Source organism: Ascaphus truei, chromosome 1, assembly GCF_040206685.1.
Source record: "Ascaphus truei isolate aAscTru1 chromosome 1, aAscTru1.hap1, whole genome shotgun sequence".
Taxonomy (NCBI): Eukaryota; Metazoa; Chordata; class Amphibia; order Anura; family Ascaphidae; genus Ascaphus; species Ascaphus truei.
In genome coordinates this window covers 141,863,281-142,007,459 of record NC_134483.1, presented here as the reverse complement: position 1 = coordinate 142,007,459, position 144,179 = coordinate 141,863,281, and positions in this window count along the sequence as shown.

The window sequence follows — 144,179 nt, the reverse complement described above, 5'->3', positions numbered from 1 at the left end:
CACACTTACTGGGAAGGGGGCTAACGAAATAATCTTTCCTTTAAAAAAAATGTTTCCTTAAAACGAAATTGTCACAAATGATCTCTGTGGAGCCCTTTCCAAAGACCGGGAGGTACTCATGAGAGTCCTGGAATGCAATTCAGCATGCAATATTAGCCACGACCGCTACGTCCTCAAAAGCAGGACTTAAAAAAATTATTCAGTCAAAGTCTTTGATGCCGGCTCGCGTCATTCCTTACAGAGCATCTTTGAATTTTCCGCTGATGGTTTGGTGCTTCGAATCTGAGGTCCTGATTTGCTGCAAGGTTTCTTATAGGTTTTAGATACCATTCAGAAACCACTACAACCAATCAGTGCTTGGGAATTCCCCTGCCAGCCAAACACTGATTTGCCAGTATTCTAAAGGCGGGTGGGCACCGATTTGGATTCTGCTAAGGGGCATGCGCCAAACTGGCACCTCTGCCTCTTAACATATCAATCCCACCCGCTGTCCAGGCTCCACAGAGTCTGGGGAAGGGCAAATGTTTTCCAGATATCCCTTTGTTAGCCCAGGATGGTTGTACTCATTTATAACTACAGTACTCCTCCTATTCTAACACCTTGGCATCCCTAAGGATTTCAACTCTGAGTCTCGAGAGGCTTCAGATGCCAAGCTTGGTAGCCATCTGGTCTCTTATTCTTAAGAGACAGTCTATTTAAGGAACGGTTAACCATTTCATAGTCGTGCTGGACCAAGAAGTGGTCAAATTGTGCATAACTTGATTCCTTTCCGGCCATAATATCGGCCCAGTTGATTTCTTCTTCAGCCTCTTCTACTGGGGGACTGCCGACATATTCATCACCGAAAAGAGGCATAGCGTCGGTGGGGGGGTGCAATGCACTTGTGGATCAAAGTTTGCTGCACATAACACATACCTAGAGAGTAATGAGTAGGACTGACACACATACAAAAGCATTTGTTAGCTTTGTTCCCAGTGAACCAATCCAACCACCAAGTCCCAGCGAATCCTGAATCTTGGATAAATACACAAACTTGTTCTTTAACTAGAGTGCATACACACACCTCCTTTTGAGGCTAAAATACAGTCTAGAGCCATTCTATTCAGAGGAATTGGGGATTTGAGAGGAAGTGGCTCAGTGAGTAATGACACTGACTGGCACTGAGAGTGTCAGCTCCTTGTGACCTTGGGCAAGTCACTTATCTCCCTGTGCCTCAGGCACCAAAAACATAGATTGTAAGCTCCAAGGGGCAGGGACCTGTGCCTGCAAAATGTCTCTGTAAAGCTCTGCAAACAACTAGCAGTGCTACACAAGAACATGCTATTATTATTATTATTATTATTATTATTATTATTATTATTATTCTGTAGGGCCATTAGTCTGATCTGAACCTGTTCTTGGTTAAGTGAGTTAATGGCTGTGGTTGAATGATTGAGGGCATCTGTAAGTGCATTGAACCTGTCATACAGTAACCTAACTCCTACATTTGGGAATAAGCTTGTTCAACAAAAAACTTGTTCTTTCCATAGACTACTTTTTAACCCTTGTGTATTGGATTTATCTCTCCTGTTTCTGAGTCTACCTGTGGGCAATTCCTTTGTTATAGAGTAAAGCATGTGTCGTTAGTGGAACATAACCGTGTGTTTGACTGATAAAACATTCTCCCACGGAGATATCATTCAGCATGGAGATTCAATTAATCTCTGTGGAAAACTTCCCAGTAAGAAGCTTTGGTAAAACAGGAGTACTATTAGGCTCATGTGTTAATTCCCTGCCTGAAATGGGAATCCCTATCCATGGGGCCTGTTGATTGTGGCGAACATGTCCACATACCCAGCAAGACTTATTCATACCTGAACTTTTGTAAAACTGTCCGGCAAGTGTCAACAAATGTGTTGTCTTTCTCCCAAGGGGTTAAATGTAGGTATCGCTTATCTCGGAGTGTGACATGGACTTTGTGATGTTGGTGGGTGAGATGGTGCTTACTGTAGTGTTACCTTGAACATGGTGAATAGGTGTCTACGATGTATAGGGACCACAGAGAAATGAGTATTGCTGACAAGGCTCCGCAGAGCATTCCCACAACACATTTTTCATCTCTCTGTGGGTTATATTTTCGCAGGCTCAATGGTGCATACATCTTAAAATTCTAAATTACACACTCTAAAAGAATGAAAATATTGAGTCCTTGAAAAAGAAAGAAAAAGAAATGTTCGGATAAGACCGGGCCACGGCCTGGAGTCTCATTCCCTACTTAGGTTAACGGTCCGGGTTTATTTTGCCCTTCAAAATTTTTAATTGAAGCGACTGTGCTGTAGGTGATGTGGGTGGAGCTTTATGTGTGCCACGTGGATCCAGGAAGAAACCTCTGCCACTTTAATTGCTGTATTGGTGGTCCTTTCCATATGGGATGAAGAGCGTTCTTGCATAGGAAATGCTTGACCATTACTCAGTCTCCTTCTTTTAGATGGTGCTGCATGGTATCCTCCTTGGTAGACTGCGTAGCCTGAATCTGAGTATGGAGAGACTTAAGCAATTTCATTAATTTCACACAATATACACTGATCAAATCATCAGTGAGAGCATAGTAATGATTCATTTATTCTAAACTTAGCGTGCGTCTGCGTGCAGAGAAGGGTATGCTTCAACCCAACCTGAAAACATACAAATGATTACAAGAACGTATTGATAATTTGCAATTTGCAAATTGAGAAATGGGCCTCTTGAACACGGAATTTTACCTGTCCCAACCATAGCGTGTTGGCCAATGCTGTGTATTTTGCAGATATGACATGTAGAACAGTATTCGTCCCCCTTGGGGCCAATATTTGGAGCAAACCAATAATTCCTGATGGGTATTAGCATACTGCCTTTGTGTGAATGTGACAAACCATGGGCCATGCATATCACATACAGTTCTAATAGAGGAGATAAGACTGATCTGTCATTAGGGCCATACAAGAAATCCCCTTTTTGCTGATAACCCTTGTTTGCCAACTCTGTAAGAAGATCTACAGACAATTGTTGATAAAAACTGGTCAGATCAATTGGCAATGATATGCGTTTGTCTGGGTCTGTGTGTGAGAGATATGCATAGGCCTCAAAATATGGACGGCCTCCTGCTAGCTTTGCTGTAGCATCTACAAACGCATTTCTTTAACTGTGCATGGAATGTCTTGTATATAATGTATACCCTGTTCATTTATGTAACTATTTGTAACCGTGTATTATTTGTCTTAACTCTGTGCCCAGGACATACTTGAAAATGAGAGGTAACTCTCAATGTATTACTTCCTGGTAAAATATTTTATAAATAAATATTTAAAATAAATTTCCTAATGAGAGCCTGTCAGCCCTGTTAGTATGGGCAGCAACCTTTATTACTGCAAGAGCCCTTGGAAATAACATTGCTTCAAATAAATTCTGAATAGCTGTGCATTGTGTATTGTCAACAAACATATCAAGTTCTGGATCTTCTATAGGGATCTCAAAGAGTCCTTCCCTAACCTGTGTAACCGTATCTGTGTCAGTAGCACAGTCATGTGGAATGCCTGCCTCAGGTGTTGGTAGTAAAGTAGCGGGATTTAATGTTGTGCATCTGTGCATCTGTGCATCTGTGAATGGTAATATTGTCAGAGCCCTGCAATATTATCTCGTAGTTGGTCAATCTGCTAGTGGTCAATTGTGTGGACCTGCGCAGAAGTAAAGTAGAGACTGCATGAAGGAAATAAACCTGTAAGGTGTGCCCCTGTACTAGAGTCTGGGCCGTGTCAACAAGAGTTGCAGCAGCCGCTACAGCTCTTAGACGTGGGGGAAATACTTGTGCGACAGAATCTAAACGAGTGCTATAGTACTGTATGCCCTGGATGCTGTCTACTGCTTTGTGTTTGTGTGAGCCACATCTGGGTATAGTAATTTCTTACCCACTTAGAATCTGCATATAGACATCAGTAACACGGGAAACAATATCAAATTTCCCCTCTTTTGTACATATATTAGCTATATACCATGTGAACAATGTATAAACATATTATGAAAACACTAGTGGCTAAAGTGTTGGTTGCTTGATCTGCAGAAAAATTACACTGGGAAATAGGGTTTTTAGATTTGTATGTGTAGCGACCTTAATCATGAAAGAGAAATTGAACTGCTCACCTATACATATATTGCGGTCCTATAGATAATGAGGTAGGTGCATGGAGGGTATGATATATATGACCAAGAGAGCTCAAAAAAGAATGAGTAAAGCACCTCACTAGTCTGCACTCTTAACCTATAAAGTGATACATTGCTCCTGATAACCAAAGGCTGCGCACTATTCCCTGTCAGGGTATGGAACTGACGAAAAAAAAAAAAATTCTTTAATACATCTAATAATCACACTCAATGGTAAAAATAAGGTTTAAAAATGCTGTTTAAAATCCCCATGTGGAAGCGGTGGAGTAGGTAATAGAGGAAATTCTGATTAATTACTGCTTTGATTCTGCAGTCAGAAGATTACCTTCCCCCTCCTGCTGTCACAAAGGCTCTGCGGTATAAGTTGCAACATACAAGATGTTGCTGTTCTATCTAAAGTTGCTACATGCAATATATTGCTAATCTAGGTCCACAAATGTTGTTGGCATATACAGTGTTGTAAAATAAACCTTGATTTACACAGATAAATTGACTGTATAGGGAATGTCTGTTTAGACAACACCAGATTGTAGCAATCGCACAAAGACAACACTGTTGCAATAAATAGGCTAATATATGTCAGGAAAACAACACCTAAAACATAGTTGCCAGTGGAATGCTGGGACTCCAAATACACACGTATATACCCCTGTAAACATAATATCGTAACCAATCAATGCAAATGCCTATGTAAGGATAAACTGGGCAATGCAAGGTAACACCATGTAAACAGGTACAACTTGTCTAAACCCAAAGGTAACTGCTGTAAAACAACTGGGAATAAACTGCTAGTGTATAGCAGTGAGTCCTGCAACAAATGTATATATGCAGGAGGTACTGTGCGCATTGCATAGACAGGATGATCAGAATGAGTCACCAGTACAACCGTTAGTGCAGGTAAGGGTTTTGGCAAACTCCCGCAGCAGAGAGTAAAAACATATACAAGCCGTGTTTAGCAGGTATCAGACCGCATCAGCCGCATGCGCCGCCGCTCCTCAGTGACGTCACTCAAGTGACGTCCGACTAACCCGACATATGTTTTGCTCGATTCACGCGCTTCATCAGGAGTCTTGAGACTCCTCCCCCTGATTATTATTGTGATTATTAGATGTATTAAAGAATTTTTTGTTTTTTTGTCGGTTCCATACCCTGGCAGGGAAAAGTGCGCAGCCTTTGGTTATCAGGAGCAATGTATCACTTTATAGGTTAAGAATGCAGACTAGTGGGGTGCTTTACTCATTCTTTTTGAGCTCTCTTGGTCATATGTGTAGCGACCATAACAATATTTACTGCTTGTGGTAAAAGTAAAAGCCTGTAGTATGTCTTTCAACATCTGTGGCATTGGCAATAGGGAACCTGTAAGTATAAGAAAAACTATGAAACCTTGGGTAGGAGATTTGCATTAAAACCCTATGCTGGGAACAAATATAAACTGATACCAAATGATCCATTATATCTCTCTGACAGGAACCTTTAGACTACAAAATAATATCTGGTTTGATGATTACACATTCAGGTAAATTTAAAGTAGACAAATGATTATCATTCTGGGCGTGTAGGACTCGACTCCATACCAACCTCCTGTACTGCAATTTCTTTGTGAAGCGCCATGCACACCTGCGGACAGTGCTTATACAGATACAGACACTTAGCATTTGATTAAAAAAATAATTTCAGATCATCCTGGGCATTTAGCCAGCCTGGGTCTTGCGTCAAATGACCTTGAGAATGCTGAGCAGATAACATAACGGCTTCTCCGTAAGCTAAATACTAATTAACTCAGAGTTAAAATTCAGCTTTTTCTACAGCCCTAAAGACTCAATTTTTATGGCATCCCAGAAAATAAAAACAAGGGGACATTTGTAAAAATAGGTCAGATAACTTATAAACACACAATAAATTCCCACAAGCTCATGCTACGTTCCTCCACTCGTTCCTCTGAACGCCTTATGGAAGAAACCTCATACTCTCGCAGACTTCCTTCACTACAAATTTATGCTATCCTGTTTCCAATCTGCCCTCTCTCAAGCTAAACAAACCTACATTTCTTCATTAATCAACATGCACACATCTAACCCATGCCAATTCTTCCCTGTCTTTGACTCTCTACTCAAACCACCCTCAGTTGCCTCTTCTTCCATCATCTCACCTCAGGACTGCTGACTATTTTAAGGAAAAGATATGCGAGAAGGGTGGATGGTGCTCAAGCGCTAGGTCTGTGCATGGATATCATATCCTCTATGCAGTATAAAAGGAAAATAGTTTGTGGTGTCCATAAGTAATATCCTGTTGTCCAGAAAAACCAAAGGTAATGCTGGGGGCACAGATTCCCTGAAGGCAAGGGGTGGGATACAATATACCCTCCTCCTTTCCTCATTGGGATAGCCCCTCCACTAACGCAATAAATAATGCAATGTGCACTCACACAGCTTCACCACAAAAGTCTTCCAGCGTGCAGCCACATCAATGTCCAGAGAATTCCAAATAATAAAGGGATCAGCGCACAGCACCAGAGAGATAGATCTTGGTTAATGAAAAATATTTATTGTAGCTGCATTAAAAAACGGAGGGTATAACCACTCCTACGTGTTTCGTGCAAACGCACTTTATCAAGGAGTCCCAGTGTTAACACCAGGCAGTCTATTTAAGTCACAGCTGATTGCCCCCTTTGAGCCAAAAACAAACAAAAAAACAAATGACGTCACGTCCCATGTTTTCTTAATCCACCTCAATCATGCTCCACGCATGCGCCTAAACGTACCCGGTCGCACAACACCATGATTCTATAGCACCTCAGGGATTCAGCAAGATTCGTATATGACAGAAGATTCTGACCCCGGCATCCTGATATCCCTGGAGATGCTCCTCCTCACAAAGCCACTCACCCAGCATACCCACCGCGCATGTGCGAGGCACAGCAAGTATACACTACCAACCCCAAAATAACCCGGTGCGCGCGTGATCCTATCCAATGCTCAGCCAAACAACCAAGCTGACCGTGTATGGACTGGGAGCGCACACCCACAGGGAAGAGGGGGGGGCTGTGTACATATATAAATGGCACGACAATGACGCAACCAGCTGGATGAAAACTGTTCCTTCTGATCATCTTCACAGGATCAATCCTATAGTTAAAAACAAAAAGATAATATACAAAAAAGACATGAACATAGAGCTACATAAAAACCCACATATGACACAAAACCCCTAAAAAAGGGGGGGTTGAGGAAAGGAACTTATAGACAACACCCTCCTTTGACACAGTATTAATATATCACCAAATCTCAAGCCTATAAAATATCACAGATATAAATTGGAATTAAGTCTTCATAAAATGACTTCTGAATATATTAAAAAACATTACTTCAAGCCCTCTAAAAAGACAAATCTTTCCCATCCTCATGGCACTTCAGAGTAATGAATCCCAGCAATGATCACTAATTTGATAAACTAAGCATAGAGTATGAATAACAAAGTGTTAAATTATGACCCATGAATCTAATTATTATTATTACCCTTGGATATAATATTCATTATTTCTGAATCTGAGAACTACTTCCCATCATAATATAATCATGGGAATACCAATAGCTAAGCACGCTATAATATCATCAAAAATCTAGGCATTTGGAACACTGGAAACAATAGGAAAAAAGTTGGAAATGATTATTAGAGAATAATTCAAGGGCAATAGAGAGGAGCTAGAAAATACATAGCAAGACAACTGATGCCAGATAAACTAGGTCACTAACTCACTATTATAAACCTAATGGACTGTTCATACAATATGAATATTGATACCTGTTAGTTAATATGGATGTGTCCACCAAACCAAAAAGAGAGGCACTCAATGGATCTAAAATTATATTATTTCAAAAAGTGACTAATACTCCTCTCCATGTTAATTCCCTCAGGATTTCTTGTATTTAACATGAAAATCCAGTATGCCTCTCTGCAGTTTAAGCGACTTCCAACCTTTTTCCTATTGTTTCCAGTGTTCCAAATGCCTAGATTTTTGATGATATTAAAGCTGGCTTAGCTATTGGTATTCCAATGATTATATTATGATGGGAAGTAGCTTTCAGATTGAGAAATAATTAATATTAAGTCCAAGGGTAATAATTATCATTAGATTAATGGGTCATCATTTAACACTTTGTTATTCATACTCTATGCTTAGTTTATCAAATTTAGTGATCTTCTGTATGCTGGGATTCGTCACTGAAGTGCCATGAGGATGGGAAAGAATTGTCTTTTTAGAGGACTTGAAGTAATGTTATTTAATATATTCAGAAGTCATTTTATGATGATTTAATTCCAATTTATACAGTACGTGTGATATTTTGTAGGTTTGAGATTTGGTGATACTGTATATCAATACTGTGTCAAAGGAGGGTGTTGTCTATACAGTATGTTCCTTTCCTCAAACCCTCTCCCCTTTTTCTAGGGGTTTTGTGTCATATGTGGGCTTTTATGTAGCTCTATGTTCATGTCTTTTTTGCATATTATCTTTTTGTTTTTAACTATGGAATTGATCCTGTGAAGATGATGATCAGAAGGAACAGTTTTCATCTGGCTGGTTGTGTCATTGTCGTGCCATTTATATGTGTACACCCCTCCCCCCTCTTACCTGTGGTGCGCGCTCCTGGTCCATACACAGTCAGCTTGGTTATTTGGCTGAGCATTGGATAGGATCACGCGCGCACCGGGTTATTTTGGGGTTGGTTGTGTATACTTGTTGTGCGTCGCGCATGCGTGGTGGGTGTGCCGGGTGAGTGGCTCAGTGGAGAGGAGCATATCCAGGGATATCGGGACGCCGGAGGCGGAATCTTCTGTCATATACAGATGTTGCTGAATCCCTGAGGTGCTATAGAACCATGGTGTTGCGCGAACGGGTACGTTTAGGTGCATGCATGGAGCATGATTGAGGTGGATTAAGAAAACATGGGACGTGATGTCATTTGTTTTTTTTGTTTGTTTTTTGGTTCAAAGGGGGCAATCAGCTGTGACTTAAATAGACTACCTGGTGTTAACACTGGGACTCCTTGATAAAGTGCGTTTGCACGAAACGCGTAGGAATGGTTATACCCTCCGTTTTTTAATGCAGCTACAATAAATATTTTTCATTACCCAAGACCGTTCTCTCTGGTGTTGTGCGCTGATCCCTTTCTTTTTTGGAATATTTTAAGGAAAAGGTGGAATCCATACATCAGAACATCCCCTATGTATCTAAAACCCTCTCCTGCTTTAAAACTTTCTCACTGACTGCCCCGCTCCTCTGGAATGCCCTTTCTCTCAATACTTGAAAAGCACACGCTTAAAGAAGCATATGCATAGCACTGTGAATAATACATGCTTGGCCTCCTGCAGACGCACTTTATAAAAATAATATTCCTAAACATATCCTAATCCTATAGAAATAAACTTGAAATGTATTTTTACTGGTTACTTCACAAATATAACAAATAAACAAAAGAAAAAACATTTCTTAATTACCTTGTTCTCATAAATAATCTGTTTAAGCTACAGAGCTAGTTAACTTTCCTGTCTGGATTGTGATCACTGTACATTCTTTAAACTGGCGGGCGGGGGCTGTTTCTCTCCTTTCTTTGAGTTAGAAATAGAGCAGACGGAGTGTCTTCGGTTTAAAAAACTAATTCGTCTGGCCAGAACAAATAAACCCTTTAAATTTTACCAGTGACCGGGCTGAATATCATATGCCCATTCTTTTTTCATTCTCCTCTCCTTACATGGACACTCAAACTCTCTTTTTTTTAGTGTTGTTCACTTTGTATTATAATGGGTGTATAACTTTTGGAAATTTAGACTTCATCGTGAGCAATTAATAATATTCATATTTTTGTAAGCACTTGCAAGTTCATGGATGGTGATTTGTATACTGTACATGTGATAAATAGCATGATTTGTCTTTCACACAGGGAATCATTCAGGAAAAAATCATCAGAGATTCAAACAAACTTTTTACATGAAGTGGCATGTATTTTCACTGGGGCTTGCATTTTGTCCAATTTTTCCACAATATTTCCACAATTTATTACCATAAAGTCCATAAAGCTCATAACCTTGCTGACGGATGAGAATGTAGGTTACCCATAATTCTCAGTTTTACCCCAATCAATTGATTAATCGTGTACCGATCACAATAGATCCATACTTGGATTAACGCCAATAGGATATAAAAACAAGGATCTGAAACAACTTTGAGGCTATTTCAGGTATAATAAAACAAGTCTATCCCTTGCAAATAGTCCTCTTCAAAATGCAATTTCTACCTGTTCATATTATAGTCCTGGACCTGTACCTCAGCCCTGTCAGCGACACAGTATAACCAATAGACTTTAAATGGTAATAATTATCATCATTATCATTAAGGTACCCAAAACAGCAGCCCCCATTATTAGCTTACAGAAAAACAGAGAAATTATGGCAAATAAGTAACAATACAATTGTTATAATTTACACAATATAAAATAGTCGTGCACTTTGATCAGAGACGACAGCCCAGTCATACAAAAGGTTTCCAGTACTTTAACCTAGATTTCCTGACTTACAGAAATACCTGACTTTAGCCACTTAGGGACTCTAACTCTTCATTTCACAGTCACAATTTAACCAAGAGATTCAAGGGGGGGCGAGATAGAAAATATACTCACCACCCAGTGGGAATTTCATTTCTGACACCAGTTGTAAGGTTCTTAAACTTAATACAGGCCGGGGGACCTCAGTCAGCCGGCCGTGACTGGAAACGGGGCTGCTCTACCCATGGTGACTTCAACCCAGCTCTGGACTTTTGGATCTCGATCTGATGACGTACGAGTACCCGGGACACGAAGAAACAGACGCACACAGTGTAATTTTGATTCCTCGTCTCAACTTTATTAATGAAAAGCAATACTATTTATACAGAGAAATAAGGTGTTAATTGGAGGCGTAATTAGAGGCGTAATAATATTAGCATATTACTAAATAACAGCTTTCCTGGGGACTTTCCATTTAGCCTTGGTTTCTGTAAACATAACTTGCGGTTAAGCTGATTCTGATAAAACACAGTACTGGAGGGTAGTTGGTGTAGATAGAGCACAGCTTCCAGACTCCCTGCAATGTGAAGCAGGGAAAACAAACCCAGGCCACTCCGCAGTAGTGTGCGTTCTATTTGTCCCCTTTTTCCCTGTATGTGTTAGTTGGCTAATACAAATTTGAAACTACTGCGGAGTGGCCTGGGTTTGTTTTCCCTGCTTCACATTGCAGGGAGTCTGGAAGCTGTGCTCTATCTACACCAACTACCCTCTTGAATTTACCTATGGATGGATTGCACGCTACTGATCCTGAGAGTGCCCCCTGAAGGAGCAGGTAAAGTGCCAATGTGCCTTATTCAAATCCTGCTGTTATGGACATAGTTCCTCTTCATTATACTGTCAGGGTGATTATTGTGTACATCCCGGTGGTTGTCTCAACTGACTCCACTTGTCACTTCCCCTACAGTCATTACGCAGATTTATTGCATTATTGAGGGGCACTCCATCATCGCCGGACCTCCTAATTAAGGATCTCATTAACAATATGTTTAAGGATGCTACTTGCTCAATTTTGAGCACCACATACACCACATTCCTCCAAAACACAGTACTGGCATGCGACAAGCAAAACAGTTCTACTTTTACTGAAAACACCTACAGTAGCAGAAGCTGGAGGTCGTTTTTCTGCTTGCATATATCATTCAATTCAGGGAAAAGTTCAAGCAGAATGGTTATGGCAAAATGGAGATTCTGCCACAACCTTTTAGTAACCCAAGTCAAGAGTTCGTAATAACTAAGGAATCCAGAACCAATTCTACGGCGGTAGAACGAAGTAAGCAGCTGCAGAGGAGAAACAGGAGTTGCGAGAGGCGCCCCTATCCAAAGACTGTTTTCGGCTATGTTTGCGCACAACTCCCGCTCCTGGGAATTGTGCCTAAAGACTCTGTTTCTAAAGATTTAGTTTTGGAAATAGAAGATTTCGTTTTGCCCGTCCCAGTAAGTGTATTTCAAGTGTTTTTTTTTTGCAAATAATCGTGTATGTATTAATTCTGTAAATAAATTATAATTTATTTTATCTCTTGCTTTGCTCAATCAAAGGATCCGGGTATTTTGATGTTAAAAGCATTGCACTCCCATCACAGTGAGAAACAGGAGGGTGATTGATTCCTTAGCTCACATTTTGGCTGACAGAAAGACAGCAGAGAAGCCTGTACACAGACACTGTCTTGAGCACAAATACTGTGCTGAGATGAGGACATCCAGACACCCAGAGACCTATATTTCCTGGACACAGAGGACCCAGGAACCTGCCAGAGACTGACATGGAGGGCCATCTGCTTAAGGTACATCCTTAGGGTGATAGGCTGACAAATAGGAATATCCCCCCAGTCCTGCAGATAGGGTCTGGGGAAGAAAGTTAGCCCTTACAAAGGGATAGGGGTTTGTTATTTTGTATGTTTTGCTTGGATAAAGGAACAGGCTCAATAAAGCCAAGATATAATTTCACCCACATTGGCCTCCATTATATGTACCTCTGCACACATCTCTTACAAGCACCATTTCAAATAATAATCTAAAACTATATCTACTATAAAAAACAACCTAGATCTATATCAAGGTTAAGAAAATTGGGAGTAAGGGTCTTTATTTTATAAATCCATTTATTTTCGTGATAAACTTTTGATCTTATTTCCTCCACTCCAAATCAATTTTATTATATCAATATCCATTACAAATAGTACCCTCAGGTGGTGTGGCTAGGATGCTGAACAGGCTGGTTGCATGTCTGCTCAGCTCTGGAACTGACGTCGAAATAAATACCCCATAAATAGAGGAAAAAACCCTAAAGGGAAAGTGTTAGGTTCCAGTGCACAGATACAGAGGACTTTGTGCTTTCTTAAATAAAGCTAAGTCTAGGTATGGGGGCTTTGTGACTGCCCACAGTCCACAGGTCCCTCTCTGCCAACCAGGAGACTAAAGATGGTCACCGGGCCCGCGAGGAAGAACTGGTTCTAATATTGGAATTAGGATCGGTCTAGAGCAGCAGAGTCTATTTGAAAGGAGAGAGGTAGAAGAGGAGTAGTGTCCTCAATCTGGTCCAGCTGAGGGGAACTCTGTAAATATCGGAGGAAAGCCGTCCGCCTCTCTTAAAGCAGCATAACATAAAATGGCAACAATCAGCGTGTGAAACAATTGGCCCTCCGCGCAAATGAGAGCTCGTTGGTGGCGGCGGTTGTCACGGTAGACCAGGTCTTACCAACACATTAATACTGGGTTTCTGGATTGAGCATGGGCAAAATAAATTGTAATTTATTTCCTTTTAAGACAAACACACAATATTCACAAATACAGTCAATGAAACACTTACTGGGATGGGGAAACTAAATCAAATGTCCACAGAATGAATCAAAGTTTCTGGGCACCCCTGCATGCATGCAAGTGGGTGTGTGTTTTGGGTCCTGCGTCAATCCTTGGCTAGAGGCGCAACTTGCCCTACAGTATCTCTGCCAAAACTAATTATTTCGTAAAGTCCTTACAGGATTTGTTCGGGAATCCTTAGCTCAAACGAATTCTGGAAGAGGGTGCAAATCTTCGTTAATGTAGGTTAACCCCTCACACTCCGGAAACCGCTGACACTAAACCTTGGACGTTTCTTGGTTGAATCTTAGATGGATCAGGTGAATCTCCCTTGGACTGGGCTGCAGGCATTTTTATAGGGTTACAGGTCCTATACCTAACATATACACCCAATCCTCTCGTGGGAATAATTATCCCCACCTATCCCCGACTTGCCAGTACCTTGCAAAGAGGGCAGAATTGGCTTCCCGGTTTGCACAGAGCATGTGCTAACCTCACACCTAAGCTACTTAGCATACTGGGTCCAAACCCTTACCTGGCGACAGTAAGTCTGGGGTTTGACTACCAAGTGTGAAGTGCCCATACTTCACACCGGTAACTGGTACTTACAATATCCCGGCCATCCTAACACCTAGGATCTCTGAGGCTTTTCAACTCGGGAACTTCCCATAGACACTGAGGCACCAACTCTGCAGGGTGCCTTGGAAGTACAGAGATGAGAAATCGCTCAGCTCATTCAGCTGCTAGACTGCAAACCACGTATCCAATTGACTTTATAGTTTAGAGGTCTACGATTTAGGAAGTAATCCCTATGACCACCCATTCATAGGCACGTTGCTTCACATAGCACTTGTTTCAGTGCTAGAGGCTCCCCCTTGTGTCACAAATACAATTCGCACATAGTTCATTGACTCAACAGCAGCTAGCTTCTTTAGCTGCAAAATAGGGACAATAATGATGGTGTAGGGGCAAAATGATATGATGAGCACAATACAGTTTAACCCCTCAGTCTCAACAGGGATTAGGGTTAACCAGCAGGGCATAATACCTTTATTATTGGTCTTGTTAACCCCCTCCCGCCACATCTCCCCAAACCCAAAGCACAGGCTCTGCCCCTACCATCTCGTCTGTTGGTTGGGCTGGCCTGGCAGCTCTTGAGGTTGTCAGTTTGTAGGGATTGTCCTACCTGGAAAGGCCATCAGCATTGCCATGCTCACTGCCCTTCTTATGCTGTATGGTTAATTCCAACTCTTGCAAAACAAGACTCCAGCGCAGTAACTTGGCATTTTTCCCGGACACCCTTTGAAGCCAACTCAACGGGTTGTGGTCTGTGATCACGGTGAATGGCGTGTGGTATAGATAGGGCTGAAGTTTTCTCAGAGCCCATACAATGGCCAGACACTCCTTTTTAATGGTGGTATAAGCCACCTCTCTGGTCAGCAACTTGCAGCTCAGATACACCACTGGGTGTTCACTGCCCTCCTCCCCCACTTTGCTGAGTACAGAGCTGATGCCATAGTCCGAAGCATCAGTCTGCACCAAAAACTTCTTTGAGTAGTCTGGTGCAGCTAGGATAGGGGCACTGGCCAGTGCAGTCTTCAATGCCTGGAAGGAGACCTCACAGGCAAGAGACCAGGATTGAGATGGAACCTGACGTAAAAGTACAGTCCCGTCCCAAAGATTGCCAAAGGGCCAAAAAGACCTTGTAGAGAGGGAGATAATAGACATGTCAGAATTGGGCATGATTGAGGAGTGCCACAGCAAATGGTGTAGCCCTATAGTGTTGGTCCCTAAACCAGAGAGGAAGGTAAGGTTTTGCATAGACCTCTGAAAGGTAAATGCCGTATCCAGATTCGATGCATACCCAATGCCAAGGGTGGATGAACTGCTTGGCTCCCTTGGTAAAGCGGAGTATATCTCAAACCTAGACCCCAAGAAAAGATATTGGCAGATACCTTTAGCAGAAGAATCTAAATGCAAAACTGCCTTTGCACCCCTCTTGGTTTATACCAATTTGTCAATATGCCGTTTGGGTTACATGGGGCTCCAGCCATGTTCCAAAGATTAAGGGCAGTCCTAACATCCTTAAGAGAAGAAGGGCTCACTGCCAATCCAAAAAAATATGCCCTGGGAAAAGCCACCACAAAATAATTGGGCTATGCCATTGGGGGAGGGATAGTAAGGCCAATTGCCAGCAAGGTGGCCGCCATAAAAGAAGTCCCAACCCCACAGACAAAGACGCAGGTCTGCTCCCTTTTGGGGTTAGCAGGGTATTACAGGCAGTTAATACCACATTTCTCAGAGATTACAGCACCCCTAACAGATTTAACAAATAAGAGTGCCCCGACCCAAGTTAGATGGTCTTGGGAGTGCCAAAGCGCCTTTGATGTCTTAAAGTAGTGCCTGCCAGAGGGCCCCACTCTTCGGAGCCCAATATTTAAAGATCCCTTCATAATTCAAACAGATGCCTTCCAAGGTAGGTCTGGTAGCAGTTCTGTCCCAACAATTTGATGGTGCTGTACACCCTATATTGTGCATCATCCGGAAGCTGTTCCCAAGGGAAGTGAGGTATTCTGTCATTGAGAAAGAGTGCCTCGCTGTAAAATGTTCAATTGAGGCCTTGAGGCATTATGTCACTGGGGTACACTTCACCCTAGTCACTGACCACGCACACTTGAAATGGTTGAACACCATGAAGGACACAAATTTGAGGTTGACCCGGTGGTATATGGCTTTCCAGACCTTCTCTTTTGATATACAGCATAGGCCTGGGAAGGAGCATGGAAATGCTGATTTTTTGTCGCGAGAAGAAGTGGAGGATTGGGTTTCAGCTGTGCAGGGCTCTAGCCATACACAAACAGGGGAGGTATATGACAGGGTGAAGTCAGGTACTGCTAGTTATGCCTGGGAAACTTACATCTGAGTCCTTCATTTAGCAATCAGAGGGTTAACCCAGGAAGAATGGCTGGGCAATCAGGAAGTAAGAGGAAACAGCTGACAGCCACCCTTGATAAGGAATGTAATGTTTGTGGAAGGTGGCTGTCTCAGACTGCAGAGCTGTCCTATGCAAGCTGCTAGCCTGATGGATTTCCAACCCTCTCTCTAAAACACAGTAAGAACTTTAATATTGTTTCCTGACTGTTGTGTTATATGTTAAAAGGATAGGAACTGGAGATAACCAGCCAGCCTGATAGATAGGGCTTGAATTGTTAGTAAATTCTCCCAATGTGGAGTAGGTGTTATTTTGCTGCAATGTTTCCTATAGGTTTTGTATTGCCTTAAAAGGACAATGTGCCCAAATGTTTAGATCTGCTGTGGATAATTAAAACCACGTAACATTTGCTTTAACCTGAAACTACATGTGTGGACTATTGTCTGACCTCGCATACAGGCCGTCCTGCCACACATGGTTATAAGCATTCCCATTTATTAAATAAAAACCTTTTATTAAACTCTTGCTTATGTGTCTGTGTGTTTTACTGGTATAAGTCATATGGTCCGGTGGCAGGGATAGAATTGTGATTCCTATTTGTATCAGCCTTCTCCCTGGCACACTCCATAGCCCTAACTTTATGGTACCCACACAATAAAAACCCTAGCAGCTTTTAAACCTAGCTGGAGCACCCCCTTAACTCCTATACCAGGGTCAGGGTGACTGGGTATGGTCTGGGCATCCCACCTTATACACAAAACGAGAAGAGAAAAGAACCCTTGGAGATTCACTGTACCCTACTAGTACAAAAAAATATTTTTGTTGTACTAGTAGGGTAGAGTGCATCTCCAAGGGTTCTTTTCTCTTCTCGTGTTGTTTATGTGCCATAGCCCTGATAGAACCCCTCTCTAGAAATAATTATAACATTGTAGGCTGAGAAGGGACACCCCATTATCTCTCTCACATCCCACCTTATACAAAGAACCCGGGACTTTTATGAGGATACCTTGATCACCAATGCCCGTTTTTGTTTTCCAGCCTGTGCTGAAGCAGGGAGCCCTGGTGGTGAATCGCAAGAATGTTCCCAGGGTAGGATTTTGCTGGAGCACTGTGCTTCAATGTGCCAGAGAATCTCAGCAGATTCCCGGGTACATCTTTGGAGTGTCCTCTAACTTGGGAACCCCGCTATATAACAACAATCTGATTAAAGATTCTCCACAAAACCCACCCTTAAACTTACAGCCTCGCAAGCTCCACTGCCCAGCACCCCTGGAAAGGCAAAACACAGAACATATTGAATTGTCACATAATTACTACACAGTCTCAGTAATACATATATGATTGCTGGTTCCAAGAGCTGACACTCTACTGCTACTGTTTGTGTGACTGGTTTCAATTAATATTTTAAGTTAGAAGTTTTAAAATGCTCTTAACTCATAACTTTTGGAGAATTTACCTCTGTCTGCAACCACAAAGCCCAGCAGATGAATGTTCAGCAGCCAGTAGTTTAATCATTGGAGGGATGGCTGTTTTAATGTGTATTTCAGTCTCTTAATTATCCTGAATAAGCTTGAAAATCTCCATGAGGGTGTGAGGTGTAGTGTGAATCCTTTGGAGTACCTTATGCATGCCATAATAAAAATAATTTAGCCCTAACATTTCTTTTTTTCTTCTCTTGGTTCTTGGTTTGTTCTGAAGAATAGCAAGCATTGCTAGATAATGTGTGCACATACACAGAATGACAATTGCAGCCATGGCCAGAAAATGTACTGTATGTTTCACATGTCGGGTTCTTAAGGTGTTGTCTGATTTGTCCTTGTCCAATTAAGAACGGCCAATAATCGTACTCTAAATTGGATGGTACAACAAGTCAGATGCTACTATTTTTAATGTGTGCATGACCATGTTGAACTCATTTGAATTATTTTTGAATAGACACACTTTCACCCTACCTGTCGAGTCTTTGTATGAAATACCCTAATGAAAACTGTCAAACTGTCTTTTGTGACAATTCTAAATCAGCCCCATTGTGTTTATTGATACCGATATTGACTGAAAAACACTGCCTATACCAATTTTCCAGTTAATTGAACAATTGTAGAATTATCCGTTACAAAATATAGGGCTTATTACTAATAGGCATTATTACTTATTACTCCAGTTCTCCTCACTATTCCCATATAACTGCTACAGTATAAATAAATGTGTCTCAAATGCATTTATTCATCCAAATGCTATTGTCAATTATTGTAGTAAAACATTTACAGTATGTAATAACTTTCTGATTATTCAGACTAAAGAAGAACACTCAAAAGTGTGTATTGTTTGTATTGTTGGTCCAATAAAATGTATTATATGCTTTATTTTTTCCTTCATTTTCCTCTTTTTTTCTTTCTCACCAGAAATAAGGGACCTTATACATACTGCAGCTATAATTATTTTAACACAAGGCAACAGATTTGACAAAATGGGTAATGGGATGCAGGATCTGAATATTATTTGTATTTACATTATATGTAACAAGCAGCTTTATACTTAAAGTGACTACAATCCATATCTATGCATTTACATTTTATGAGAAATAATCAACATTTTTCTTGAATTGATATAACATAAATATATTTTAACTTGAGTAATAGTATTTTCTTACAAAAGGACTTGTTTTGAGGACAACTAAATATCCCCACCTACAATTTATTCCTTGCTTTTGCCTATTAATCCTCCCAACAATAAAGCTATAATGATTTTAACGTTATTCATCGATGATGTGTCAAGTCTTATAGAGCATTTTTTTTACATATTCAAAGATGTGCCTTGTGTTTTCTGCTTTCAATCCATCTGCAAACAAATAATACATGATCACAGCTGGCTGAATAAAGATCCATCCTTGACCTGATGAATTCAGATAATTGGAATCTCAAAGGCTGGAACTGCTTTTCTGCCTGTTATACACAAGCTGGGAGCTCCACGTCGATTTCTATTTCTTACTAACTACAATTCTTGAAAAACATCCTTTTCTCGAGCAGCTAGTGCTCCTGAGCATTATTCTTATTAAATTCTTTGTCTCGCTTCAAAGTCACATTGCAGTTATGTCAATATACCCTACAAAACTGTTGATTTCCATGCTCTGGAGTGACTGGGATAATCAGCTTGTAAAGAATCAACTGTGATAAAAATGTAAGTTTAGTGTGTTTGTATCAAAAATGAATGTGTACAGTAGATATATAGAGCACTATAAGAACTGTGGAACAATTAAATACGGGGTAAAAAACCCTGTACAGTATTAGTGATATGGTTGTGATGGTGAGGGGATAACCAGGCTCAATAATAAAGGTTAAGCTCACTTGGTTACCCCTGATCCATGTGTAAAGGTCTTAGAGTGTCAGCTCTTGGACCTAACTGTTGTGTATTCACACTGAGACTGTGTGGAAATTATGCGACAATTCAGTATTTTCTATGTTTTGCCTTTCCAGGGGTGCTGGATAGCGAAGCTTGTGAGGCTGTGAGTTTGAGGGTGGGTTTTGTGGAGATACTTCAATCAGATGGTTGCTATGTAGTGGGGTTCCTGAGTTATCGGATACCCCAAAGATGTACCTGGGAATCAGGTAAAATTCCCAGGCACACTGATGCGTGGATTGTGGAGTTGCAACCATGGGAGGCCAAGAATCACGTCCATCGAAGGGGTGTGAATGGCATCAAGCTGGATCTCTTCCGTGTGGTCCTCACCTGTACAAAGATGAAAGAGAACAGTCTGTAAAGAGATAAATGCTGGTTGCAGAGGTCAACCATCTAAGCCTTCTAACCCTACTGGGCATTTCTTGTGAATGAGGGGATGTTATTTCTCTCGGCGAAGCCTTGATCGATAAAATTGCCTCCCGACCCGGAATCCAGAAAGGCCATTGGAGAAGTGTGGAAGCCCTCGCCGGTAAGCCTAACTGGAAGCAAGATCCTGGTGGGCAGCTGTTTAGAAAGTGTTCCCAATGTAATTCCCCTGGACCTCATTGGGAGTTGGCGTTTTCCCGAACTGTGGAGGCAAAAGAGTACCTGATGTCCGGGATTGCCACAGTAGAGACAGGGGACCGGCGTTGCATCTACGCTGTTTCTCGTTGGAAGACAACTTGTTACCTCCAAGTTGCATAGGCTCTCGGATATCTGGTGGAAGGAGTTCAGCTGTACCGGCATGGGAAGAAGGAACCCTCAGAGTAAGTTCTCCACTCTTGTAGACGTTGATCAACGCGAATACTTAGGGCGATGAGTTCCTCGAGATCAGTGAGACGTTCATGTGCAGCGAGCTCATCCTTTAAAATCTCCGTAAGACCTTGCCAAAAGGCGGCTGCTAACGCCTCGTTATTCCATCCGGACTCTGCAGCAATAGTGTGGAACTCCAAAGTGTATCTGGCCACGGATCGGCTTCCCTGAGAAATATGAAAAATAGAGGAAGTGGCAGTTACCTTGCAACAAGGCATATCAAAGACTCTGTGGAATTCCCAGGTAAATTGTCCGATATCCTCGGTGAGATCCGATCTTCATTCCCAAATGGGAGAAGCCAGGCCTGGGCATCAATGGTGAGTAGCGATATAATCTACGTCTCCTTTGATCTTTGAGAAATGAAGCGAGTAGGCATAAGTTCAAACTGTATGAAATATTGATTCAGAAAAACGCTGCACCCATGGGGGTCGCCACCATATCGGTTGGTTGAGGGAAGTCGGGGTTCAGATGAGGGAGACATAGGCATAGAAGCAATAGTTGCAGCAGAAGGTCCAGAAGGGACAGGACTAAGAGGAGGGGTTTTTACCCTGTCAGAAAGGGACATGAGATTTTGGTGCAATAATTTCATGCGATGGTCATTTTGCTCAAAGTATTTTTCAATTTTGGAAAACATGCTGGCGTGCGCGCTCAAGACTCACCCCACCTCAGCGGGGTCCATGTTTGTTAGGCTGACAATACTGTAACAAAGTGCTCACCACAAACAAGGCATGACCGTGAGACCGAGGGGGGGATTTGATATAACACCAACCCACAGCCGCGTGGGTGCTTCTGGAATGTAGATTGGTTGAGGTAGCCGGGTCGGGCTAGGAGAGGTCTGGATGGTCAGTAATACTTGCCGCGGTCGGTATTGGAGAGTAGCGGATCATAGGAGGTACTTAGCCATGGTCTGTATAGCAGAGAGGAGGATCGTCGTGGTACTTTGCCGAGGTCAGTATTGGAAAGGTGCGGATGGTTGCACATAGCCGAGGTCAGGAGAACAGTAGAGCGGAGTCTGGAAGAGTTGCCAAGGTCAGGAACAAGGAACAAGGAGCGGGACAAGACTGTGGAAGCAAGACAGCAGGGAACACTTTGCTAGCAGGAAGGTTTACGCTCAACCAATTTGCCAGTGTGGCAGCTGAGCATATAAAGGGAGATTGTCCAATGAGGTTGGAGCATACTCAGGAGTATGCCTGGCTGTGGTTGGCTGGTGTATACTCAGGCAGAGGAATCAGCAACAGGTGTATTATAGGCAGAGCAGCAAGGAAGGTTCTGCGCATGTGTGCGAGTGGGACGTTCATATGCAGCAAGCTCATCCTTTATAATCTCCGTAAGACCTTGCCAGAAGGCGACTTCTAACGCCTCGTTATTCCATCCGGTCTCGGCGGCAATAGAGCGGAACTCAAAAGCGTATCTGGCCACGGATCGACTTCCCTGAGTAATATTAAAAAGAGTGTGAGCAACAGTTACTTTGCAGCCAGGAGTATCAAAGACTCTGCGGAATTCCTGAGTAAATTGTACGATATCCTGGGTGAGATCCGATCTTCATTCCCAGATGGGGGAAGCCAAGGCCAGGGCATCATCGGTGAGTAGCGATATAATGTACACCATTTTGGAGCTTTGAGAAAGGGAGGAGTGGCTCAGTGTGTAAAGACACTGACTGGCACTGAGTTTGAAGCAGGGGAGCCTGGTTCAATTCCCGGTGTCGGCTCCTTGTGACCTTGGGCAAGTCACTTTAGGTCATTGTGCCCCAGGCACCAAAAACATAGATTGTAAGCTCCACGGGGCAGGGACCTGTGCCTGCAAACTGTCTCTGTAAAGCGCTATGTACAACTAGCAGCGCTAAACAAGAACATGCTATTATTATTATTATTATTATTATTATTATTATTATTATTATTAATCGAGTAGGCATAAGTTCAAATTGTATGTAACATTGATTCAGAAAACCCCTGCACCAATGGGGTCGCCACCATATCAGTAGCCGAGGTCAGGAGAACAGTAGAGCGGAGTCTGGAAGAGTAGCCAAGGTCAGGAACAAGGAACAAGGAGCAGGACAAGACTGTGGAGGCAAGACAGCAGTGAACACTTCGCTAGCAGGAAGGTTTATGCTCAGCCAATTTGCCAGTGTGGCAGATGATCATATAAACGAAATTGTCCAATGAGGTTGGAGCATACTCAGGAGTATGCCTGGCTGTGGTTGGCTGAAGAGATCTAGCACAGGTGTATACTCAGGCAGAGCAATCAGCAACAGTTGTAGTATAGGCAGAGGAGAAAGGAAGGTTCTGCGCATGTGTGTGAGTGACACTCATAGCGGCTGCGCGCATGCGGGGCGGTGGTGTCACCACGCGAGCTTAGCCTGGAGGTGCGACCAGTGGTGATGGCATTTAGTGCAGAATGTGGTCCGCGTATGCCTAGATGGAATGCTGGTATTCATCGGCAGGCAAGATGTGCTGCAGGAGGCGGGAGAAGCGGAACACCCTAGTCGTGGGTTGGGGTAAGCGAGGTGCACGCCAAGCGCGCAGAAGATCACAGATCCTGACATGATTCTTTCTTTTATGTTGACCATTGACTGGCATAATGTTAAATGTGCTGTATTTTATTTTGTAGGTGATGTGTTTTATTTTGATATGTGCTGTGTTTGATTTTGATATGTGCTGTGTTCGATTTTGATATGTGCTGTGTTTGATTTGCCTATGTAATGTTTTTTTATTTTTGCCCTGTTTTTTTAATCCTTCATCATTTTTTGATACTGCAGTGCCGACGATTATTCTAAAACAAATCAGGGGTAATCACCAAAAAGACCCAGGTACATGCTGGGTACATGCTGCAACATTTCGCAGCGTCTTCATGCAGTTCTAACAGGCAGATTTTTTTTCTATCAGCTATCGCGCTTTTAAGTTTAAGCTTGATAGCAGGGGGGGGGAGGAGGAAAGCTTGGGCGATATGGCATATTTTTGCTCGGCCGGACCAAAATGCAAACTCCTGTAAACAAAAGGTATACATTTCGACTCAAATATCCCACCCAATATGTACACTCCCAAAATCTCATGTCTCTCGGACACCTGGAAACACAAAAGCCCCTAAACAGGTCAGGTTTTTTCTGTACTTTACATGGGACTTCCATTGCCCACCCTGTCCTTATATAAAGACGGGTACCTGCAAATTTTATACTATTTGCGGGTAACATAACACTACTACCGGCTACTCTGGTCAGCAACACATTTTTAACCCTAGGGGATCTCTAATATCCCCCTTAATCTCCTGCTCCCAAAGTCACTTTCCTTCAGCTATCTCCTGGGGGAAATCACAAACCTACTTGGCATTCCTATCCCACAACTCTGCAGGGGACCGTATATGGGAACATGGTTACCGAAAATACAGTTAGACCCTCTAACTAACTTAGCAAACCCTCTTGGCCCATTACCCACGGTATCTAGTGATAACTGACCAGGCTTCATCTTTATTAATGAAAGCCAGCTACCTCCGATCGTCACAAGGAGTCCCATGCTCACTGATAGCGGTGCATGGCCGGTCGGTTGTCCCTGGATGTAGCGTCTAGCCACAGGGCCTTCTCTTGACCTGCTGGTGTGTTCATCCTCCCACCCGCCAGAGAAGTGCCGGCAAGAAGATCACACGGCACTGTCCAAGGTAAGGTGTTATGGTGAGGGAGAGGGACTAATGTGGGGGAAGGTGCTTATGTAGGGCTATAATTAGGGAGTGGGTCTGGTGTGGGGATTTGTGTGGGAAGGGGGCTGGTATGGTGAAGGGGGTTTTGTTGAGAAGGTGGCAGGTACTGTACAAGGCTCTTGAGGGTGAATGGGGTTTTTGTGATGCTATTGTGGGGGAGAGGGGCTATTGTAGGGCTTTTGTGGGGGTGACTGATATGGGGCTATTGTTGAGAAGGCGGCATGGTTTGGGGCTATTGTGGGGAGAGGGGCTGGTGTAGAGCAATTGTGGATGATGGTGGTTGGTGTTGGGCTTTTTTCAGGGAGGATTTATATGCATGTATGTGAATATATATATATATATATATATATATATATATATATATATATATATATATATATATATATATATATATATATATATATATACAGTGTTCGACAAACCTATACATTTGCACGCCCCGGGCGAGTGGATTTAACATTGTGGCAAGCTCCTATTGGCCCAAGCAGCACACGTGTGGTACTAGGTGGCGAGTAGATTTTTTTGTTCGGCGAGTAGATTTTTTGGTGATTTGTCGACCACTGTATATATATATATATATAAATATATATATAATATATATATATAATCCACAGAAGCAGCCGGCACTCCACTTGCAAGTAGAAGAAATTGGGTGCTTGTCCCATAAAGCAATAATAAACCATACGATACCGTTTGAAGCACGAGATCAGGAGACAGCACTCTGGTAAGTTTGATCACAAGTTTTTGTATTGAAAAAGACACATAAACCGACGTTTCGGTCCCCCAGTGGGACCTTTCTCAAGGTGGTGCTAATTTAGCTAGCCTCTCCTCATAAGTTAGAATGTCCATCCCCTTTATTAATTTGGTGGCTTTTCTCTGCACTCTTTCTAGTTCCATAATGTCTTTTCTTAGGATTGGTGCCCAAAATTGTACTCCATATTCAAGGTGTGGTTTTACAAATGCTTTGTAAAGGGGCATAATTATGTTTACTTCCCTTCCATCCATTGCCCGTTTGATGCAAGATAAGATCTTGTTTGCCTTTGCAGCTATTGCATGACATTGGGCACTATTGCTAAGCCTGCTGTCTACAAGCACTTCTAAATCCTTCTCCATCAAGAATTCCCCCAATATATCTCCATTTAATTTGTAAGTCGCCTTTTTATTCTTGCATCCCAAATGCATAACCTTACATTTATCTGTATTAAACCTCATTTTCCATTTACCTGCCCACGTTTCCAGTCTCTCCAAGTCCTTCTGAAGAGAAATTATATCCTGCTCTGATTCTATTACCTTACACAATTTAGTATCATCAGCAAAGATGGAGACTTTGCTCTCGATCCCAACCTCAAGGTCATTAATACCGATCCTTGTGGTACTCCACTCACGACTTTAGCCCAACCTGAAAAAGTTCCATTTATGACAACCCTCTGTTGTCTGTCCTTTAACCAGTTTTCAATCCAGGTGCATATATTATTACTGAGTCCAATTTTCTTTATTTTGTACACCAACCTCATGTGTGAAACTGTATCAAAAGCCTTTGCAAAATCTAAGTAGACCACATCAACTGCATTACTCTGGTCTAAATTCCTACTTACCTCCTCAAAGAAACAAATAAGGTTAGTTTGGCAAGATCTATCCTTCATAAATCCATGCTGACTATTACTAATAATTTTGTTTTCAATTAGATATTCCTGAATATTATCCCGTATTAAACCTTCAAGTAGTTTCCCTACTATTGAAGTCAGGCTTACAGGTCTGTAATTCCCCAGGTGTGATCTAGCTCCCTTTTTAAATATAGGCACCACATCTGCTTTACGCCAATCTTGTGGTACTGAGCCTGTGGAAATGGAGTCCTTGAATATTAAATATAATGGTTTTGCTATTACTGAGCTTAACTCCTTGAGAACTCTTGGATGTATGCCATCGGGGCCAGGTGCCTTATTTATTTAAATTTTTTCAAGTCGCTTATGAACTTCTTCCTTAGTTAACCAATTGGTCATTAATATGGAGGTTGTGGCTTCCTCCTGTGGCGCTACTATTGAACTTGATTCTTCCCTGGTAAACACAGAGGCAAAGAATTTGTTTAATACCTCTGCTTTTTCCTTATCTCCAATAATCTGCCTACCCATCTAACACTGAAAGGGTCCTATATTTTCTTTTCTCATTTTTTTGTTATTAAGGTACTTAAAGAACTTTTTAGGGTTGACCTTACTTTCTATTGCAATCCTTTTTTCATTATCCATTTTTGCTAATTTAATTGCCCTTTTGCAATTTTTGTTGCATTCCTTATAATTCTGATACGATGTCTCTGTCCCTTCTGACTTAAAGAATCTAAACGCCTTCCTCTTCTTGTCCATTTCCTCCCCTACCTGTTTATTTAGCCACATTGGTTTTGACTTATTTCTTTTATACTTATTACCCAAGGGTATATACTGATAAGTGTGCTTTTCTAACAATGTTTTAAAGACTGCCCATTTATCTTCTACATTTTTCCCTGCAAAAACATCATCCCATTGTATTACTACTAGATTAGACCTCAGTTTATTAAAATCTGCCTTTCTAAAGTTTAAAGTCTTTGTTGAACCCAAGTAATTTGTTTTTTGATAATTTATTTCAAATGAGACCATGGGCTCTATGCAGTAAGTGCCGAAAAAGTGCAATGGCCAAGCTTACCGATTTGGCATGATGTTGGCGATTTTCCCTCTCCGTATGCAGTAAGTGCCGAATCCCTTCAAAATCAAGTCGAAAACATTTCCGCCCACTCTCACGATGATTTGCCGATCACACACAGGTGTATCGGCGTGCATGACGGGGTGCTGTTAGGTTCGCCAATCAAACTTCTTGCTGAATCATGCGAAGCAAGCATGTATTGGATAGCGCGGCATATTTAAAGGCAACGTGTACTGTTAATCATTCTCTGTGTTGTTGGGAGTGAGAGAAAGAGAGACGCACAGAGCTGGGCGATTTAATATTTGCATATTGACTGAGAGAGTTGTTGTGTATTGTGAGAGCTTTGTCCTTTGTTGTTTTGTTTACATCTTTGTCTTGTTTTGTATGTGTAAGTGTTTAGTGTCATTAGCTTTACATTTGTTTTCTGTTCTTTGTGAGTGCTAGAGGTATGGCCACAAGGCGTGGGAAGAGTGATGCTGGTGTGAGTGGTACTGCTAGACGTGCTAGTACGCGTCGGAGTGAACGTACGGTTCAGGGGAGTGATGTTGCTGGGAGTGCGAGTGCTGTTGCTGGGAGTGCGAGTGCTATTGCTGGGAGTGCGAGTGCTGTTGCTGGGAGTGCGAGTGCTGTTGCTGGGAGTGCGAGTGCTGTTGATGTGATTGTGAGTGCTGCTGGTGGCTCAGTTGCTGATGGGGTGTCTGGTGGTGGCGTGCTTGCTGGTGGCCAGATTTTGGAGTCTCTTCCATTGGAAGAAGGAGAGTCCAGTCAGCACCAGCCAAGCTCTGAGCCTAAACGTGCTTGGAAGAAATGTGTGGAGCAGCCACGTAATCCTCGCTTCAATGATAACGAAAACACAGCTCTTGTCACTGGGATTCTGGAGCACTACGGCAGTCTGTTTGGCCATTTAGTATGTAAGTCTACCTTTGCATTCATTATTCAAATACATGTTATCGTAGGTCATGTGAGGTGTCATAATATGCAAATATGGGTCCATAATATCTAGCAATGTAACTTTTGTTGTAAACACATATTTTAATCATGCTTTACAACGACAAGAATACTCAGTTGTTTGTAATTTGTGCGAACTTCATACTATATTAAGGCAAGCTTCATTACATGTCTATGTTTACAAGTGAATGCTCATGGGCTACACATATTACACCTAAACAAGCATGTTTGGTATCTCTTGGAACAGCTAGCATTGTAGGAAATGGTTCGTAAAATTGTATTAGTAAGAATTAACGTCATATATTTATTATGTATTTCAAGCGCGGACAAGTTCAGCATCCAAAACAGCAAAGTGGAGACAAATACTACTTGGTGTGAATGCGTGTGGGAATCGTGTCAGGGACCGGAATAATTGTCGCAAGAGATTTGACGATATTAGGGCAAAATTAAAAAGAAAAATACAACAACAACGCTTGCATGCTTCTGGCACTGGAGGTGGCCCGCTAGCGCAACGTCTCATCTTAACTCCATTGGAGGAGCAGCTTCAGGAAAAATTACTTCCCGTCGTCGTTGAGGGTTTGGCCGGTGACAGAGATATCGGTATTTATTCGTCAGAATTTCCACCAGGTGAGAAATGTTACTGTACTAGGCGTGTCGTAGGTTACAGTTATTTTCTATATTTACGCTGCTATTTATACTTTATTCCCAATAGAACCATACCTACATCTATATATGTATATATGTCTCTCTCTCTCTATGTATATATATCTATCAATATATATTTATATTTCGTTGTCGTACTACAATCACTAAATAATATATAACGTGCCACTGCGTGCTCATTTGCATGTCATCTCCCACAATCCTTTGCTGCAGTGGAAGCAATTTATGCTGGCCGAATATGGGGAACAAGAGGGTTGCACAAATGTCTAAGACATGCAAATAAGCAAACATTAATATGTACTGTTGCAGTACATACATATATATAATAGTAATTTATATGTAATTTATTTAACACCTACAAACACGACATTACTGCCTCTTCAAATCATGCATCGAAGATATTGCATGCAACGGCCAACAAACATCACTTGCACTAACACATTGGTTTTGTTTAGGAAAAAGTCCTTTTTTGCTTCATCTCATATACAGAGAGCATAATGAGGCACACGTTGCATATGTTATGTAATTGTGTTCATAGGTAGCACACTTCAGACTACTATTTAGCTCATCTACCATTGTGTTCAAGCAGCTGCAATTAATATGTCATCACAGCATACACGTGAACTCAGGGGGTGGGGTTGTGCACACAGGCAAAAAACAGGGTCATGTTACGGTCAACTTTGTTGACACCATTTTCTGCTGCTTGAATTAATTGAAAGGTCAGGCTGATTTTAGTTTTTGGTGGAGGCACTACAGTTCTTAAAACCTGACAAGCTAAACAGAAGTTAATCACACTCATTTGAAATGGTAACTCTATGTACAAATTCACCCACCAAACCATTACTGCTGCGGCCAAGTTTATTCGAGCATTTGCCCGTTCTTGGCCGCAGCAGTAGCCTGGCGCGCGCCCGAGAGTGACGGGCGCGCGCCGAAGCAGCGGAAGAGCGCCCTCCGATCGGGGCGCTCTCCCTACCGCTGCCGGGTCCGCCGGGTCCCCCGGAACCCCCTGCCGCTGTCCCGCGATCGCGGGACACCAGGGCTCCCTCGGGGAGCCCCTGGACGCGCGTTCAGGGGGCGCACGCTCCCGAAGACGCGTGACCGCGCGTCTATGATGCGCGGCACGCCGAGGGGCGGCCACTAGCAAGCCGGGAAATCTCCCGGCTTGCGGTACCGGCCACACTTTAATAAAGTGTGTCGGTAGTGTATGTATCAAACCGTACGTTACACATTCGTTCACTCAGATCTATTGTTCAACTTATATCAACACCACATTATGACACCAGTAGCATCTGTGAGCGACACACTGCATGTGTTGTGTTGTTGAGTGCCAGCCACATTCAGCCCTGCAACAGCTTCTATTAATGTAGCACACATATCCTGTAACAAAAACAATAAGTTTTCAAATATTACCTACTTAATGATAAGCATTGTCAACGTTGATCTCATGATAGTGATGTACATTATTATTGTGATATTACTGCACAACATATGCAGGGTATGTCCAATATTCATAATATTTTGCTAACACATTACTGCATAAACATTGTATGTTGTATGTTAGTGAAGTAAAAGTCCAAAGTACACTGGCATGTACATTGTTATTACAACGATTAATGTTCAGTTTGCCACAAACATTTTCAGTTCATGAAGTGATGCTGTTAGTTAGCCATAAATACTCAAGATACAGTAACTCGATGTTCATTATGTACACATGTCCATTAACAACTGATGTTATTGTTCTATATAGTTGCTCCTGGAGGACATGTGTCACCTGAGACTGAACAAGTGTCTTCACCGGGGTCATGCAGCTCATCGCACCTGGAAGTAGAGTGTATGAGGTGCAGGACATATAATATGTTCATTTATATATGTTATGTTGTCATGTTAATTAATTGTTTTTGACATGTTATTTAAATTGAATCACTTAGTGTCATTGAAAATGAAGTGTTTTAAGAGAACATGTATTGTGTTTGTGATGTAAAGTATCATGTAGGAGTTTTGAGGTTTGAACAACCTTTCATTCATTCTTATTTCACACTGAGTCGAAACATAATTCTTAAGTCAAGGTACATTTTAATGTGACGTCATAAAATGTATGGAAACATGTTAGGTGTTACTTGTTATCACAGTGTATAATTACATAGTAAAACAGCAGACATTAGCATGCCATTTCATCATGTGTTCATTTATTTTTAGAACATGATGATGCCAAAGACACAGAAATGCAATCAAGTGACCATGAAGAGGTTCCTATTCAAAGAGTAACACAGGCCATTCCTCCAGCAAGTAACACATACGCAGCAATAGCAGCTTCTGAGGAAAAAATTGTTGAAGCAGAAAATCGTCACCATTCAGATCTGATGTCAGTGCACGAAAGGATGATATCACTGCAGGAAGAAACGATATCACAATTGTCACATCTCCACAGAGTCTTCATTGAAGTTCCTAAACAGATACAAAAATTAAACACGACATTAGAAGCACTAGTTGTTCAGCTAACCCAAGCTAATCACTTGAGAATGACTACAGCAGCACATCATTTCAACTTTAACCCATCAGAGGAAGGATCTTTAGATGCTGCTACTTTTTCACCCCATGCATCTGATCTTCATTCCCCAGGTCGGGATGTTACCGGTACAGTAGCTGAAAGTTCTGTGCATGTTCCTCTCAACATCCAACCGCTGCCATCTGTAGAAAATCTGGAGCTGACACCTACAAAGGAGGCACCAAAAAGAAAAATGCACAAGCAGTTACTACTGACCAGTTTTTGGACACAAACTAAAATACACAAACATGAAACGGAGCAACCATCAGTTGTGCACTGTGTACCAACTTGTTCACAAGTGTCACAGGCCACAAGCCCTGCCCGTGAAGTGTCACAGGCCAGAAGCCCAGCCCGTGAAGTGTCACAGGCCACAAGCCCTGCCCGTGAAGTGTCACAGGCCACAAGCCCTGGCCGTGAAGTGTCACAGGCCACAAGCCCTGCCCGTGAAGTGTCACAGGCCACAAGCCCTGCCCGTGAAGTGTCACAGGCCACAAGCCCTGCCCGTGAAGTGCCACAGGCCAGTCAAACTGGCTCTGTTTTGCTTAAAGTTGTAGCCAAACGGAAAAAAAAACCAACAGACAAAAAGCAGGCCTGTGACTCGGTCTCAAAAGGAAAAAAAAGAATAAATGTGTTAATTAAGTAAATCTGTATTTGGCCTTGTTTTGTTGACTTGAGATTATCTAATGAATATTGTATGTATGATGAAGATCTGTTGTTTCCAAACATTCAAGTATGTCCTTGTACACGTGAAGGTTTGGATATTTTCACAGTCCGAATGAATGCATAATGTAATTAATATTTATGTATTAATCATCTGTTCAGTAATGGTCCAACATTACACACTTGCAATGTTTTGAGAAGCTGACATTCACTTAGCTGCAAAAGATTGTATTTGGGTGTATTTGGTAGGTAATTTAGGTAATCATTGCATGTTAATAGTATTCACATGCAAGTTAAAATAAATATATATTTAACTGCTAACATTCTACATTTCAGTTTTGTGCACGATGAACTGTCAAATATTACTTACCTTCACCTTCCTTGAAGCTTCTTAATGTTGGCCTTTCATCATGTATGAGTACTGGTTTCAATAACATATCTGTGAATGTGTAGTAATATATATGTAGTATCTATGGATATATGTACACACACAGTGTATAAGTAATATATATATATATATATATATATATATATATATATATATATATATATATATATATATATATATATATATATATATATATATATATATATATATTAATGTTTTAAACATGTAAATTTGTCTAGAGGTTTTTTATCAAAATATATATGATGCTTCCTTGTGAAAACACAGTATTGAAAGAAAACAGGCCTTATGTTAGTGAAATATACATCTGACCCTTTAACAATATGGGCCTATTATTATGAAGCACATAATTCACTCACCTTGATCAGCATTTAAATAGGTTTCATACAAGGCCTACTTACTGACATCAATATGTTCAGTGTAGAACTGGATTAAATAGATATATTATAGGTTGTAACACTACAGGCCTTGTAAACTCACAAAAGGCCTTGTTTGATGTTAACTCAAAATTGGACACAGCTGACTCTAATAGGCCCTCAAACATACTTACCCTGTAATGTTTAAACCTATATAAATAAGTCTGACCAATATAACAATCCCTGTTTACATATAAGGCCTTAAATACCTTAACATATACACACACACACACACACACACACGTATGTATGTATATATGTATATATATATGTATATATATATGTATATATATATATATATATATATATATATATATATATATATATATATATATATATATATATATATATATATATATATATATATATATATATATATATATATATATATATATATATATATATATATATATATATATATATACATATATATATATATACATATATATATATATATATACACACATATGTGTGTGTGTGTGTGTGTGTTGACTCTAATAGGCCCTCAAACATACTTACCCTGTAATGTTTAAACCTATATAAATAAGTCTGACCAATATAACAATCCCTGTTTACATATAAGGCCTTAAATACCTTAACACACACACACACACACACACACACACACACACACGTATGTATATATATATATATATATACATATGTGTGTGTGTGTGTGTGTGTGTGTGTGTGTGTGTGTGTGTGTATGTTAAGGTATTTAAGGCCTTATATGTAAACAGGGATTGTTATATTGGTCAGACTTATTTATATAGGTTTAAACATTACAGGGTAAGTATGTTTGAGGGCCTATTAGAGTCAGCTGTGTCCAATTTTGAGTTAACATCAATATATATATATATATATATATTTCATTGTTGCTTTTTGAGACATATCTATCTAACATTTGAGACATATCTATTTTAAAATATACATATGTATATGTGTTTATGAGAGATATATATATATATCTGTGGAGGGTTTTTGTCACTTTTTTTACCCACCATAACCTTAATGACAGTGGTGATTACCTAGTCTAGTCTCAAACCTGCTAGCCATTAAGACCAACCTCACACTGATGATACCCATCAAGGTTGAAACATGTATGTGAGTGGGTCTAATGGCTTTGCATCTCATCCCAGCCTCTGTCTAAAAGCTGTGTTTAAAACAGCATGCATTGGCTTGAGGATTGGCTTGTGTAATACGAGCTTGAGACAAAAGGTGGCACTGAGTGCTCATTTGCATGTCATTTCCCAGAATCCCTTGCTGCAGTGGAAGCGCTGTATGCTGGGTGACAATGGGGAAAGACAGGGTTGCAGACCTGTCTAAGACATGCAAATGAACATACAGTAATATTTACAGTTGCTTTATGCTTTACTGTGGAGGGTTTTTGTCACTTTTTTTACCCACCATAACCTTAATGACAGTGGTGATTACCTAGTCTAGTCTCAAACCTGCTAGCCATTAAGACCAACCTCACACTGATGATACCCATCAAGGTTGAAACATGTATGTGAGTGGGTCTAATGGCTTTGCATCTCATCCCAGCCTCTGTCTAAAAGCTGTGTTTAAAACAGCATGCATTGGCTTGAGGATTGGCTTGTGTAATACGAGCTTGAGACAAAAGGTGGCACTGAGTGCTCATTTGCATGTCATTTCCCAGAATCCCTTGCTGCAGTGGAAGCGCTGTATGCTGGGTGACAATGGGGAAAGACAGGGTTGCAGACCTGTCTAAGACATGCAAATGAACATACAGTAATATTTACAGTTGCTATATATATATATATATATATATTTATAGATATATATATAGATATCTAGATATACACACATAGTCAAACTGTGTGAGACAGACAGGGAGTTAACCAGACAGAAAGATACACACAGTGAAATGTTGAAAAAAAGACTGAGAAAAACATTAGCAGGTGTGTGTATATCTCATTATATGTCACTGTAGGCAGTTTTTTCATAATGCCAACACTGTAGAATTTCTCACCCACATTGTTTTTTAATTAAAATCCTAAACTTGTTTTGAGAATGTAGATTACGTTAAAAACAATGTAACTTTCACAATGAAAAGGCAATCTTAACCAAAAAATGTGTGCAATTATTTCTACACATTCAAATTGGTGGTTTAAAAAAGGAGTGAAACATGGAACTTGAAGTCTGACCTTGACAAAAAACCCACAAAAGATAACATTTAAAAAGTTTCACATTCAGAAGAAAAAACCTACAACTCAAGTTTCACACACAGACACGCAGAAATGGCACAGAATACAACATTGAACAGCCATCCGCATAAATCTTATAAAATAATGATCGCAGAGGCCATCATATCAACTGAACAACACAAAGTCAACCTGGGGCAGATCTATGACTTGATCAGAAGTAAATATCCATATTACCAAGACCCGTGCGCGCTGGAAATTTTAAATCATCTGTACGATTCACTTTATCAACAAATGAATGTTTTGAACGTGTGCAGGATAACCTACATGAAAGGTATGGATTTTGGCAGATTGCACCACAATTTAAAATTACCATGGAACATGGCACATATCTTCTGATAAGTAGCATATTTATTCCTAATACCAATACCAATGGATCCGCTACTACTGTTCCGTCTGAATCGATAGCTGCTGCAATATCTGCACCCTCTATTCCTGAAGCACAGATGCAAGATGAGCATAACTACAATGATGTTTTTTCAAACCTTTTTGGTCAAAACACCTTAGAATGGCAAAACCAAGAACTGTACGTACCTCCGGACGTATTGTTTGAAGAAGGCAGTGGCGATTCCTATGAGCGCCTCATGGAGATGTGTGTCCTACAGGATTCAACGGTTGCCTCAACCATGGATGAAAATGCATTGTCTTTCTGGAGAGACCAGTTGCAGCCTAACGAAGTGTTAGTTCTACAAGAATGGTAAATATAATAATTGTTATGCGTTGACTCACCGTTAAAAGTGTAAAAAAAATTCTATTCACCAGTTTTACGCTAAATGCGTGGATACAGCGTAACATTGCAGACAGCATAACATGTAGCGTTCCCAAACACATTGTTTCCTATTACAATATACTACAACCATAAACATTAGTACACATTGGTAACGGAATAAATATACCTAGTTTCCTATCTCTTAAAAAATATCATTGCAACATGTTACCATAACTTTAACACACACCTATTTTTTTTTTCATGCAACATCTAACAAAAGAGGGTCGGCCACATATGACGTGGGACACTTGTCGTGCCAAGGCGTCCTTAAAAAGGATTACGGGTGTAAGCCCCGCCCCCAAATGACATGCGCGCATCAAAGCCTATTGGCTGTGTCCGTTTGTTATTGTTACGGTCACTGCACTGTGTCATGCGCGCGCGTCTGTGTTTGTGGGCATGCACAGTGCGGTAGCCCAATGTTAATTCAGTGGGAGGAGTGTTTGCGTGCACTTCACGCTGCCTTAACATGACGTCACACGTATTGTAATCGCTCATTGGGTGATCACCCGTTGTTTTCGTCCACACACGTCCGTTTAAAAAGATTATAGAAGTACATGTTTAGAACGAATGTAGTTTCGCGTTCATTGGATTTGAACGAAATATTATATGCTTAATGCTAGTAACAACATGTCTTGAACGCACAACGTACACATTGTTTAGCGCAAACTAACTATATTTTACTGTGTTTATTAAACGTTCAACACATACATAGTAAAGTGAATATGATGATATAAGCTACCATAATAAACCTGATGTTATCATTTGACGGTGTTATACATGCATCATACACAAATTGATACAGACACAAACAGTTGTCTTGAAAAGTGTGCGTATGCAAAAGTGCACGTGATTGACGTTCATATGTTGAGAATACTTGTAAATGATCATCATAATAATGATGAAGTGACGTGAATGACATTCCAACTATATTAACAACATTGTCATTGTGTGAAATGAATTATGCAAAATTACAAATAAATTTGTGAAAGATTTGGCTTTGTGTTAACAGTTTGACACTTGTTACATGTAGGTCACATCAACACACATGTGTGACTTATACATACACATGTGACAATGTAAAAGTAATCTTACAAATAATTGATACCATTACTAATCACATACATTGCAACATATAAGATGTACAAAGCATTGGTGTGATTACAGGCATTAATGCATGGAGTGTTATGATCACTCATGTGCATCCGTCATTAATCACCACCCCTAAGGAAAAAACTAGCAGCATTTATCCCCTTCTCTCCACCCACCCCTATATTAGATTAATGGAAATTGTAAGGGAACATACATTAAATGTGATGTCATGTCACTAATCATTTTCAAATACAATGCACATGAAACCTCAAGAGTAGCTAAACGCATGTACATGATACAGAAACTAGATGTATGTAAGATTTGAACTTGACAACTATGTTGGGTTTATACATCCTATAATTATACGTATATAGAGGTAGGCACATGTTATGACAGATGTCATTTCATATACATACCATGATCAGTCATAGAGGAGATATACCTATAAAAGATGGAATAATGTGTATATCAGGGGGGACTCCATTTTGTTTGCTATATAACTATTTCTCTATAACCATTATGTACTAACATTTTAGATCTCAGAAACTAACTAAATGCCAAATGTCATACGTAATTGTCTTTTCAAGTCAGATGTGAGAAAGTGACCTCTCACCCAGTTAATGCCAAACTGAACTATGTTTGTTCAGACTTATTTAGCTCTGAAGAAACAGGAAATGTCGCCAGCCATGCTGAGCATGACTTTTACGAATGTCTTACACAATATACTGTCCTGGAGAATGACATTTCCTTCAACTGCCTCCAAACTTGATACTCAGGCCACTTCCCAGATCGTAAACTGTCTAACTGTCATTTGCTGAGGTAGACAGACTATGAATTAAAGGGGAAGTATGTTACTCATATCTGTGTTTTTTTCTATGTTCAAGATGGCTATATAAACTGACTGTAAACCCTTTAATAAACGAGAGAACAGTTTTTGACAAAGCTTCACTGGTTGTCTGACTCAATTACTGCCCTCTCCCGAGATCGTCCGCCATTTGGTTTTTCCAGATATCAGCGCTTTAAGAGTGGGTTTAAAGCCTCCGGAGGTGAATCGATTCGAGTGGCAGCAGACGTATTCTCACGCAGCGACGTTAGAGAATAGGATACTTTCAATTACTAATCACATACATTGCAACATATAAGATGTACAAAGCATTGGTGTGATTACAGGCATTAATGCATGGAGTGTTATGATCACTCATGTGCATCCATCATTAATCACCACCCCTAAGGAAAAAACTAGCAGCATTTATCCCCTTCTCTCCACCCACCCCTATATTAGATTAATGGAAATTGTAAGGGGACATACATTAAATGTGATGTCATGTCACTAATTATTTTCAAATACAATGCACATGAAATCTCAAGAGTAGCTAAACACATGTACATAATACAGAAATTAGATGTATGTAAGATTTGAACTTGACAACTATGTTGGGTTTATACATCCTATAATTATACGTATATAGAGGTAGGCACATGTTATGACAGATGTCATTTCATATACATACCATGATCAGTCATAGAGGAGATATATAATCACTGCGCTTCTCCATGTAAAGAGCATGCAGCTAGTGAAGGAAATGGCCATACAAATGTGCAAAACAGAAAGTGAATCCCTGCGCTTCTCCCATAGGGATAGCAATCAATGGGGAATATATATATATATATGTATGGTGTAAATACCTATAAGAAAAAAGGAGACTTTTGGTATACATCCTTTGATCAAATAATGCCAAGCCTGCTAACCACGTCAAGGTAAGTCTCTTTAGCAGGTCCCTACGCTAAATGCATACTAGTGTTATGTGAAATAAGCCCAGAAGGGGTTAAAATATCAAAGCATATGCTTGTATAACCTAGTGCAATTAAAAACTGGTATATACCAGTACAGATACTCACATGTAAGTGAAGTGGAATAAGGGGACCTTGCTAGGAGATTATATACCTAGAAGAGGAGGGGCTGGCCTGCCACAAACTGCTCAATAAGCAGTTGCAGGTGATTGGCTAAATATATTCAATTACACCATAGTAGTGTTGCCCTCTAGGAGCGTGCTGCAAAGGATTAAAATCGGCCCAACAAATAATGTAAAACAAATATAATCACTGCGCTTCTCCATGTAAAGAGCATGCAGCTAGTGAAGGAAATGGCCATACAAATGTGCAAAACAGAAAGTGAATCCCTGCGCTTCTCCCATAGGGATAGCAATCAATGGGGAATATATATATATATATATATATGTATGGTGTAAATACCTATAAGAAAAAAGGAGACTTTTGGTATACATCCTTTGATCAAATAATGCCAAGCCTGCTAACCACGTCAAGGTAAGTCTCTTTAGCAGGTCCCTACGCTAAATGCATACTAGTGTTATGTGAAATAAGCCCAGAAGGGGTTAAAATATCAAAGCATATGCTTGTATAACCTAGTGCAATTAAAAACTGGTATATACCAGTACAGATGCTCACATGTAAGTGAAGTGGAATAAGGGGACCTTGCTAGGAGATTATATACCTAGAAGAGGAGGGGCTGGCCTGCCACAAACTGCTCAATAAGCAGTTGCAGGTGATTGGCTAAATATATTCAATTACACCATAGTAGTGTTGCCCTCTAGGAGCATGCTGCAAAGGATTAAAATCGGCCCAACAAATAATGTAAAACAAATATAATCACTGCGCTTCTCCATGTAAAGAGCATGCAGCTAGTGAAGGAAATGGCCATACAAATGTGCAAAACAGAAAGTGAATCCCTGCGCTTCTCCCATAGGGATAGCAATCAATGGGGAATATATATATATATATATGTATGGTGTAAATACCTATAAGAAAAAAGGAGACTTTTGGTATACATCCTTTGATCAAATAATGCCAAGCCTGCTAACCACGTCAAGGTAAGTCTCTTTAGCAGGTCCCTACGCTAAATGCATACTAGTGTTATGTGAAATAAGCCCAGAAGGGGTTAAAATATCAAAGCATATGCTTGTATAACCTAGTGCAATTAAAAACTGGTATATACCAGTACAGATACTCACATGTAAGTGAAGTGGAATAAGGGGACCTTGCTAGGAGATTATATACCTAGAAGAGGAGGGGCTGGCCTGCCACAAACTGCTCAATAAGCAGTTGCAGGTGATTGGCTAAATATATTCAATTACACCATAGTAGTGTTGCCCTCTAGGAGCGTGCTGCAAAGGATTAAAATCGGCCCAACAAATAATGTAAAACAAATATAATCACTGCGCTTCTCCATGTAAAGAGCATGCAGCTAGTGAAGGAAATGGCCATACAAATGTGCAAAACAGAAAGTGAATCCCTGCGCTTCTCCCATAGGGATAGCAATCAATGGGGAATATATATATATATATATGTATGGTGTAAATACCTATAAGAAAAAAGGAGACTTTTGGTATACATCCTTTGATCAAATAATGCCAAGCCTGCTAACCACGTCAAGGTAAGTCTCTTTAGCAGGTCCCTACGCTAAATGCATACTAGTGTTATGTGAAATAAGCCCAGAAGGGGTTAAAATATCAAAGCATATGCTTGTATAACCTAGTGCAATTAAAAACTGGTATATACCAGTACAGATGCTCACATGTAAGTGAAGTGGAATAAGGGGACCTTGCTAGGAGATTATATACCTAGAAGAGGAGGGGCTGGCCTGCCACAAACTGCTCAATAAGCAGTTGCAGGTGATTGGCTAAATATATTCAATTACACCATAGTAGTGTTGCCCTCTAGGAGCGTGCTGCAAAGGATTAAAATCGGCCCAACAAATAATGTAAAACAAATATAATCACTGCGCTTCTCCATGTAAAGAGCATGCAGCTAGTGAAGGAAATGGCCATACAAATGTGCAAAACAGAAAGTGAATCCCTGCGCTTCTCCCATAGGGATAGCAATCAATGGGGAATATATATATATATATGTATGGTGTAAATACCTATAAGAAAAAAGGAGACTTTTGGTATACATCCTTTGATCAAATAATGCCAAGCCTGCTAACCACGTCAAGGTAAGTCTCTTTAGCAGGTCCCTACGCTAAATGCATACTAGTGTTATGTGAAATAAGCCCAGAAGGGGTTAAAATATCAAAGCATATGCTTGTATAACCTAGTGCAATTAAAAACTGGTATATACCAGTACAGATACTCACATGTAAGTGAAGTGGAATAAGGGGACCTTGCTAGGAGATTATATACCTAGAAGAGGAGGGGCTGGCCTGCCACAAACTGCTCAATAAGCAGTTGCAGGTGATTGGCTAAATATATTCAATTACACCATAGTAGTGTTGCCCTCTAGGAGCGTGCTGCAAAGGATTAAAATCGGCCCAACAAATAATGTAAAACAAATATAATCACTGCGCTTCTCCATGTAAAGAGCATGCAGCTAGTGAAGGAAATGGCCATACAAATGTGCAAAACAGAAAGTGAATCCCTGCGCTTCTCCCATAGGGATAGCAATCAATGGGGAATATATATATATATATGTATGGTGTAAATACCTATAAGAAAAAAGGAGACTTTTGGTATACATCCTTTGATCAAATAATGCCAAGCCTGCTAACCACGTCAAGGTAAGTCTCTTTAGCAGGTCCCTACGCTAAATGCATACTAGTGTTATGTGAAATAAGCCCAGAAGGGGTTAAAATATCAAAGCATATGCTTGTATAACCTAGTGCAATTAAAAACTGGTATATACCAGTACAGATACTCACATGTAAGTGAAGTGGAATAAGGGGACCTTGCTAGGAGATTATATACCTAGAAGAGGAGGGGCTGGCCTGCCACAAACTGCTCAATAAGCAGTTGCAGGTGATTGGCTAAATATATTCAATTACACCATAGTACATGTGAGTATCTGTACTGGTATATACCAGTTTTTAATTGCACTAGGTTATACAAGCATATGCTTTGATATTTTAACCCCTTCTGGGCTTATTTCACATAACACTAGTATGCATTTAGCGTAGGGACCTGCTAAAGAGACTTACCTTGACGTGGTTAGCAGGCTTGGCATTATTTGATCAAAGGATGTATACCAAAAGTCTCCTTTTTTCTTATAGGTATTTACACCATACATATATATATATATATATTCCCCATTGATTGCTATCCCTATGGGAGAAGCGCAGGGATTCACTTTCTGTTTTGCACATTTGTATGGCCATTTCCTTCACTAGCTGCATGCTCTTTACATGGAGAAGCGCAGTGATTATATTTGTTTTACATTATTTGTTGGGCCGATTTTAATCCTTTGCAGCACGCTCCTAGAGGGCAACACTACTATGGTGTAATTGAATATATTTAGCCAATCACCTGCAACTGCTTATTGAGCAGTTTGTGGCAGGCCAGCCCCTCCTCTTCTAGGTATATAATCTCCTAGCAAGGTCCCCTTATTCCACTTCACTTACATGTGAGTATCTGTACTGGTATATACCAGTTTTTAATTGCACTAGGTTATACAAGCATATGCTTTGATATTTTAACCCCTTCTGGGCTTATTTCACATAACACTAGTATGCATTTAGCGTAGGGACCTGCTAAAGAGACTTACCTTGACGTGGTTAGCAGGCTTGGCATTATTTGATCAAAGGATGTATACCAAAAGTCTCCTTTTTTCTTATAGGTATTTACACCATACATATATATATATATATTCCCCATTGATTGCTATCCCTATGGGAGAAGCGCAGGGATTCACTTTCTGTTTTGCACATTTGTATGGCCATTTCCTTCACTAGCTGCATGCTCTTTACATGGAGAAGCGCAGTGATTATATTTGTTTTACATTATTTGTTGGGCCGATTTTAATCCTTTGCAGCACGCTCCTAGAGGGCAACACTACTATGGTGTAATTGAATATATTTAGCCAATCACCTGCAACTGCTTATTGAGCAGTTTGTGGCAGGCCAGCCCCTCCTCTTCTAGGTATATAATCTCCTAGCAAGGTCCCCTTATTCCACTTCACTTACATGTGAGTATCTGTACTGGTATATACCAGTTTTTAATTGCACTAGGTTATACAAGCATATGCTTTGATATTTTAACCCCTTCTGGGCTTATTTCACATAACACTAGTATGCATTTAGCGTAGGGACCTGCTAAAGAGACTTACCTTGACGTGGTTAGCAGGCTTGGCATTATTTGATCAAAGGATGTATACCAAAAGTCTCCTTTTTTCTTATAGGTATTTACACCATACATATATATATATATATTCCCCATTGATTGCTATCCCTATGGGAGAAGCGCAGGGATTCACTTTCTGTTTTGCACATTTGTATGGCCATTTCCTTCACTAGCTGCATGCTCTTTACATGGAGAAGCGCAGTGATTATATTTGTTTTACATTATTTGTTGGGCCGATTTTAATCCTTTGCAGCACGCTCCTAGAGGGCAACACTACTATGGTGTAATTGAATATATTTAGCCAATCACCTGCAACTGCTTATTGAGCAGTTTGTGGCAGGCCAGCCCCTCCTCTTCTAGGTATATAATCTCCTAGCAAGGTCCCCTTATTCCACTTCACTTACATGTGAGTATCTGTACTGGTATATACCAGTTTTTAATTGCACTAGGTTATACAAGCATATGCTTTGATATTTTAACCCCTTCTGGGCTTATTTCACATAACACTAGTATGCATTTAGCGTAGGGACCTGCCAAAGAGACTTACCTTGACGTGGTAAGCAGGCTTGGCATTATTTGATCAAAGGATGTATACCAAAAGTCTCCTTTTTTCTTATAGGTATTTACACCATACATATATATATATATATTCCCCATTGATTGCTATCCCTATGGGAGAAGCGCAGGGATTCACTTTCTGTTTTGCACATTTGTATGGCCATTTCCTTCACTAGCTGCATGCTCTTTACATGGAGAAGCGCAGTGATTATATTTGTTTTACATTATTTGTTGGGCCGATTTTAATCCTTTGCAGCACGCTCCTAGAGGGCAACACTACTATGGTGTAATTGAATATATTTAGCCAATCACCTGCAACTGCTTATTGAGCAGTTTGTGGCAGGCCAGCCCCTCCTCTTCTAGGTATATAATCTCCTAGCAAGGTCCCCTTATTCCACTTCACTTACATGTGAGTATCTGTACTGGTATATACCAGTTTTTAATTGCACTAGGTTATACAAGCATATGCTTTGATATTTTAACCCCTTCTGGGCTTATTTCACATAACACTAGTATGCATTTAGCGTAGGGACCTGCTAAAGAGACTTACCTTGACGTGGTTAGCAGGCTTGGCATTATTTGATCAAAGGATGTATACCAAAAGTCTCCTTTTTTCTTATAGGTATTTACACCATACATATATATATATATATATTCCCCATTGATTGCTATCCCTATGGGAGAAGCGCAGGGATTCACTTTCTGTTTTGCGCATAGAGGAGATATACCTATAAAAAAATGGAACAATATATAAATTGCAAACATTGACATGACATCTTCATTAACGTAAGCAACACCACAGTGTCTATTTGGTGTTACATATGAAACACCATGTATGTTTTGTCACATAAAATATGAAAAGCACCCTGGTGTACACATCATATTGATGCGCATGTTACAGTGTAACAATAACATTGTATGTAACCATACTGCAAGAATGAATGACTATGGCCATACTATGTGTATTGTGTTTGCATAATCAACAACACAATGATAAGAAATTACTCATGTGTTACACCTGTTGTATTCACATACACACAACTAATTTACATTCGAAGAAGGATTAGATAACCTGTGCAAGAATAACATACCGGTGCCACATGCCTTTGTCCACACAGCAGAGAAGAGAAAGGTGTGCAACCCATATTCATCTGTGTCCTAACAGAAGGTTATGTTAAAAAAAGTAGTGTTAATATAACATAATTAATATATAAAAGTAGTACTAGGAACATATATGTTTTTACTTCCAAGAAAAAAAAGTATTTATGACATTCTGGCATGTCTCGGCACCACTGGCTGTTTGTTCATTTTGTTCATTTTCATCTGGTACATTGGTGGGATGCTCCTCTACCAAAGCCTCACCTATGTCTGCGTGTACATTATGTCTGAGTGCCACATTGTGCAAAATGCAACAGGCAATAATAATATCAGACACTTTTTATGGCTTATATTGGAGAGCCCCACCAGTTCTGTCGAGACACCTAAATCTTGTTTTGAGAAGGCCAAATGTCCTCTCTATAACGGATCGCGTAGATATATGGGCAGCATTGTACCTCTCCTCTGCTTCAGTTTGAGGGTTTAGCACCGGGGTCAACAGCCATGGCCTAATTCCGTATCCTGAGTCACCTATAATCAATGGAGCACACATAAGGTAACATTAGTGATAACATTCTAAAATAAAATCATTCCTAAACAAAAAAGAGGTTTGTGTTACAACATCCAAATATGTACTCACCCAGCAGCCAACCAGGTCCAAAATGGCCTTCTTCGAAACCATGGAAGACTGATGAGTGCCTCAGGATAGAGGAATCGTGACTGGAACCAGGGAATTTGGCTACCACATGCATTATCTTCATTGTGGCATCGCATACCACCTGTACATTCAGGGAATGGTACACTGGCGACACACTTTATTCGAGCTCGGCTAGTCCCACGAATTCGGGTATACCCGGGTGTATTGAGGTTTGTGACTGTTTTCTGCCCGAGTGCATTGGGTTATTTTCCAGGCAGGGATTGAAGCATTTTATTCCCGCTGGCTGCAATACTGCACAGTAAATATATATATACTGCATTACAATTCATGAATTTATGCCATCTGGTAGACACGCGAAGCATTGCAGCCTATTAAATCCTAATCATTATCATTTAACAGATCAGCCGCCCGTCAGCCAGGCATGAACCCAGGCTGGGAAGGCAAACGCAACGGGGCTTGTCAGAGGTGAGGAGCGGCACATTCCAGGTATCTGCCAGGTACATACTGGGTATTTGCTCGAATATAGTGTGTCGGTGCAGTAGTGCTTACGGTTGCGGTAAGCATGCTCACTCTGACTAGGCGGAATCAAAGCAACATGGGTGCAATCGATTGCACCCAGCACACATGGTATCCCTGCTATGGTATAAAAGCCATTCCTGACTTCCAGCCACTCTGTGTGCTCTGTAGGAAAATGAATATAATTCCTAGCGCATCTATTCAGTGCACATAGAAACTGGGTAAAGGCCCGCGAGAATGTAGATTGCGAGATCCCGCCCACTATGCCCACAGTTGTCTGGAATGACACTGAAGCAAGATAATGTAATGAGCACTGCATTTTAACAAGCCCAGGGACTGCACGACCTCTGGCTGTCAAAAAATCTAAATCTCCCCTTATCTCTTCATAAAGAGATAAGATTGCTGCTGAACTCAAACGATAGCGACTTACTATCTCCTCCTCACTCATCCCATCTAACAGGGTTCTCTCCCTGTACACACGCGGATGAGCCACAACTTCTCTCCTATGTCTTCTCCTCTGATCTCCTGTCCCTCTCCCTGTCCCTCTCCCTGTCCCTGTCATGTCCACGTGCCTGTCCCTGTCCCTGTCACTGTCCCTGGCTCTGTCCCTGCCTTGCCCTATGTCATTCTCTTCATCAGCAAGCCACTCGTGCAAAAGAATGTTACGACGTCTCCTAAACAAGCGCAACATTTTGAAATCTGTAGCTGTGAATGAGCAGGTAATGGCCGTCCTTTAAATAGCTATGTGATGATGTCAGGTGACTTTCTAAAATGCAACGTGTTACATTAACATATTAAAGTACTTGGCTCCCAAGCTGTATCCATTTGATCTAAGAAGTATTATTTCTGTGTATTCAGCAGGCCATCCTGATATTTAACAATGATGTAACGTGAAGCTTTGTACAAGCATTCATTGTAAATTATTAGTGTAATGTGTAATGCATGTACCACTTCTGAACGCAACACTCAGTCATGTAATTATGCTAAAACCATGAGATTGACGTAGAAAAAGTTTGCTGCAACATGTCTAATTTGCCATGTTAGTGTCACATGTTCACAACAATTAATTCTCGTGTGCATATGCATATATTTATGGCATCAGGATAGTTGCTATTTAATCAGTTTGAAACGTGTAACAATAAGTAACTATTGTAGATGTGTGTATAAGTTAGCATGAATTGCTTGTAATGCAACGTTTACAATGTAAACATGCAATGTGATTGACTGTCCAATAGCGGACGTCATCAAAAAAGGGAGGACACAAACTACATGTAAACATGAGAAGAAAGATGTACATGAACGTTTGATGATGCGTTACACATTACAAGCATTGTCTAATGTAAAGCAACATGATTATATGGTGGATGTGTTAGATGTGTGACATGGGTAACATCATATAATAAATTGTCGCACAGGTCAGTAACATGTATGATATGATGTGATGTTCTCCTTTAAGAGTTGAGTATAGGTTTTTCCCTTGACACATCATCACATGATGAGTAATGTGACACGCAAATGATGAAAACATATAAAAGTACAATGTTATGCAAATAATAAAAGTCGGGTGTGACACAATGCAGTGAATGCCCCCCACACTTTAATGCTAAACACATTTGTATTGTGAGTAATAGAACGTAAACAGTACTATAATGTTATACGTCCCCGCTCCATTGACTCCATTGATGTACAGAAGAGTTTTTTTTTCTAAGTGCCATTCCGGCAACCTTAGCGATCGTTCTCCCCTCTAACTTGCCAACTTTAGTTGGCGGGACAAATTAGCCATGAAGTCTCAATTTCTTAGTGCCGATCAGCCCCGATAAGCTGATTTTGCTACTTGAATACAGCCGAATTAAAAAAGTGGCGATAAGTGCCGAAAACCGGCTTATCGGCAGGCGACTGGCCATAACAAAATTATCGGCTACGAAAACTGGCGAAATCAAGCAATTACCGGCGCTTACTTAATCTCAAACCCAATTTTGGCGGAAAAATGGCGAAAAAAGCCTAATCAATGCTTACTGCATAAGGCCCCATGTTATGATCACTGTTACCCAAATGTTCCAGGACTTGAATATTTGTTATTACTTCTACATTGTTTGATATGACCAAATTCAGAACTGCCCCTCTCCTGGTTGGTTCCTCAATAATATATCATCAAAATAAAATAGTTAACATAACTATTTTAATACATTGATAAACTTTACAGTACAAAAGCATTCCTTTTAATTTATTTATTTATAAAATGTTTTACCAGGAAGTAATACATTGAGAGTTACCTCTCGTTTTCAAGTATGTCCTGGGCACAGAGTTATGATGACAAATAATACATGGTTATAAATACATGCTTACATTAAGTGAACAGGTTTATACTTATTATTTTATTTATAAAGACATTGCATGACAGTTAAAGATAATGGGGGCTATGCACTAAGCTCTGATAAGTCGTTTTAAGAACGAAAAGTGCTCTTAGAACGTGATGTTCCGCCGAACGCGATTCACTAAGCCACACAAACAGGCACTTTGCGTTCTAAAACTGGCTTTTTTCAGAAATTTTTTAAAAGTCCAACTTTGCTCGTACGATAACCTGTTTGCGTTCAATCTTGCCCTTCTCCGGGATTCACTAAGCTATGCAAACTTATCGTACGCGAAAGTTGCGTTCAACAAAGCTCGCCAGCTAAAGGCAGGTGATAAAAAAGCTGGACTTTGAAAAATTTATTTGTTTACCCTTTTGCATGCGCAACACCCATACAACAGGGCGGCGGGTGTCCCTGGCTGACTCGTGGGTGTCCCCGAGGAAGGCCAGGGGTCCCGCGGGTGTCCCCAGCTGACCCCGCGAGGGTCTGGGGGTCCCCGGCTCACCAAGCGGGGGTCCCCGCGGGAGTCCCTGGGTACCCGCGGGCCTGCGGTACCAATGTTGTGCCTCCAAAAAAATAAACAATATTTCTAACTAAATACACCCCCCTCCCCCGCCCCCTAACACATACAATACAAAATTACTATTATCCACATATGGATAATATTGCATTTGCCCATTTAAAATATATATAAATTACAATAAATACATATTACACTTACCTTATCCAGGCACCCACGATGAAGGCCATCTTCATCCTCATGTTCATCCTGCCCATGTCTATCCGGTGCTGTATAACATACAAAACAATCAAAATAGCCAAAGTAAAGTCCCCTAACCCCTTAATCACCTTAGCGGTCATTAACCACTACAGTCATTAAGGGGTTAACCCACCCTCACCCACCACTTGGGAGGCCTAAATACCCTCCCCCACTACCCATCCCATGAGGCCTAACCACCCTACCCACTACCCAGATGGGAGGCCTACTCACATACCCTTGGGGTCACAGTGGGCCACAATGGGGTCTCCACGGGTAGGCCCGCGGCTGTCTGGGGGGACCGGGGTCAGACCCACAGTTGTCTGAGGGGCCTCGGGTGGTCCCTATGGGTCCACAGTGTCCCCACAGCAGATGTCAGGCCACCGGTTCTTCCCCGCATATATCCCCCGTGGACACATCCAGCCTGGTACCCGTGGAAAGCCCGAGGAGACCTCAAGTGGTCTCCAGAGGTCCCCACAGACCAAAAGGAACCAACCCTGTATGTAAAAAAAATAAACATGTCATATACATTAAATACATCAATCCCCCCCCCCACCCCTCCAAACACATACAGTAAAATAATGTGAAAAATAACTATTATCCAGATAGGGATAATAGATTATTTGCCCATTATTAAACACATTATTTAGCATAATAAAATAAATAAAGTTCTACTAACCTCATCAATATGAAGCCCGGTTGACATCAAATTCTGTGTCCTCCGTTGCCAACAAAATACATAGCCAATACATTGCAATTACATTCTGATATCAATTAACCCCTTCATTACCTTATCGGATAATAACCTCAAATGTAATTAAGGGGTTAAGCAACCCTGACCCGATACCCACCATTCACCCATTCATTTATATATATATATATATATATATATATATATATATATATATATATATATATATATATATATATATGTGTATATTATGTATGTATATATATATATATATAGTTGCATGATGAAGCCACTGTACAAATGAATGGGTAAAGGGTGGGTATCGGGCCAGGGTGGCTTAACCCCTTAATTATGTTTGCAGTTATTATCAGATAAAGTGATTAAGGGGTTAATTGATATCAGAATGTAATTGCAATGTATTGGCTATGTTTTTTGTTGGCAATGGAGGACACAGAATTTGCTGTCGAAGGGGCTTCATGTTGATGAGGTTAGTAGAACTTTATTTATTTTATTATGCTAGTTAATGTGTTTAATAATGGGCAAATAATCTATTATCCCTATCTGGATAATAGTTATTTTGCACATTATTGTACTGTATGTGTTGGGGTGGAGGGGATTGATGTATTTAATGTATAGACAGGTTTATTTTTTTTACATACAGGGTTGTTTCCTTAGGTCTGCGGGGACCTTTGGAGACCACCTGATAACCCCTGCAATTCAATATGCTGTTTTGTTCTCCAATGCAACTACAACACACATAATTGCAAAATGCTCAAACAACTAGATTGGGCATCACTTAAGTCTAGGCAAAAAGTTCATCTTTCCTGTCTTGCCTGCAAATACTTTCTGGGCAAGCTACCCATCTATCTGAACAAGCTCCTCACCCCTACCACATGCAGCACTTATAATCTGAGTTCTGTCTCCAAAAGACTGTTCATGGTTCCTAGATTCAGCAAATTATCTGGCTGCACCTCCTTCTCTTACCCTGCTGCTCTTCTTTCTCTTACCATGCACCCAAAACTGGAACAATCTAACGGAGACTCTCACAGCCACCACCAGTCGAAGTTCTTTCAAAACTAAAGCTGTCTCACAATTTAATCTGGTCTGTAACTGTTACATACGCCTATAATATATATTATCCCTAACTGTGCATGCTATGTCTTGTATAAAATGTATACCCTGTTCACTTATGTAACTGTATTTGTATCCATGTACTATTTGTCATCTTAACTCTATGCCCAGGACATAATTGAAAACGAGAAGTAACTATCAAAGTATTACTTCCTGGTGAAATATGTTATAAATAAATAAATCAATTCTATTGGCTTTTTGGTAGGGATATTTGTAAGCTGTTGTTAAGATTTTCTAGGGTGTTTATTGTATGATCTGAGATATTGGCTAGGTTGGTATCAAAGAGTGACAGAGACTGGAGGGCCATAGATAAGTCCAAGATTACAATCAATTTGGGCTGTATATGCTAGATTATGGACGTCTTTCGGAAGCTCTACTGGACATTTTTAATTCTGGTTTGCAAGATGTCTTGTCACTTTGGTTGTTTTGGGCAGTGAGGCTACTGTAATTCAAGGGGATTACAATGAACTCGGCAGTGGCATATTCAGATGGGGTTGCAAAGACTTGACCTGTAATTTTATGGGTAGAGTCAGTACCATCCTTGTATTGAGACATGTGGAAAACCGCAAATGTTTATTGTGAAGAAAATTTAACGCAGGGTGCTGAGTAGCATCTGGCATGGATGGAGTGCCAGCTGCGGTGGGGTAACACATGCTTGAGGATTGTCTATCCCAATACAGCATAATGGTATATTGTATGAGGGTATACAGTGTAAACATCCATGGCCATTTCCCTCCACACACATGTCATTATTTTTTGGTGCTGGTTGTTGGGGAAGACATTGAATTGGTATAATGGGCCTGATTTTAAGACTCAGAAGATAATGGCTATTGCAAATGTACTGTAAAAGAAAACATAACCAACGTGGTTAAATTATTCAGTTCAATCTTAAACCATGTGATATTAAATTTAATAGAAATTAAAAAAAATTGATTACCCTGTAAAAAGGCATTTGTTTAAAAAAAGAAATAGAAATAATTTCAGCAGCTTTTAATAAATGAGAAATGCATGTTATTCATTCTAAGTTGTACTTTTATCATTGCATGATTTAATCTGGAGCAAAGATCTTTTCAAATTCACAAAGATCAATGAATTATAATACATCATGTCTTAACTATTATTACTTTCCAAAGACTCCTTATTTCTATATTATAAATGGAGAGTTTTTGGACAATGATTATTGACTCGTTCTGACACCTTTTGGTTTACATCTTTCAGCAAATGTATTATTGATAACTAGCAGTATCATTCATCTCACACAGAAGTGTTGGAATTATTAATGTCAAAATCTCAGGATGAATAGTAGCTATTATGGTTAAGATGCCTTTTGTATTTTTCACATTTTGAGTAATTCACTTATACAAATTATTAAAAACCTCTATTGTGTTTCTCAAACCTATTCTGTGAACTTTAACTTTTCTGACATACTGTTTAACAGAAAGTGTATGGCTCTGATTAGAACTGAAGTGTAGTTCATAAATTAGCTAGAATTACTGTATGCTGTGGTAGAGATGTTATACTTTCGTAAAAAAAAAACACACAAACGTAACACATACAATATATGGTTGAAGATTAGGAGCGATAGGAGCAAAGGCCTAAAAGCAAAATAATCAAACATTGCTAAAGAAAATACTTAATGAATCTTTTGTGTTTTTTATTGTTTATTTACAGTAGTTAACAGTTTAAAAAAAGACTAATCATGAAAGGGTAAGGAGGGGAATACAAAAAGGAAATTAGGGGAAATGGGGAAGTGGGGAAGTGAGGGGGTGGGATGACATGGCACAGTTCAAATATATATCCAGCTCTATTTTATTATAAGCAAATCATTCACTATTGAGTGCATAAAAGTAAGTTCAGAGACATTATACAGTATTATAAATGGGCTATTCAGAGGGCCATCAGTGGCAAATAGCCCCTATAAAATCATGACAATATACAATTCAGAGTACATTGCAGAATTTGTCAACAGTTTCAAGCAATAGGTGTCACAGAAGACTAGACATTTACACCTTTATACCAGGATCATATCACTGAGCAAAACCAAATGATATAACTAATTGTCATTTATTCCATTGAAACAGACGTACACACAGTGGATTACAAAATACAAGAGAAAGGCACCCTTGCTGGGGGTCTGGGGGAAAAAAAACTAGACTTTCCTAGGTGAAACAGACCATAGAACAAAATTTGTAGTTGACCGGGACTTAGCCCGAGATGTTCTGGAACTCAAATCGGCATGAAGTTCTTGATGCCATTGCTGTATCTGCTCTGGAGACACCGAAAATCCCTTGACCAGGAGATAGCACCAAACGTCCTGGTACTTTTGTTGGCTTGCAACCCCAGCCGCGACCGCTACGTTCTATTCTGAGAACTTGGCCCCGAAAAGTGGGATTTGCCTGCAGGGTTTCTTATAGTATTTTGGAGTTCATTCACAAAATACTACAGCCAATCCCAGCGTGGGAACTTTACAACCAGCCAATCAGATGCCTGCCAGTCTTCTAAAGCCAGGCAAGCAGATCTTCTGAATGAAACAAGGGCATATGTGCGTTTGCCACCTTAGCAACTTGCTATGCAGAAGCCACCATGGGGCTAGGTGGCCCCTGGTCTGGGAAGGCAAATGTTAGCCGGAACGGCTTCCATTGATCTCAGGATGTGGGTACTTCACCTGGCCATCCCGCCCAAATGTTATTCACACCTCTGGCAGCATCTGTGGCTTTCAAGTCCGGACCTCGAGTAGACACAGTGGCACCACAGGATGTGTAGTTTCATTCCGTGGGATGTAGCACATTCCCTTAAGAAAAAACAAACTTAGTTAGAACTAAAAAAGGCTTTGGTTCATTCTCGGAGCTGTATCTCCTTTCTTTATTGAAAACTGGAGTTAGGTTTCATAAAAGGTTTCATAAAAACCCTCGCAACCGCATTTGTGGTTGGAATATTCCCCAGAACCTCTATACTGGTTCTGGGGGTCTGAGCATATAGTGGGGGACCTTTACTAACTTAGGGACCACTGACTGTACCCAGGATACACATATCCCTTTCTGGTCTGTGCTGAACCTTTCAAGGGATGATTTTGACCGGGGTGGTGTGTCTATATGTCCCCAGGAATCTGACCTGATTCCTGGATACATTTTTGGGGTGGCCAGCAACGCTGGACCCTGGCTACCTAGACACAATCTGACACTTTAATCGCAAAAAAAAAACCTTGAAACTCATACTGTAGTCTCTCAATCTCCACTGGTTAGCACTCCTAGATAGGTAAAACGCACATCAATTATTTATTGTCATACAATCATATGCATTTCATGTACAACAGACAGGTTCAAAAGCTGACACTCTAAAACCCGAAATATGGTTCAGAGGTAACCAGCCGGACATAATACCTTTATTGATGGCCTGGTTACCCCCTCACTGTCACAAAAGTCTTGTAAGGCACTCCATAAGTTAACCTCCCTCAATTTATGAGGATCAATGCGACAGGAAGACGCTCTTCCTGCTTCCAGTAATTTGCAATAGCAAATAGTACTGTGCCAATCAATTGGTTTATTGACTTTATTTATTTGTGGTATGGCAATGCAGTGTGGTTTTTATTTGATGCATGTGCTACTGTATAATGTATTTATGTTTTTGCAGGTTGTATATTGCCTGGCATGGTGGTAGATCAAGCCCACGGGGCATGGGTGTACCACAGTGCCAATCAATTGTTTTTTTGGAATTTGTAATGTTTTTTTTTTCTATGTAATACTGTGTTTTATTTAGGGCCTGTTATTTTTTATTTTTTTACTTTCCTATTTATTGCTATAGTGTTAAAGTATGCCCATATTATATGAGCATGCTTTAACACTGTGCCAATCAATGTGTAGTGGGTCCCCAGGTAGGTGGGTGGGCAGCTGGGGAGAGTGGGTTAACCCCTTTATTACTATAGTGGTAACTAACTGCTAAGGTGATTGAGGGTTGAGGGGCCATTAGATTGTATATTGTTATTGTGCTTTTGCAGTTGATGCCCACGGAGGACAAGGATGATGATGAGGGAGAGGACAGCCTTCATCATGGCAGGGGTAAGTGTCAGTTTAATTTACTTTATGCTTCTGATTTATGCTTTATTTTAAATGGGCAAATGCGCAATTATCCATATCTGCACAATAGTAACATTGTCCATTACTGTACTGTATCTAGTGTGGGGGGGGGTGCATTTATTTCAATGTATTGCATTTTTTTATGCACAGGATTGATACTGCAGGCCATCAAGGACACCCAGGCACACGTGGTGCCCCCGGACACCAGCGGGGACAACCTGGAGGCCCCCAAGCACATGATCAAAGATACTGGAAAAATCTGGCGCAACACCAATACCCTCCTCTAACTCCGGGTGCAGGATCAATACGAAAAAAACACGGATCGATACATAACTTTTTCCTTATTGCATGCTTCCACACACGTGCATCTGGTGAAAATTTGTAAAAGTCATAATTTTCGATAAAATATAGAACATTTTGACCAACTGTAGCCATCTTATCATCTGCTGCATTAATTGCGGACCATATTAAATAAGCGTACGTTATGTTGGGCTTTTTGAATACATACTGCGGCGGTGTACTCATCTCGGAACTCTCTGAACAATACTGTAGAACACCAGACACTGTGCATTGAGTTTTTAACATGAAACGCCTAAATTGATACAGTATTGTAACTTCTTCAGTAGCAAGGTCAATTCACAATGGACCACTGTGGTATTTTTTAAACACCTGCAAGTCGACACATTACTGAAGCACATGTAAAGTACTGTAGTGTACACATTAGAATTCATTACAATTCATGAATATCTGCCACCTGGCAGATACGCGAAAAATTGCACCCAATTAAATCTGAACCATTATCATTAAACAGATCAACCGCGGGTGATGGCCGGCATGAATGCGGCATGAATACGGCATGAATGTGACATGAATGTGGCATGAACGCGGTGAAGCACGTGGAATTCTGAAAATGCAACCACAAAATAACCGAGACTTGTTAAAATAAAAGCTACCGCGGCTGTAAATGTATTTTCGTAGTATTTTACACTGGCGACACACTTTATTTGAGCTCGGCTAGTCCCACGAATTCGGGTATACTCGGGTGTATTGAGGTTTGTGACTGTTTTCTGCCTGAGTGCATTGCGTTATTTTCCAGGCAGGGATTGAAGCATTTTATTCCCGCTGGCTGCAATACTGCACAGTATATATATATATACTGCATTACAATTCATGAATTTATGCCATCTGGTAGACACGCGAAGCATTGCAGCCTATTAAAACCTAATCATTATCATTTAACAGATCAGCCGCCCGTCAGCCAGGCATGAACCATGGCTGGGAAGGCAAACGCAACGGGGCTTGTCTGAGGTGAGGAGCGGCGCATTCCAGGTATCTGCCAGGTACATACTGGGTATTTGCTCGAATTAAGTGTGTCGCAGCAGTAAATCAAGCTGTGTATGTTCATTCTGTAAATAAATCACAATTTATTTTATCTCACGTTTTGCTCTATCAAATGATTCGAGTATTTTTTGTGTTAAAAGCATTGGTCTCCCATGAAAACCGCTCCCCGCCGCCCGCCTGGTGCTCAGACCTCCCAGTGCTCAGACCTCCTGGAACAGTCCTCTCCCCCCCCTGATCCCTGGACCTCCCAAAGCATTATTCCCCCCCCACGCACCTCCAGGAGAAGTGGTCGTCACACGATCCTGGCACTCCACATGACCGGCCATGTGAGAAGCAGCAGTCCCGTGATCCTGGCCCCAGCAGGGGACAGTCCTGGAAAGCTCCCTCCTGATGGTCCTCCCCCCTGCCACCCAGCAGGGGCTCCCAGGGCCTCCTCGCGATGGGCCATGGCTCCCTCCACCTCCCCGTGTCTCCATCCAGGCCCGAGTCTTCTCCAGTCCCGCTGCGGATCCTCTGGTCTCCAGGTATCTGGAACTGTACCTCCAGGGCCATACCCTCCCCCTCCCGAGCTCTTTCACTGGGGTGTCAGGGGACTGCCTGGCGGCAGGGGAACACAGGCCAGGGAGCAGGTGAGGCAGCTGATGCAGGCCGGGTCAAGGCTTTCAAAGCTTTTCCATTAGTGTGTGTGCATGTCTGCAGCGGGATAGCAATTAAATGGGGTCGGTATTTGCAGTTTTTTTCTCCTGGATTGGTTTTGCAGCCGGAGCACACTCTTTATTTTCTTTCTTTTAATCTTCTTCTTTGCGAGGGGGAATGAGTCCCTCCTCCATCTTTCTGGTGATGCTCTCTCTGGTCTCCCACTGCTTCAGCCGAAATTCCCACAAATTCCTCAGTTTTGGTGTGTGACATGAATTATTTGACTCCTGATGCCATGAAGATTTCTAAAGTAGCCGGATATGTTAAAGCAAATTTTCTTTTTTGGTTATAGAGTGCTGTGCACACTTGTCCGAATTCCCTCCTTTTTTGCGATACTATTACTGAAAAGTCTTGAAAAATCAGTAATCTTTTTCCTTCATATTGCAGCTGCTGGGATTCTTTGAAGGCTCTGATGATGTTATTTTTTATCATTGAAGTCTTGGAAACGTGCTATAATGGGTTTTGGTTTCTATTGTTCTTTAAGTTGCCCAATTATGCGCACTTGTTCCACTCTGATTACTTCAACCTTGCATATTAGGCCCAGTTTCTCCGGCAGACATTTTGACAAAAGCTTAATAAGTCATACTGTTTTAGACTCTCAGGAACTCCAATTATTAGGATATTGTTGCGACGTGATCGGTTCTCCAAGTCATCCATTTTTTCTTCTAATGTTTTATTTTTTTTCTGCAGCTTTGCTACTTTTTCTCCCAGCGTGCTCAGGGCATCTTACACAGCGTTCACCCTGATTTCAGCTTCCTCAACTCTGGAAGTGTGTGAGGTAAGATCTCCCCTGAGTTCATTTATACCTTGATGGATTTGTTCAGAGTTTCCAGTAGTTCTATCATAGGCATCAATTCTTTAGCAACTGCTTTGGCAATAATTTTGTAATCCAATTTCTGCTGGTTGTGAATAGGGCTGCTGGCCTTTAAGCTTTCTTCAGTTAGATTTGCTCCCCCTCCCTCGTGGCTGTTGGCCATCTTGTGAGAGTCTATCTTCTTATCTGTTTTTCCTGCTTTCGGTTGTTTTGAGTCCATACTTCTGTTTTTTGAGATATATTTCTCCATAAACCAGGGGTCGGATGTTTTCCCTCCGAGGTGGTTACTTTTTTAGGTAAATATTTGCCATTTTTTTAGCCGATATTGAGCTATTCCCCAGGGAGTGGAGCTTCACTTGTGTGTGTCTCACTGCCTTGGCGCAATACAAGGAAGTCAGTCCTTAGTTCCTACGAACTTTAGAAGCTGGATACAAATCTTGGTTACAATGTTAAAACTTTGTACCGCACGATGAATCTTAGATAGAACTAACTCCCGATCGGCTGCAGGGATTTTTAAACAGTCAGAATCCCTATCTTCAAGCTCTGCAACCAATCGCTGTGTGGGAACTAAACATCCCCAGCAACCTATCCCCAGGTTGCCAGTACCTCCCAGCACCGGGCAGAGGGCTTCTTAGTATGCCATGGGCATGCGCAAACTTTGCACCTTCGTCGCTTAGCATACCAGACCAAGCCCCATTTCTTGGCGACATCTTGTCTACTTTGACCAGACATCTGGACTTCTGCTAGGATGAGGGTACTTGTATTTACCCCTCCCCACTTCACAGCTTCAGATGTCAGAACCTTTTTAACTCTGGACTTTTCCAGACATCCTGGAACCATGCCAGCGGGATGTCTTAGAAGTCCGGGGCTAAATTATGCATGACTCACTCACCGGAATTCCCTGCTATGCATCCTTAAAGTATGGTACTTATAATTAAGTGTTTCTGGTGTCCGGCTGCCTGAATGAAAACCCCCTCACGCCTATAATCTTGGCACAATTGAAAGGGGGGACTTTCATTCATCAATTTTCATATAACTTTATAAAAATTGCGGCATAACCTTTTTAATGATTTTACTCCAGCAGTACTCACAACAAAACTCAGCGCTCTAGGACCTTCCTAGCCGACGTTAGCTAAACGCTATGCGCTGTGCTGTAAGCTGCTGCTTTTTAAAACCATTTTTCCTTTGTGCGGGTTATGGAGAAACATGGGTACACTGACTTATCTATTTAAACCATGATATTATTATCACCACCTAATACCTGGTGGGACACACACAGACATTTTTTAATACAATTACAGTGTTAATGTCATTACTGGGTTACAGAGCTGGCACTCTATAATTCCCCAATATGGCTCAGGGTCACCTAGCCGGGCAGAATACCTTTATTTACTGGCTTAGGTACCCCCTCACCATCACAGTCACCTTGTCACTAGCTTGGGTATACCCCTTAACCCAGGCATTCCAGAGTTATGCAGAAGAAGGACAGCCTAGTGGTGAGTCGCAGCTACGTTTTGAAGGGTAGGTAGGTAAAGAGTGGTAAATTATTACCGCAATGTTAATGAACTGTAGATTATCTTAAAATGGTGTTAATATCACCCGTCATTTTTTTACCGGCTGCAATATTTACACACTTACCGGTGGTTGATGTATCCGCCCAATTTTCTAAAAAAAAAACAGCTGCCACTATTGCTTGAATGCAAAGTTACAACGCACTTAGGTTGAAGTGAGAAAACTGTTCTGCCAAACCAAAAAATCCTTAAATTATCACCATATACTGTATATTTTTAAAATTATTATTTTATGCCCTCTTCTAGATTACAGCCCTGTAATTCTTCTTGTTTTTCCTTTCATGCAATCACATTGTTTAACTCCAATTTCCTGGTTTTCTTAACAAACCCAATTCTCCATTTGATACTGTGTATTTATGGACTGTAAGCAAATATAATTATGGCTGAAAATGCAAAGTTGTGGTATTTTTCCATTAAATTCAGCACCTTGTTCTGTATGGTTAAATTGTAAGTCAGAAAACAATTTGTTGTTTTTGCATCTAATATTGCAATGAATACATGTGTGTGTATAAAAGTATGTATGTTTTAAAAACTATATGTAGAGGGAAACATTACAATCTTTATAGTATGCTAATGCAAAGTCTTACCGATGTTTAATAGAAACTGACCTTATTCTTAAAATGTACAAATAAATAATTATTTTTCTTTATTCCTAGTTTGGAATAAACTTTTCCAGAATTCATTCCATTGTATACAATCTCACGTACTTGAAAGATAGAATACTACATTTGGTTCTATCATTTTAAAGTTTATTTAAAGAGGGAATGTTGAGGGTGTGATAATAACTGACAAATCGTTCTGGTATAACTGAAAGAAATTTCAGTAAACATTGAATGGAGATGAACTTAGCTAATTGCAAGTACATCTATATACATTGTATGTAAAGTTTGTTTAATCACTTATTGATTCATACAATGCATTCTAAGATGGCTCTAACACTGAAAAGGCAAGAAAAATATTACGGTGAAGATCCTAATGGATTAGTCATTTGCAGTGATCAAGCACCATTTATATAGTTCTGATGAGAAATGGCTTATAAACAATGATTTCCCCTGGAAGATTGAGCACTTGCAGTTGCATTTTGACACACGGGAAAAATTGGAATTCAATCTGCCTTTGTGAATGGTTATACAAGTCTTTGAAGAGCGCATTCAAGGTCTCGATGTGTTGTCAGTTTCTCTAAACTCTCTGAAATATTTCTCTTCCTCAGGACTAATGCCTTTGCAATCTTATGTAGCCCCATTTCCCTATGACTAAGGTAACTATGCGTGCTGCTATACCTGTTTGCTCACAGGAGGCCTAAGCTTCCACCACTTGGAGCCTTGGGTGAGTCTTTCTCCTTATCAGTGCAGCGCCTTCACCTATGAGGTATCCCAGCGATGGTGGGATAACCCTTCACAGGAACCAATCACAGGAATGAATAATACACACACAAGGTATATAACAAATACTGTATTTACTGAATACACATATAGTAACCAACTGTAACCCACAGTAAACACCCAATACCCCAACATCTGGTGATTCCCCCAAAGTACTGAGGGTGTGGTGGCACCAATAACCCTGATGTTCTTCCCAGTCAATTCCACCAAATGTATGAGGTAGCACTACCCCTGTGGACCATTGGTGCACTTATACCATCCTGGGCATTCTAGTACCAAGGTGCAGCTGTCAGATACTGAACAGTTTGGTCCCACGCCGCAGGGCCTCAACAGCAATCCCCTCACTCCTTGGGGTCCTGATCCTCCCTGACGAGGTGCAAGCTCCAGCTGGAGGGTCTCACACAATGTCTCTATTCCCTGTGACCTTGTCCAAGGCCACCGGGCACCGCATGGCCGCCCGGTCACCGGTGTAACATAATGCTAGGAAAAACAAAAACAAAAAAAATGTGCCAAATGGGATGTTACTATGAATATGGGCAATAATCAGGATTAATAATAAAATGTATATATATAAAAAAAAATATAAAAATAAATATAAAAACAAAAAACATGTGACATGAACCAGTCCGGTGCGTATAGGGTATTGCTAAAAAGAATATATATATTAGTGAGACAGACACAACCCAATGAATGGTGCAGCTTCTTAAAACAGGGAACCCCCAGTCCCTGATAGATACGTGGCAACAAAGAAGAAAAAAGTTAGAAGCGCAGTCAATACAGGGTTGGGGTCAAACTCTATATCTTTATTATTATATCTTGTCCCAGGGATAACCCTCTAGGACAACAACAACATGAAAATCAATACATTAATAGTAATATTAAAAACTGTGCAGATGAAGCTGTTTGTGCAATTGCACTTGATGGGTCTCCAAGGGGTTAAAAACGGGAGTAGCCCGATAGTTAGTCTCAGTCTTGCAATCTGTGCACTGCCCGGGCAGGTTTTAGGTAAAAGGGGGGTACTCCAGGGTTGAGAAAATGCTCAATATGCTCACCCTTGATCCACTTTGGTCCGTTGGGGTCCAGTAGTATTCTTTAGCCCCGAAATCTGCTCCGTAGCAAGCTGCTCAGATGCGCTAGGGCGCACGATAGCAGACAGCCCTCCGGGTGTCCGGGTCTGATGTCACTTCCGGCTGTGACGCACAGACCCTTCCCGGTAGTCTCTGGGCTTCGTCTGTCAGCTCTCCTCCTCCTGCTGGTTGCCGATGAGCAGGCAAACAGGTTTTGATCAGCTGGAGCCCAGCGTATGGTGTTGACAGCTCTACTCCACTGCACTGTATGGAAGCAAACACCCTATTGATCATCCTCCTACGCGTTTCACCAAAAGGCTTCGTCAGGGATATCATTGCACCAGTGCCATATTGATTTATAGCCAAGTTAATTGCAATGGCTCAATTAGTGTGATAATGAACTTCAATATTGGTCCAATAAATCTATTATCTTAATGGACTGGTGCTACTGATATAAATGACTGGTTCATGTCAAAAAAAGAAAAAAACAACAATGCTTAAACAAAAAACATGATATAAAAAAAATTAATTACAATATATGCTAAATTACAAATATTTTAATATTAAAAATTTAATAAAATTTGAATTAAAAATACATTCTTTTATAAATCTATCATTGTTGGTCATTATTAAACAAATGAATTCATCAATTCATCAATTCATCAATATGCATATTGAGCATTGTCTCAACCCTGGGGTACCCCCCTTTTACCTAAAACCTGCCCGGGCAGTGCACAGATTGCAAGACTGAGACTAACTATTGGGCTACTCCCGTTTTTAACCCCTTGGAGACCCATTAAGTGCAATTGCACAAACAGCTTCATCTGCACAGTTTTTAATATTACTATTAATGTATTGATTTTCATGTTGTTGTTGTCCTAGAGGGTTATCCCTGGGACAAGATATAATAATAAAGATATAGAGTTTGACCCCAACCCCGTATTGACTGCGCTTCTAACTTTTTTCTTCTTTGTTACTACTATAATGCTAATGGGATTAGTCCCTATCTGAAGCCTTCCCTGCAATACTCTGCTGGAGTGACTCAGGGGCTAGCTGGGGCCAAAGGGGGCAAGCTTAGGCCTAGTTCAGTGGCACTGCTCCTTGGACACAACCTGCTCTCTTGCTGCCCTCCATCAGGCTGACTCACTGGGTCTTTGCGCGTCAAAGATATCCTCCCCCTCCCTGGATCTACCCCTGAGGATTCTAGGACATGTAGTCCCGCTTTAGTGTCTTGCGGAGCCGTTTTAAGGTGGCTGCTGCACTCTGTATACTGCGCATGCACACCTGCCATTCTGCTCATGTGCGACACCTAAGATGGCGACCCCCGCACTCCAATACAGCGCAGAGCTCCGGTAGCATAAAACAGCCATTCCCGTCATCGGAGGTAAGGAGGGGGGACTCTCCTACATCCTCCCTCTGGTGTAGAATCCAACGTTCCCGCTTGGGAACAATATACAAAACTTTTATATAATGAAAAATGCAGTTCATCATACAACTTAACCATGTAAAATACATCTAAACCAAATTGAACAGTTCAGTGAGCATGGTCATTACAGAGGCAAACCTGCTCCGGGGCAGATGCTGAGACTCATAGTGAGGTGCGCCTATTGAATTATCCACCATTCTCATTGGAGGATGTCTCCCTTTGACTACTATGAGTCTCTCTCTGACATCTTCCTGGGTGGAGAGGCTACCATCAGCTTGAGGCCCTGGCCCTCTAATAAGTTGTGAATCTGGAGCTACATCATTTCAATTGGGTACAAAGCTTGGTGTCCTTGGATCGAATGGTCGGCTTGTTTGTAGCCGCTGGGGAGGGTACATGGGGAGCAGGCCCATTACCCACTACTTCTTCTGGTGGGTTCCACCAGTCTCCAATTATGTTGGTGGAGGTTCCTTCCAAAGGATCCTGAGTATCTTCCGCGACTGCATCCGGATTTTGCTGGTCTCCTCCAGTTCACTTGCTGGCACTAGTGCGGATGGTTTAAGTTAATCTTCCCCCACATGAGGGATAGGTAGCAAATGATTTCTATGCCAGATCCTTACCCTTCCATCTGCATCTTGGATACAATATACAGGGAGGTCCGGCATCTGTGACTCCACCTCGAAAAGTGCTTCTCGCCAGCGGTCCACTAACATGTTTTCATGGTATTCCTAAATTTCACAGGAGAACTGCATCTTCGTGCTGAAGTTCCCGATGACGGACCTTATGATCATACCTCCGCTTGTTATTCTCAATCAGTTTGGCGGTGGCTTTCTCTGCCAACTGATATGCTCTATGGAGGTTATTCTGGAGCCGTCGCACATAATTGAAGTGTGTCATGTTTGGTACTCCGTCAGAGGACACTCAGAGACAACTGTCCACAGGCAGTTCTGCCGAACATCATGAAATAGGATGTATACCCCATAAATTCATATCTAGTACAATTGTAGGCATATACCAATGTCTCAACATGCTTGCTCCATTCGGCCTTCTCTGAACCCTTCAGAGTGCCTTGCATATCTAGTAGAGTTTGGTTAAACCTTTCTGGCAGGGCGTCTCCTTCAGTTGAGTAGGGAGTTGTGCGAGACTTCTCGATATTGAGCAAGTTTAGAAGCTCCTTGATTAACTTGCTCTCGAAGTCTCTCCCTTGATCAGAGGTAGAGGAGACCATGATCCATGCAGAATTTATCCCATTACCACATGATAACAGCAACCGCTTCACTACAGAGGGGTTGTTTTCCTGGACAGTTCGGCATATGGCTCTAGCCACTGGGACTCGCATCTGGTGTATCACCTACTTTTTCCATCTCATTATGGTATCTTGTGTGATGGACATGCTTTAGTGGTGGCAGTATGCTGCTGGAAGTGCCTTTGGCTGACATCCCAATGAGACCACCACTCTGAGTTCAGAGAAAGTAATCTTATCCTCCACTATCGGTGCAGTTGAGCACATTGCCTGAATCCCAGGACCAGGGATGTCTTCCCACGGGCTATTGCTGGCATTGCACTCAGTCAATGCCTTCTGGACAGAGCATCGGCTCCGATGTTAAGGGCCCCAGTTGTATTTTAGGGTAGACTGATAATTAGATAGGGCGGCCAACCACCGGTGGCATCCAATTTGGCAGAGGTCAGAATGTAGGTCAACGGATTATTGTTGGACCGTAACTCAAAAGAGACTCCATACAGGTAATCGTGTAGTTTATCGACTAGCGCCCACTTGCTAGAAATTCCAGTTTGTGAACTGGATAGTTTTGTTCACTCTGCATCAAGTGAAAAAAGGTGTTTATATCTCTGGCGCCCAACACATATAATTATATGTAAATAAAAAGGATATATACAACCAGGACTGGCAGGTATTGAGAATACACTGATGTGCTCCTTGCGGTGAAGAAATTGTTACATGAAATAGAAACAAACAGAATACATAGCGTAATTCTGTGAGATAAAGCAAAACAAACTAAGACGTATATAGATAGACAAAACTTATTAAAGTAAAGATGCTGAGGTGAACAACAGATGAACTGATAAAATGAACATTTAATAAAACAACACAAATGAATAACACTGTTATGACAGGTAAAAATCCTATAAGACAAGTCCCACTGACAACTGCTCTGCTGAGGCTAAAGAGCCCACTTACTAGACGGAAAGTGGTATCGGGCAGTGGATAGGTTAGAGAGTATCCCCTCTCAACTGTGGTGTAACAGCTCCAGGTTCTATCTCCTCAACTCGGCACGGGTGGCGTCCTAATCATCAGCAGATGCTTTCGGGCGGAGCGCCCCCCCCCTTCTTGCGAGGCCTGACGGCAAGTGCGCGACCAGCCTGGGAGTGAAGAACAGCAGTGGTAGATTCGCCGTGAGACAGCCAATGGGAGTAGCAGTTGGTAGCAGCAGATTCGCTACGCTGCAGCCGGTAGAAGGGATAGGATATTAGGTCAGCAGTGGAGTCAGGGTGGTTCCTCTATGTATTCTGTTTGTTTCTATTTCATGTAACGATTTCTTCACCGCAAGGAGCACATCAGTGGATTCGCAATACCTGCCAGTCCTGGTTGTATATATCCTTTTTATCTGCATATATTATATGTGTTGGGCGCCAGAGATATAAACACCTTTTTTCTCAACATGCTCCTCTCACCTGGGGGTCAGAGTTATATCACAGGCAGCTGCCTATATTCTTGTATAAAACGAATAATAGGCTATTCACATAGAACTCACTTTAGTGATTAACACTAATATTTGGATAATGGATTGATTTTTAATAATTCCAAATTAATGTTTTAAAAAACTCTGCCTATTTTAAAAATAATTTAAAATTATTATGGTCTAGATCTGTTTGTTTTTAATTGATTCAATCACTGATGCATCTTTCTCTTTTTCCCTTTTTCTCCCCCATACTCATGATGCAGCTGCCTCCAAGAGAAGACACCGGACGCTGGAACCCCCAGGCTGATTCTCCTCCAGTGCGTCGCTATCAATTTCCAACGGATGCGGTTCACCCGCGAAAGCGAAAGTGACGTCAGACGCCGTCGCCGGCGACACACTTGGCCATAGGAGGAAGACTGGGAGAGAACACTGCCGCATATACGAGCATCTAATTGCCAAAGAAACCTTTATATGTACATACAATTGTACTTAGTGTGAGTACAATTCTTATTCCTCTATATATAAATCCTTTGTATTTACAATCTGCACTACTGGGCTATTTCTGTTTTGTTTTTATTGCATGAACCGCATGGAGATTTGAATATAAACATCCCTGGAATAGTCTCTCCACACGAGATCTGAATATCAATTTAAATTGAAATAGAAGACCAACCACATATACACCTCCTGACTGAGTCAGACAAAAGCTCTACTTTTTATTACCTCTTGTAAGTAGAAAATCCTCAAGAGCCAAGACCTGCATCTAGCCCACATTGTACTAACACACTACACTATTATTGTTTTTTATGTTTTTTATTTCACCTGAGGTGCTCCTGATTGGATCGCTCCCTTCTCACCCCAAACAAAGACTGCATCTGTGGGAAATCTTAGCAAATTTCCTGGAAAGGTTGAGAAGTATCCGGTTGGGTAACATCTTATGTATACTTGTATCTTAAATTTGTATATCACTGTTTACATTTAAGGAAATTGTGGCGCCTATGCGAATCATTTAGAGTACACTGTTTCTATCTGCTTTTGATTTGAGGGCTGCCTTTTATTTCCAATTTATATTTAAAGCACTAATATCGCACTAAGTACCACTAATATGGACACTACTTCACCAAACATTTTTGCAAAGCGACATTCTAGACAATCACAGTTCAACTACCATGATGTAGACACTTCACACACACCTGTATCGTATGATTTATTAGAGGAAGAATTTTATAAATTAGATAGATTATTAGTTAAAGATACAAGAAAATGGCTAGATCTAAGTTTTCTAAATAAATACATTAAATGCAATAGAATACCTAGAGGCCTAAGACTCTCTAAAGATCCCTCTTCAAATTTAGAAGATGAGGAATTTGTAAAGCTGTGGTACAATATTATTGATAAATGCTCAGTAGATTTGATGCTGGCATTGGTCAATCAACATAAAAAAAACATCAAAAAGATAGATGAAGAAGTTACAATCATAGAGGAAAAATTGGCTCATTTGGAAGACACCGCAGAGTTTAAAATCAAAGATAGAGAATTAAAGAAAAAAATAGATAAATTAGAGAGTGATATATATATATATTAATAAAAATAACAAATTCCTACGAGATGAGGAAGACTATAAGAGGGGTGAACAAAGGGATTGGAAAAAGAAGAAAACTCTATACCAACCAGAAAGAAAATATGATAATAGATATGGTAATACCAATTATAGAACAGAAAAACCATACTACACAAAAACTTCTTACCATAGAGATAGGGACTATGTTCAAGCACCGAATAAATCCTCCCCCACATATAGAGAATCAAGGGAACAAACACATAGAGATATAAATCTTACATCCAATATATCACATTTGCAAGATAAAACAATGACAAAAACTATATTTGAGGAAAAAGATAAACGGAGGGATTTTGAATATTTAAAAGAAAAAGAAAGAATAAAGGAGAGAGACTTTAGAATGGAGGAGGAAAGACGAAGAGAGAGGGAGAGACAGAGGGAAAGGGAAAGACAGAGAGAAAAAGAACTTAGAATGCGGGAAGAAAAAGAAAGGGAAAAAACTATCAGAGATAGAGACATCCACAGACATAGAGAGCAATAGAGAGATAGGGATTTTGCCTATCATAGAGAGCAGAGAGAATTAGAACAAAGGGAGAAAGAACAAAAGGATAAAGCATATCAAAGAGAGAGGGAAACAAGAAGAGAAAATGAGATGAAGAAGGAAAGGGAAGAAAAGAGGAGAGAAAGAGATAGATACCATCTAGATAAACAACAGAGAACGAGCAGGTCTAGATCACCTATTGGAGCAACTGGACCCAAAGCTTTTTTAGACCTAGACACAACTCCCAGTGTCTGGGAGATACCAAACTCATATACCCCTCCGAAAGAAAGGAGGGACCCAAAGGTATATCACAAAAGAGAAACCATCAGAGAGGGAAACGAGGAAGAAAAAGGAAACGGGAAAGAATAAATAAAATGAATGATAGAGACACAAAAAACATTTTTAATCTAAGCACATTTGAGTTAACTGTACCCCAACAAAACTTAATTTCAAAGGGACTTTCTTTCGCACCAACTGTAGGACCCAGTAATTTTGAACTTTTTTTGGATGCCAATCGTTATTTGCGCAAACTAACTGTCAAAAGATTCTTTCAGAGCAAAAATGTGGAATCAAGATTACATACTGTTAATCCCGTAAAAGAACCTGAAGAGAGTAAATTCAAACATACAACATTAAAAAGTAAATCCACATTCTACCCTACTTATTACAAAGGAAAACATTTAGAGGTATTCTATGATCTCATTGTGAAAGACTTTGAAAAACTGTCGAAACATACAAAATTTACAACAAAAAACAATCTTACTAGAGATGAAAGGAAGGCTCTATAAGAAATCACAAAAAACGAGAATATAGTTATAAAACAAGCCGACAAAGGCGGGGGTACAGTAATAATGAACAGGGACAATTATGTGAAGGAAATCTACCGCCTATTAGGCGATGAGGGCACATATGAAATTCTGAGGAAAAATCCAACAGAAGAATTTAATAGGGAGTTAAATATTCTGTTGGAAAGAGGAAGGGATACAGGCATTCTGACAGAATCTGAATATAAATTCCTATATAACAAAACCCCTCAAATTCCAATTTTATACATTTTACCTAAAATCCACAAATGTCTCAAAGATCCACCGGGTAGGCCGATAATTTCTGGAATAAATTCGCTTACAGCAAATTTATCGGCCGATATTGACAATTTCCTGCAGGATTATGTAAAAGATATGAATTCATACTTGAAAGATACTTCTGACATTATAAAAATTCTGGAGACGTTTGTATGGAAGGAAGATTATTTATTGGCCACTATAGATGTCAGTTCCTTATATACGTCTATTGCTCATCATTTAGGACTGCAAGCAATTGAATATTTCCTCAAAAATGATCCAGAATTACACGATTTACAAACTCAATTTCTCCTGGATGGTATTAAATTTATTTTAGAAAATAATTTCTTTTTATTCGATAATATTTTTTATGTCCAGAAATGTGGCACCGCCATGGGAACGAGGTTTGCCCCCAGCTATGCAAATCTCTTCATGGGATTTTGGGAGGACCAAACCATCTGGTCCGGGGGCGAGCTGGGGGGGAACCTTGTCCTATGGCGGCGCTACATTGATGACATCATTTTAATTTGGCAGGGAGATAGACAAAGTTTGGAACAATTCATTTTAAATTTAAATCTAAATAATTTTAATCTTAAATTCACCCATACAATAAGCGAATCGTCTATAGAGTATCTTGATTTAAACATTTATATAGAAAGAGGAGTAATAAAAACTAAAACACACTTTAAAAATGTTGATTGCAATAATTTTATTTTAAGATCAAGCTGCCACCACCATCAGTGGATGGACGGAGTCCCCTATGGTCAATATAGGAGACTTCGTAGAAATTGCACCGAAGAAAACATTTTTGATGACCAGTGCAAAATTTTGGAAAACCGCTTTGTAGAGAAGAAATATAGTCAAGAGATTTTAGACAAGGCATTTACAAAGGCCAAGAATCTAAAAAGAAAAGAACTGCTCGAATCCAAAAAAAAGTCTTCCATTGTAAATAATAATGGTTATGAAACAGCGTTTTTAACAACTTTCAACAAAGAAGCAAAAAATATAGGGAAAATTTTACGTAAGCACTGGCATGTTTTAAAATCAGATACTGTTTTAAGTGAAATTTTACCGGAAATTCCAAAAGTCATTTTTAAAAGGCACAAAATATTAAAGGTTTAATAGCACCAAGCGCTCTAAAAAGCATAAAAGGGGATAACCAGAGTTGGCTCAAAACCCTGACAGGTTCTTATGGATGTATATCATGTAAAGCTTGCCAATATAAAATGAAGGAAAAAAACAGTTTTACATGTAATAAAAGTAAAGAAACATTTAAAATTAAACAATATATAAACTGTTATACAGACTTTGTGATATATGTCCTTCAATGCCCTTGCGGGCTACAATATGTAGGAAAAACATCTAGACCAATACGTACCCGTATCATTGAACATTTGAGCAATATAAGAAGGGGCCTTTTAACACACAGCGTCTCAAAACATTATGCGAAATACCACCAATCCAATCCCGATAGTTTAAGATTTATTGCTATCGAAAATGTACAACAACATTGGAGGGGACGCAGTAGAGAGGTGGATCTCAGCAAAAGAGAAATGTACTGGATTCACAAGCTTAATACACTGATTCCAAACGGTTTGAATTCAGATTTTGAGATTTTACCTTTTTTACATACATAATGATTATATATATATTTTTTATTTTTGTATACGCTTTTTTATCTTATTTTTTATCAAATTTGCATTTTTCTTTATCTTTGTGCCTTTTTTATTAACTATTTGAAGTTTTTAACATTATGTATCTAAAAATGATGTATTCTTTGCTTTTAAATACGTGTAAGGGATGATTTCATTTAATTTATATATTAATCAAAATAATGGATTGATTTTTAATAATTCCAAATTAATGTTTTAAAAAACTCTGCCTATTTTAAACATAATTTAAAATTATTATGGTCTAGATCTGTTTGTTTTTAATTGATTCAATCACTGATGCATCTTTCTCTTTTTCCCTTTTTCTCCCCCATACTCATGATGTTACAAGCACTTTATTATTTTTATTTTTATTTCCAACTTATTTTTAATATCCCTTTTATTGTAGGTAGTCATACTCCTAATTGAGGTTTTTATTAATAAATACTTTTTTGTTTTGATAATTAATTGAATGTTATTAAAATTGAATACATGTTTTTTATACTGTTTGGACCACAGTGTTTAGTGTGCCTATGTATAGGCAAACCTGTGGGTTAATTTTGTGTGCAATTTAGCTAATTTGCATTGTTAATATGAAGCCAATTAGGGGATCTCATATAAATATATGGCACTAACAATAGACGTCATAATGCTCCTGACGAAGCTGTATGTGTCAGCGAAACGCGTAGAGCCAACCAACTAGCTGCAGCTGCCTCCAAGAGAAGACGCCGGACGCTGGAACCCCCAGGCTGATTCTCCTCCAGTGCGTCGCTATCAATTTCCAACGGATGCGGTTCACCCGCGAAAGCGAAAGTGACGTCAGACGCCGTCGCCGGCGACACACTTGGCCATAGGAGGAAGACTGGGAGAGAACACTGCCGCAAATACGAGCATCTAATTGCCAAAGAAACCTTTATATGTACATACAATTGTACTTAGTGTGAGTACAATTCTTATTCCTCTATATATAAATCCTTTGTATTTACAATCTGCACTACTGGGCTATTTCTGTTTTGTTTTTATTGCATGAACCGCATGGAGATTTGAATATAAACATCCCTGGAATAGTCTCTCCACACGAGATCTGAATATCAATTTAAATTGAAATAGAAGACCAACCACATATACACCTCCTGACTGAGTCAGACAAAAGCTCTACTTTTTATTACCTCTTGTAAGTAGAAAATCCTCAAGAGCCAAGACCTGCATCTAGCCCACATTGTACTAACACACTACACTATTATTGTTTTTTATGTTTTTTATTTCACATGAGGTGCTCCTGATTGGATCGCTCCCTTCTCACCCCAAACAAAGACTGCATCTGTGGGAAATCTTAGCAAATTTCCTGGAAAGGTTGAGAAGTATCCGGTTGGGTAACATCTTATGTATACTTGTATCTTAAATTTGTATATCACTGTTTACATTTAAGGAAATTGTGGCGCCTATGCGAATCATTTAGAGTACACTGTTAGATATCTTCTATACTCATGGACTCCCATGTATATCATATAGGCTATAAGCTGTACTCGTAATTAATAGAGGATAATTCTGGGGAGTCTTTCAAGTAGTGTATATATATATTATACACACTGTCCTGATCACAATTAGAGTCTTGATTGCTCGGGTAACAATACCAGCACTTATTCCCCACCCCCCTCTTTGTGTTTTCCTGGAGCCACATAGTGGTATTTTAAACCATAAGGTTTTTGTATATATGTTCAATAAATATGATTTTAAAATGTTTATGTATGGCTATGGAGGTAACTCCAAGGATTAAATTTTTCCTAGCCTAGCATTTCTGGTTTAGCGAGTGCAAATAGGATTCTTTTGGGCCACTGCTGTGACCTTTCACCTTATTCTAGTATATTCTTCCTGTATGCACCCTATCTCTCATATACCAGCACATGTATATAGTAGGACACTACAGGTGAGCGGTAGCCATTTCACTTACCTTGTAATATTTTTAACGTAACACAGCTCCCAGCCCGTTAAAGCTGGAATCCACATGCAGGATGTACGGCTACTCTGGATCGGCATAGACCAAGACAGGGGCTTCTGTGAAGCTTTTCTTGAGCCCTGTGAATGCCTTCTCGCAGGCGGACATCCATTTTTCCCCAAACGGTGCTCGTGGATTTGCAGCTTTTTGCCGTGGTTCCTTGGGTAGATTTTCAACAGGTTATTGAGGACTTTGGCATTGCTGGAGTACCCCTCTACGAATCTGCGGTAGTATCCACAAGACCCTAGGAAGGATTGTTGCTCCATCACATTATCTGGACTGTGACAGTTCACTATGGCCTCGACCTTAGCGGGGTCAGTAGCAACTCCTTCCATGGACACTATGTGGCCCATATAGGTGAGCGAAGTGCGGCAGAAGCAACATTTGTCCAGGGACAACTTAAGGCCTTCTTTTCCCAAGCAATCCAGAACATTCAGAAGGTGTTCTTTGTGCTCTTCTAACATTCTTCCAAACATGATGATATCATCCAGATAAACCAGACATTCCCAGGGATTCATATCACCAATGGTCTGTTCCATTAACCTCTGGAATGTAGCAGGTGCACCATAAATGCCTTGGGGCATCCGGGTGAACTGGTAGAACCCGAGGGGGCAGACAAACACTGTCTTCTCCTGGTCTTAAGGGCTCATGGATACCTGGTAGTATCCAGCACGTTGAACCACTGACTACCTGTTAAGGCGCTGAGGATTTTCTCAATTGGTGGTAAGGTATATTGTTCCAGTATCGTGCGGCGGTTCAGGGTGCGGTAGTCCCTGCATAGGCAGTGTGACGGTAAGGAGGTAACCAGGCACAATAATGAAGGTTAAGCCCATTTAGTTGCCCCTGATCTGTGTTTGAAGGTCCTTGAGTGTCAGCTCTTGAACCTGACTGTCGTATATGAATCACGGTGACTGTGTGCAAATTATGCAACAATACAGTATTTGTGTGCTTTTAACTTTCATGGGGTGCTAGCCAGAGGAGCTTGCTAGGCTATGAGTTTTAGGGTCGTTTTTATGGAGAAACTTCTTTCAGATTGTGCAGGTTTCCCAAATTATGGGATAGCGCAAAGATGTACCCAGGAATCAGGTAAGATTCTCGGGCACATTGAAGCAAAGTGCTCTGGCAAAATCCAACCCTGGAAAGGTGCTTGTGACTCACCACCAGGGTTCCCTGCTTCAGCACAAACAGGAAAGGTAAAAATGGCATCAGGGTTCAAGGTATCCCCAGAATGGTCCAGAGGTCCCTAGCATAAGGTGTGATACCCAGTTCATACCCAAGTAACCCTGAACTTGGTATAGGGGTTCAGGGGTGCTCCAGCTAGGTAATAAAGCTGTGAGTTTTAAATTTTGTGTGTAAAGATAAAGTCAGGGTTTTATAGTGTGGCAGGGATAAGGCTAGTAAGAGTAGGGAACATATATTCTTATTCTATCCCTGACATCAGACCAGCAGACAGACATGTTTAAACACAAGACACAGGAGAAAAGTATATTTTATTAAAGGTTTTTATTTGATAAATGTATATGCATGTACCTATGTATGTGACTGTGGGATTTTCAAGTCTGTGGTTCCGAGAGACCAGATGGCTACCAGGCTTGGCGCCGCTGAGTCTGCTCGGGACCTAGAGTTTAAAGCCTCAGGGATGCCCAGGTGTTAGAACCAGAGGAGTACTGTAGTTATCTTTCAGTACTCCCATCCTGGCCTAACAAAGGGCTATGCGGCAACCATTTGCCCATCCACAGACTCTGCGGAGACTGGACAGCGGGTGGGCTCCATATGCTAAGAGTCAGAGATGCCAGGTTGACACATGCCCCTTAGCAGAATCAAAATCGGTGGCCGCCCCACTTTGGTATACCGGCATATTGGTGATAGGCCTTCAGGAGAATTCCCATGCCCCGATTGGCTGTAGTGGTTTCTGAATGGGACCCCAAAACCTTTAAGAAACCTTGCAGCCAATCAGGACCTCAGATTCCAAGCATTAAACCATCAGCGACAAATTCAAGATACGAAAAAGATGCTCTGTGAGAAATAGACGCAAGCCAGCTTCAGACATTTTCAACTCAATAAATGTTCTAAATCCCACTTTTCAGGGACCAAGTTCTGAAAACAGGACGTAGCGGTCGCGGCTGGTATTGCATGCCGAATTGCGTTCCAGGACTTTCGTGAGTACCTCCCGGTCATTGGAAAGGGCTCCTACAGACATCAGTTGTTAACATTTCATTCCAAGAAAGTTTATTTCGTTAGCCCCGATCCTAGTAGGTATGTTTTTAGTGAAAATTGTGCTACATTGTGTGTATGTCTTTTCGTGGAATAAATTACAATTTATTTTACTGCCTTGTCTTGCTCAATTAAAGGATCCCAGTATAAAAGGTGTTGATAAACCTGGTCTCCCATGACAGCCAGACAGACCCATTCTCCTTCCGCACTACCATGATAGGAGAGGCATGGGGGCTATGGGTTTCAATACCCACCGTCTCCATCTCCTTCAGGACGTCCCTCATGTCATCCACATCTATGGTAGCTATGCATATGGAACACTCCCGGAATGGCGTGGCGTCACGTCATTCATTCGATCGTTTGTGGGGCACATTTGCTGCAGCCCACATCCATCTCACTGTTGGAGAAAACCTCCCGGTGCTCCTCCAATTTGGCACTTAGCCGTTTCTTCCAATCCGCAGGCAAGGTCGATTCCCTGAAGTTGAACTGCAATCTGGTATGGGTTTCTTGGACGGTAGTCGCATTCACATGCACCAGGGATTCTATTGGAGTAACCGGTTATATCAGACACAGTGCTTGAACCATGTAGGGTTGGGAGAGATATTCTGTATGGCCAACTTGAACCGGTGAGGAAGGGCAGACTTCCACTCATTCATTTCGGGAACCACCTTGAACCTTCTCTTGGCGTCCTCTTTGGTCATGGTCTCTAATGAAATGTACCAGTACCAGTCAGTCTCATCGTGTCCCGGGTAGTTAGGCACAGCGGCCATGTGCTTCACTCCCCCTGGTGGAATCTCTGTCAACCCCTTCACAAGGTTGAAGAACTGTCTGAAGCCTTCTTGGGCAGAAATTTTATGGATTTCCTCCTTGAATACAGAGTGAATCCATAGGGGTGCTAGGGGTAATTCCCCTGCTTCTTCCAGGTAAGCCCGAATCAGGGCCCTCACCACATCTGCGTTGGTTCCCAATATGATGGGGGAATTTGGATGTTCCCGGGGCTCGGAACATATTAAAGCTTCTACTTCCACGGGGTGGGATTTGTTAGTATTGAGCTGTGGTTTGTATAACCGCATTTGAAACATGCCATCAATAGGGTAGTCTTGCGAAGGCTCCACAATTTCATCTTTTCCGCCGATTGCATTGGCAGATTCTTGAGGTGCAGGTCGTAAAATGGGTGGTACATGATGGTCACTTGAGACCCAGTGTCCAGCAATGCGGAGGTGTAGATTCCCTCCACCAGGACTCGTATTACGGCTGCAGGTCATACTCTAGTGCATGCCTCTGATGGGGTCTTGTCTTTGGGACTAGGCGCAGAGGCACTATCCAAGGTATTGGACAGCACTTCTGCCAAATGCACGGTGAAGGCTATGGCTCCAGTGGTATAAGTGTCAGGCTCCGGACAGTCCCGTTCGAAGTGGCCTTCTTTGTGGCAGTGGCAGCAACAATTGCTTCGGGTGCCATTGAAGCCAAGGTTAAGAGCTGAGCTCCGAGACGTCGAGGGGGCCTGTCGTAGAGAACCCTGAGGGGTATTGTCCTCCGGATTCTCTTTCGTACTAGACTACTTGGTGGGGGTTGCTTTATTCTCCTCTTTTGAAGATAACTGAGATGTCCTGGGAGTGTAGAAATGCAATTGAACCTCCAGCTTCCGTATGTGGCTCATCAACTCCAGGAAGCTGGGATGTGTCGCGGCCAGATGGGCGCCTCACATCATAAGAGCTATAAGGTTTGAGGGTAGGGTGCCTTTCATGAGTTGCTTGAATCTGTACTCATTTACAACGGTGACAGGGCTAAATTTCTTGGAGAGTAATCCCCATAAGGATAAGTGTAAGCGTTGAGCAAACATGGACAGCTCTTCTCCCTCCTTCTGGCGGAGAGCATAGCACTGGGCCAAGAGTTCATCTTCATCATCCTCGGCAGTGTAGAGCTGGTTGAGGAGTTCGACCAACTCCTGGGCTTGGAAATCCCACAGTTCATTCACAGGTTATCAGTACATATACAGTACCTATTAAATATAACTCTTTAATAAAATATACTGTGTCCTTTCTTCTGTGTGATAAAAATGTAAAAGTCCCTGTTCTGGTGTCAGGGATGGAGTGAGAGTATATGTTGCCTACAGTTACTAGCCTCATTCTTGGCACACTTTAGAAATACCTTTTAAACCTTTTCATACAAGAAATCACTCTCAGCTTTATCACTTAGCTGGAGCACCCCTTGAACCCCTATACCAGGTTCAGGGTACCTGGGCATGTATCTGGGTCTGGTCCCAGCACCCCAGAAAAGACAAAACACACATAAATCTTCAATGTCCAAAAATTTGCTCACAGTAATGAATTTCTTTCACATGGGTCCAAGAGCTGACACTCTAGGACCTCAACAGATGGATCATGGGTAACAAAGTGGGTTGAAACTGTATTAGTGAGCCTGGTTAACCCCTTCACTGTCACACTGTCATAGTGGTATAACATGCCTATGCTGTTCCAATTGGTTTCTCCGTATTTTAATGTACAGTAATGTGTTTTATTTTGTGCCTGTTTTTTTTAGCTTGACCATTTATTGCTAAAGTGGCCAAGCATGCACATTTTATATGTGCATGCTTTAACACTGTACCCATCAATGGGTAGCAGGCGTGGAGTGTAGGGTGGTTAGGCCTCCCGAGTGGGTAGCGGTGGATGTTGGGTTAACCCCTAAATTACTATAGCTATATACTATATGGGTTAGGGGCCATTAGATTGTATTTTTTATTTTACTGTTGCTGCTAACGGAGGACATAGACAGTGATGAGGATGAGGACGGCCTTCATCCTGGCAGGCTGGCAGCGGTAAGTGCAAGTTTTATTTACTTTATGCTGCCTAGTTTTATTGTAAATTGGCAAGTGTGCTATTATCCATATCTGGATAATAGTAATTCTGCCCATTACTGTACTGTATTTGTTAGGGGGACTAGAGGGGTGGGTTGTGTATTGGTAGGTAGTAGGTATTTATAATTCTTATTTGGGGTAGAGGTATTTGATGAAGGGGGTACTTGGCCCAGGGTGGATGGTCAGGCCTACCGAGTGGGTCTCGGGGGGGGGGGGGGAGGGGCGGGTGTGGATTAAACCCTTCGTTACCATAGCGGTTACTACTGCTATTGTAATAAAGGAGTTAAATCCCTTGACAAACTTCCTAACCACCCACCCTGGGCCAAGTACCCACTTCACTCACCCCCTCTACCCCCAGTAAACTATATACTGTGCCTTAACCCTTTCATTGCCTTGGTGGCTAGCCACTAAGTTAATGAAACTTTTTTAATTTAATTTTACTAATAGTGTGCGGGAGCAGGGGGTTTCCTGAGCTGAACTGCATTGATTTCAGCCTCAGGGATCCCCTGCTTCCCAAGATACAGACCCCGGTATGTGGTGCCGGTATCCCCCCGCAATGTTAAAATCCTCCGCGTCAAGTGACTGTGGGATTTAAATACTGTAAGGAGATACTGGCACCCCATACCGGAGTCTGTATCTCGGGAAGCAGGGGACCCTGAAGCTGTAATCATTGCGGTTCTGTTCAGGAGACCACCGCTCACGTGCACTATCAGTAAAAATAAAATGAAAGCAGATCCATTACCTTTGCGGCTAGCCGCTACGGTAATGATTTTTTTTTTGATGGGGGGAGATTTATACTAATTTGCGGGAGTAGGGGGTTTCCTGAGCTTAAACATATTGATTTCAGCCTCGGGGACCACTTCTTCCCGAAATACAGGCCCCAGCATGCAGTGCCAGTATACCCCTGCAGAATTTAAAACCCACAGTCACATGACGCAGAGGGTTTTAACATTGCGGGAATACCGGCACCCCATAACGGGGTCTGTATCTCAGGAAGTAGGGGTCCCCGAGGCTGAAATCAATACGGTTCAGCTCAGGAGACCCTCTGCCCCTGCAGACTAGTTTTAATATTAATATTGGAACGGCACGATCGCCTGCAAGAGTCTTGCATGGAGACACAGCGTCTCCATGCAGCTTACCAGGCTGCAGTTTCAACTACAGTATTAGTTGCCACTCACCAGGATTATAGCGTGATAGCACTCAAGAAAAAAAAAGACGTTCAATGTTGCATTTTTTTTTTATCGAACTTTAAAAAACTTGGACTTTTCCTTAGTGAATACCATTTTTACCAACATATTTTATTGCGTGATAAATCAATGCGGAGTCGTTCGACAATGCACTGATTTTATCGAAGTTTAGTGAATTGGCCCCAATGATATCTATCTCAGTGGGTACAATTTATTTAGAGGAGAATATAACTAAAGGTACCAAACCAAAGGTACCAAACCACTATTAGTGATAGCCTTACCACACTGATATACCATCCTAATATACTTACCATTAGTGAGTGATAGTCTGATCATACTACTATACCAAGCCAATTATTTTGGATACTATACTTACCACTGGTTAGCTGTTATGTGCGACCTCTACAATGGGGACATTTAATCACACTGTATATAATATCACATATGTTGTAGTTATTGAATACAATTTTATTGTTTTCTTTTACATTCTTAGTGGTACATAAGATATATACTCATATTGTCCACAAAATGTGATATGTATTACTTTAATCCAGAGAATTTTTTTCTGTATGTGTAGTTATTTTTTCAAAATAAATGCTTACATACACAAGCACTAATAACGCCAAAGAATTGTCACCGCAACGAGCCTGCAACGCTTTTGAAGCATCATTATCTGCTCTCCAGACATATTGTTCATTACTTATTAGGCACATTATTCATAATTAATTGATCAGTGACATTTTTGGGCCTGGGAACACTTTTTTAAGTTACTACGGGAAATCAAATTTTTTATTTATTAAGAGGGCTCCAGATTACACATAAGATTGTGCTCTTTCCGCAGAGATTTTGATAGACATACTGCAATGGAATTAATCATTACATTATTCACCTCTGCTACACTAATTTAATATTTTATCAGAAAAAAGCAATAACATTAATGAGTTACTGTACTTATCAAAATTGCCCTTTCAGCTTATTGAAAGTTTCAAGCAATTATACAGTTATTGTGAGATGCTTTGTTTCAATATTTGATGCCTATTCCTCCAGCTGTCTCCAAAAGCAAAAAAGCATTACACTTTTGGCCCATTTTGGCCATTTGCCATGAGTAACTTATTACTAGGGAAATTCAATAGATGCCTCCTGTCACATGTTTCACCTTCTAATTATTTAAGCTTCCTCTAAAATAGTTACAAGAACTAACTAGTTACAGGTAAACCCCGTTATAACGCGGTCCTCAGGGTCCACCCCGAGACCACCGCGTTAGTAACGGGGTCGCGCAAAAACAAAATGGCCACCGCAAAAAATTAGTTAGAACAGTGTTTCCAAAAGGCCTGAGTTCCTTTCCCCCAAAACCTCCACCCCCCGGCAGCATCGGCGCATCATCACCCTCCCCCCGCAGCACCCTTAACCCCGCGGGGCAGGAGATGGGAGCGGGGATGTCCCTCCGGTCCCCGCTTCCCCCTGTCACCGCGTGACAGCCGGCGGGGCAGGAGATAGGAGCGGGGATGTCCCTCCGGTTCCCGCTTCCCCCTGTCACCGCGTGACAGCCCGCGGGGCAGGAGATGGGAGCGGGGATGTCCCTCGGATTCCTGCTTACCTCTGATCCCCCCCATGTGCCCAGTGCTCCCGCTGCCTGCATGGAGGTGGTAGCGGGGGGTTTCTTCACCCCAACGCTGTCCCCGGCGTTCCCGCTGCCTGCGCGGGAGGAGGGGGGAGCGGGTGGTGGTGCTGGTGGTGGCCTTTCCTCTGTTCTGACCCCCCCGTCTGTGTAGGGTGTGTGCAGTTAGAGTGTGTGCAGTGTGCAGTGAGCAGTGTGAGCAGTGTGTGCAGTGAGAGTGTGTGCTGTGAGCAGTGTGTGCAGTGAGAGTGTGTGTAGTGTGCAGTGAGCAGTGAGCAGTGTGCAGTGAGCAGTGTGAGCAGTGTGTGCAGTGAGCAGTGTGTGCTGTGAGCAGTGTGCGCAGTGAACAGTGTGTGTAGTGAGAGTGTGTGCAGTGTGAGCAGTGTGCAAAAAAAGTGAGCAGTGTGTGCTGTGAGCAGTGTGTGCAGTGAGCAGTATGTGCAGTGAGCAGTATGTGCAGTGAGCAGTATGTGCAGTGAGCAGTGTGTGCAGTGAGCAGTGTGTGCAGTGAGCAGTGTGTGCAGTGAGAGTGTGTGCAGTGTGAGCAGTGTGCGCAGTGAGAGTGTGTGCTGTGAGCAGTGTGTGCAGTGAGAGTATGTGCAGTGTGCAGTATGCAGTGTGCAGTGTGCAGTGAGCAGTGTGCAGTGAGAATGTAAGCAGTGTGCACTGTGCAGTGTGTGCAGTGAGAGTGTGTGCAGTGAGCAGTGTGTGCAGTGAGCAGTGTGTGCAGTGAGCAGTGTGTGCAGTGAGAGTGTGTGAAGTGCGCAGTGAGCAGTGTGCAGTGAGAGTGTGTGCAGTGTGCACTGTGCAGTGTGTGCAGTGAGCAGTGTGTGCAGTGAGCAGTGTGTGCAGTGAGAAGTGTGTGCAGTGAGAGTGTGTGCAGTGAGCAGTGTGTGCAGCGAATGTGTGCAGTGTGCTGTGTGCAGTGTGTGCAGTAAGAGTGTGTGCAGTGAGAGAGTGTGCAGTGTGCAGTGAGCAGTGTGCAGTGAGCAGTGTGTGCAGTGAGCAGTGTGAGCAATGTGTGCCGTTAGCAGTGTGTGCTGTGAGCAGTGTGTGCAGTGAGCAGTGTGTGCAGAGAGCAGTGTGTGCAGTGAGAGTGTGTGCAATGAGCAGTGTGTGCAGGGAGTGTGTGCAGTGTGCTGTGAGCAGTGTGTGCAGTAAGAGTGTGTGAAGTGAGAGTGTGTGCTGTGAGCAGTGTGTGCAGTGTGCAATGTTTGCAGTGAGAGTGTGTGCAGTGTGCAGTGAGCAGTGAGCAGTGTGCAGTGAGCAGTTTGTGCAGTGAGCAGTGTGAGCAGTGTGTGCAGTGAGCAGTGTGTGCAGTGAGCAGTGTGTGCAGTGAGCAGTGTGTGCAGTAAGCAGTGTGTGCAGTAAGCAGTGTGTGCAGTGAGCAGTTTGTGCAGTGAGAGTGTGTGCAGTGAGAGTGTGAGCAGTGTGTGCAGTGAGCAGTGTGTGCAGTGAGAGTGTGTGCAATGATCAGTGTGTGCAGGGAGTGTGTGCAGTGTGCTGTGTGCAGTGTGTGCAGTAAGAGTGTGTGCAGTGAGAGTGTGTGCTGTGAGCAGTGTGTGCAGTGAAAGTGTGTGCAGTGAGCAGTGAGCAGTGTGCAATGAGCAGTGTGTGCAGTGAGCAGTGTGAGCAGTTTGTGCAGTGAGCAGTGTGTGCTGTGAGCAGTGTGTGCAGTGAGCAGTGTGTGCAGTGAGCAGTGTGTGCAGCGAGCAGTGTGTGCAGTGTGCACTGTGCAGTGTGTGCAGTGAGAGTGTGTGCAGTGAGCAGTGTGTGCAGTGAGCAGTGTGTGCAGCGAGTGTGTGCAGTGTGCTGTGTGCTATGTGCAGTGTGTGCAGTGTGTGCAGTAAGAGTGTGTGCAGTGAGAGTGTGGGCAGTGTGCTGTGAGCAGTGTGCAGTGAACAGTGTGTGCAGTGAGCAGTGTGAGCAGTGTGTGCAGTTAGCAGTGTGTGCTGTGAGCAGTGTGTGCAGTGAGCAGTGTGTGCAGTGAGCAGTGTGTGCAATGAGCAGTGTGTGCAGTGTGCAGTGAGAGTGTGTGCAGTAAGAGTGTGTGAAGTGAGAGTGTGTGCTGTGAGCAGTGTGTGCAGTGTGCAATGTGTGCAGTGAGAGTGTGTGCAGTGTGCAGTGAGAGTGTGTGCAGTGTGCAGTGAGCAGTGTGCAGTGAGCAGTGTGTGCAGTGAGCAGTGTGAGCAATGTGTGCAGTGATCAGTGTGTACTGTGAGCAGTGTGTGCAGTGAGCAGTGTGTGCAGTAAACAGTGTGTGCAGTGAGCAGTTTGTGTTTAGTGAGAGTGTGTGCAATGAGCAGTGTGTGCAGGGAGTGTGTGTAGTGTGCTGTGTGCAGTGTGTAGTGTGTGCAGTAAGAGTGTGTGCAGTGAGAGTGTGTGCAATGTGCAGTGAGCAGTGTGAGCAGTGAGCAGTGTGTGAAGTTAGAGTGTGTGCAGTGTGCAGTGAGCAGCGTGCAGTGAGCAGTGTGAGCAGTGTGTGCAGTGAGCAGTGTGTGCTGTGAGCAGTGAGCAGTGTGTGCAGTGAGCAGTGTGTGCAGTGAACAGTGTGTGCAGTGAGAGTGTGTGCAGTGTGTGCAGTGTGCAAAAAAAAGTTAGGAGTGTGTGCTGTGAGCAGTGTGTGCAGTGAGCAGTATGTGCAGTGATCAGTGAGTGCAGTGAGCAGTGTGTGCAGTGAGCAGTGTGTGCAGTGAGAGTGTGTGCAGTGAGAAGTGTGTGCAGGGAGTATGCAGTGTGCTGTGTGCAGTGTGTGCAGTAAGAGTGTGTACAGTTAGAGTGTGTGCAGTGTGCAGTGAGCAGTATGAGCAGTGTGTGCAGTGAGAGTGTGTGCTGTGAGAGTGTGTGCAGTGAGCAGTGTGTGCAGTGAGAGTGTGTGCAGTGTGCAGTGTGCAGTGAGCAGTGAGCAGTGAGCAGTGAGCAGTGTGTGCAGTGAGAGTGTGTGCTGTGAGAGTGTGTGCTGTGAGCAGTGTGTGCAGTGAGCAGTATGTGCAGTGATCAGTGTGTGCAGTGAGCAGTGTGTGCAGTGAGAGTGTGTGCAGTGAGAAGTGTGTGCAGGGAGTATGCAGTGTGCTGTGTGCAGTGTGTGCAGTAAGAGTGTGTACAGTTAGAGTGTGTGCAGTGTGCAGTGAGCAGTATGAGCAGTGTGTGCAGTGAGAGTGTGTGCTGTGAGAGTGTGTGCAGTGAGCAGTGTGTGCAGTGAGAGTGTGTGCAGTGTGCAGTGTGCAGTGAGCAGTGTGTGCAGTGAGAGTGTGAGCAGTGTGTGCAGTGAGCAGTGTGTGCAGTGAGAGTGTGTGCAATGATCAGTGTGTGCAGGGAGTGTGTGCAGTGTGCTGTGTGCAGTGTGTGCAGTAAGAGTGTGTGCAGTGAGAGTGTGTGCAATGTGCAGTGAGCAGTGTGAGCAGTGAGCAGTGTGTGAAGTGAAAGTGTGTGCTGTGAGCAGTGTGTGCAGTGAGCAGTGTGTGCAGTGAGAATGTGTGCAGTGTGCAGTGAGCAGTGTGCAGTGAGCAGTGTGTGCTGTGGGCAGTGTGTTAAGTGGGCAGTGTTTGCAGTGAGCAGTGTGTGCAGTGAGCAGTGTGTGCAGTGAGAGTGTGTGCAGTGAAAACCGTGTTATAACCGATTCGTGTTATAACGGGTCACGCTATAACGGGGTTTACCTGTATCTATAGACAATAGCAATATTATTAAACTCAAAACTAAAACTACCGGGGGTCTGGACTTTTTAAATCAGGTGCGGTGCAAAATACTCCCCGGCCTAAAACCCTTCCCTCTGATATGCCACAGGTAAGGACCACACATTCTGAACCTCTCTCCCCTTAAACATAAGTGGAGCCAGCTGTAAGAGTGGTGCAAGCACTGGCAGCAGCCCATCTAGGTGGGGCCTAACATTGAAGTTAGACCCCACAAGTTCAGCAAGGTCCATAATCACCACTTGGGTGGGCTCCATCAATCGCCACCACATTATTACTCATACCTCAAGTAGGACTCAAAAATAGAATAGAAGGAATGTGAGAGAGAAGTGAAAAAGGGGTGAGAGGTGAGAGAGAAGGGCAAGGTGAGACAGCAAGGAGGTGAGAGAGATAGGGGTGCAATAGAAGGGGGAAATGATTAAGAGATAAGGGGGATAGAGGGGTTAAAGTGAAGGGCCAGAGAGTGGTGGGAGAGGCGTGAGAGAAAGGGGGGTGTAAGAGAGGTTGGTGAGATAGAAGGGGAAAAGGGATAGAGATAAGGGGTGGAAAGAAGAAAGAGAGAAGTGAGTAAGGAGGGGGGAGAGAAGTGATTGAAGGATGAGGGATAAGGGGGAGGAGAGAGGGGTGAGAAAAAAGGGGAAGGAGATGAAAGAGAGAAGAGTGGGTTGAGCGAGAGGGGGGTGTTAAGGGGATATAGAAGTGAGAGGAAATGGAGATAGAGAGATGAGGTGAATGAGAGAAATGAGGGGGGAGAGTGAAAAAAATAGTTGGGAAAAGTGAAGGGAGTAAGAGAAAGGTAGTAAGAGAAAGGTGGGGCTATGTAGGGGAGATGTCAGTGAGAAGAGTAGTATGTGGAAAAGAAACTGAGAGGAGGGGAGCATGTAAGAGAAATGCTGGTGAGGAGGGGACTATGTGGGGGAGATATTCATGAGATGGGGACATGTGGGGGCCACAAACGTAATCTAAATCAAGTGTGTTGCCCCCAAAGATTACCAAAGCATGAAAAGTGCCCCCCCCCAGTCAAAATAATTGCCCACCCCTGATTTATACCATGGAACCTAAGCCCCAACTCCCCCCAATGCTACACTAGGTATTTGGAGAGGGAATGCCACTTGCACTGGTGTATTGGTTGAGGTTCTTAAAGTTTTTTTTGTGTTTTGGTTTAGGAAATGTTTTTTGTTCTGAAACATTTCTGTGGGGTTTTTTTGGATTTGATTTTACAAAAACTCTAGTTGTTTGGTTGCTGTCCGGGGTGGGAGGTAGGCTCGGAGGGTACATATGGGGCATGCGAGGTAGGTGGCTAGGGGGGGGCGTGACTGGCAGTTTAATTCTGCGGCTTCTGCCCGGGGCAGAACACGGGAGCGGGGGGAGCTTAGTTTGTGGGCGCAGGCTCGCCACGGCGCTTCCCCTCCATCCCAAGTTGGGAGCGGGGGAGGGAAGGAGTGGGCCCACAGGCAGCAGGCCGGACACCCTGCTTTCCCTGAGACATCGGATCTGCCGATGCGCACGGGAATCGCCACTTTTTTTTTTCTTTTAAATAAAACCGGCACGGCCGTGCAAATGGCACGGGACGCCAACCCTGGCAGACAACCCCTGTTGGTGGGCATGATCACACAAACATACACACACACACACACATTCCCCTTCTCTGTGCACTCATACACACACATCCATCCTCTCCCTGCACTCACATACACATCCCCCCTCTCCCTGCACTCACACACATACATGCACACATCCCCCCACTCCCTGCACTCACACACACACATCCTCCCTGCACATGACACACGCACATCCCCTCTCCCTGCACTCACACAAATATCCCCCTCTCACTGCACTCACACACATATCCCCCCTCTCTCTGCACACACACATTCCCCCTCTCCCTGCACTCACACACACACCCCTCTACCTGCACTCACACACATATCCCCCCTCTCACTGCACTCACACACACATTCCCCCTCTCCCTGCACTCACACACACATCCCCCCTCTCCCTGCACTCACACCACACATCCCCCATCTCCCAGCACATCACACGCACATCCCCCCTCCCTGCACATCACACACACATACCCTCTCTCCCTGCGCACATACATATCCCCCTTTCCCTGCACTCACACACACAATAACACACAATCACACACACACAATCACAAACACACACACACTCTCCCTGCAATCACACACAGACACATTCCCCCTCTCCCTGCATCAGAAGCTATCTGATTGGTTTACAGCCTGTCACATGGTGAGACCGTTGCTGTAAAAATCAAATTCTACTGACTAGAGATTTAGGTCGCTCCGTCGCTTCGTCTCGCCTACTATAGGTGCATGCGACAGATTCAATGCATTTGTTATGGTGCGACGTTGCGTTGCCGTCGCCGGCACTATAAGTGCAGCCTACAAGCTATTCAGTGACCATTTGCCCGGCCCCAGACTCTGAGGAGCCTGGCCCAGCGGGTGGGTTCAATATGCTATGTGGCAGAGGTGCCAAGTTAGCGCATGCCCCATTGCAGAATTTAAATTTGTGCCTCCCAGCTTCAGAGTACCGGCAAATCGCTGATAGACTGGTAGAAATATTCCCACGCTCTGATTGGTTGAGGTATTCTGTGAATGGGACTGAAATCCTGTAAGAAACCTAGCAGCCAATCAGGTCAGGAAATTCTAAGCGCCAAAACAATAGCGGTAAATTCAAAGATGCTCTGTGAGAGATGTCAGTGAGCCGGCTTTGGAAATTTCAAGGCAATAATTTTTCTAACTTTTCGAGGTCAAGTTAGAATACTTCACAGTGGTCATGGCTGGGACTGCATGCCAAAAAGAGTACCAGGATGTTTGGTAATCGCTTCTGGTCAAGGGATTTCATCACCTCCAGATAGGGCCATCTTAACAACATTATAGGCACCCGGGCAAAGCAATGCACTGGGCCCTGCCTACACAACCACTCACAGGAATAAAAATTTAAATTATCGATAAAATAAACTTATATTTATTGGTACCTCCAACAAAATCAGTGCTTTGACATTAAAAAAAAAAACATTCCGTACAGCAAAGATTAATCAATAAAAACGTTTGGACAATATAACATGAGCCTTGAAGTTGAAAAACATAAATGTCAACATAAAAATGGTACTTAGTTGGTAAATCATACTGACGGAGATGGCACAGGCGCACAGTACGAAATGACTATGAATTATTTATTATTGATCAAGTGTTCAACACAAACATTTGTGAAATTTCTTTGCAGAGAATTCCTTTATAATTAGCTTGAAGTCAGTGGTCTTCAGGATGTCATTTGTTAAAGCCAGTTCAAACACTGCTGCCCCATTGTGCTGAGAAGCTGATTTTTTTATATGTTTCAGTCTTGAAAATGAACGTTCTCCTGCACAGTTGGTCACCATAATGCACATGAACACTCTGAGTACAATTTCAACATTGAAAACACAGATGTCAAGTTGTCCGAAATTATTTTTATGTACAATGCAGGGAGAGTATTACAATTTTCATCAAGAACAATGTATTGCTTGAGATGCTCACATTCATTTAAAAGGCCACCATAATCAATGTCTTTGTGATATACATTAGCCAAATGTTCACAGTTTTTGTTTAGCTCATCAGAACCTATTGTTTTCAATTCACTGAAGAAGGAAAACTGATTTGCAATCAATGAATAAGCTTCTGCACGTTTTGTCAGTTCAGGAATTAGAGAGTCCAGAACAGGAAGGAATGTTTCGACCTTGAACTTTTCACTTTTACTGAGAAGTACCTCTTCTTCTGATCTGTCATATCTAGTAAGACGTACACTTTGCTTTCGTTCCCATTTTTTCACATCTCTATAATCTGAATTTGGACACCTACTTCTGTTTTATAATTCGTATTTGTCACTAATTTCCTGAAGATAGGTTTTTAGAGACTCAAGATGATTCATGGCAACAAGAGTGTTCACATCCTCTGACTGCAGGACCTTACTTGTTTTGTCCACTCTTTCAAAAATGTAATTCCAAAGAATTGTGAGGAAGATCGTTTCCAGGTTCTCAATTTTCTCGCTCAATCCTTCTGCCTCTTGTCTTGTGCTCACTTCCTGTTCAGTGTCAGCAGATACAGAATCCAGTGCATCTTTAATTTTCTCGAAACCGCCATATAGAGCATGACCAGCATCAAAATGTGATGACCATCTCGTTTCAGACAGACGCTTGACCACAACATTTTAGATGATGCCAGAACGTTCCATCGATATGTAGAAGCAGAGAAAAAGGAATACAGACACTGAACAAAGTCAACTAATTTTACAGTCTGTATACAACACTCCGTCGCTTTTACTCTCACCAAGTTCAGGCTGTGACCTGCACAGGGGACATACATGGCAAACTCATTCAGCTGATTAATCCGTGCTTGCAATCCAGTATAGCATCCAGACATATTTGAGGCATTGTCATACGGTGGACCACGGGAGTTTGATAGTGGAATTATCTTCTCATTAAGGAAATCCACAACAGTGTCTGCTAGATTCTTTACTCCATGAGAAAAGATGGGGATGAAATTAAGACCAAGTTGGGACCTGGACAACCCCCTCTCTAAACCCACAGTTCAACAAAGGGCAAGGAAAAGGTCTTACTCAGAAGAGTCACTATTGTAGTGTGCTTTCTTTTTTCAGAAAGAAACCTAGATGGGCCTCAAGCATTAAGGTTACCTTCCAGGGAATGTGGACAAAGAAAAACCGTCTGGCGACTCCAGGTTTAGACACCTTCTGGCTGATAGCCTGTATGTGATTAATAAGTGGAGCCATGGAACAAGCCTAATGGAGGTATGGGGTTAAAGCTGTGTAAAGTCCCATTCCCAATATGTGGTGATCGGCTGCAGATGCACAGCTACACGGATGGAGTGAATACTCACGATGACCCGTCCCCTCTGCTCCTGGCTGAACGTTCCCCTCCAGAGGTGAATAACGTCCTTCCGTTGCGCGGCCACGATCCGGATGTAGGTAAGAAGATAGAAGATCGATGCCTTCGCGGCTCCTATGGATGTCAGACTCACCAGGTAGGATATTAAAATAATTTTATTGAGCTACATAAAACAGATACTGACAAAACATGACTAGGAGACCTCCTCCCACTCCTTGAGAAAGGGAAAACTTGCCCAAAACGCGTGGGAGTAGGTCTCCTAGTCATGTTTTGTCTCAGGATCCTCGCTGACAGGAGGCGCTGCCAACTCTGAATAAAGTAACCTGAAAAGGCAGTCCTGATTCTCCTCACACCATAATGTAGCAACTCAGAGCCCTCCTGTTGCATCACAGGTAGGCACAGCACTAGGAAACACAGTAGCGACCCAATCTCACATAGGGCGGGGGTAAAGGTGCTACAGATATATTTATATATTTTATGCATGCTTTTTTTTGCACTTTTTGATTTTCAGTATTAGCGTGACCATTTTGTGTTGGTAGTTTATATATACATATAGACCTGTCTGAGACATGCAAATGAGCATACAGTAATATTTACAGTTGCTATATGCTTTACTGTGGAGGGTGTTTGTCCCTTTTTTACCCACAATAACCTTAATAATGTGTGGTGAAGACCTACTCTCAGTCTCAAACCAGCATAGCCAGTACAACGAACCTCACACTAAAGAGACCCACAAGGTCGAAACAGTCTGTCTGTTAGTGGGTTTACTGGCTTTGCATCTCATCCCGGCCTATGTTTAAAAGCTGTTTTTAAAGCAGCACACATTGGCTTAAGCCTTAAGGGTTGTCATGTCATGTAATGTGAGCTTGAGACAAAAGGTGGCAATGTGTGCTCATTTGCATGTCATTTCCCAGAATCCCTTGCTGCAGTTTAAGTGTTGTGTGCTGGGTGATAATGGGGAAAGGCAGGGTTGCAGACCTGTCTGAGACATACAAATGAGCATACAGTAATATTTACAGTTGCTATATATATATATGTGTGTGTGTGTGTGTGTGTGTATATACAGGTGAACCCCGTTATAGCGCGACCCGTTATAACGTGAAATCGGTTATAACGCGGTTTTCACGTGGCTCCAGTTTTTTTTGCACACTGCACACTGCACACACTGCACACTCTCACTGCACACACTCCCACTGCACACGCTCTCACTGCACACACTCTCACTGCACACACTCCCAGCACTCACTGCACAGACTCTCACTGCACATTGTACACTGCACACACTCTACACTGCACACACTCTACACTGCGCACACTGCATACACTCTCACTGCACACTGCTCACAGCCCACTTCTCACAGCACACTGCACACACTCCCAGCACACACTCTCACTGCACACACTCTACACTGCACACACTGCATACACTCTCACTGCACACTGCTCACAGCCCACTTCTCACAGCACACTGCACACACTCCCAGCACACACTCTCACTGCACACACTCTCACTGCACACTGCACACACCACACACCACACACATTCCCAGCACTCACTGCACACTGCACACACACTCACTGCACACACTCTCACTGCGCACACTCTCACTGCGCACACTCTCGCTGCGCACACTCTCGCTGCGCACACTCTCGCTGCGCACACTCTCGCTGCGCACACTCTCGCTGCGCACACTCTCGCTGCGCACACTCTCGCTGCGCACACTCTCGCTGCGCACACTCTCGCTGCGCACACTCTCGCTGCGCACACTCTCGCTGCGCACACTCTCGCTGCGCACACTCTCGCTGCGCACACTCTCGCTGCGCACACTCTCGCTGCACACACTCTCACTGCACACACTCTCACTGCACACACTCTCACTGCACACACTCTCACTGCACACACTGCACACTGCACACTCTTCCAGCACACTGCTCACAGCACACACTCTCACTGCACACTCTCACAGCACACAGCTCACACAGCACTCACAGCACACTCTCACAGCACTCAGCTCTCACAGCTCACAGCACACAGCACTCACAGCACACAGCACTCATAGCACACTCACAGCACACAGCACTCACAGCACACTCTCACAGCACTCACAACACACTACACCACACCTCCAACTCCCCCTCCCTACCTTTGGTGTTTGCTGCTGAGATCGGAGCAGAGCTGGCATCAGGAGGAGGGGGGGTGTCGGGAGGAGGGGGGGGTATCGGGAGGAGGGGGGGTGAGTGAGGAGCAGGCTGGGGCTCAGAGGGCCCCGTGGGCTATGCCGCGGAGGGCCAGTAGGTGTGGGGGCTTGCGGGGGGGGAAATGGATGCCGGTGGTGGGAGGTAAGGAGCAGGTTGCGGCTGGGTCTTTGAAATGGTTGTCCACATGAAGCAGCAACAGCAATCGCTGTGTATTAATGAATTGCAATGTGTACAGTACTGTGGTACTGTGCTTCTGTGCCAATTTCAGGTGTTTAAAAAACAGAACATTGCAATGGTCTGCAATCGCGTCTTAAGGCGGAATGTTAGAAGAGATCAGGCGCCATGACTTGGGTATTCCGATGTATACACCACGTGAAGTGTTCGAATAACGGCCTCTGCAGTTGTATATATATATATATATATATATATATATATATATATATAAACAAATGGGGCAGCCAGCACTCCCAGTACCATAAACAGTTTGCAGTGCATGTCCTATACCAATAGTAAGAGAAAAGTAATCCACTCCAGCAGGAGCAGACACAAGACAGCACTCAAAGGTAAATAAGAAAACTTGTATTCAAAAATAAACATAGCACAAACATGACCAACGTTTCGGTCCTCGTGGGACCTTCCTCAGGGTGGTGCTTGAGACTAATGGCCAGTGGATAACTTAAATACCCCCATACTCCCACCAAAATGACTCAACCAGAGTAGCTGATTGGCCGTGCATCAAGTCCCATGGTCTGACTCAGAGTCGCTGATGTCACACAATGCCCGTCATCAGCACAGCTGCATGATCCACAGGGATCAGAGTTTTATATGCAGTACCATCAGGCCGCCACTGAGTTGTGTATGCAGTACCATCAGGCCGCCACTGCGTTGTGTATGCAGTACCATCAGGCCGCCACTGAGTTGTGTATGCAGTACCATCAGGCCGCCTCTGAGTTGTGTTTGCAGTACCATCAGGCCACCACTGTGAGGGAAGAAAGCGTCCTCCATAACCATGGTGCCGTGCTGCTGGAGACCGTGACGCCGTGGTCCATCGAAGAGGACTCATTGGCTTAGCTATACGCACATGCGCCCCATCACCACATAAGTAGGCAGCGCGGCATCTGACACAGTGGGGAGATGCATAATCGATCCCTCACATCCTGGCAATCATGATGGTGGATATAGTATCTAACTGCACATCTGTGGAAACACTCATAAAGAGATAAGGTGCAGTAATAACCGGAACATCAGGGGGATCTCCATGGGTACTATAAAATGACAGAAAGTGAGAAACAAACGTGAAAAAAAGGAATAAGGAGAAATAAAAGCAGAGCAGAATTCCTTATGACTGCAGGCATTAATAAAAAGAACATTATTACAACACTATTTGATCATCAGGTCACTGGATATACAAAATGGCAGGAAATATGGTATTTATTTACAGGGATTAAATCAAGTTCTAACAGGCCCATCGTTCCTTTAAATCAAAACAACACTTTTCGGGAAAGCTATCTACACCAAAGCTTTCACCCTCACTAACTGCATGGCCAGCTAAGCTGGTTCCCCAGCCAAAAACATGCCCTGGCATATGCAACAATGTAACACAGTCTCTGCATGCAACAATAAATTGTTTTTGCTTATCTGTCAGTCCTTTGGAGCAGACATCACTTTCTCAGCACGGCCTTGATTCCTTTCTTCCTAGGGGAACTCAGCCCCACCGTGAGCCCAAGAAACTCCTCTGAAGTACCTCTGTAACCAGCTTCCACAGCTGGGGAGCACTTCTATCTCCCCTCCTTTCCCACCCCCCCCTCTTTAGTGGAGAAAACAGTCTCTATGTCTGGCAGCTTCCTGTGTCTTTTAAAATACTTCCTCATTCAGTCAAGAAGTCTGATTAACTCCATTATTTAGCAGCTGCTGTTGGCTTCTCTTTGAGGAATGAACTCTGTGGATAGGAAAGCACACTTACTGCACTGTTCCAGCCCCTACAGGACAGTGATGGTATCACTATATATATATATATATATATATATATATATATATATATATATATATATATATATAGAATCCAATGCACTGCCGGCACACCATATGCAAGTAAATAAGTTTTGGTGCTTATCCCATAAAGCAATAACAGACCATACAATACCGTTTGCAACACGACATCAAGGGACAGCACGCAGGTAAGTAAATCAAAAATGTTCTATATTTGATAGAAGACACAAAAACCGACGTTTCGGTCCCCCAGTGGGACCTTTCTCAAGGTGGTGCAATTGAATGCAGAGCACAATACATATATATACCCCAAACCCCAGTGTAATCCAACAAAACCAATCACAGTTAATTAGCCTCACCTGCCTATGTGACATGCATCCACAGTATCAGCAGGTAAAGAGCATCCATTTTGAATATATTAACTCTATATTTGTTTACCTGATATGTGTTTAGGCATGCGCAAAAAGGCTCAGGAATTGCATAATGTTACTGCTGAGAGACTACATAAGTCTGCCAGACCCAGCGATATCTTGGATAACCGGAGAGAGTGCGCATGGGCTAAACTGATCTGGAGCTGATACCTGGATAGATTAACTATTTCAGGGACGTGCAAAATACACATTGTAACTGCAAGTTAAGCGAAACATGTGAAACACCTGATGTGCTCACCGTAAATGTGCAAAAAAATGTGAGGGATTAAAACATATATACACACGTGTGGATGACGTGGCTGACTGGAATCTAGGACAATATATAAATGCTGAAAGCACTCAGCCATATAACGCCTAATGCATAGTGTAAGAAATGATAATGCAATGATGACTCTATGCATCATGTCAGGAAGCGACACCTTAAAAAACCAACAAAAATACATAATGCAGACAATGTCAAATAGAGAAACTGGTAATAAATTAGAATACATTACACTACCTGTAGTACACTACCTGCAGTTCAAGCTGTCGTATTTTATTCTTTTTAAAAATATCAATACATTATGCACACAAACAAGTGATTAGTTACTGCAGATCGGTCCGTTCTCCTGTAATCAATCGCTTTGCTCAAGGTTATTTAGTTCTATTATTTTATTCACAATTCTAAAAAATGTAGTCCAGCAATATGATTGGCTGAGCAGTTACTATAGTAGATACTGAACAATTGGTGGACAGCTAGGCGCACGCGTGTATGTCTCATGGTACCTTGTTAAAACGCATATGCATATCATCACATCCCCACCCCCCACCCACCTCGCACGCAAAGTTTTACTACAGTAACAAGACAACGGTAATGCAACCGCTTATCAACACTCCCTCCCTGAGTCATTCATGAAAATTCTTGTAGCCTTCTTGAAGGAACCATTACAGTATGTGAATTGTTATACTTTCTGTATGTTTTATAAAAGGTGACACAATGAAACAATTTACAATTTGTAAAATCTTTTTTAAGTAAAGACTGTATTTTATAACTTTTGAACAACAGAACAATCAAGCAGCAGCATTATCGGAAATATATAATATACTGTACCAGTAATAATTTTATTTTTCCTCAGAAAAAAAACTTTGTCATCAAGCGGAGAAAGGCAAAAGGAGGGATTTCGATGGACCTACTGTACAGTATAATATCGCTTTTTTGAAACATTGCTTGTGCATTGATGAATCTGATTTAAAAATCCAAGTACTGTAGGCAACAATTTAGTGACAGTGCAATTTTTATTGATTAGGGTAGAATAATTGTGAGCTTTATAAAGGAGTGGGAGTGAGGACTATACCTCCTAGCCTATTAGGGAGTCGGGGAAGAGTTAGGACTGACCATTGGGGCCCATACCTGGGGGTTCGAGTCCAGGGACCATCTGAAGGCTGGAGGCCAAGTGTATGCAGTATATGCTGGCTGTATGCTGTGAGTTGAAGAATTAAGTTTTTCGAGTTTGTAAAATATACTCCTGTATCTGAGTACAATCTATCAGGGGAGTATTGAAGAGTTCTCCTGCAGGATTGTCTCCAGCATCCCTGGAGCCTGCAAGAGATGGAGACGCTAAACCACCAAGATAGGAAGTAAATATCACCCCAAAAGCCTGTCCTGTATTCTCCATACAGACGGAAAGCTCAGTATCCTATGAACCAGCAGGTAAACAGTAGTACGCACCCTGTAATAAGCAGATCTCCCAGAGGGTGGGGGAAACACTGTTACATATATAAACGCACACACACACACACACGAAGAAGGCACTCCAATAACTAATTTATTTTACATTTTGACTTCCGCTTTAGCTTTGGACAGTTAGCAGTAATGGAAGGTTAAAACAGTGATGAAATTGATTAAAAACTGGATAGAAATTACAAGTATTACAAAATTTCTCAGGTGACGTTGTTACTTAAATTATGAATATCTTTTTAAAAGTACTTTGTCATTGTGTAAGCCATAAAAATTGTGTAATCAAAATGTGTTATCCTCCTCCTTTTAATAATAAATATATGAATTCCAAAGTGATATTTTAAAATAGTAGAAGTAACAATGCAAATGCAAAAATGAACGTGTCTTAATTGTGATGAATATACTGCACCGACACACTTTATTCGAGCAAATACCCGGTATGTACCTGGCAGATACCTGGAATGCGCCGCTCCTCACCTATGACAAGCCCCGTTGCGTTTGCCTTCCCAGCCTGGGTTCATGCCTGGCTGACGGGCGGCTGATCTGTTAAATGATAATGATTAGGATTTAATAGGCTGCAATGCTTCGCGTGTCTACCAGATGGCATAAATTCATGAATTGTAATGCAGTATATATATATATACTGTGCAGTATTGCAGCCAGAGGGAATAAAATGCTTCAATCCCTGCTTGGAAAATACCTCAATGCACTCGGGCAGAAAACAGTCACAAACCTCAATACACCCGGGTATACCCGAATTCGTGGGACTAGCCGAGCTCGAATAAAGTGTGTCGCCAGTGTAGATGCACTAAGACGGGTTTCAGGCAAAGAGATGAGAGCACTTCTCACAGTGAGAATGTTTTTTTATGATGGATGCAGGTGTCTTATTTCTATTACAAGTGAGAATAACAAATTCCCAGAAACAAAATAAACCCTGAATGATTAATCATTAACTTTCCTCTGATCTGTACTATAGATATTCCACCAATACAGGAATACAAACTACACTTTGTTCTCAACTTTACAAGATGAGAACTTTCCTCTTCTCATATGGTACGATGTAGCATGGCCACAGTAGCATGCGGCATTGGTTTTTTTAGGGGGTGGGGGGTTATACTCAAATTGTATTCGATTTTAAAAAATTCAAGGGGGTACAGAAAAAAAATTGGGCAATGTAAGGGATACAGAATGTTTGGCTTGGAAACAAGGATATATACGTTAGTATGATATTGGTGGTGGTCTTCCAGTGACTCTAAAAAATTCAAGCCAAGGTTGCCAGATCTGGCTATATTTGTAATAGTTATAATGTATGTATGTCTTTATTTATATAGCACCATTAATGTACATAGTGCTTCACAGTAGTAATACAAGTGACAATCGTATAAATAACAAATAACAGATCATGGGAATAAGTGCTTTAGACATTAAAGTAATATTGTGGAAGAGGAGTCCCTGCTCTGAAGAGTTTACAATCTAATTAACCATGCTGGTGAGATAACTAATCTGATCGACTGTACAAACCATATTTTGTCTCTAATATGAGAGAGAGACTGCACTTGTTTGTTTTATCCAGCGTGACGTGATTACACATCTGCATTGATTTGTAAGGCAATATTCTTCATTAAAAACAATATTTTATTTATAAAAAATATTTTACCAGGAAGTAATACATTTAGTGTTACCTCTCGTTTTCAAGTATGTACTTGGCATAGGAGTTAAAATGACAAATAATACATGGTTACAAATACAGTTACATAATTAAACAGGGTATACATTATATACAAGAAATTGCACGCATACTTAAAGATAATATATATTATGGGCATATGTAACGCCCATAATGCACCACGGGACGAAACACGGTGGTGCGTGGGCTGTGTTCCTGTTCCTGTGTACTCATGGAATAAATTACCCTCAGTTTTAGTTCTGGAGTTGTGCCCTTTATTTTTTCTATAGGATTCTTTCCTGTGGATTCTCTTACCAGCAGTGCTCCTTTGCTCTCATCGATTTTGTTATAAAACTAGATTAAAACAGTTCTCTATAGGAGACAGATACTATTTGATACCAGGAATGTGGGTGTTACTTCAGGCACAGTCGTAAATCTACTGTGAGCGAATCTCACTCACACCACACACACATTCTTACACATAAAATGGACACTACAAAACATAACAGAATAGACTAAATGGAAACAGAATATCGCCCCAGTCCATTTCAGTAATATCAACAGTATATTAATTTCAGCAATATTACTTCATCACATTACTTTGCTATAATTAAATACACTATCAAACATCTGCTATGTTCTATAGTAGTAGTATTGATCCTGTATACTGATATGGAGAATGTTCATACCTTCGCTAACTCTCAAATTTACATTTTTTTTAATGTTTTGAATAAAAGACTTACACATGACCCTGATATGGAAGGTTAATCGATCAATGTGCTGATCACATTGGTCTTGTGACATAGATTTTTTTTAAAACAAAAGTAACTAAAAGTTGACAACAATTGCAAAAAGTTACCATTTGTGCAAATTTTCACAATTTTTTGGAAAAAGGGCAAACATCTGCAGTTTTATTTTCCATTAAATCCCTTTGGTGAAATTGTTATAAAATATACACAACATTTGTAAAACAGTTTGCCAAATACACTGGAATCAGTTTGCCCATCTCTTGGGTACTACAGTATTACGTGATACCTTTTGTATTTGGACTAACAATTGATATTATAAGTAGTGGTAGAAATCCCAGGATTCCAGCGGTGCACAGCTGAGTAGAATAAGAGACCAGCAAGGTGTAGGTTAAAAATTGATGTTTATTAACAAAGCATGGTATGGGGGACACACTCTGACGCGTTTCGGACTAACATAGTCCTTAATCACTATGATTAAGGACTATGTTAGTCCGAAACGCGTCAGAGTGTGTCCCCCATACCATGCTTTGTTAATAAACATGAATTTTTAACCTACACCTTGCTGGTCTCCTATTCTACTCAGCTGTGCACCACTGGAATCCTGGGATTTCTACCACTACTTTGAATATGGAACGTGATGCACGCAACCAAGGAAGCAGACTTCAGTGAGTATTGTTTTTCTCCCTCAATTGGAGACTTGATGCATCAATTTAGCACTGGGTCCAATATCTCACTGTACGGTTATACTGGCTTCCTATACTTATGAACTTAAACTGCTCATATTATTGAAGTTCAGAATTGGATTGAGCACTGTTATTGGGACTCATGCCCCAAATCACCGATTAAATTGATATTATAAGTCAAGCTTTCGAGAGTTCTCTCTCTTCTTCAGGTCTGCAATACTGATTTACAAAGATTCCATGAGTTTAACACAGATGTAAAAACAAGATACGGTAGCCATCTAAGGCAGATGATGCAGAGAAGGAATAATCAGACAGAACAATCAATTGATGAAAGGGACAGTGAGACCATATATGCATCAGTAGTGGACAGATGTGTGGGGATGCAGGGGGAAGAGAGGGTTAATTAAAAATTTGCAGTGAGGCAGGGAGAAGCATTACAAAAAATTATGGTAATGGGTTAAAAACACTATATTAGCATTACGTCCTCTTGTTTTAGTGTCAACGAGTATTTTTTAAGCTTTTAAACATTCCATTGACAATTTGGATTTAAAATAATTTATTGAATGATATGGCTGTGAGAAATGGTGTCCTACTGGAGTGCAATATCTTCCTTCTTCATGGTGTGTTATTATATCTGTGTACAGATGCAGCGGCCATTATTTTAAGAAATCAAGGCACCGTTTTTGTGTGTGCTGCTGTACTCACCCCAGGCACACGTGTTTATCGCGGATGCTTTGTTTGAAATTCATGGATTGTGTGCAATAATTAAATGCAATGAAATTAATGAATTGTAATGTGTACAGTACTGTGCTACTGTGCAATTTCAGGTGTTTAAAAGCCAGAACACTAAAATGCCATTTTATGCACTCGCCTGCACTCGCATCTTAAGGCGAAACGGTTGGAAGCAATCCCGCGCCATGACATGGGTATTCCGAGGTATACACTGCGTGATTTGTTAAAATAATGGCCACTGCATCTGTAGGTGCCTTTTGGTTTGAAGTTTTTGGCTGGTTTCACCATTGTAGTGTCCCTGATCAGATTAGTGGCATTGAATCATGTATATCACTTCCTAGTAGTGTGTTGGATGGTATTGTTTGATGGTATTAAGTTTATTGAGAAAATCTGTTGCATCTTGTATTAAGATCTTGGTGTTTGTGACTAGTGGCTTTAGGATATTTTCCTCTAGGCCTGATATTTTTTCTGTGAGTGTATCCATACCTGTTATAATTGGTCTCCTAGGGTTTCCTGGTTTGTGGATTTTGGGAATCATGTAGAAGATACCAACTCCTGGGTTGTTAGGTATTAGTAGCTCCATTTATGGTTTCAGGCGATTAGGAAATATTTGATGAGATTCTTGAATTGCTTTGTATTTTTATGGGTTGGATCATGGGTCAGTTTCTTGTAGTAGATGTTGTCTGTGAGTTGTCTATCACCTTTTTCTATGAATTTATCTGTATCCATAACCACCACTGCACCTCCTTTATCTGCTATTTTGATGGTGATGTTGTGGTTGATTTGCAGGTCCTTGATTGCAGATCTCTCCATGGGGAAAAGGTTGTACATAATTTGTTTCTGCTGTGCTGATGCCAGTGAGGAAACTGAGGATGCATACCTTCGGGGGTTAAAATGAAGTGATTAAAGCTGCAGCAGGTGATTAGGATAAAAGCATTTGTCTCTGCAAGGGTAACACATGTATTTACTACAGTATATGGTGTTCATTGAATGGCAATGTGGGTATCTGTACCCCTGTTAAGGTCATATAAAGCCACAATGACAATCAATAGGTTAAATTACTAGAGTTTGTTAATATTGTAATGTGTATTTTATTTTATTGTAATGTGTATTATGTATGTTTTTTAATGGGCAAAGGTGCTATTAGTCACACTTGGTTAATAGGGATATTGCCCATTGTCGTCTCTGGTGCTGGTAGTGGTGTTTTGTTGTGCGTGGGTGATGGGGGTAATTTCCCTGTGGTTGGTTGTTTTGTCTCCTGCAGGGGGAGGCGGTGTAGCAGGAGGAGTAAACCCCATAGTTACCTTAGCAGTTACTACCCATTGCGGTAATTAAAGGGTTACTGTCCAGTAGATGGTGTGATAATGGTTGTGCATCTGCCCTTTATTTGGATGTCAGTGCTGCTGAGGATGAGGAGAGGAGGAGGATGGCCTTCAACCTGGCAGGGGTAAGAACTACTTTTATTTACTATAGTGTGTCTATTGTTTTCTAATGTGGATATTGATGCCCCCGTTGCTGGCATAGGAAATCACAGAGACAATCAATGAATTGAATGACTTGTATTTATTTTTATTGTAATTTGTACTTTGTTACAATAAATGTATTTTGAGTTTTGGAATGGGCAAAAGCACTATTAGCCAGATTTGGCTAACAAGCTATTGCCCATTACTGTGTGGTGGTGGTGGGAGGGGTGGGGGTGTTTTGTTGGGGGTAGAGAGGGAGGGTTAAGGGGGTAGTTGGTTGGTAGTTAGGCCTCCCAGGGAGGGGGTATGGTTTAACATTTATTGTTAAATGTTTTAATGATTTTTTTTATATACTTTTTTTAAAAACTGGATTGAAGCAGTTCTGGAGGTGAACCCAATTCATTTAATCTCAATAGACCCCTGCTTGCTGAGGTATAGATCTCCATAGGGGGAACCAACAGTATCTCCGGCTGGTCCGGCTGGTCCTGCTGGTCCTGCGTGGCGTATCCCAGGAGCTTTAAAGCCCAGCCATAGCGGCCGCCAACACCCCCTACGGAGGTCTATGGGGGTCATGCACTAAGCTCCGATAAGTCACTTTTAGAGCGCAAAGTGCTCTTAGAACGTGATTTTGCGCTCAACCCGATGCACAAAGCAACGCAAACAGGCACTTTGCGCTCTAAAACTGACTTTTTTCAGGAATTTTTTCTAAGTCCAACTTTGCTCGTTCATAACCCTGTTTGCGTTAAATTCTGCTTTAAGTGGGATGCACTAAGCAACGCAACCTTAGCGTACGCGAAAGTTGCGTTGATCAGAACACGTCAGGTCAGAGTAGATGCAAAAAAAGCTGGACTTAGAAAAAATGATTGCTTTACCTTTTTGCATGCGCAAAACCCATACAACAGGCCGGCGGGTGTCCCCGGCTGACCCCATGGGGGTCCCCGAGGGAGCCCGGGGGTCACGCGGTTGCCCCCGGCTGATCCCACGTGGGTCCGGGGGTGGGGGTCCCTGGCTCACCAAGCGGTGGTCCCCGTGGGAGTCCAGGGGTCCCCGCGGGCCTGCGGTACCAATGTTGCGCCTCCAAAAATAATAAAAAATATTTATAACTAAATACACCCCCCTAACACATACTATACAGTAATGGGCAAAATTACTATTAGCCACATATGGATAATAATGCATTTGCCCATTTTAAATACATATAAATTACCATAAATACAGACAATATATATTAAATTTTCCTTTTACAGGCACCCACGATGAAGGCCGTCTTCATCCTCATCTTCATCCTGCCCATGCCCCTCCGATGCTGTAAGACACACACAAGAATAAAAACATCCAATGTAATGTCCCCTAACCCCTTAATCACCATAGCGGTTATTAACCGCTACAGGCATTAAGGGGTTAACCCACCCTCAACCACCACTCGGGAGGCCTACATACCCTCCCCCACCAACTCCCCACCCCGTGAGGCCTAACCACCCTCACCCACTACCCAGCCGGGAGGCCTACCCACATACCCTTGGGGCCAATACCCCCTTCCCCCCACCCCCAGTACCCACAATAAAAACAATACACTGCCCCACAATAAACATCATTCTTTTTATTAAATACATAACCCACCCCCTGTGCCCCCTCATAAATACATGATTTATTCTTTTACATACAGGGTTCATACCCCAGGCCCACAGACCTACAGGTTACCAGCAACTTGTTTCAAACAGGTTCTGGAGGCCTGTTGGTTGGTCCCGCCAGGCACCATTGCTCGTGACAAGCAAATATATCAAAAAGTGGCGCTCCAAAATTATAGACACATATGTGAAAAATTGTGATACTTATACAAACATGAATTAATGCTGCTTAACCCGGTGTGGGGTCGTTCTCTCGATCCCGTGGACAGTGAAGAAGTGAAGATCATCAGGAAGCGCAATGTCATGTAAAAAACAGAAGAAAATTCCCTGATGGTGCAGTATTGTGATTTATATGTGATAAATATCAAGGTGCAGTGTGCTGGATACTCACAAGTGTAGAGTGAGCAACGTTCCCATAAAGGTTTCTTTATGTGTGGCAGCCCGTTTGACCGTCAGACAGGTAAGTGGAATGGTAAGTGCTGGAGACCTTAAGTGAATAATAAAACGGACATAGTGCAGACTGTACAAAATATCTTTAAAAGTAAGTATATGTGTAATACACTCACATGGTTTTAAAAGGTAACAAGCGTTTAGATCACACAGGTTGGATCTCAGCAATGAATGAGCTGTTCTCTGTCCCCCCTCTGCCTCGGCAGGCGTGCGTGTCACCGGTGCGTCTCACCCTAACCGGAAACCGGAAGTGACGTCATCTGCTCTGGAGGACGCCGATCCTGTGGGAGTTTTTTCTCATCAGCCTCACTCTACGCGTTTCTCCGTATTGCGTCCTCCAGAGCAGATGACGTCACTTCCGGTTTCCGGTTAGGGTGAGACGCACCGGTGACACGCACGCCTGCCGAGGCAGAGGGGGGACAGAGAACAGCTCATTCATTGCTGAGATCCAACCTGTGTGATCTAAACGCTTGTTACCTTTTAAAACCATGTGAGTGTATTACACATATACTTACTTTTAAAGATATTTTGTACAGTCTGCACTATGTCCGTTTTATTATTCACTTAAGGTCTCCAGCACTTACCATTCCACTTACCTGTCTGACGGTCAAACGGGCTGCCACACATAAAGAAACCTTTATGGGAACGTTGCTCACTCTACACTTGTGAGTATCCAGCACACTGCACCTTGATATTTATCACATATAAATCACAATACTGCACCATCAGGGAATTTTCTTCTGTTTTTTACATGACATTGCGCTTCCTGATGATCTTCACTTCTTCAGGCACCATTGCTCACCTGGTGGTCTCTGCGGGTCACCGTGGGCCATAATTGGGTCCCCACGGTAGGCCCGCGGATGTCTGGGGGCCCTGGATCAGACCCACAGGTGTCTGAGGGGCCTTGGGTGGTTCCCACAGGAGTCTGGGGACCCACGGGTGGGCACTACGGATCCGCGGTGCCCCCACAGATGTGGGGCCACCGGTTCTTCCCCATGGGTGTCTCCCGTGGACCACATCCCCCCCCCCCCAACACATACAGTACAATAATGTGCCAAATAACTATTATCCAGATATGGATAATAGATTATTTGCCCATTATTAAACACATTAACTAGCATAATAACATAAATAAAGTTCTACTGACCTCATCAATAAGAAGCACCCTCGCCAGCAAAATCTGTGTCCTCCGTTGCCAACAAAATACACTGGCGACACACTTTATTCGAGCTTGGCTAGTCCCACGAATTCGGGTATACCCGGGTGTATTGAGGTTTGTGACTGTTTTCTGCCCGAGTACATTGAGTTATTTTCCAAGCAGGGATTGAAGCATTTTATTCCCGCTGGCTGCAATACTGCACAGTATATATATATAAACTGCATTACAATTCATGAATTTATGCCATCTGGTAGACACGCGAAGCATTGCAGCCTATTAAATCCTAATCATTATAATTTAACAGATCAGCCGCCCATCAGCCAGGCATGAACCCAGGCTGGGAAGGCAAATGCAACGGGGCTTGTCAGAGGTTAGGAGTGGCGCATTCCAGGTATCTGCCAGGTACATACCGGGTATTTGCTCGAATAAAGTGTGTCGGTGCAGTACATGGCCAATACATTGCAATTACATTCTGAGATCAATTAACCCCTTAATCACCTTATCGGATAATAACCGCAAAGGTAATTAAGGGGTTAAGCCACCCTGTCCCAATAGCCACACTTCACACATTCATTTATACAGTGGCTTCACCATGCAACTATATATATACACACATGATGAACCAATATACAAAGATATGTTTAAGGGTTAACATAAACATGCTCTAATAAAAATACCACTTCTCCATATCAGCCACAGCCAATTAAAATCCTATTTCCGAAACAAATCAAATGTCATCTTCCAATCTAAAACATCAAATGCCAATCAAAACATTGAATTTACATTGTATACATGATGCATACATCTGTGCACCATGTACACACTGCAAATCAATGTTAACAATAAAATATTCCAAACAAAATACCATTAAATCCAAACAAGTATACTATTTAAACCAAGCAAGTCACCATAAATCAATTAGCATTCATTAATCACATCCCAAAACAATTTAAATACCATCCATAACAATTACACAATTAACTATTTCAATCGTTAAACAGAACAAGTTACCATCAGACAAAATATAATTAACAGAAAGAATACAATATACAAAAGCAAGCCTCACCATGACCTAAAGTACATCATACAAGACCAAAAATTACATCTATCTAATCGAAAATACATTACACACACATTTATGCATAGCAGCATAGCCAAATTCATTTTTAATAACGCAAAAAAAGCTTTTCAAACAAACTCATTTCTTACCCTGTATGTGTATATCGATCTAGACATACATATATACATACAGTGACAAGAAATGATCTTAAAAAAAAAAAACACATGTAAAACATTAAAAAAATACAAGTACAAGTTAAAAAATAAATTTCTTTTGTTCACTTACCATAACTTGACCCACTCACCGACTCCCGTTGAACATCTTACTCTCGAACCAATCAACGCACAGGAACCCATAAAATAATTGGACACTGACACAATTTTCATAATTTTGGCTCTGTACGCCAACACAATGGATTTGAAATGAAACAACCGAGATGCAATAGAAGTGCAGACTTTCAGTTATAATTCAAGGGGTTGAACAAAAATATCATATGAAACGTTTAGGAATTGCAACCATTTTCATACACAGTCCCCTTATTTCAGGGGACCCACGGATGTCCACGGGTACCACCTGCGGACCCACTCATGGGGGACATCTATGGGGAAGAACCAGGGGCCCCACAGCTGTGGCCAATAGTATCATTCCTGTGCATCCCCCAAAAATAAAGATATTTGATGTATGTTAGGGGGGTATAAGGGTTGTTGGGGGCACAGGGCACATGTACAATATACATTGTATATTGCAATTTTTATTGGGGGCAATTGTCCCCAATAAACATGCTTTTGTGCTTTAACCCCTTCATTGCCTTAGTGGCTAGCCGCTATGGTAATGAAGCTGCATTCATTTAATTTTTCTTTATAGTGTGCAGGAACTGAGCTGAACCGCAGTAGTTTCAGCCTCATGGACCCCCTGCTTCCGATGGGGCATCGGATGCCAGTTTTACCGCCATTTTTATTGCGTCCACGTCACGTGACGTGTGACATTAAAACAATGGGATACCGGCACCCGATGCCCCGGGAAGCAGGGGGTCACCGAGGCTGAAATCAATGCGGTTCAGCTCAGGAGACCCTCTGCTCCAGCACATAGCTATCCGCTATAGTAATGAATTATTGTTTATTGATATGTGTGTTTTGATACTAGTGTCGATGTGCAGGGGGTCTCCGGAGATGAACCCCGTTGGTTTCAGCCTGTAGAATTTAAATGTCCCTGTCACGTGACGCGGGAGCTTTTAAAGTACAGGGGATACCGGCGCCCCATAACGGGGCCTATATCTTATAAAGTAGGGGATCCCCGAGGCTGAAACCAACGCGGTTCAGCTCAGGAGACCCCATGCGCATCTACTCTATTATTTAAAATAATATTTGTACAACTCGATCGCCTGTAAGAGCCGTGCATGGGGACGCTTAGGGGGTCATGCAGTAAGCGGCGGAAAGGCACTTCTCGCCCGTTTCACGTCAAAAATGCATACCCCTATTCAGTAAGGGGCAAAAACTTGGTGAAAAGCAAAAAAAACTGCCAAGGTGTTTGGCGGTATTTTTTTCCGCCATCAACGCGGCGAAAAGGCACTTTGCGCCGCAACTAGCCATTTTTTCAAACAGGCTCAATTCTAGTAGTGGTGACTATCTTTGCGCCGCTATTCACCACTCTAGAATGGCGTTTTTCACGGCAGTCCGTCTCGCCCCAAAAAGTAGGCAAGTTGCTGGTGAGAGGCTGCGGATGAGCGGCGGAATGACACTTAGAAAAAATCAGGCCTTTTTCCTGCCTGGGATTGATGCCGGGGGTCTCCGGAGCTGATACCATTAATACCAGCACCGGACCCCCCCGCCATGCATCCGAGGCAGGAAAAATGCACTAGAGCCCTTGTGGCCTTTACTATATAGGCAAAACAAGCCGCATGCTGAAAGAACGCATGGCTGTGCACAGGTCAACTATCCGTAAGGCACTCCTGGACCAAAATGCTGATGATGACCTTAAACTCCTCCCAGTGGCGAGACATTTCAAACAACACCATCATGGCCTTTCGTCGCTGAAATGTATGCCGATTATACAAGCGAACCTATCAACACGTGGTGGGGATCGTGACAGATTGCTGCTCCAGTTGGAGGCCAAAGCCATTCACGATCTGAGGACATTGTCACCTTATGGCTTGAACGAGGACTTGAGACTTAGTTGCTTTATTTAATTATTTCAACCTTATCAGTTTATCTTACATACGCTCCTTTTTTGCCTCCCATATACACTTCTGCCATTGTCCTTGACATGGCCCTCAGTATACCCATTGGTCTTTATTGTTTATTATTAGTCCCCCTTTTTTTCTAATTTTATTCTAATTTTTCTGGTTCCTTTCCCTCATTTCCTACCTTCCCCCTTCCCATTATCCTCTTGTAGTTTCCTTTGTTTTTGTCCCCCTGTATGTTGCTTCTCAACCCCCTCCCCCTTTTTCCTTTCCCTTCCTTGCCTACACACTCATGGTTTTTATATCTTGCTTTTTATCTTTATTCAGCACTTTGGTGTTCACACTGTATTGTGCCCCCTCAGGATGCATTATCTCATGATCATTAATGTTTTTAGTTAACCCTTAGGCTGTGCGTTTAAGCTGCGTTCATACTCTACCAGTTATTCTGGCTTTTACATGCTATACCTGCAAGCATGCGCAATGGGTTTCCATTCGCGCTCCGTGTTTCAGACTGTCAGCGCATACATGCGCAATGACTGCCCCGGTATTATATCGCCATGGCAACGTGAGACGCTCATATTCCGTCCCTGTAAGCATGCGCAATGGTGTCGCTCTCTCGTGCTCCGTGCTTTGGCATCTGAGTATACATATGCGCGAAGGTCCCCCTTCTGTGGTATCGCTATGACGATACTAGACGCTGTATTTCGGCGCATGGGTCTATACATTTACACTCGTGCCTGACATTGCACACCTGCGCATGCTCACGGGCTTCTGCTTTAAGGGTTCCCCCATACAGACACTCCGGGTCTTATAGATTGCATAGCAATGATGTCATTTAGATCGTTTTGTGTATAATTGCTTTCAGCTGATCCAGAGAGGAGGGGCAGGTTGTTAACCTATCACTGTTTGCTAATGGTGTTGCATGTGGGTATATAATGGTGGTTTTTGTCACATAAGGGTAAGCACTCCCTTGAGAAAGGTCCTGTTTCAGGACCGAAACGTCAGTTGTATGTGCCTTTTTTTTTCAATACATTTATATTTGATATCAATCTGAGTCTCGGTTCTTGCTGCGTGGTCTTGGACTCCTGGTCTGCCTGGTAAGGAATCTACATTATATATATCTACATTACATTACATAATATATATATATATATATATATATATATATATATATATATATATATATATATATACGAGAAGAAAGAAAGCGCCTGATCCTAGTGTAATATGAAAAATACACAATTTAATGTTCCCAGTATAAGTCCAACAAATTTAAACTCACAAACAAAAAAGATAATCAAGCATGTAATGAGTGATACTCATTCACCAGACACTGGACATCACCGCTCCGCTCGCACGCCTCACTCCCACATGTAGTCCAGGCACCTCTGAGCCACCATCCAGTAGGGGCCTCAGAGAATGCGCAGCCTCTCCAAATGTCACCCGGAAGCACACCAAACCAACCAGCAGCTCCGGATTGGAGGAAATGATGGTAGGACCGTAGGGGGTAGATCGTCAGTGCGTGGCAGCGTCACAGAGCCATAGTGAATTCCAGGGTGTGTATATATATATATATATATATATATATATATATATATATATATATATATATATATATATATATATATAGGCATGATTAACCAATATACAAATAAATGGTTAAGGATTAGCAAAAAGTACACAAATAAAAACAGCACATCTCAATATCAAATCACATAGCATCTCAAATTAAAAACAGCACATTGCATCTCAAATTAAAAACAGCACATATCAAAAGAAAATAAACTCCTCTCCCAAGAAAACACAGCACCTAGACAAATAAATGTATACCAAATGCCAATCACACAATTGATTTGTACAGTGTGTATACATGATGCAATTAATTTGTGCATCGTGTAACACTATGCCAAATCAATGTTCAAAATAAAATATACAATTACAAACAAGATACAATGACATCCAAACAATCATAAAATAAAAACAAAGCAAGAACTAAACAGAAAAAAATTACCATCAATTAATTAATCCAATCCAAAATCAATTACAATCAAATCCAAAACAATTACACAATTCACTATTCAATTCCTAAAACCAAACCATTCTGAAATAAATGCGTGTTCAAAATAACACCATCATCCAAAATCTAATTATCTAAAACAAGCCACTATTAAAAAGCAAGCCCCCCTGAAATAAACTATTGTAAACACCACCAAAAATTAAATCAAACTAAATAAAAATTACATTACACACACATTTCTAAAAAAAAAGCAGCCAAATAAATTTTAAATAGATCAAAACAAACAAAACAAACATTTGCAAAACTTGCATTTATTATCCCTGTATGTATGTATGTATGTATGTATGTATGTATGTATGTATGTATGTATGTATGTATATCCCTATAGACATACATACATACATACACAGGCGGCACACTTTATTTGAGTACGGCTCATTCCGCAAGCCGGGATATGTCCCGGCTTGCGAGCCGCACTCCCTCAGCGTGCCGCGCATCGCCGATGCGCGGTCACGCGTCATCGGGTGCCTGTGCCGCCTTTTCCTCCCCGAGGGAGCCCTGGTGTCGCGCGGATGTGAGGATGGCGACGGGACGTTCCGGGGGACCCGGCGGACCCGGTGAGGAGAGGGGGAAGCCCCGATCGGCGGGCCTCTCCTCCGAGGCTTCGGCGCACGCCCGGCACTCTCCGGCGCGCGCCAGGTTACTGCTGCGGCCGAGAACGGGCAAATGCTCGAATAAACTCGGCCTCAAAAGTACGTACATACATACGTACATACATACGTACATATAGGGGCAATAAAGAGCATAAAAAACAATTCAATTTCATTATAAATAAACATACAAAACAAGCATACATACAAACACGGACAAGAAATGGACATTAAAAAATATATCACATTTAAAAATATTTTTTAAAAACCTGTAAAAGTTAAATAAAATATATTTCTTTTGTTTCCTTACCTTTAGATGAACTCGCTCACCGAATCCCGGGGAACCGCATGCTCTCGAACCAATCCACGCACAGGAACCAAGGTAACAAAAAAAAAACAAGTCTTTCTTTCTATTTGTAATCCATACCATCACCGGGGTCTTCTGGGTCTACATCTATCTTCCTCTGTCTTCTTCTGGGGTCTTCTTACCTTCTGCCGCCACGCCCTGGTCCTCTTCTTGGGAAGGGAGGTCGTCCCTCCTCAGCGTCTGGCTCTAAAATTAGACGACAGGCTTTTATCGCCTATGACATCATATTTTCCATCAAATGGTTCCCACGGCCCCAAACCCCTGTGGGAACCAAACGAGGTCCCCCAGACACCTGTGGGGCTGACCCAGGGACCCCCAGACACCTGCGGGCTCATCCATAGACCCCATTTGGGGCCCACGGCGACCCGCGGGGACCATCTGGAGGCCCACGGTGCCTGGCGGGGACCGTCTAGAGGCCACCAGACCCTGGGGTACTGCTGCACTGTGGGGCGTGCAGACACCCATCGGGACCACCGGGGACACCCGTAGGCCTGGGGTATTAACAATGTATGGCGCATTATGTCTTAATGTTTATTAAATATTGTAATGTTTATTGTGGGACTGTTCTCTGTATCGTTTTTATTGTGAAGGGTGGGGAAGGGGGTATTGTCCCCAAGGGTGGGTTGGTAGGCCTCCAGGGTGGGTAGTGGGTGAGGGTAGTTAGGCGTCATGGGTGGGTAGAATTTTCTAAGTCCAGCTTCTTTTTAAAGCACGATTCACTTAGCGCTGCTTAGTAAATACTGTACCAAGAATTGGCAAAAATCGGTGCATGCATAATCGGGCACATTTTGTACACAGGGCAGAAAAAAATGCCTTTTAAGGCCGATAAAGCACTGTTATCATTGCTTAGTGAATCACACTTCAGCCTTTATCGAATTTAAAGGGCACTTTGCGCTCTTAAAGCCACTTATCAGAATTTAGTGAATCGGCCTCCAGGTCTCTTTACACATTTATACTGGGATCATATGAGTGAGCAAAGCAAGGAGGTAAAATACATTTGAATTTATTTCACGAAAAGACATACACACAATGTTCCACAATTACAGCCAAAATAAATTTACTGGGACGGGGGCACACAAAATAATTTGTTTCCAGAACAAAATAATGTGAAATAAAGTCTGTAGGACTACTTTTCCCAGGAGCGGGAATTACTCGCGAAAGCCTTGGATCGTTCTTAAATCTGCCGCTGCTGTAATGGCACTTGGAATCTTGATGACAATTATGAAGCTTGATTAATCTTAAGATGAATCTGATTCCCGATGGGCTGCAGGAATTCTTATAGGGTTCAGAACCCCACACCTTACAAGTGCAGCCAATATCTCTGTGGGAATAACTTTTCCCACCTATCCCAGAGTTGCCAATACTTCAGAAATCTGGCAGAGGGGGCTTCTCATTCTGCTAAGGGCATGCGTGATTGTAGCACCTTTGCTTCTTAGCATATGAGACCCAGCCCCTCTACCTGGCAACAGTAAGTCTAGGCTGGTCACCATTTGCCAAACTGCCTGGACTTTACACTAGGATGGGGGTACTTGACGAACCCCTCCCAACCTAACACCTTAGGGACACTGAGCCATTTCAACTCCAGGCTTTTACAGACATTGTGGCATCAAGCAAGCGGGATGCCTTAGAAGTCCGTAGCTGATAACCCTCAGCACATTTACAGTGAGTCACTACATGCATACTATTTGGGGTGCTATAATAAATGAGTGTTTCCTTGTCCCCAGTGTTCTGAATAAAAGCCCAATATTCCTATCATGTTTAATACACTATTTTAAGGGGACTTTCATTCATCAATTTTTATAAAACACTATAAAAATTAAGTTATGGTTGTTTTATAGGTTTCTCCCTGAACTATGCGAACAGCAAATTTCAGAGCGCTAGGAGCTTCCTAACAGAAGTTAGCAAAAAAGCCGCTTTTATTTTTTAAGCGCTGGACTTAGAAACATTTTCACTTTTGCCACCTTATACCTGGTGGGAGAGACTCTGAACCCTTATACTGGGTTCTGGGGGGGTTGGCCATATACTGGGGGACCCTGGAATGTGATTTCCCCCTGCCCGGTCTTAAAATTCTGGTCTGTGCTGAAGCAGGGAGATCTGGCGGGGAGACGCTAACTGCTTCCTAGGGAGGATTTTGTCCGGTGGTCTGTATCTTCATGTCTCCAGGAATCTGGTAGGATTCCTGGGTACATGTTTCGGGGAAACCAGCATGTCTGGCCCCCTTCTACCCAAACACACCCTGACAACATTTTACCGTAAAATCATCCCTGAAACTCATGCCCTGCAAATTTCCGCTGGTTGGCACCCCTGGGACAGTAAAACATACATACACCTTTATTAAAATACAGTCCACTTGCCATAACTGGGTTGCAGAGCTGACACTGTAAACTCCCCAATATGGCTCAGGGGCACCCAGCCGAGCATAACACCTTTATTTTTGGCCTGGGTACCCACTCACCGTCACAGGTGGGGAGTGGAAAAAGGTGGAAGGGGGGGATTGGCGAGAGTTGGAAGGAGGAGCGGAAAGAGGGGAAGGGGGGAGAGGGGAAGGGGGAGAGGGGAGGGGAAAGAGGGAAAGGGGGGAGAGAATGGAAAGAAGGTGTGGAGGGTGGAGAGAGGGGAAGGAGAGATAAGAGATAAGGGGAAAAGAGAGATAGGAGGGAGGGGGAGAGAGAGGAGGGAAGGGGAGAGAGAGGAGGGAAGGGGAGAGAGAGGAGGGAAGGGGGGAGAGAGGAGGGAAGGGGGGGGAGAGGAGGGAAATGGGGGGGAGAGGAGGAATGGGGGGGAGAGGAAGGGAATTGGGGGGAGAGGAGGGAAATGGGGGGGAGAGGAGGAATGGGGGGGAGAGGAAGGGAATTGGGGGGAGAGGAGGGAATTGGGGGGAGAGGAGGGAATTGGGGGGAGAGATAGAGGAGGGAAGGGGGAGATAGAGGAGGGAAGGGAAAGAGAGTAGAGGGAAGGGGGAGAGAGGAGAGAAGGGGGAGAGAAATGAGGGAAGAGGGGAGAGGAAGGAAGGGGGAGAGAGAGGATGAATGGGGGAAATGATAGAATGAAGGGGAGAGGGGGAGAGAATGGAGGGACACACACACAGACATAAACATACAGAGACACACATACAGAGACACACAATAGCCCCTGTTTTGGTTGTGACTCCAGAGACAGTACATTTTGGTACATATGTATCTTAATAGGGTGTATTTAACCTAGGCCTATTACTTTGGGCATCTGTCAATCAAGTGTAAGAGGGTATTTTAGCTTCAAACAAAATCAACAGAAAGGGAACCATAAGTTGCCTATCAGACTATGGATAACGAGACTTCCGGTGACGTCAACGGAGATGGTTGTCTGAGAAGGGAGCTCCCGACACCCTCCTAAGCAAACGCTAGACTGAGCACTTCCCACGGACCGAAATCCCCCCAGAAAGCTCCCAACACCTTCCCCGAAGCAGGCACAATTCTGCCAAAGAACAAGCGAACCCAAAACTCGGTAACTAAGTTCTTTGCGCCCGTGCAACGTCAGATGGAGCCGGCCGCTGAAATCCAAGATGGTGGCGCAGACCCCGACCACGCCGGGACAAATGCGGAGCAGACCCAGTTTGAACTACCCGAGCACGGACTACACAAAGATTTCTTTGAGGCCCTATTTAATAAGATAAGAAGGGGGTTCCAGGAAGATTTGGCTTCAGCCATAGAAGGCCTCAGATCTGACGTTGATAACCTTGCCGCACGTGCTGACACCCTGGAGGCACAGGTAGAGGAGGTCTGCCATACCCAATCGACCACAGAGGACAAGGTGAACAGGCTTGGTCACCTTGCGAATGAACTGAGGGACGCCCTCGACGATCAGAAAAATAGACAAAGGAGGCAAAACATCCACATCAGGAATGTGCCTGAAACAATCCTGCCGGACTCAATACAGACTTACCTGAGCAAGATTTTCCTGAGGCTGGTGCCTGACCTCCAAGAACATGAGCTGCTGATGGACCGTGCCCATCGGGTCGTAGGTCCCAAATCCCCAGATCCCAACCGCCGCAGAGACATCATAGTCAAACTGCATACCTACGCCGCAAAAGAGAGAATCATGGCGGCTAGCAGAGGGGCGGGAGACATTCAAATAGGAGAAGACACTCTGCAGATCTTTGCTGACCTGTCCGCTTTCACAATCAACAAACGCAAAGACATGAAAACCTTAACTACAATACTGAGGGCTCAAGGCATCTGTTATAGATGGGGATTCCCCTTCAAACTGGTGGTCCCCAGAAATGGTTGCTACTTAACCATTTCGGATCAAGATGAATCCCAAGAATTCCTCAAGGCTCACGGAATACCCCCTCCACAAGCCCAACAGCCACCCCCCAGTGCTGCCAACAAACCAAACCACTGAGACCACCCGTGCCTTGGAACGGCTGGTGAGCCAGAAACAACACGAGAGCCAACTACCCTCATCTCCCACTATGGGCCGGCAAAGTCAACGCCCTCTCGAAACCCGCCTACAGCTCAAACTACCGTGACAGACCTACTGTGGGCCGACAGGGACCTGAGGGAGGAAAAGCTGCTAGAGGAACCCCCCCGATGAGAGCCCAAGATCACCCACCAACCTGATGTTCCTGCTCCATTCAATCTCTGCACTTGGCAGCACCCCTGTGGATAGATGCAGAGACGATCAGCGACAGACCACCCAGTGCACTGCCGTATAGATCTCAACCAAGCCTCCCTTCCACTAGTCCCCATCCCCACCCCCCCACCACAACCCATCCCTCCCCTCACTCCCCCCCACCCTGCCCTTACCCCTGCCATCCCACCCCCCCCAGAGTCTCCCCCTCTACCCACCCCCCCTAGAATCCCCCCCTCCCCAACCTGTCTCTCCTGACCCTCCCCCCTTCCCTCTACCACTCACCAGAGTCGAGGACCCTCCACGGTCCCAGGGGGCGATCCACACAAGAGCAGATCAATCCGGAGACTCTGGTGCCCTGTCTTCCTCAGAGGAGGCCGCGCTGGGTCCTTGGGAGGACGTGACGTCCGCAGGCGAGTGGCTGCCCCGGCAGATGCCCGCTTCCAGCTGGCTCCTGGGCTACGGTGTTTAGGCCGCTTAGGTCGATTGAGCCTCCGCTGTCGCTGCCCCCCCCCCCCCCCACTCAGAGCCCAGCAGAGCCGGAGTCAGAAGGCAATGACCTCAACCCGAGGCCTTCAACCCCAGCGATCGTGGCGCTGCCCCCCCGTGAGAAAATCCAAGCTCCGATGCGGACTATGCGGATTATATCTCCAACCCAGGGGGGTTCAGCTACAACCAGGTTGGATCCATCTTTTCCCCTGATCCTGATATGCCACCAGTAAACCCCCCCTCCCCTCACTCCGCCACTGCTACTGCCACCGCCACCCAGGCACCCTCTCCCCTTCTGATCCCCTGTGCCCCACCCTGACCCGCTCCCCCCAGAAAGGCCCAGACCTAGGTCCCCGTCACCACACCAGCTCCCAAACTAACAAAAAGAGGAACTATATGCCCTTGAAATTGTTTGTAAACCATTAGCCTCCCCCCCCACACGGCAACCTCCCCTTCCCCACCCTCCAGCCCCCCCTATCTACTATCCGCCGCCCCCTAATAGGAGGAAAAGTTCAGAACAGATAACACGTGACAAGACTCACAGAGAACTTATCAACACCACGTATGAAAATGTTTATATCTATGTTAATATGTTGTCGTCTAGCCCTCCCTCCTCCCCCTTCTCCCCCCCACTCAACAAAAAGGGTAAAACAGCCTCTAAGCCCTCCCCTCCCTCTCCCCCTAGGGCATACGAAATGTTACTTATTGAGATGTAATTAAGGTATTAAAATGTGAATACGCAGCCATAAGAGAAGGCATCCCTCCCTACCACCCTTTCCCCCCCCTAACCTTACCCCCTCACCACCCTTTCCTCCCCCCCCCCTTCACTCCCCCCATCCCCTCCCCTCACCACCCTCCACCCCTCTCCCTCCCCCCTCCCTACCCCCCTAAAGCAAATGAAACAGTATGCAGTGAACGTTGAATATGCTACCAAAACGTGAAACTGCAGCCATAAAGCAAAACAGCCTCCCCCCTTTCTCCCCCTCCCCACTCAAAGAGGCAAAGGAATGTGTCAACGATGAGTTTCGTAGAAGGTATTTTTGTGATATGTGAAACTATTGAGGGACTAGGAAGACGTTGGAATGTATAGATTAAAAACCTGTTTAGATAATGTCCAAAAAACAACAAATGTAGAAAGAATTGTTTCATATGACTGCATACCGAGATCTGAAGAGTACAAGAAAACTATCCCCCTTTTTCCCCTTTCTCCTCCCCCCGCTCTATACCCCTCCCCCCCTCAGTCAGCCCCAAGCCCCTCGGCCCTACAAGATCCAAAGTCCACAAAGCGCCGCAAATTTAGATGAGCATCAGCTCTCCCCCCACTAGTTCTCAAACAAACCCAGTATGTTTGATGTCATGGAGGGTGTCGGGCCATATACCCAGTGCCCTCTCCCACTCCAGGATTGGTGTCCTGGAAGGATCTCCAGGGGTGTTTGACCCCGTTACCTTTCTCACTCTCGTGATTAAGGTTATTCTCCTTGTGCCAGATAAAGGCCTGTCTGCTCTTTTCTTCCCCATTGTGTCCACCCTTCCCCCCCCTCCGCCGCCATGAGGCATCCTATCCCTTTCCCTCCATACCGACTATGGACTTACGTCCTATGATCGAAAAAGGAGCTCTTGACATGGGAAATCCAAGAGCATCAGAGCCTGGAGCTCTGAGAATACCCCCCATGGTACAATGACTTCCATCAAATTAATCTCACTTAACGTCAAAGGTCTCAATTCAGTAACAAAGAGGAAGCTAGTCCTCCAGGACCTAAAGAAATCAAAGGGCGACATTGTTCTCATCCAAGAGACCCACTTTAATTCCCCAACCCCACCCAATACATTCAAAAGCGTATTCCCCCTGGCATATTTCGCATCCTCGCCAAGCAAAAAAAGAGGAGTAGCCATCCTTATAAGAAACGGTGTCCCCTTTGTTCTAGCCAAGTCACTCCCAGACCCGGATAGTCAGTTCCTGGTACTCCAGGGCACCCTGTCTGGCACCCCAATCACACTTATTAACGTATACGCACCCCAAAGACAACCAACTCCCCTTCCTAAGAACCCTCCTGGAATCTCTAGAACAGCAATCTTTCTCATCCCTGATTATCAGAGGAGACTTTAACATGGTGGCCTCACACGCACTAGACAAGTCAACTCCCGCCCCCACCCTCCTTCCATCCTCTCCCACTCCATGCACCATCCAATCCCAAAAGAAAGCTAAGAAATTTAGAGACATCATTGAGGAATACTCACTAGTGGATATATGGAGGGCTCAGCACCAGGGTCAGAGGGACTATACCTTTTTCTCCACCCCTCATCAGTCCTACTCAAGGATCGATTATTTTCTAGGTACTAGTAACATCTTCCTGGCATCCTCCCAGTCAAACATAGGGCCAATCACCTGGTTCGACCACGCACCGATTGAACTTACTCTATCCCTTCCCTTTGTGAAAAACACCCAATACAAATGGAAATTTAAATGACTCTATGTTGAACTGTCCTGATACAGAAATAGCATTACGTCAAAAGCTATCAATGTTTTTTCAAATTAATGCAAGCCCAGTCGCAGCCCCAGCCATGCTCTGGGAGGCCCATAAAGCCTCCATCAAAGGAGACCTGATTTCAATCGCCTCATACAAAAAGAAAATTAAACTTAAGCTCCAAAAAGACATCTTAGACAAGATCACCAAGCTTGAACAGCAGCATAAAATTGCGGCATCTAAAAAAACGCTTAAATAACTAAATCTAGCTAGATCTGCCCTGAAACAGACTCAACTCAAAGAAGTAGGGAAAGCACAGAGGTAGTCAAAGCAAAAATACTCCAATAAAGGCAATAAAGCTGACAGGCTCCTGGCCTCAAAACTCAGGGGCATGAGAGATAAATCTCAGCCCGCATACAGACAAAAAAAGGACAGATCACATACATAGAAAAAGAGATAGCACAGGAATTCGCAGATTTCTACTCAGACCTATACAACCTTATACCCCCCAACCCAGGACCCGGTTAGCCTTAATACAATCACACAATATCTAGAGCAATGTAACCTGCCTTCCCTATCCCAGGAAGAGGTGGAGAATTTAAACAAAAACTTCACCCAAGAGGAACTATCTGAAGCCATTAAATCACTCAAGGTAGCCAAAACTCTGGGCCCAGACGGTTTTTCGAACTCTTACTATAAGATGTTCATGCCAATCCTCTCCCCATACCTATTAGACATGTACAATTCCTTCCTTCAAAGGGAACCAATCCACGCTACGATCACATCAGCAAATCTGGCTATAATTCATAAGGAGGGTAGAGACCCGCTTCTCTGCGGTAACTACAGGCCAATCTCCCTGTTAAACACCAATCTCAAAATCTACAGTAAGATCTTGGCAAATAGGCTAAATCCAATTCTCCCTAGACTCATACATATAGACCAAGTAGGTTTTGTGTCAGGAAGACAGGCCTCCGACAACACCCGCAAAATTGTGGATATAATTGACCACGTGCATCTCACCGGATCCAAAGCAATGATTGTGAGCCTCAACGCTGAAAAAGCGTCGACAGAATCAAACAATGCTGAGGTTTGGCTTTAGTGGCCCCTTCCTAGAGGAAGTGAGAGCCCTTTATAAAAACCCAACAGCGTATGTCAAACTATCAGGCGGATTCTCGGATCCAATAAAAATCAGAAACGGGACCAGACAGGTTTGCCCGCTTTCCCCCCTGCTATTTGCCCTAACCATTGAACCTCTAGCAGCCAAAATTAGAGACGAAAAAAGTATTAAGGGGATCCAAATTGCGGAACGAGAGTACAAAATTTCCCTATTCGCGGACGATGTGATTCTGACCCTCGCGGACCCCCTTGCCTCCCTCCCTAACCTTCAAAGGCTACTGACCCAATTTGGGTTGGTCTCTGACTATAAGGTTAACATAGACACATCAGAAGCCCTAAATATCTCCCTCCCGGCCCAGACGTGGAAACTCATCCAAGCCCATTATAAATACAAGTGGAGCTCCACTAATATAAAATACCTTGGGGTCAAAATCTCAAACTCATATAATTCCCTTTATCAATATAAATACCCCCCCCCCTATTTAACCAGATCAAAAAAGACTTGGAATCGTGGAAAAAACACCAAATTTCCTGGTTCGGAAGAATAGTTTCCGTAAAAATGATCGTCCTCCCAAGGTTACTGTACAACTTCCAAACCCTCCCCATCGCGGTGCCACTCCCGGATCTAAAGAATATCCAATCACTATTACTCCAATTCATTTGGAACGATAAGAGACCTAGGGTCCCAAGGTCAGTGATGCTCTCCTCAAGAGTAAGAGGAGACATGGGGTGCCCCCGACTTAGTCAGATATTACCTCGCAGCACAACTGAAGCAGGCTGTAGTTTGGAATTGCGACCCAGCCTCGGCCTGTTGGCTCGCAATAGAGTCACATTACGTACAGCCCCACTCCATCCAAGTGGCACTGTGGACCACAGGAGGAAGAGGGAGCAGACCACAGAGGTTCGACCTCGGAGCAATGAGATGCACGTGGGACGCATGGCTCAAAAGCAAAGGGAAGTATGGTCTGCTAGCTTCCCCCTCCCAGCTCACCCCAATCTTTGGGAACCCCAACTTCTCGCCAGGGTGCTCCCCAAGACAATTTGACCAACTCCAGGGTCTCAATATTAGGATGGTTGCCGATCTGCTGCAGAAGGGAGAGATCCTAACTTTCCAGGCATTAAAGGACAAATTCCAGATACAAGACCTTCACTTGTTCAAGTATTTACAAGTTAGACACTTCGTACTCTAACTGTCCCCAACCTCCAAATTCCCCCCGCTGACCCGGTTTGAAAGCCTATGTATTAAGCACACCTACCAGAGAGGCCTGATATCTGAGATATATAAAGGAACGGAGCCGACATCAGACCCCCCGAACCACCGATTCATGCAAAAATGGTCGGACGAACTAGATCTTCCAATAGACCTGGAGGACTGGGAGGATATCTGAGAGCAAGCTCCTAAAACTTAAATTTGCACGACAATAAAATAAAATATCTATAAAATTATATTCCAGTGGTACCTGACCCCGGCTAGGCTGAGCCAGGTCTACCCCGGCACACTGGACCTGTGCTGGAGGGGATGTGGTCAAAAGGGGGACATGGCCCATATTTGGTGGTCATGTTCAGAGATCCAGAGGTACTGGACCATGATCCAGACGCTTATCTATGAGATCACGGGACTCGCCCTCCCCCTGGACCCTCTGACCATGGTGCTGAGCAAACCCATTGAAGATCTCCCCCCACCAATGTCACGGTTGATCATGGCCATGCTGACAGCGGCCAGATGCTCTATAGCGGCAGCCTGGAAACAGATTAAGGCCCCTTTGAGAACCACAGTACCGAGAAGGGTCAATGAGGTCATGACTATGGAGAAACTTACAGCTATGCTCCAAAAGAAAATGCCTCAGTTTTTGAACACATGGGACCCTTGGCTCGAGAGATAAAACCTCAAAAATCGGAACCCCTCGAACTACTAGTCCCCCCAGACGATTGAAAGGGAACGTGGGGATGTCTCTGGGCAAACCCTCAACCACCCCCCACCCATCCATTCCCCTCCCCTCATGTTTGTCTCCTCCCCACCCCCCTCTCCCTCCTCTTCCCCCCCCCTTTCCCTTCACTTTATCTCCTTCTAATGAAAAAGGGAAACTGTTATTGGTCCCTCTCTGAATGCACTGAGTTGAAATGTTGTTGGCCCATGACATTTCTATATGTACACTTATATATGAATGTGACCAATAAAAAAATTGTTATAAAAAAAAAACCATGGATAACAATCAAGAAAGAAGTAACTTGTAACAGTTTTTATATACATCTTGACACACAATTATAATAAAGAGCAAATAGTACTTTCCCCAATCAACTAGTGGTTAACATTGCTTGGAACATTTATAAAATACTGAAAGTGCATGATGTTCATGAATTGAGGACATGAATTCTGCTGATGGGCTTTAAGTTGCCCTTGAAAATAGCTGCTATAAATCTTGTATGAAGTTAAATAAGGCTGACAATTTAAATCTTTAATTCATTCTTTTGTATCCTTCAAAAGGTAAACGACCCTCATGGAATTAAAGCAAGGCAGAAAGGCCTTTTCTTCTAAGATCTGCATAGAAGATGATGTGCACATCATTCAATGTCAAAAGTTAAAGATTTGTAGATGAGGGGGTGAACAAATCCGTGGGTAAGCATTCTTGTAATATATCTCTAATATCCATGGTCTAATTTAGCTCACTTATAAATGTAGTTTTTATGATTTTTAATAAGTAATACAGGTACATTTTCAGAACTGATTTATTGCTTTGTTTTTCAGGTTGTTATTAAGAACTGCATCAAATGCAGAGCTATGAAAATCATATCTGTGTTTTAAACTCTGTGTATATGATGCATATCATGTATATCATGCAGCTTTTAAAAACAAAATCTGATATTTATTTTGTATTCAAGTTTTTTCTACCTACCGTACATTATAACTTACATTTCTCTCAACTTCTTATGACAAATCTATCAATCTATCTATCTATCTATAACACACTCCCCCCCCTCCCCAATCGCAGATAGGGACCATGTGGGGAAATCTACATGCATTACCAGGTGTGGTGCAATACCTGTCAGCCTCATAGGAGGCCTGAGCCTCCGCTGATGGGAACCTGGGGTGTATCCTGGAACGTACGTTCAGCGCCTCCACATGTGCAGGATCCTAGAGTGTAGAATCCCCTGACACAGGACCCACATACAGTAACCACATACACCAGGTTATGGTTAAACAGTTTACTCTATGCAGAATAAGAACAGAACACAATATACCAACATTACATTAGTGTCACCCTGTAACACTGATCTCACTGGGCCGAAACCTCATACCCTATATCCAAGTGTACCAAGAGTCCCACACCCACCCCAGTGTGAGACAGCTCTGCCCATTATGTTGAGATGAGGGTTGGTGCACTTGGTGTATGGTGAAAGGTACCTGCCGGGTGTGTCCACACCCAGGCGCACAGATGAGCTGTACTTGGAAATGATCCCTTGATTCAGAAGATTATCCAAGACACCTCCGATTCAACGGTGGGTAGCTCCCGCCTGGAGTAATCCACCGTTAGAATGTCTCTGCCTCATGCTACAAAGGGTAATTCACCAACACAACAGTGGCCAGGATATCCACGCTTCCTGGCTGTGACCCTCACTGAAGCTGGCTCTACAGGACCCTGTCCCTATCCTAGTGAGTTATGCCTAGCTGGGGCCTAATCAGAGATCTCTGGCCTAGTGCAGGGGCTACTTGCCTCCCTGCACAAACACACCCTCCCTTCTCTGTGTCCCAGCTCAGACTGACTAGCATGGTGTGAGGGACTCATAGCCATATCCTGTGAACAGGAGAATCTGTAACCCCTATTGGCTGTGTGATGGCATGTGATAGGGGTGAAAGGGCAGTCCCCAGAGGCTTCTGGGTAATGTAGTCCCTTGTGGACCTCTTTAACATTGGGGCCGCAAGCGCGATCGCAACTGCGCACGCGCAACTCTATAATTGCCTCCACTAGCTCTATCTACGCATGCGCGATCCCGTGATGGCCACCGCATCGCGCAAACTTCTGTGCATGCACGACTCTCGTGCCAACCTCAATATGGTCACCGCAACTCCGGACACTATACTGCGCATACGCGACTACACAGTGCATGCGCAACCGCATCAAACATAGCGGTGCCCTGTAACAGATCCCGCCGGGAGCCCACGGTGACGCGATCGCTCCCGCAGCTGTCCTCCCTGTGTCAGAGGTAAGGGAGGGAGCCAGAGTGGAGCCAGAGGGGACCTGGCTACATATCTATCTATATATCTATCTATCCAGAGACAGAGCACTCACTAAGTTTGTAGATCTGGATCATCCAGAGTGTATACCTTGTCAGCAAGCAGCACACAGGTACCGAATAGAAAAAAAAACAGGAAAAGCACTTAAAAGTTTCAAATAGTGAAATGTATTTCTTAAAAGATAAAAATATATTTTTCCTCTTGAGGCTTTGGAGTGCCTTTATTGTGTGTAGATACATACATATGTAGCCCTGTGTAATTTTGGGTTTACATACCTCTCTCATTCTGTGCAGTAATCCCTGTTAAGAGGGCAGGTTTGCCAGAAGTCATCATAGAGGTTTGCCCTCAACCCCTGTGATGTGTGAGGTTTAGCAAAGGAAGTGACAGCATGCTCTGTGTCCACTGTTAGTGACACAGGGGTGGGCCTTATGGAAACTATAAATTACGCATCACATCCTAAAGTTAGTAGTTCAAGTGTGTGTCAGATCAGATCCAGACAGTGCAAGTGTCTGGTGCAAGAGCTGTGAGTCTGTGCAGCTCAAGTGTCAGTAGTTGCAGAGTTACAAGCTGACCCCACACTGTGTCCAGGGCTCTGGCACAGCTGGTGGGCCTCCCTTAGGGGAGAGGTGGCAGAAGCTTCCCTCTATTACAGTCAGGAGAGAACTTCCTTGAGATGTGCAGTTATATGATGTGCGGCTAAGTACCGGCCGCTATGATGGGCAGTCAGCCATGCATTAAGCAAATAAAGATGCCCTTGATTCAAAGACCCTTCTTGCCTGTGACTGGACTTAATTAGGAAGAAGATGCACCCAGGAGTTCTCTTCCAGAGACTCCTCCCTGCTATCGTGGGGATCTGGAAGGAATGGAGGCGCTGTACCAACTGTGAATAGAACTCAGCACTACCTCACACGCCTGTCATGGTGAAATCCTCACTACCAACGAGCGGGAGACTCAAGAGTCCTGTGAGCCAGCAGGTGCACCACACTACACTGACATGTAACTGGAGGCAATTTCAGACCATAGGGGCCCATATGAGATTGGGTAGGGGTCGAACCGTTACACATATTACACATGTGTCATAGCCACTAATAAATACAAAAATAATAATACTACAAGAAAAATTGTAATAGAAAAAGGGTAGAGTAATTATTTGCACCAAGACTTTTGTATAGCATCCATCCATTGCAGGAGAAGCTTCCCTGTGTTTCCTGAGGAAAAGCTTACAGTCTAGAGAGGAATGTTGTAAGGAAAAGGTTGTGACAATTTATTTTGATTTTATTGCTTTTTTATTTATATTTTTTAATAAATAGTTTAGTTATCCAACTGTTAGGAACTTGTGTTATTTTATGTTAGTATGTGCTCTTATAAGGAGTTAGGATTTATTTTGAGTTCTGTGCTGAATAGTTAGCATACTGTGTAAAGAAGAATAAACAGGCTAAACACTGTTCTAAACTTAAATTCTGCCTTTTGATGTGCCTCCTTTTACACTCAATGGGGGCTATGCACTAAGTTGTGATAACTGCTTTTAAGAACGCAAAAGTGGGTTTTATGGCCTAGACAGCCTGCTGCGCAATTCACTAATCAGTGACAACAACACTTTATCGGCCTTAAAAGGCATTTTTTCAGCCCTGTCAAAAAAAATGTACGATCAGGCAAAAAACAGCAAAGGCACCGTTTTTTGCCAGTCAGCAGAATTCACTAAGCAGTGTTTATCAAATGGCCAAGAATGGTCACAAAAAGAAACCCACTAATTTGCACACAGCCTATAATAAAGCAAACAGTAGTGAGGGAACTAATTAGTCCCAGCATATACTTGATGCAGCAACCAGGGGGGATAAAACCCCAAAACAATAACATTTTATTATATACTTATAACTATTCTAGGTGCAAAAAATATTAAAATCATCTAAAACCACTGACGTATGCCTTATTTGCGGACCATTCATATAATATGTACATGTAGGTATCCTTATTCCAGTGAACGCATAGTGATGTGCAATAATACCTTATAATTTGAGATGGTAGGGTGTCACTAATATCAAATTATTTCTAGACACCTACAAGTATGTATAAAGTAGCTCTATGCTTATTCACAGAACATTTGAGCAAGAACAATCAATCACAGAACGTTTGTTGGTAACAACTCAGGGTATATTGTAGTCAGATTATCTGTAATTTATATACACATGAACACTCCCAGTGAGTTAGATAGAGTATATACACACCAGAAAGTCATATATGCATATATATAAGCAGTGACTTTCTCAAAATAGCGCTTGCCACAGTGTGGTACAAGTAACTGTCACACAACATGTATATGCTTACAGTATGTGTGAAGTTACTGAACTCATGTATAGCATGTGATTCCTCCTGCTATGCAAGGGGTTAATACCCCTGTTGAAAGCAGAACGCTATGTAATAATACCAGCTCTGTAATTGAAGTAGCTATATACTGATATAGCTATGCAGTGAAAACCCTTTAAGTACAGGAGTTCATACAACCGTTTATCCGGTGTCTGCTTAGTATCTTGCCCGGCATACTACTCCAAAATGGCTGACGTCACCAGTCAGTGCGTCGCCAACAACCTGACGATCGTTTTGCGCCGCCAACCGGCGCTTCTTCAAGGGGGAGGAGTGTACATGTGCTCCCGTCAATGGGGTTTATATACCGCTCCAAGGGGGCAGGATTCGGGGCATGATTAGTACCTCTTAAGCGTCCCTATTGATTAAATCCCACTATGTTCCTAATCGTAATTAGGAGGCAAAGACACAACATTTTATTAGGTGTTGTGTTAAATATAATGAATAGTGCGTGCCTATAGTCTCTGACAGGCATCTCTCTACAAGATCATGAGAGTCCCAGTAATATACTGATCAGCTGATATAACAACAAAAGAAACAAAACAAAATACCAGGACAAATGTAATTATAACAAAGGAAGAGGGCTGCTCAAAGCTCCAAAATGGAGAGTGGGACAATGAGAATAATGAAGTCAATATGAAATGGGACAACTGTGGTTTGATAGTGAGGGAAAATCTAACCATAGGATCCGTTGTAATCAGCTGAGAGGGGTAACCAGGAACAGGGTATGCAGTGTCGGAGTTCCAATGGAAAAACGCTATCTGGGATAGACATAAAACAGAGGAAAAATATGTTACCTCCATAGATTCCGTTTATAGCACTCCGTCTTCACTGCGTCTCCTCGTGGTGTCGGGCATGGATGTCACAATCTCCTTAAATCTGACGCCAGCTTCTTCTCTCTTGCACCGTGGAGCTCCCGAGTGCCGGTGGTGTGTGTAGCAACCTCCGGTCCGTCCGGGAATGCTCCACTCGCTCTGAGGGTTCCACGTGAGCTTCCTACGTGAAAAAGGATCCCATGTAGCGTGCCCTCACAGCCACAGTGCGTCTCTCCAATCACGGGTAGCATATACAGACAAAAGGATTGGCATGAAACAGCAGCGTTCCAATAATAAGCACCATCAGCTCACCAGGGGGTGGAGGGAATAAAAAAGTTTATTGGACTACATAAAAAACAAAAAACAAACAAAATACAAAAAAAAAACCTCCTACGCGTTTCCGGCTCTAAAAGCCCTTTCTCGCGTAGGAGGTTTTTTTCTGTTGTATTTTGTTTGTTTTTTGTTTTTTTATGTAGTCCTATTAACTTTTTTATCCCACCCACCCCCTGGTGAGCTGATGGTGCTTAGTATTGAGTCACTGCTGTTTCATGCCAATCCTTTTGTCTGCAAATGTAATTATATGTTAGAAAGTACCAGCAGAAATGGGAACACCCATGTACATAACAGATGCATGTAGGTAGCAAAATGAACCGTAATGACATATGAATTACGATATAGACATCCAGCTTACTAGATATATTAGTTCCCTGGGGTAGTGATTGTATCATAATTATGTAATGGTGTAGAAATGTAAACTCTCTACATGGGCCACCCTAAGGTCAATACGGTCCTTCTAGATATTACCATATATTAACTAGCTAAATGTATGCTCACTGTAGAGCATAGATATAGCTATGGTTTCAGGACTAAATGAAAGGTGAATATACTGTATAAACCCCTCATTTAGTCCCAAAGGGCTCAGTGTCTTCAAATTGAAGATCCACCTGCATTCTTTTTGCAGGAGTTGTTAATTCCAGTCTCCTTTACGTGGCCCTAGGGGTATTTGTTCTGTCCCTGCAAAATGTAATGTCTTACAGTCTCCATGATGCATACCATTAACGTCTCTGGCCACCGGTGTATCGTGGCCATTCCGTATGGATCCTAGATGTTCTAATATGCGAACCTTTAGTTGTCGGTAGGTTTTGCCTATGTACATTTTGTCACATGTACATGTAATGAGATAAATGATCCCTCTGCTGGTACAGTTGATGTTGGGGACATAAAAGCACATGCTTTACATCTACCTCAAGGAAAGTATCCCTGTGGTTTATGATTCAGCCAAGTCCTTGTCGGAACAGATTGATAATGGCTTTGAACCACTCGATCTTTGATGTTCCTTGATCTTCTACTGGTAAGTGTAGGAGATGGATTCAGTACCTCAACCAAGTCCACGTCTGCTCTCAGGAGATGCCAATGTTTTGTGAATATATGTGTAGCCCTGGACCCCCATTACCTCCACTGGCAGGGACCCGCCGGCATCTCTGAAGGGTGGGGGCCAAGCAGGGAGTGCTCCGGTGCTCCGGAGGCTCCGCGGCAGTCTGACAGTGCAAGGTGCCGCCATATTGTTCTTCGCACATGCGCAGTGCAGGAAGAAGAGGCGGCGGCCAATAGAGTCATTGCGCCTGCGCAGTGCTATATGTCCCATGTGCCTCAGGAGCGCCCCACATGACACCAGGGAGCCAATAGGGCTACAGTATCTCCCTGCTCTGAGGGATTGATACATTTCGCGCGCGGGGAGACACGCAGTCGGCGCCAGGAGAGCCTAGGGGAAGGAGGTGAGGGTGCAGGGTCAGTGACCCACTGCACTAGGCCAGAAGCCCCATAGACCCAAGTTAGCCCTGAGTCCCTCAAGAGATTGTGTCTTTGCAGGGACAGGCCCTAGGTTAGGGATCCTGCCCCCCTTTTAGTATCAGTAGTACAGTTATGGACACAGCGGACGCTGCGCTTCCCATTCCGAAAGCTTGGGATCAGGCCTACTCCGCTGCGAGAGCGGAATCATCCTTCGGTCGACAGCCCTGACTGAGCACCGTGCTGGTGGAACTAGAAGTCGCCCAGGAGGTTGTAGGATCCTTTTTGAAGATCCTTTGAACGCCCAGGTGCAGCCGCACTGGGCAGGTATTGTAAATTAAGAGCAGCAACTACAGAGTACTCACACATAGTGGCAGCGCTGACCATGGGACAAGGGTTATACTGTGGACACGGTGTGGGGGGATACACAGTGGTGGGCACAAGGTTTATACTCCTAGGTGGGAGTGAATGACATTTGGGACTTTGGTACATGGTGTGGGGAATAGTGTCATAGACGGACACTGCCACTGTTATTATTGCTGATGTGCATTGTGTTATGTTGTTGCTGCATAAAGTAAACTGTTATACTTATACTACTGCGTATGTGGTTACTATATGTGGGTCCTGTGTGGGGTACATTCTACACTCCTAGAATCCTACACAGGTGGAGGCACTGTAAGGAAGATTGTTTCAGAGGATTAAGCCCAGGCTCTCACTAGAGGAGGCTCAGGCCTCCTGTGAGCCTGACAGGTATAAAGCACCATACACCTGGTAACACATAGGTTCCCCCTCACATGCACTCTATCTGCGATTGGGGTAGAGGGAATACCGTTACATACGTTTAAGATCATTGCACTGTGTATTATAAGTGCTAATAAAACGTATCACTTCCTTATTCTCACTCCTTCTTTTGTTTTTAGTTAGGAGTGTATCTCTCTGTGTGTGGAGTGCTCGCCGGTAAGCCTTCTTTACCACTCCCTTAATTTAACCCCTCTCATAAAAGCGTTGGCTCATTTCCCCTGCTTTTGTGACGAAGTCTGTTGTTGTCGAACAGTTTCGTCGAAGTCGAAGAAATTGGCCAGTTGGTTTATTTTTAATGAGATGGTTAGGGTGGTGGCTATCGGCTTTTAATAAACTGTTTGTGGCCGTTGATTTTCTAAATATTGTTGTCCCTAAATACCCATTAATTCCTCTTTTGATCGTAATATCTAGGAAATCAATGCTATCTCTGTAAACTTGAATAGTTAGTTTTAGATTGCACGTGTTGTCGTTAAGTCTCCCAACAAATTCACGTAAACGTGTGTCCCCCTCCATAGCAGTAGAATATCATCAATGTAGCGGACCCAGAGTATAATGTGGTCTGCATAAATTTCCAGGGAAACATTCTGTGATTGATTGTTCTTGCTCAAATGTTCTGTGAATAACAGTAGCATAGACCTACTTTATACATACTTGTAGGTGTCTAGAAATAATTTGATATTAGTGACACCCTTCCATCACAAATTATAAAGTATTATTGCACATCACTATGCGTTTACTGAATTAAGGATACCTACATGTACATATTATATGAATGGTCCGCAAATAAGGCATACTTCAGTGGTTTTAGCTGATTTTAATATTTTTTGCACCTAGAAGAGTTATAAGTATATAATACAATTTTATTGTTTTTGGGTTTTATCCGCCCTTGTTGCTGCATCAAGTGTATGCTGGGACTAATTAGTTCCCTCACTACTGTTTGCTTTATTATAGGCTGAGTGCAAATTAGTGGGTTTCTTTTTTGTGACCATACTTGGCCATTTGATAAACATATATGTTGTTCCCCATGCACCGCCATTATGTTTGTACTATTGAATATTAAGGTTGAGCTGTGATTATATCCCTTTTATCCTTTCACTAAGCAGTGAACAGTCAATCATGCTTTTAAAAGCATGCCAGAATAACACGCCAGCTAAAGTCTGGCACAAAAGAAGTGAACATCTTTTTTCAGGCACATATTAATTCAACAGGCCGGCGGGTGTCCCCGGATGATCTCCGCGGAGTCCGTGGCCCTCAGGTGATCCCAGCCGGAGTCCCTGCAGGCCTGCGGTACCAATCGCCCCCAAAAAATAAACAATACTTTTAAATTAATACACCCCCACCCCGCCGCCTAACACATACAGTAATGGGCAAAATTACTATTATCCAGATATGTTAAATAGTGCATTTGCCCATTTAAAATACAATATTAAGCAGCATAACTAAAATAAATAAAACTTGCACTCAAGGCTGCCACGATGAAGGCCGTCCTCATCCTCATCACAGTCCATGTCCTCTGCTGCTACAAACAATACAGAAAAATAAAAAAAATAATCTAATGCCCCCTAACCCCTTAATTACCTTAGCGGTTAGTAACCACTATAGTAATAAAGGGGTTAACCAACCATCCCCCACAACCCACCCAGTAGGCCTAAACACCCATTCTTGGGGACAATACTCCCTTCACCCACGCCCACTACTACAATAAAAAAAATACACAAAACAGCCCCACTACCCACCTCCTAGGCCCCTAATAAACCCTTACAATATTTAATAAACAACAATACACAACCCACCCACCCTATGCCCTCACGTAAAAACATTATTTATTTATTTTACACAAAGACTTAATACCACAGGCAGATGGGGATCCGTGGGTTGTCCCCACTGGTGTTGGGTGTCTGAGGGCCCTTGGGTGGTCCCCTCTAGGCTCTTTGCCTCCAGCTGGTCCCTGTGGGTCCCTGCAGGCCCCAACGGGTTCATGGGCGGTCCCTGTGGGTGTCTGGGGGTCTCCGGGTCATCCCAATGGGTGTCTGGGGGCCCTCGGGTGGTCCCTGCAGCTCCATGGGCCCCCACAGCTTTGGGGCCCCTGGTTCTTCTCCGCAGGTGTCCCCCATGGGTCCTCAGGTGTCCCCGTGGGCATCCAGGGTTCCTCGGGTGGTCCCCGTGGGTATCTGCAGGCATGCGGTGTCATTCCTGTATTTAAAAAAATAAAACATGCCCTACATTTCAATAAATACACCCCCCTCCACCAAAACCCATACAGTACCGTAATGGTCAAAATAATTATGATCCAAATATGGATAATAGATTATTTGCCCATTATTAAAAACAACATTAACCATGAATCATAAATACAGTAAATAAAAAAAGTTCTACTTACCCCTGGCAATATGAAGGGCATCCTCATCGGCTTACTGCAGGTCCATGTCCTCCATTGCCAGAAAGAATACATAGCAAAATACATTCTAATGTCCCCTAGCCCTTTAATCACCTTAGTGGTTAATAACCCCTATAGTAATTAAGGGGGTTACCCCACCCTCTGCCACTATCCACCCAATAGGCCTAATTACCCTCCCCAGGCAACTAACCCCACCCTTCACCCATTCATTGGTACAGTGGGTACTTCATGCCCATATAATATGGGCATGATTTACCAATATAGGAAGAAATGGTGAAGGATTAAAAAAACAGGCCCAAATAAAAACCATTACATAGCCAAATCAAACACAGCACATATCAAAATCAAACACAGCACATTGCAAAATCAAACACAGCACATAGCAAAATAAAATACACCACATAGCAAAATAAAACACATCACTTAGCCAATTAAATTGATAACAAATGCCAATAAAACAATTGAATAGCACAGTGGGTACATGATGCCCATATAATATTTTCTTAATTTAACAATATGCCAGTCAATGGTCAAACTAAAATAAACAATCACAAACAAGATCCAATGCCATCCAAACAATCAGAAAATAAGAACAAATACTGTTTATGGAAATATCACACACACGCACACGCACACGCACACGCACACGCACACGCACACGCACACGCACACGCACACGCACACGCACACACACACACACACACACACACACACATACACATACACACACAGTCATTGGGAGTGATCACTTTTATTACATTTTAAAACAGTTCAAACAGTTTCTTTCTAATCCTTCACACACATCACAGCATTAGACCAATACAGACCAAATGAGTTCCACATTCCCTCCCCCCCAACTTCACAAAGCCAAGTAAAAGGCATTCAATGTAATACTGTAACTTTTATTACAGTACATTTGCAAACAGTTCAAACAGTTGTTTTCTAATCCTTAACTCATTATCAACACCTACCCCGGGCCATAAGACATTCACACACAAAGTCACAACGTTTCAGGCTTTGGCTCTTGGGGTTTTTAATTCCATGGGGTTTAACTGAGTCACCCGATTTAAACGACCATGGATTTATGTTGTCATTGAGAGAGGATGGGAGTGGGGGATAAGGACAAACTATTGACTGTTATTATGCACACAGTACAATAAGCTTGGACACCCCCCCTTCCAGTAGTGCTGCTTCTACTGTGAAAGAAAAAAAAAGTCTGCAGGATTAGTGAATTGAAGGCCTTGACTGTTTAACACTATTGACAGCCACGCAAAACGAATAAACTATAATTTAAACTATATTTAATTTTTAGATATAATAGGTAATACACACATCAAATACAAATATTGAACATAATATATACAAAGGGGAGAGAAAGCGCAGACATAAAATTGTTAACGTTCAATTACCTTTAATATAAGGCTAATATTAAAACAGGTTCTTGTCAGTGTCATACTTACCTGTACTATACTTACTGTACATACCTTACTACAGTACAGTACCTACTACATGCCAGTGGCATTTCCATTACACTCTAAAAGAACGGGCAAAACGCTGCTAATCGTTAATGTAGTTGTTGCATTTTTGTTCAATCAGTATGTCTCTCCAGAAACTCTTTATTCCTTTTACTAATTCCTCCTTGTTTGACGGTTTCACAACCCAATGGATTTGAATTGGTTCTTTTTAAAGTGTAATGGTATACTGTGAGACTCCAATCCTAATGAAATGTTCCGTATTTGCTCAAGTATCCTCACTCACAAGAGGCTGCACTAGAGTGCAGGACCAGAGGAAAATAGGCTGGTAAGATAAATCTATGATTTGTCTGGCTAATTAATTACTGATACAGTAAATGTAAATGAAATCACAAATGTATTGAAAGGCAAATATACTTTATAGTCCTTGTTCTATAATTATAACCCTTGTACGTGAACTGCTGATCATGGTTATGTTTTCTCACATATCTTATTTAAAAAATATACAGCATTTTATACACATTGATACACATTGATGTGGCTATGTATTTAGTATGTTCAATTTACTGTATCATTTTATGACATTTCACATATCTGAAGAGTGCATTGGTTATTTAACATGCCAAGTATTGTTTAGCTACAGATATACAGAAGTATTATGTTAAATAATATGGCAATGTTTTTGCAGATTCTGTAAAGCCAAAGCTAGCAGATAGAATAGGATTAAACTGTACACCATTAAAGCCTGCTTATAACACAAAATGATGTATTATCTTTACATAAGTATGCTAACAGGGTACATATTTAAAGAACTTGGATTTCGTGTTCATATTGTGTTATTGCCTCCCCGTTGACGCGCGTCCCAATCTCCGCCCCCACTCTAGTGACGGACAGGACTGGTGTGGGAATGATGTGCGTACCAGGCTCCGCCCCCTGACCTCCGTGACTCCCGTGGGTCAGAGCATGATCGGTCCCGCCCCCGTTCCTGATCAGGCTGCATCATAGGGCACACCTGTGTGAACCAGCAGCCAATAGGATTCCGCTTCCTGGTTCTTTCCTGGCTTTCTATTGGAGGATCTCCCTTTATATGCCTTCCTGTTCCTGACTCTCATTGCTGAGCATAGTCTAGTGTGACGCTGTGCCTTGCTGCATTCAGTTCCGTGACCTTGCCTTGCCTGTTAACCTCTTGTTGCCTGACCCTGCTTATCTCTTGGACTCCGCACCTCTCCTCTCCTGATCCGGCTATGAACGACCATTCTCCTGTCTCCAGTCCTGACCTTGGCTAAGTACTCCAACGATCCGCTAGTCTCCTAACCTGAACCTGGCTACATACCCTGATGATCCGCTACTCTCCAACCCTGAATTTGGCTACGCACCCCGACAATCCGCAACTTGGCAAGTACAAACTACTATTCTCACATCTCTAACCCTGACCTGGCTTGCACGACCAATCTACATCCTAGGCGTGGCTGTGGGTTGGCGTTACTCAATTTCCTACCTCAGTACTGCGGTCGCGCTTTGTTTGTGGTGAGCCACGCATTACAATAGAGTATTATCTTTTGATTCTCGCATGGATTCCCTATGTCATAACTGTTTTGAATTTTTAGACAGCTTGACCTATACTCACCTGGGCAAAATAAAATACTGGCTGCTTTTACCATAATTGTATGACCTAAGTCATCAAGATTGAGGTAACATTTTCATGGGTGGGATATTTTAATACAAGTCACAATGCAGTCATTAATGGAGTTGATTATTACAAGTACATTTTCTCATCACGATCAAATTGGGAAGGGTAACATGATATATTTCTACCATAGGGTTATGTAATGTAAATTAATGATTGTATTAATTCCTTTGATACCTCTGAATACTGAGGTATAATATATTTAAAAAAAGGGGTTTATATTAGTTCAACTGCACTACTTACCCCCTTGGCTACCTACATGGCTAGTAATGCATTGCCATGCAATATCTTACTAGCCACTAAAGCATACAAGGGGTTAACCCATACGCCGTCCTGGGGGCAACTACCCCCAACACCCACACTCTAATTACCATCCTCCCCAGAAAACTTCACCACATCCTCTATTGAGTAATAGCTAATAACCCTATTAGCAAAATTTGGCCAATTGGGCTTTAAGCCACTATAAATACCATAATATGAATATATAATTTTTCTTTATAATTAATACATCGTCCTTAGAATTAATGTTATTTTTTTTTGTTTTGTTTTTCATAGCAAATCGGGCCTTGGGTTGATTTTGTTTATGTTTTTTTTATAATGGTTGGGCATCTACCCTTTTTTTGGATTGGTTCCAGGGGTCTACAGTTCCTAGCGGGTCTTACAGCTTTCCATTGAGTGCCAATGTGGCTATCTAGGCTACCATTGAGAGGGGCTAGGTAGCCAAGTGTGACAATCAATGGTTTATATTTACAATATTTTTTAAAGTCATTTTGACATATTTTATATTTAATAATATTATTATTATTTTTTAATACTTTAATATTTTGGTACTTCTAGTTGCCAAAAGCCCTTTTATTGAAATTTGGCTAATTGGGCTTTTGGCCCAACATGAATGGGGGGTTCATTCAACATGAATGGGGGATGAGTACTGGTGGCTGAGGCATAGTAGAGGGGTTGGTATTGTGGGAAGTTGCCCTGGGGAGGGTGGTTAGGACCCTCGTGTAGTGGATGTTAGGTCTTAACCCCTTGGAGTGGATGTTAGGGCTTAACCACTTGTTTGCCTTAGCAATTAATAAGGCATTGCTTTGCTAAGCCTAACCAGCCACTTAGGTAATCAAGGGGGTAAGTTGTGTAGTTTTATTTCAGAATGAACCCTTCCTAGCCCTTAGTGTTCAGCTAGTCCAACAAACCATGACTAGCTAACTACTTGGACAATTGAGGATTTAATATCTAGTTAAATGTGTAAATAGTTAATGTTTTATCACATATTTTATGTTGGTTTTGCTCATCTTGCCTATGTACAGCATACAATATCCATTATAATTGCCATTATTTACATAGGCAAGATAGGGCTAAGGCCAGCATATATTAGGTAATAAAAATATGCATTCTTTTTTTTAACATTAGCCAGGTTCTGATTAATATCAAGACTTGACTTGCGCCAAAATGACTAAATTTGCAGAATTTTATTATTTTTGTGACGGTCCCAAATTATTTTTTTTTCAACTCAAATTTTATTGACAGACATGTTTGACAGACATTTCAAAGCTTTTTATCAACCGCATAATCATAGCAATATCAATCGCCCATGCATCTTCGTTCTCCGCAGGTTAAAACAGGACAGACTGGCAGACAGATAGACAGACATTACACAGACACCTGACGGAGAGAGGGGGTGGGGGTATTCGGGAGGGGGGGAGGGAGAGGGGTCCTTCTACCGTGGTTTCACCGACAGCTCTGCCTCTTCCGGCTCATCGCTTTTTGGGGGGGGCAGATTTCACCCCGGTGGCGGCCTGGACAGCTCCCTGACTGGCTCAACCCGTGTAACTCAGATTTGTCCTGTACGTCTATGTTTATACTACTGCCCAGCGGAGAACGCATCTGTCCTAATCATTGCCATATCGTGGACCTATCTACCCCTGGTATATCTGTCTGAGCCAACCACGGCGTCCAGACTTTTAGATAGTTTGTGCCAGTATCGTTGACCATACTCGTCATTTTCTCCATCGGCAGACTGTCCAAATTCTATTACGAATTGGAGTAATTGATGGAATCTCATTTTGTTTCCAACGTGCTGCAATCTCTCCTCTCACCACCATCTCAAAGTGCGATATTAATTTGTTCGTTTTTCTGGAGAGGCCCGGGTGCGGTCTGTTTAGGAGAAACTGCCACGGGTCTAGAGGGATATTTATGCCTAGGATTCTGCTCAGCCAATTTTGGATTGACTCCCAGACGTTAGTTAGCTTGGGGCAAGACCACAGCATGTGTAACAAGTCTGCTTGTTGTCCACATTGTCTCGGGCACAATGGGGAGTAACTGGGCAGGAATTTAGCCAATTTTGTGGGGGTGTGGTACCATCTCACCATAACTTTATATGCGTTCTCCCTTAGGGTCGTACATATGGAGCTTTTGGAGACTGCCGTGGTGATTTTCGCCCAGTCCTCTACGTCTAATACCTCTCCTAAGTCCGTCTCCCATTTGGTCATTAGCCTAATTTTTCAGTTACTGTCGAGCTACAACCAGTTACTTCCTTGTACAGCTGCGATGTGAGTCCAACTGTGTTTGTCCCTGTTCGGCAGAGCTTTTCAAAGTTCATTAATTAGTTTCTAGGTTGTTGAGCTTGGTAAAATGCTCTGACTTGGAGGTATCTAAAGAATTCAGCATTTGGAATATTGTTGTTAGATTTAAGGATATCAAATGTTTGGATGCCTCTTCTGCCCTCCAGGTCCACTAATCTTTTAATATGATTAGCTTTCCAAATTGTAAAGTCTGCACTGTTCAGTCCAAGAGCAAACAATGGGTTCCCCAATAGTGGGTCATGCCTGATGCTTTATGGGTCAAATTGCATTTAAGCCTGGTGCTCTCCCACACAGAGAGTGAGTTAGCCATTGAGGAAAGTGGCATTTTAGTGCTTAATCGCACCTTTTTGAGTAGCCAGATTAAATGTCCTAGTTCAACCGGGGAGCAAATCTCTTTTTCTAATGCAATCCACCTTTTGGAGTCTGGGTTGGTGTGCCATTACACGATTTGGCATAATTGGGCCGCTTTATAAAAGCCAACAAGCAGGGCACCGCAAGCCCCCCTACCCCCGTTTGGTTGCGCATTATCCGCCTGCCTACTCTCGCCTTCCTCCTTCCCCAGATAAATCTATCTATCTCGGATTGGAGCGAGAGGACGTCCTTCAATCCCACTGGCACCGGTAGGGTCTGGTATAAGTAAAGAAAGCGAGGGAGCAGGTTCATTTTAATACAGTGAATTTTCCCTATCCAAGAGATTTTGTGATTGGCCCATCCCCTTATGTCCCCTCGTAGGGTTTGCATCAGTTTGGGATAATTTGCCTGGTACAGCAGTTTGGTTGTCTTGGTTACATTAATCCCTAGATATTTAATTTGTGTCTGCTGCCAGTTAAAGATGAAATTGAGGGTGATCAGCTTCTCCATGTGTTTTGGTAAATTTATATTCATAGCGTCTGATTTAGATTGATTTATTTTAAATCCGCAGATCCTGTTAAATCTACCCAGTAAATCGAATAAGTTTGGTAGAGAGGTGAGGGGGCTAGATATTGTCAGGAACACGTCATCCGCATACAGTGCCATCTTATGCGACTGGCTTCCAATGTCAATACCCGAGATATCTTTGCTGTCTCTTATTTGCGCGGCTAGGGGCTCTATACATAGCGCAAAAAGGAGAGGGGAGAGGGGAAAGCCCTGCCTCGGTCCGCTCTTAATTAGGAAGGGGTCCGACGCGAACCCCTGGTGAGTCACCCTGGCTGATGGAGTCGAGTATAGGGAGAATATAGCTTTAATCAGTTTCGTTCCCATCCCAAATGCTCCAAGCGTGGCCTCTAGATATGGCCAGTCTATCCTATCAAACGCTTTTTCTGCATCCAGACTGAGCGCCATAACTGGTATGGATCTTGTACTGGCTATTTCTAGCAGATCAATGATTTGTCGGGTGTTATCAGCAGCTTGTCGACCCGCTATGAACCCGTCTTGATCTGGGTGCACCAGTCTGGGTAGGATGAGACTTAATCTATTGGCCGTATATTTTAGCGTATATTTTAATGTCCGAATTAATCAGGGATATTGGCCTGGTCCCAATGTTTTTATCGGAAGAGATAAAAAAAAAGATGGATTTTTTTGCGGTACAATGCTGATGACTTGCAAAGGCATTTTTTATGGGGCTAAAATACCTAATTTTTTGACTAATCGAGTTTGACTGTAGACCATTGTTTTATTAAAAAGGCACCTATAGCCACCTTTATAGATCCTACAACTCTGCATAAAATGAAATAGAGAAGAAAAGTCTGTGCAATAAAGTACACTAAGATGCAACATAAAATTTTAAAAACTCCAAAATGTAGCTGATTTCTTCAGCACAGTTGAAAAATGGTCAAGTCTAAGAATGTCTTTAAGTGCAATGATTAATTCTCTATCACCAGATGATATATATGTTCATAGATTGCTGTTTGAATTATTGTGCCTGCATTATGACTTATTGTTTCCTGAAATTTCAAAGCTTTTTTTTGAAGATCACTAAGGGATTAAAAAAACTCTTGAGAATTAAAAAAAAAAAGAATCAAAAAGACTGATGCAGTGGTAAAATAAAATTCCTGGACCCAAATCAATCATTTGTTGTTTAAGCGTAAGAAAAACGTTAACATATGATAAACAAACCCAAGTTCCTCAACTGATGATAAATAGTTATTACAGTTAATATCAATACTGTTGTATTCATTGTTATATTGTACCATCACAAAATCTATTTCAATTCAAGGTTTATACAAGGTAATGCATAAAGAATTATCAAACAAGCAAGTACAAAAAAAAGTAACAATGTTGACAGTATATATTTTGGCGTTTCATGACCAGATAGCATACAGTAACTTTGTCATTTCTGCAGGATTGAGAAGATGTAAACAATTTGCAGAAAATGTAAGAAACACTTTCTCACAATTTGCAAAAACGTAAACAGAAAATGGTGCAATAGGTGAAGGGATTTCTATAGGAATTACTAAAAGTACCTCCATCCAGTATGAGTAGAGAAACGACAATGGTACCAAATTTGTAAAATGTTAGATGGTCTAGTGCAATAGATTTAAGTAAGATTTACTGCTCGCAAGGAGCTATTATTCATGTTTTGTGGAGAGATAATAAATGACTTTGAGTGCGCTGCTAACAAAAAAAATGAGTTTTAGCTTTAGTCGCAGTATTACAGAAAAGATTAATAAAAAAGAAGTTAGTAGGAAAAAGTTGAAAAGGTTATTAGTTATTAGACTTCAATCGACATCTTCTGGCTAGTTTCTGCACAGTTTAATTCTGTAAAATAATTGTGAAATTGTTATATACATACAAATGAAGGAGAGTCCACCGCTCAGCCTATGTAACACAAATGTGGTCTTGCAGGTGCACCTAATGGTGAAAAGGGAGATAAAGGGATCTCGAGAGGGGAAAAAGAGAACAAAGACTCTTACTCAGTATACAACTACTGAAGAAACAGACACAGCTGTAATACATTGGTAAATCGTTTAGGAGAGTGTCACAGGATATATGAGGGAAAGCAACAAATGCTGCATGTTCAGTTAGGATCAGTGTAAGGCCGTGCTTATAGTCATGGTGACGCGACGTTGTGTCAAAACAAATGCATTGAAAACGGCATGATCGCGATCGCTGGAAGTCAATGAAAATTGATTTTTCTGTGACCGCAGCGTGACGTCAGCGGCCATGTGAACGGTTCAGCCAGTGAGGGCAAACCGCTCACAGCCACGCCCCTGCCACGCCCCCCGGTCGCAATCTTTTGTCTCAAACACTATAAGCAAAAAATCGCTGCTACAACTGTGACGGTTGTCACAGTGTCGCGTCTCCGTAGCAAGGACTATAAGCGCGGCCTAAGGGAGGCAGTGTATCTGCATGGTAAAATTAGTGAAACATACTGGACACCTAAAAAGCTCCTATTGAACCCCCTACCTAATTGTAGCTCACCCCCTCCCACATTTAAATGGTTAAGGGCTCACTCCATAGCATCTTCCACTCAGGGGAACTTGCTGGCTTGCAGTATGGTTGTGACAACTCTAATACAGAGTGCTTTTCCTGGTAATGTACAGGTTATTAAAAGCTTCAATCAGACTTAGAACTTTGCAACTACTGTAATATTGACAGATTTACTATAAATCATTCTTCCTGTTACTACACAGGTTATTAAGAATTTATATTAGCATTAGGGACCCCTGAATTGTGGTCTGCCGTGCAGTTGGCTCAGGGGCTTACAACAATTTTGGCCAAAAATGTTAAACTAAAAGACCATTTTACTCGATATTTATACATATATATTTAGGCACTGTACCATGTATGAGTTTCACTGGATGTGCTAAAAACTGAGCTCTGTCTGTGTTTTATGTTCTGTCTCAGATTTTAAATGGTAAAATTAGTGACCTAATATACAGTATAATCTTTATAGCCACCTTCTATCACCTTCCTAAAATCCACAATGTTTTTTATCCATATAGGCTGAATTGTGTACTCTCCTTTATGTGTATAGATGCAGCGGCCGTTATTCGAACAAATCACGAATTCGTTTTCGTGTGCTCTGCTGTATTCCACGCAGTATTCACGCCGCATTCCCGCGTTCACACCACCTTCACGCCACCAGGCATCAGCGGTTTACCATGGTTGATCTATTATAATTGAATGGTTTTGGATTTCTTTGGGTGCAATTTTTCGCGTATCCGCCAGGTGGCAGAAATTAATGAATTGTAATGTGGTACAGTTCTGTGCTACTATGTCAATTTGCAGGTGTTTAAAAACCAGATAAAAACCAAGTCTACAGTACCACAGTGGTTCATTGTGATTCGACCTTGAAGACGTTATCAAATTTAGGCGCTTCATAATAAAAACTTATAAAACTTAAAGCTGTGTGCTTTTTCTACATACCTACAGTATCCTTGCACAATTTCTGAGTGGACTGAACACAATGTGTACACCGTACATGTATACAAAACCTGACTGTAGTTATGCATTTTTATTATTTTCTGCAATTAATGCTACAACAGATAACATGGCAACTGTAGCAAAAATATATGAATATTTCATTTCGAAGTACGATTTTTACAAATTTTCACGTGATGTTCGTGGGTGGAAGCGTTTGAAACCTTAAGTAGCGATCAGTCTTTTTTTCGCATTGCCCCTCCTGCCGGAGATACAAGAGGGTATTGGGGTGTGGTCCCAGATTTTTACAGTATGTTTAATCATGGCAATTTCAAAAGGAGAAAGGTCGGGTTTAATCCATATAAAATTTGTCATTCCCAATCCAGCAACGTGAAAGAAGCAGGATGATGATGAATCGCACAGCCACGAGAATCCATTTCCCAAAGGGACCGGAAGGTATGAGACAAAAGTACACACTCCAATGATACAATAGGTCTGGTTTAATGCAGGTGGGTACAGCAACAGGACAACACGAACGCACCTACGCATTTCGTGCACTAGGCACTTTATCAAGGTGACACCTTGCAGCAGCAGGGGGGCAACGTTTCGGGGAACACCCTTCATCAGGCCCGTTCCCCCTCTCTCCAATGGAACAGAGGGGTACTTCCCTGTCCCCCAGACCCACAATAAAAACGTTAAAAGGTTGAGTATATAGCAAAGTCAGAAGGAGCAGGATAAATGATGTGAGGCAAAAATGCAAACCACAGGCAGTCTAGTGAAACTCAGCAATCCTGCTCCGGTCAGAGGCTGAGGGCATCTGTATCACTAGACTGCCTGTGGTTTGCATTTTTGCCTCACATCATTTATCCTGCTCCTTCTGATTTTGCTATATACTCACCATTTTGGTTGTTCACTAATACCCTATTGAATTGTTTGTGTGGGGGTTATTCAGTCTCTTTGTGGGACTTGACATTTTTATTGTGGGTCTGGGGGACAGGGAAGTACCCCTCTGTTCCATTGGAGAGAGGGGGAATGGGCCTGACGAAGGGGTGTTCCCCAAAATGTTGCCCCCTTGCTGCTTCCCCATTGTTTGTACCCACCTATGTGTTGTTTTGACCCTACTGTGTTTGTACCTTTTTCACTGCCCTCTTCCCCCTCCATTATTCCCTCTGTTTTTGCCTGTTTTACTATTGCATGTTATCAATTTTTGATGGAGTGGATGTGGTTCTTATACTGGTGGTTTGTGTTACATATTAAATGTCATTACATTTCTTCTTGGCATTATCCCTTTTCATTTGTTCTATTATCTATAGACAGTGTGTGCTGGGCTTTGTGTTATTTATAATTATTAATACATTACAGTATGTTCATCAATACAATACAGACAAGTGATTAGCTACTGTAAGCTGTAGATCGGTCAGTTCTCCTGTAATCAATCACTTTGCTCAGGGTTATTTAATTTAATCCAATTCTTGCACAATTATTGAAAATGTAGTCCGGCAATATGATTGACAGAGCAGTTACTACAGTAGATACAATTGGTGGACAGCTAGGGAGAGAGCAGGGCTCAAGAGCCAGAGCCTATCAGAAGTTTGTTTTCATCGTACAGACGCACATGTACTGTTGGATATTGCTTGAACTGCTACTTTAATTCCCAATGATGCGACTTGATGCATGCGCAATACAGAAAATAATAGCATTATATTTCTTCCCCAGAAAAGAAACATTGACAACAAGCTGCAAAAGGAGGTATTTTGATGGACCTCTAATATCGCTTTTTTTTTAACGTTGCTTGTGCATTGTGAATCTGATTTAAAAATCCAATTACGCAAAACATTTACAGTTACAGGGCAATTTTTATTGATTAGGATAGAATAATTGTGAGCTTTATAGAAAACCTTAAACAGTATGCTGCTATGTTTTCATATTAAATACTTTTTTACATTGTACTGTAATCATCACTACTGTTTGACGTTGCATTTTGCAGTATAATTACAATAGACTTGCATGTGTAATTAACTCTGCTAAGAAACCCCAAAAATAAAAGTGTACAGGCATACCCCGCTTTAAGTACACTCACTTTAAGTACACTCGCGAGTAAGTACATATCGCCCAATAGGCAAACGGCAGCTCACGCATGCGCCTGTCATCACATCCTGAACAGCAATACCGGCTCCCTACCTGTACCGAAGCTGGGTGCAAGCAGGGAGACTATAGAGCCTGTTACACATGCGTTATTTACATCAGTTATGCACGTATATAACGAATGCAGTACAGTACATGCATCGATAAGTGGGAAAAGGTAGTGCTTCACTTTAAGTACATTTTCGCTTTACATACATGTTCCGGTCCCATTGCGTACGTTATTGCGGGGTATGCCTGTATATCTTTTATTCTATATGTACTGTATTATTTATTATTCAATAATTTCAAACGCATACTGCACCGACACACTTTATTCGAGCAAATACCCAGTATGTACCTGGCAGATACCTGGAATGCGCCGCTCCTTACCTCTGACAAGCCCCGTTGCGTTTGCCTTTCCAGCCTGGGTTCATGCCTGGCTGACGGGCGGCTGATCTGTTAAATGATAATGATTAGGATTTAGTAGGCTGCAATGCTTCGCGTGTCTACCAGATGGCATAAATTCATGAATTGTAATGCAGTATATATATATATACTGTGCAGTATTGCAGCCAGTGGGAATAAAATGCTTCAATCCCTGCCTAGAAAATAACCCAATGCACTCGGGCAGAAAACAGTCACAAACCTCAATACACCCGGGTATACCCGAATTTGAGGAACTAGCCGTGCTCGAATAAAGTGT